This window comes from Heloderma suspectum, chromosome 3, assembly GCF_057233095.1.
Source record: "Heloderma suspectum isolate Gila_16-S chromosome 3, 16-S_ref, whole genome shotgun sequence".
Taxonomy (NCBI): domain Eukaryota; kingdom Metazoa; phylum Chordata; class Lepidosauria; order Squamata; family Helodermatidae; genus Heloderma; species Heloderma suspectum.
Window position 1 is genome coordinate 65,647,501 of NC_139460.1, and position 144,179 is coordinate 65,791,679.

General features: G+C 42.3%; 2 protein-coding genes and 1 long non-coding RNA gene across 8 annotated transcripts; 2 read left to right on the plus strand and 1 right to left on the minus strand.

Moving 5' to 3' along the window:
- Positions 1-36,842: 36,842 nt before the first annotated feature.
- On the plus strand, positions 36,843-61,196 carry POU1F1 (POU class 1 homeobox 1). The gene is made up of 6 exons (XM_084843490.1): positions 36,843-36,984; positions 42,994-43,059; positions 49,383-49,628; positions 50,946-51,110; positions 53,235-53,295; positions 56,833-61,196. The coding sequence occupies exons 1-6, from the start codon at positions 36,843-36,845 to the stop codon at positions 57,044-57,046; spliced, it is 894 nt and encodes a 297-aa protein (XP_084699616.1). The 3' UTR covers positions 57,047-61,196.
- CHMP2B (charged multivesicular body protein 2B) lies at positions 60,538-80,306 on the minus strand. Its single transcript, XM_084843492.1, has 6 exons — positions 80,212-80,306; positions 68,924-69,015; positions 67,571-67,765; positions 64,234-64,336; positions 62,384-62,490; positions 60,538-62,213 (listed from the first exon to the last, which is right to left on the minus strand). Exons 1-6 carry the CDS (start codon positions 80,243-80,245, stop codon positions 62,100-62,102), a joined length of 645 nt encoding a protein of 214 aa, XP_084699618.1. The 5' UTR covers positions 80,246-80,306; the 3' UTR covers positions 60,538-62,099.
- Positions 79,740-107,414, plus strand: LOC146349785 (uncharacterized). Of its 6 annotated transcripts, none has more exons than XR_014789082.1 (8): positions 79,740-88,479; positions 88,760-88,913; positions 92,996-93,058; positions 94,989-95,090; positions 95,895-96,116; positions 96,302-96,380; positions 97,974-98,040; positions 99,925-107,414. It is a non-coding gene; the product is annotated as an uncharacterized LOC146349785 (long non-coding RNA). The 6 variants fall into 6 exon arrangements; XR_014789080.1 differs by having other exon boundaries at positions 96,302-96,328; positions 97,974-98,051; XR_014789079.1 differs by having other exon boundaries at positions 96,302-96,328.
- The last annotated feature ends 36,765 nt before the right edge of the window (positions 107,415-144,179 follow it).

The following is a 144,179-nucleotide window of genomic DNA, read 5'->3' on the forward strand; positions in this document are numbered from 1 at the left end:
TTTGGCAGGGTGGTGAGGGGAATAAGAGGGGGAAAGCTGACTAGATGCTCTAGCCTGTCTCCCTAACACCTCGTGATGTCATGTCATTATATTTTTTACTTTATTTATACATTTATGAGTTGCTTTTCAGCCCACATAGGGCCTCCAAGGTGACCTACAATTAAAACCATAAAACCATTTAAAACTGTAAAACATCACCAACAGTAGAATTAAGAGCAGGAGAAAATCTTGAAGACAGAGTGTAGAGCTAATACATTGTGAGAGCAGTCCTATGGTCCCTGGGGGAGTGTCCCAGGGGCCATGGGGTATTGCAGCATTCCTCCTCCAAGGCCATAGACACTGCTATAACCTCGAGGGAGGGGGGATGCACAGAGGAGGCTGATGTGTATTTCAAAAATGTGCAGTTTAATCTTCTTGTGTATGCCTGTATGAGAGAGTCTTCGAAATAATTAGGAAACATTCCTTCTCCTGCTAGCTGGCAGGTGCTAATTGTTTATTTTCAACTCAACTGCTAGAATTTTTGAAAGGCCCAAAATAAAAAAAAAAATCTAAAGCTCTGTCACTCTTTAGAAAAAATGAAACAGAAATAGCAACTGCCATTTCAGCAAATATATATATATACTGTCACAGAGAAAATGCAGAATGTTAACGGAGCTTATGTTCAGTAGCACATTTATAGGAGAGCCGTGAAATTTCCATACGTCTTTCTGCTTATGGTCTTGTGATGCATGCAATGAAATTGCTGAACATGCCTTTGAAAACTTTCCATGAGTTCTATCAGATCAGAAGCACAACTCTTCCCACACTGAGTTAGGGTGACCAGTCTCCTGCTTTACAGAGAAGAGTCCTCTATTTGAAGAGATGTCAGTCCTCTATTTGAAGGTGCCCTCTTTTTGAAGGGCTATCAGTCCAAGTCTGGTTTAAAGACAAAGAACAATAAGAAAGAAGTCAGGAGAGCAGCAGCCTTGAAGTTCCCCTTCCACAGTGAGCACCCAGACAGCAGACTGAGCAGGCACATGGGTCACCTGGTCACAGTCTTCCCCACTATGGTGAAACGTATTGTATTTCTATTTGAATGATAGCAATTATTTCTAAATTTGCATCTATGGATATAAATTAGTTGTTGTTGTTGTTCAGTCATTAAGTCATGTCCAACTCTTCATGACCCCATTGACCATAGCACGCCAGGCCTTCCTGTCCTGTGCTCTCTCCCAGAGTGTGCTCTCAAGTCCATATTCATTGCATTGGTGATGCTATCTAGCCATCTCATCCTCTTATATCTGCATAATTATAGTGCAATCCAGGATGCACCTTACATGCACATAGTAAAGCTGGCATGCAGGTATGTGGAGAAGTACAGTGGAGGTGAGGAATAGATTTAAGGGATTAGACCTGATAGACAGAGTGCCTGAGGAACTATGGACGGAGGTCCATAACATTGTTCAGGAGGCAGCAACTCAATCCATCCTGAAGAAAAAGAAATGCAAGAAAGCCAAGTGGCTGTCTGAGGAGGCTTTACAAGTAGCTGAGGAAAGAAGGGAAGTGAAAAGCAAGGGAGAAAGGGGAAGATATAGCCAACTGAATGCAGAGTTCCAGAGAACAGCAAGGAGAGACAAGAAGGACTTCTTAAATGAACAATGCAAAGAAATCGAGGAAAACAACAGAATGGGAAAGACTAGAGATCTTTTCAAGAAAATCGGAGATCACAAGGGAACGTTTTGTGCAAAGACGGGCATGATAAAGGACAAAGAAGGCAGGGACCTAACAGAAGCAGATGAGATTAAGAAGAGGTGGAAAGAATACACAGAAGAAATATACAGGAAAGATCTGAATGTCCCTGATAGCCATGATAGTGCGGTCACTGAACTTGAGCTGGACATCCTAGAGAGTGAAGTCAAGTGGGCCTTAGGAAGCATTAGTAACAACAAAGCTAGCGGAGATGACAGTATTCCAGCTGAGCTATTTAAAATCCTAAAAGCTGATGCTGTTAAAGTGCTGCACTCAGTATGCCAACAAATTTGGAACACTCAACAGTGGCCACAAGACTGGTAAAGGTCAGTTTACATTACATTTCCAAAGAAGGGCAATGCCAAAGAGTGTTCAAACTACCGTACAATTGTGCTCATTTCACATGCCAGCAAGGTGATGCTCAAAATCCTACAAGCTAGGCTTCAGCAGTATGCAAACCGAGAACTACCAGAAGTACAAGCTGGGTTTCAAAGAGGCAGAGGAACTAGAGATCAAATCGCCAACATTCGCTGGATCATGGAGAAAGCAAGAGAATTCCAGAAAAACGTCTATTTCTGCTTCATTGACTACGCTAAAGCCTTTGATTGTGTGGATCACAACAAACTGTGGCAAATTCTGAAAGAGATGGGAGTACCAGACCACCTTACCTGTCTCCTGAGAAACCTGTACGAGGGTCAAGAAGCAACAGTAAGAACCAGACATGGAACAACCGATCGGTTCAAAATTGGGAAAGGAGTACAACAAGGCTGCATATTGTCGCCCTGCTTATTTAACTTATATGCAGAGTACATCATGAGAAACGCTGGGTTGGATGAATCACAGGTCAGAATTAAGATTGCCGAGAGAATTATCAACAACCTCAGATATGCAGATGATACCACCCTAATGGCAGAAAGCGAAGAGGATCTCAAGAGCCTCTTGTTGAGGGTGAAAGAGGAGAGTGCAAAAGCTAGTTTGAAACTCAACATTAAAAAAACGAAGATCATGGCATCTGGTCCCATCACTTCCTGGCATATGGAAAGGGAAGAAATGGAAGCAGTGACAGGTTTTATTTTCTTGGGCTCCAAGATCACCGCAGACGGTGACTGTAGCCATGAAATTAAAAGACACTTGCTCCTTGGGAGGAAAGCTATGGCAAACCTAGACAGCATAGTAAGAAGCAGAGACATCACCTTGCCGACAAAGGTCCGTCTAATCAAAGCTATGGTTTTCCCAGTAGTAACGTATGGCTGTGAGAGCTGGACTATGAGGAAGGCTGAGCGCCGAAGAACTGATGCTTTTGAACTGTGGTGCTGGAGAAGACTCTTACGAGTCCCCTGGACTGCAAGGAGGTCAAATCAGTCAGTCCTAAAGGAAATCAACCCTGATTGCTCATTGGAAGGACAGATACTGAAGCTGAAGCTCCAATATTTTGGCCACCTAATGCGAAGAGAAAACTCTCTGGAAAAGATCCTGATGGTGGGAAAGACTGAAGGCAAAAGGAGAAGGGGACGGCAGAGGATGAGATGGCTAGATAGCATCACCGATGCAATGAATATGGACTTGAGCATGCTCCGGGAGAGAGCGCAGGACAGGAAGACCTGGCGTGCTATGGTCCATGGGGTCACGAAGAGTCGGACACGACTGAACAACTGAATAACAACAACAACAACAACATGATGTACAGTTGCTTAACTTGGACAAAATCCTGGAATATATTTCTGTCCTCCAATGCAGGGCAGACGATGGAGAAATTTAGGCAGTTAGTAAGTGAAACACATTTGTAGCAGAATAAGGAACAGGGCTTAGCTCTCTGTCTTCTCAACAATGCATTTGAGTCCCTTCAGTCCATTTTTGAAGGGACTGAAACTCAGTTGTTATTGTTGGTGTTTTAATGAGGTAGAATTCCTAGAACTATGCCTGGAGTTGTAGATGCTGCTCAGCTAGTAGTAACACCTGCTTTTCTCTCTCCTGTTTTAATTAAGAAGTTGAAGATTTAACAAAATGTAATGCCATCTTATGGACATCCTCCTGCGCTGCAAACAACACATCTTCACTGCAATGTGGAAAAAGTTAAAAATGGCTATTTAAATCTGATGAGATGGGCAAGTGGGCAGTCTTGGGATGATTTGAATGGTTTAATCTGGCCCTGTTTTTGACTCAATGGCCCTGCTGTCTAAATGTTGCCTACCTGCCTAAAATCCTATGTGCATAAGCCAAAATTGCATAGTAGATTTCCATATTTTATCTGTGAATCAATCAACCATGTGATTTTTGCCTATGCGCGTAGGGTTTTATGTACTGAGCTACGTTTGGACAGACCACCTTTGTATGGATGGCTGGGGCTGGGAAACCAGCTGTGAAGTGCTGGATTGGTCCTTTCCAGTATTGTTCCAGCTACTACCTAGAAATATTTTATGAGGAAACTAGCGAATGAACCCAGCTTTGCATAAGTTGGACTTAGCTTAGCTCTTAGTTTGATACAGTTAAGCCTTTGAGCAAAGTTGTGCAGCTGTCAGAGTTGGACACACCCAGGCTGTCTGAGTGAAGCCATGTCCATGTCCACCAGCACCCCTTGGCAAAGCCCCTGCTATGGAGGAACCCTATACCCCCTGAGGGGCAGGGTCTGTCTACTCCATTCCCCTGAGGGAGGGCTACCCAAAAGAGGCAGAGAGGGGCAGCTGTATAACTCTGTCCTTCAGACTAATGGCTTCAAACTGTCAGCTGCTGCAAAGTAATGTGTTAGTTAGGGAAGTCTGCCACCTAGTGATTATAGATGGTACAGCAGGCTTCAGACACAGACACATTAAAATTTACTATAGTTCATTAATGCATTTTAAAAAACAAATAACCCCATGGTGCACACCCCTGGGGACCCCTTAGTATGCATGTCACATTTCAGGTGCCTAGGTTTCACAGTCTTGGTGCTATGGCACAGACAGACAGACTTCCTCTCCTATTATTATAGCTAATTTGTTATTATAGATAATAATGGGATGGTGTTAGGCACTCTGCACTTTTATCAACATGGGAGTTGTTGTTGTTCAGTCATTCAATCATGTCCGACTCTTCATGAGCCCATGGACCATAGCACGCTAGGCCTTCCTGACCTGCACTCTCTCCCGGAGTGTGCATATTCATTGCATCAGTGATGCTATCTAGCCATCTCATCCTCTGCCATCCCCTTTGCCTTTTGCCTTCAATCTTTCCCAGCATCAGGGTCTTTTCCAGTGAGTTTTCCGGTCTTGTGGCCACTGTTGAGTGTTCCAAATTTGTTGGCACATTGAGTGCAGCACTTCAACAGCATCATCTTTTAGGATTTTAAATAGCTCAGCTGGAATACTGTCATCTCCGCTAGCTTTGTTGCTACTAATGCTTCCTAAGGCCCACATGACTTCACTCTCGAGGATGTCCGGCTCAAGTTCAGTGACCACACTATCATGGCTATCAGGGACATTCAGATCTTTCCTGTATAGTTTTTCTGTGTATTCTTTCCACCTCTTCTTAATCCCATCTGCTTCTGTTAGGTCCCTGCCTTCTTTGTCCTTTATCATGCCCGTCTTTGCACAAAACGTTCCCTTGATAGCTCCGATTTCCTTGAAGAGATCTCTAGTCTTTCCCATTCTGTTGTTTTCTTCGATTTCTTCACATTGTTCATTTAAGAAGGCCTTCTTGTCTCTCCTTGCTATTCTCTGGAACTCTGCATTCAGTTGGATAGATCTTCCCCTTTCTCCCTTGCTTTTCGCTTCCCTTCTTTCCTCAGCTACTTGTAAAGCCTCCTCAGACAGCCACTTGGCTTTCTTGCATTTCTTTTTCTTTGGGATGGATTGAGTTGCTGCCTCCTGAACAATGTTACAGACCTCCGTCCATAGTTCCTCAGGCACTCTGTCTATCAGGTCTAATCCCTGAAATCTATTCCTCACCTCCACTATATATTCATAAGGGATATGATTTAGGTCATACCTGAATGGTTTAGCGGTTTTCCCTACGTTCTTCGATTTAAGCCGAAATTTTTCAATAAGAAGCTCATGATCTGAGCCACAGTCAGCTCCAGGTCTTGTTTTTACTGACTATATAGAGCTTCTCCATCTTTGGCTGCAAAGGACATAATCAATCTGATTTCGATATTGACCATCTGGTGATGTCCATGTGTAGAGTTGTCTCTTGTGCTGTTGGAAAAGAGTGCTTGCTATGATTCTCTCAGCGTGTTCTCTTGGCAAAACTCTATTAGCTTTTGTCCTGCTTCATTTTGTACACCAAGGCCATGCCTGCCTGTTATCCCGGTGATTTCTTGACTTCCTACTTTAGCATTCCAATCCCCTATGATGAAGAGGATATCTTTTTTTGGTGTTAGTTCTAGAAGGAGTTGTAGGTCTTCACAGAACCGATCAACCTCAGCTTCTTCGGCCTCAGTGATAGGGATGTTAGAGAATTCCGCCACGGATCCTGGGGGGGGCGAATTCCAGTGAATTCGGCCCCCCGTAATCCATGGAGGAAAGGAGCAACCTGCCCCACCACCCTGCGAAAGCCCCCCAGAATGAAGCCTACCTGGCGGTGGCTCTGGCTGTGGCTTCGGCTCCAGCGGTTGCTCCAGTGGCGGTGGCGGCCTCTCCAGCTGCTGCTGGGCCGCTGCGGACACAAATGGCATCCTGAGTAGGGGATGCCATTTGCGTCCCTATGGTAGCCCATGACAGGCTACGTAAATATTTACATAGCCTATCACGGGCTACCATAGGGACGCAAATGGCGTAGGGGATGCCATTTACGTCCCTGCTTTAGCCGTGATAGGCTACCATAGGGACACAAATGGCGTCCCCTACTCAGGATGCCATCTCAATCTGTAGCAGCCCGGCAGCGGCTAGAGGTAGGGATGTACGAATCTCTGCGCAAGGGCATCTGCGGTGGGGGGGAGGCGCTCCGTTCCTTCCCCCGGAATCCTGCCCAGTCGGCTCTGCTCCGCGGCCAAGCCGCGGAGCTGCCAGCCGGCTCCAGCTGCCCGCAGCCGGACATCCGGCCACTGGGCAGCCCTGCAGGGACGCAAATGGCAGCTGTTGTAGCCGCCGTCATTTGTGTCCCTGTATTGACCCGTGATAGGCTATGTAAATATTTACGTAGCCTATCATGGCAGGGGGAAAAACCCCAGCATACGCAAATGGCAGTAGCCGCCGCCATTTGCGTACGCTGGGTTCCCCCCCCCCACCGTGATAGGCTACGTAAATACTTACATAGCCTGTCACAGCCTCCGCAGGGACGCAAATGGCATCCCTGTGTTAGCCGTGATAGGCTACGTAAGTATTTACGTAGCCTATCATAGCTAGGAAGAGGAGGAAGCGAATGGCGGCCAGGACGGCCGCCATTCGCAAAGCAGCATGGACGGGAGCAGGTAAGTGCTCCGTTTCACGCCCCTTTTTGGGGGTGGGGGTGGCTTCATTCCGCGATGGATTTCGGGGGGCCGAATGCACTGGCATTTGGCCTCACCGAGATCCATCGCGGAATTCTCTGACATCCCCAGCTGGAGGCCCCGCTGTGGGTTGGCCTGGCTGGTGGCTCTGCGGCCTGCCTGCAGAGCGGAGCTAGCCGGGCAGGATTCCGGGGGGAAGGAACGGATCGCCTCCCCCCCGTCGAGAATTTCGGGGGGAAGGACGGAGCACCTCCCCCCCCACACAGATGTCCCTGGACGAAACCAGGTAAGTGTTTTGTACATCCCTACTCAGTGGTTGGGGCATAGACTTGAATTACTGTGATGTTGAATGGTTTGCCTTGGATTCGTACTGAGATTAGGGGTGGACGAAAGTCCCTTACCTTTCGCCGAAGCTTGTTCGCGGTGGGGGGGAGGCGCTTCGCTGCTCCCCCCGCGAAGTTCAGGCTGGGGGGAAGGCTTCCCGCCTCGCCCCGGCCGAAATTCAGGCCGGGGAGGAGGCTTCCCGCCTTGCCCGGCCGCGAACTCGAAAGTTTAAAAAAAAAAACAAAACGCCTCCGTGATAGGCTACGTGATGATTAACGTAGCCTATCACGGCTAGATCTGCAAAGTCAGCCGTGATAGGCTACGTTAATCGTCACGTAGCCTATCACGGGTGACTTTAAAAAAAAAAAAGTGCGTACAGATAATGGCGGCCCCCATAGGGAGCTGCCATTCCCATTCCTTATTTGGTCGCCGTAGTCTACATAAATCTTTACGTAGACTACGGCGACCAAATAAGGAACGCGAATGGCGGCTCCCTATGGGGGCCACCATTGTCCGTACGCGCTTTTTTTTTTTTTTTTTTAAGTCACCCGTGATAGGCTATGTGACGAATGACGTAGCCTATCACGGCTGACTTTGCAAATCTAGCCGTGATAGTCTACGTTAATCGTCACGTAGCCTATCAGGGGGCGTTTTTTTTTTTCTTCTTTTCTTGGAATGGCGGCGGCGGCAGCTGGTCGAAAGACCGGCTGCCGCTCCCGCCCTGCACGAACACCCGCCGAACCGCCGGCCGGACCCGCCGCCGGGAGGGACATTCGGCGAAGGTAAGTCCCATCCCGGGGGGGGGTGCAGGGGGCGGGGGGGCGGAGGATTTCTCCCCGAAACTTGTTCGCTCGGCCCCCCGAAGTTTCGGGGAGAAATTCTCCGCCATCCCTAACTGAGATCATTCTATCATTTTTGAGATTGTACCCCAGTACTGCTTTTCCCACCCTTTTGTTGACTATGAGTGCTACTCCATTTCTTCTAAGGGATTCTTGCCCACAGTAGCAGATATAACGGTCACCTGAATTAAATTCGCCCATGCCTGTCCATTTTAGTTCGCTGATTCCCAAGATGTCGATGTTCAATCTTGCCATCTCATGTTTGACCACCTCCAGCTTAGCTTCATTCATTGATCTGACATTCCAGGTTCCTAAACAATATTGTTCTTTACAGCATCGGATTTTCTTTTCACCACCAGACACATCCTCAGCTGAGTGTCCTTTCGGCTTTGGCCTAGCCTCTTACTCTTTCTGGCGCTACTTGGAAATTCCCTCTGCTCTTCCCCAGTAGTATATTGGACACCTTCCAACCTGAGGGGCTCATCTTCCGGCATCATCACTTTTAGCCTTGTGATATGTTCCATGGGGTTTTCTTGGCAAGAATACTGGAGTGGGTTGCCATTTCCTTCTCCAGTGGACCACATTTTGTCAGAACTCTCTGCCATGACCTGTCCGTCTTGGGTGGCCCAAGCACGGCATAGCTTATGGCTTCACTGAGTTACACAAGCCCCTTCGCCACAACAAGGCAGTGATCAATGAAGGGGAACATGGGAGTACTGATTGTGTAAACATCACCTTTTAAAGTCAGGTTGTCTGTTACAACAGGCGCTGGTTAATACGCAAGTGCACTCTTACCTATGTGTAACCCCACACATAGGGATGGGTGAACCCCCTGAAGTCCAGTCGGGGGGGTGGTAGTGCTGTGGGGAAATCCAGGCTGCTTGGGCTTACTGGATTTCTCCAAAGCCCTGCACACGCATGCCAGATTTCACAGGGCACCTTTCCGGGGCAGCTGCCATTAGCAGACCATGGGAAAATCACAGCCATAAATTGCATATTTTATGCCATTTGCAGCTGCAAATTTATGTAGATGTAAGTCCTTTATGTCTGCAAATGGCGTAAAATACACAATTTATTTCTGTGATTTTCCCAAGGTCTGTGAATGGCAGCCGCCATTCACGGACCTTGTCTTTTTAAAACCTGGAAGCCATCCTGCACAGAGTCTGGCAGGCATGGAGATAAGGGGAGCCAGTCCTCTGTGGATTTCTCCAGCAACCCTACCCACACATGGAAGGGATCTTCCAACTTGGTGTGATGCTTGGAAGAAGACACCTTGGTATTAGAGGAATTAAGGAGTTTTTAGAAGCATTGCATGTCATTTATTAAAAACTAAAACAGGGGAAATTGAGCAGTTAATCGAAGAACATTTAAATTAAAAAAAATGGCTGAAAATACTTCAGACAAATACTAGCAATCCTAGCAAGCAGATGGGAAACAGTATTAAAGAAGAATAGCAAGCAAATGTTGCCTAATTTCCTAGAAATGGCGTGTTGCTAAATATGGGGAAAGGAGAATGAAAGGAGAAATGGACAATGGACAAAAGGAGAAAAATGGAGAAAAGGAGAAAGGAGAATGAATACAATATGATCCAGCTAGAGGGTTTTAGGATGGAGTTGAGTTGTTGCAATTAAGGAAGGGTGGAGTTTGGGGTTTCTGGAGGAAACATGTGCTTCTGCTGCCTTGACTTAGTCCTGACTAGATTCTACTTACCTGACACAACCTTGCATACCTAGCTTGACTATTCTACCTAGACTGGCATTTCCTTGCTCAGGCCCTGTCAGATGCCACTGGCTTCTCCTGTGAGCCTCAGGTAACCACAGAAGAGCACAGCAGTGGATGTGGTGGTGGGAGGCCTGGCTAGCAGGTGCAATCCTGCTGTCCCCCTCACACCTTCAATGAGCAGATGGGAGAATGTCCAAAGAGGGCTTCTTTTGAAAACCGTTTGAACAAAAAGGGGTAAAATGGAGTCTTGCTTCCTTCTGAATCACTATTTTAGTGCTTAATTTCTAAAAGGTATGGGATGTTTTATCTCATACTTGTTCCTGAAGTTCCACCTGACAGAGGCTGGCACAGGGTTGTAAATCCACATTGTTAACTTCCTTGCTTGTTGTAATACACTCGCCTGCGCCTTGGGGTGGGGCGGAGGGGGTTTCAGCCTTCTCACTGGAGGATGACGATGACTCTCCTTCTGGGACATTTGTCACAATCTGGTGCCAGAGTTTACCCAGGCCAGGGGAAATGGCTGAATTGTCTCAGAATGATAAACCCAATGATGAAGAAACCAGCCTCCTTCAGATGAAGACTCATCACAGGGCACTCCTTGAGAGCCATGTTGTTGTTTATTCGGTCAGTTGCTTTCGACGTTTCGTGACTTCATGGACCAACCCACGCCAGAGCTTCCTGTCGGCCATCGCCACTCCCAGCTCCCCCAAGGTCGAGTCCGTCACCTCCAGAATATCATCCATCCACCTTGCCCTTGGTCGGCCCGTCTTCCTTTTGCCTTCCACTTTCCCTAGCATCAGCATCTTCTCCAGGGTATCCTGTCTTCTCATGATGTGGCCAAAGTACTTCAGTTTTGCCTTTAATATCCTTCCCTCAAGTGAGCAGTCTGGCTTTATTTCCTGGAGTATGGACTGGTTTGATCTTCTTGCAGTCCAAGGCACTCTCAGCATTTTCCTCCAGCACCACAGTTCAAAAGCATCTATCTTCCGTCGCTCAGCCTTCCTTATGGTCCAGCTCTTGCAGCCATAGGTAACTACCTCACAGCCATAGGTTACTAAGAGCCATATGCTTTCATAATAGGATAGCTTGTGAACTGACCCCATTGGTCTAAAATTCCCAGTTTTAGGAATCCACCAATAGGGGAGCCCACCAAACACTGACTCCATCATGAGACTGAGATACAGGTGGTCACCTATAAATCGCCAGAGAGACAGAGAGAGAAAGAAGAACTTCATCACCAAAAAAGAAGACAAAAGAGGGGCTGATCTGTATAGAACTTGCATATGCTTATTAATAAGTACGGATGCAAATTTAGAAATGATTATTATAATTTAAATAGAAATACAGCACATCTCACATAGTGTGGAAGTCTATGAACAGGTGTGCCTGCCTGGTCCTTGTGTTGCCCAGGTGCTAGTTGTTGTTGTTGTTGTTGTTGTTATTTATTTATTTATTTATTTATTTATTACATTTCTATACTGCCCCATAGCCAAAGCTCTCTGGGCGGTTTACAAAGATTAAACGGTTGATGCATATCCATTCTTACGGCTCTTTATCTTTAAAATGGAATTGAAGAGGACAGCCCTTCAAACAGAGGACACCTTCAAATAGAAAACAGTCCTCCAGCAGCCCTTCATACAGAGGACTGCCCTCTGTACATGAGGACACTTGGGCACCCTACAGTGTGAAGCCAACCAAAGCAAGGAAAAGGCCCCAGTTCAGACCAGAGAGCGCTTGGTCTTTGCAGCTCCTTCTCTAGCAGGACATTCTTCTCTGCTGTCAGTTTTAAGACTAGCCTTCACAATGAGGTGAGGCCATGACCCTCCCTTGTGTCATTATTATTTGTTAATTCACAGGCTGGCATTTTGGACAGAGGTATAGTACCTGAAGGTGAATTTTTCCCTCCAAACACAGGCCTTTTCCCCATCCATCAGTTAGGACTGGAAATGCAGGATTTACCAATATGGATTGGCCTACACACAGGACACTTCCTGAATCATTTACAATATTGATATTGTATCAAAGCAATATCCTTGTTATAAATGTGACCTTGATGGTGGTTGTTGTTTTAAACACACACCCTGAAAATGGTTTTACAAATTAGTGTTTAATAACTTCCAGGCATAACTCATCACTAAGAGTTTCTTTTCATTGTTTGTTGTTTTTAAAATCAGTGTTGCTTGTTTATGATGCCATCTGCAGGCGAAAAGACAGATCTCCACTACTTTTCATCATCAACCCAAGGAGGCAAATTACATTTACAATGAATGATGTCCTTAAGCTGAACTTGATGGTTTATTTGTACAGACTTACATTTCCTACTTTCTCTGCAAAACCAGAAACAGTTTCTTTGCACAGCTTTGAAAGGTGACATGAAATTACACATTTAATACAGATACTGCAATTTGAAATTCTAAAGCTTCCTTAAAAGAAAATTATGTCTTCATAAGTCAAAATAGTGTGTGTGTGTGTGTGTGTGTGTGTGTGTGTAGAAGCAGATGTTCCTCTGGGTGCTTCAGATACCAAGTAAGCAAAATCCTATTGTAGTTGTTTAAGCAGACGCATTCACGCTTTAATTGGCAATTACTATAATTTGGGGGTGATGGGTTATGCACAGGCAATTCTGAGTGCTGGGGTCAGCTGAGAGTCTGTTTTGTGAGAATATATACATTTTTTTAAAAAAAACTGCTTTATGATCATCTGCTCTTCGTAGAAAACAAATGTAATATTGTCATAGCTGTACAAGAGGGTTAAGCTTCGGTGGAACTTGCAATCACATCTCCTATGTAGCTTGAGAAATCTAAGCCCCCACCCCACCGCCACTACCAAATGTATATTGATAGTCAGTAATGTAGAATTCATGACTTATTTAAAGCTCCTAGTCAAGTACAGTTCCAAGGCATTCTAAGGACTTGATTCAGTGAAGCCATAAACTATGCACAGAAGTATGAACTGCCTTGTGTTTTAAATTCATCTGGCTCCTGACATTTGGAGGCTCTTTCTAATATTTTCATTCAAGTGTGGTGGTTTTTCTTGTGATAAGACTTCTCTGGGGATGAGGGGAGGGCTTGCCATTTATCCCATGAAGCCAGCACTGTCCTTGCCATTTCCCCCCCTAGATGGCCTTTACGATGTCCATTCTTGTCAAATGAATGGCAGGGAAAGGAAAATGGAGCAGGGTGCCATTAGGGCCCAACAGAAAGAGCAGGAAGACCCCCAAATGCAGCAGGTCTGTCTTACCACATCTTGAAGTCAGTGAAGTAGTATACATTACCACTAACTTGCTCACGCCTTCCCCCCCCCATAAGACCATTAAGTCCAGTGTCTAAAATTAGCTAACTGCACATGCTTTGCATGCAGAAAATCCCATGTTCACTGGATCAGATATTAGGTGCTGGAAAAGACCTCTGCCAAAGATCTGGAACAGCAGAGGATTCTGGGGTACATGGACAAAGAGTCTTAAGCTGAATCTACACATACAATTATATCATTATCATACCTTTATCATAACTATTGGTACACGACACCAATGGGCACCAATAGTTATGATAACGGTATGATTATGGTATACCTGCTATGTGTAGATTCAGCCTTACCTGGTATTAGGCAACTTCCTACTGTACATTCCAAATAAAATGTCAGTCCAAAATTACAACATATTTTAAAAGTCCACCCTTGGATATATTCAAGATGATATTGTCAGAGCCGGGCAGCCGGCCCTCCCGTGAGGCAGGGTGAATCCCCTCCCTCTGGCAATTGATCTAGAAGGGTGGCGGTTCTCCCCTACCCCCTGCCAGGAGCTGGGTGGTCTTGTGCCAGCCGTGGATATTGTTGTGTGTATTACAGGTGTTTGTTATGACTAGTTTATTATATTGTCTGTGGTGCTCCTAGGGATGTCTGAGAAACAACTGCCTTCTGCTTCCTAAATGGCACCCAAATCCATGCAGGTTGCATTTTGTACTTAGTTGTAACTGCATCTTGTTGTACCACTGTCATAGACTGCTAAAGCCCAATCCATGCCCAATCCATGCCCAACCCATGTTGACATCCTCCAGATTCCCCCATGAGGAGTGGCTCCCTCACTGCAGTCATGTAGGCAAGTAGTGTATAGAGAGGCACTCCATGCCAATACCTGATTACATGGATATCTCTGTTCCTCAAAAAAAAAAAAAGGGGGGGGAGAATTTCAGGCTGTGGCAGTCAGGGTGTCCATGTGTCCTCTTTTACAGAGGACCACCCTCTATTTGAAGGCATCGTCTACTTAAAGGGCTGTCCTGTCCAATTCCAGGTTAAAGAACAGTTAGCACTTAAACAGGCAGGCACACAAGTCACCTGGTCACAGTCTTCCACACTATGGTGAGATGTAGTATATTTCTGTTTAAATTATAATAATTGTTTGTAAATGTGCATCCATATGTATATACTGTATATTAGCTTATATATTTTGTATGTGAATCACTACCCTCTTTTGTCCTCTTTTTTGGTGATGGATTTCCTGTTTTTTTGGCAATTCATAAGTGACTATCCTAGTGGCGGCATGGCTAAAAGTCAGAATGGGCTCATGAAATCTATGGCTTTCTAGGCTGAGGCAATCATGTGAGGGTCTCAGAGAAAGAATAGCCGTGATTTGTTTTCTTTAGTGAACTATTACATTAGTGAACTTCTTTCTGTTGTATTTATGTCTGGGTTCCATTTGCATAAAGACAGATAGCTAAAAAGTAATCTCAAACTCTTTGAAGCATAATAGTTTGATGACACAATTAATTTACAGCTCACTAAAGCTATATTGGCTTAGTCTAATATAACCGCAAAGCAGATATAGAAATGTTTCTTCCTTCAGAAGTGCTCTTCTCCAAAGTATTTGCATTTATTTAGATGTTACGATTTATTGTTACTTAATTTATTACTCATTTAAGTTTATTTCTTAACTCAACTTCATGTGTGGGTTTGAGTGTATGTGTGTGTGTGTGTGTGTGTGTGTGTGTATGTATGTTTATTCATACAAGAAAAAATATCAGGGGGAAAAAGACTGCCCAAAACACACACATTCATATGACCAAGAATATTTAACAATATTTAATTGTTAAATATTTTTATCAACGTTGAACTTTTCTGCTTGTCATCTATCAACTAAAGAATGGAATTAATGTGCATTTCAACTAATTTAAACTTAGGGGAATGCATCTATCTGCACAGGAAATTGCATTGAAATTAGAGCTAAGCATTGCTTCGGCCCAATGCCCAAGTCGAAGCGGGGCACTTAGGTTGCTTTGGGCTGCTTCTGAGGCAAGATGGAAGGGGCACAAAGCTTGTCGGGTTGCTCCGGAGCACTTTGGTATGCTTTGGCGTGATCTGGAAGCCCAGCCACGCTGCTACAGGATCTATTTCCTGCAGGATCTATTTCTGGAAATACAGGGAGTTGTTATTTTAAAAATGGCTCTACCCCCCCCCCCAGAACAACAAGACAGCTGCTGGCACACATCCAGAGGGCCCAGGAGCTGGCGGTGGCAGCAGCTCCCTGGTAGTGGTGGCTCCCCTGGCAGTGGTGGTGGTGGTGGTGGCTTCCTCCCCTCCCCCAGAAAAAGATGGCTGGTAGCATAAGGGCCCACATAAAGAGTTGGGGGCTGGGCAGCACGTGTGTGTGGGGGTGTTGAAGCGGGATTCAGATGTCTGAAACCTGCTTCAGCTCCATAGGTCAAAGCGGGTTGCCCCCCCCCAATCAGCCCAAAGTGAATTGGGCCCACCTCAGAAGCCCCAAAGTGGTCTCCGAGTCAAACTGGGGGGTCCATGCATCTCCCTAACTGAAATGCACAGAAAGCCTGTATTTGTGCCCTTGTGGATAAATTTTTTTATTCAGCAAAAGTCTAATTTTGGTTGAATATTCTGGCAGCCATGTTGAAATATTCCAGGCTTGATTTTCAATGTCAGTCATATATTTTCCCAAGATCACAAGGCCTTTATTAATTTTTATTTTTATTTAGAATGATTTTTAGGCCGCCTTTAATGATTGAACCTTAATTCCTGTAATGTGTACTATATGCATTCAATAGTCATGAGATGATAAACTGCAAGATATATCTAGCTTTTAGCACCATACCGCTTCAATGCTCGCAAAATTTTAATCCATTGACAATGTATATCATTCTTGCAAATGAAACATTCACATGTGAGAACAACTAAGTGTTTACCTAACATTATAGATACAAAGGTCATGATACATTGTGGCTGTGGGAGAAAAAGAAAGCATGTGCAAAGAATTTTTAATCAAAGCAAACAATAGATAATATTGAATGAACTGAATCATAACTGGCACTGGACAAAAATGTCCAGTGGGAAATTCACATGCCCAGTGAATGGGAAACACTGTCAACAGCAATCTAGGGTGCCGGAGTTGAAAGATGAAGCTGAAAATGGAATTTCTCTTGATAATGTTGTGCATGACTATTTGTTTTGTGGTTGCAGAATTATTCAGTTATCCTTTCAGCAAACAGCTGAAAATGTGGGGAGTCTATAGTTGAGAGTGGAACAACCCAAATGCCTTATTTACATATTTGTCCCTCTTCCCCTGTTCCCCTCCACATTCCGCTTTTTTCCAGGCTTTTCTTCCTTATTTGCTTCGTCTCTTGTTTTGTGACACGTTTGTGTTCAACCAGGTAAGGTCACACATCTGTAACTATAATGGTGTAAATGAAGAATAATTTCCATCAAGTCTTGCAATCCAAACAATGGAGTCTCTGCTTATAAATTTAGGATTTTGAGTTCAGGACAATGTCATATATGTATTAGACCATAACTCAACACTTGCAGTTGCTGACAGCTGATTAACAATCAAAACTTACAACCCTGAATTTGTGCTCCTGGTGTACCATCTCCTTCTTTGCAATCTACTGTCTTTACCTTTATTCTTAGCAGGTATGCTACACTCACCTAGCATAGCTATCAGACACAAGTGGATTCTTCAGTTCATTGTTGCTACCATAGCATCCTTGAAGGCAGTAATCAGGTAGGGAGGCAGAAATTGGTTTTCTCTGCTCTCACTGGTGATGGCATCACCCTTTTCTCTTTAATTTCTGCATTGGCCCTTCAAGCCTTCCGCATCCACTTCTCAAGCTCTTTATTCTGTCCTTCTAAGGCTCTCTGCATCACACTCTGTGGCTCTCCCGTACCTGGCCTCTTTTTTGCCTGAGCAAGCTCATCAGCTCTCAGTTCCCTTTAGACCAGGCTTGCATGCTGTCCTTGCTGTCTGGAAACAGCCTTCCCCCTATGTGTGCTAAGCATTCCTCCTTTAAACCTCTTCTCATTTTCTGTACCAACAATCAAGGGCAGGCACTGTCCCTGTTCCAGCCTTCCCACTCATGCCCACTCTCAGTGTCAGGCCAGGACAGTCAGCAGCTGTCCCCAAATCTAGCGCTGGGGGGTTTGTTCTACAATTCAAGGTCCTTGGGAGTCAGTCAGCAGTGGAAGAGGCTTGAAAAACAGAAGGCACAAATATGCGAGGCGACCATACTTAGAATACTGTGTGCAGAAAAGGGAAACTAAAATGATCAAGGGGCTGGAGCAACTCCCCTATGAGGAAAGGTGACAACAGCTGAGATTGTTTAGCTTTAAAAAAAGGTGACTAAGGGGAGATCCTGGAGGAGAAGGCTATCAATGGCTACAAGTCCTGATGGCTATGTGCTACCTCCAATATCAGAGGCAGTGTGCCTATGTGCACCAGTTGCTGGGGAACATGGGCAGGAGGGTGCTGTTTCACTCATGTTCTGCATGTGGGCTTTTGCATGCAAATCCTGTGTTCTGTTACTGATCCCTCCCCAACAGAAGAGGTTCGTTTTATTTATTTTTTTGCTTGCCATAATAGCGCACCAAGATCCTAACACTATCCCTTTATTATGTATTTACTGAGAAAGATTTAGCTAGGGTTGTATGAAACATTTGTTTCAGTTCATTTTCTATCAGGATTTACCCAGTTCATACCTTCCAGACTGAACACAGACTTGGATGCAAACTGCAGTTGAAGTCTATGCATTTCCGAACTTGCCATGTCATTCACAGACCCCTGAAAAATGCATTCAACAGCATGCATACTTTTGAAAAATGTGCACAGGCATGTTTTAATCAATAGAAGAAGAATGCATACATTTCAAAGTTGAACACAAGTGATGGATACATTTGGGGAAATGGGCATGAAAATATTCACAGATTGTCATTCAAAAAGAAAAAGAAGAAAAGCTCACAATCTGATGTGGACTTCGAGCTGGAATTCAGAGAATTTCAGCAAGCCCGAGTTTTTCTGATTTGCACATTCCTCATTTTAGCAGTATTCTCTACCTTAAATGCCCTTCAAGGAAAGGAAAGGTTCCTCCTGTGTAAGCACCGAGTCATTGCTGACTCCTAGAGGGACGCCGCTTTTGCTAGCATTTTCATGGCAGACTGTAGCGGGGTGGTTTGCCATTGCCTTCCCCAGTCGTGACTACGTTTTCCCCAGCAAGCTGGGTACTCATTTTACCGACCTCGGAAGGATGGAAGGCTGAGTCAACCTGAGCCGGCTACCTGGGCGCCAGCTTCTGCTGGGATCGAACTCAGGTCGTGGGGAGAGTTTCAGCTGCAATACTGTCACCTACCACTCTGCGCCACATGAGGCTCTGCCCTTCAAAGTCATATGCAAATTTAAAACAAACAATGTACAACCAAAGAAACAATAAAACAACATACAGAAACCATGATAGACTAGTAAATCTTTAGTAGAATAGCCAGCACACCAGTGAGCTAAAAACAAAGCAACATTTAAAAATGAATCCAGTCAGCCATTGAGAAACATCTTCTCACAGGTGTTTATCAACCCTTGTATTGGTGTCCCCCCCCCCCATGCTGCCAGGGGATGCTCAGAATTGTAGAACAACACATCTGGAGGGCCCCAGGTCGAAGAAGGCTGCCTTATGTGTTCTCTTTACCTTTGTCCTATCCATGTCATTTCGATTCTAAGTCTGCTGGACTGCAACAGTGCCACTATTAGCTGCTCACACAATGCTAGCATGACATAATTCTTACAGAGCAGTATTAACAATCAGTACACTTGCTTAGCAATCAGGAGGGATGCTTGAGAAATTCAGTCTCTGTGAACTGACCTGATTCACACCTCCCAGACTAATGTGTGATTTAGAATGTAATTATCCTTCAGATTTCACACTCCTCCAAATTTTGCAATGCTGTTCTCAGATCAAAAGGTGCACCAGAATACATTAACATGTGTATTTCAGAATAAAATATGTTTAGAACAATGTACATTTAGATAAAATGCAACTACATGTTGTGACAAAACATGTTCAAAAGTTCATATTTACAGACAAATTTGTGTGCAGATTTTTTTATTTTTTTAAAAAATACATTGATGCAGAAATAGGATGAAATTGAGTTATGAACGAAGGTATGTGAAATTGGCATGCATTGGAAACAGACTCATCTGTCTATATTTACTATTAGGGCAGACTGTACAGTGATAAATTTGCAGTACATCATTTATCCACAAGATGGCTTTATATGACATTGAAGTGGGACGTTGTTGTGGGTAACAGCCAGAAAAACCAGATATGTGGATATTTGATTTTTGTAAGTGCCTATATTAAAGGAAGACATTTCTGATTTCCTAATAGGAGGCACTTCCTTAAAGACACCCTAAAAACCACAGGGATGTTGATATTGTCTGCCAGAGGGTGAAGGGTGGTGGTAGAGGAAGAAATTATTCTTTACCAGAGCAAAAGGTTCTCAAATACTACAGATCACCTAGAATAATAGAATCATAGAATAGTAGGGTTGGAAGGGGCCTACAAGGCCATCGAGTCCAACCCCCTGCTCAATGCAGGAACCTGTTCTTAAATAGGCTACTTAGGGCACAATCCTATGCATGTTTAGACAGAAAACAGTCCTATAACCCCCAGCATTCCTTAGCCAGCCATACTGGCTGTGGAAAGCTGGGACTTGTAGGACTGTTTTCTGTCTAAACAAAACATGCATAGGATTGCGCCTTTAATGTTATTTTTAAAAAATATTGCTTTAACAACATTGTTTAAATGTGCTTTTGTTGTTGTTGTTGTTGTTGTTGAGTCGTGTCTGACTCTTCGTGACCCCATGGACCATAGCACGCCCGGCCTTCCTGTCCTGTGCTCTCTCCCGGAGCATGCTCAAGTCCATATTCATTGCATCAGTGACGTAATCTAGCCATCTCATCCTCTGCCGTCCCCTTCTCCTTTTGCCTTCAGTCTTTCCCACCATCAGGGTCTTTTCCAGAGAGTTTTCTCTTCACATTAGATGGCCAAAATATTTGAGCTTCAGCTTCAGTATCTGTCCTTCCAATGAGCACTCAGGGTTGATTTCCTTTAGGATGGACTGATTTGACCTCCTTGCAGTCCAGGGGACTCATAAGAGTCTTCTCCAGCACCACAGTTTGAAAGCATCACGTCTTCGGCGCTCAGCCTTCCTTTTAGTCCAGCTCTCACAGCCATACCTTGCTACTGGGAAAACCATAGCTTTGATTAGACAGACCTTTGTTGGCAAGGTGATGTCTCTGCCTCTTACTATGCTGTCTAGGTTTGCCATAGCTTTCCTCCCAAGGAGCAAGCATCTTTTAATTTCATGGCTACCATCACCGTCTGCACTGATCTTAGAGCCCAAGAAAATAAAATCTGTCACTGCTTCCATTTCTTCCCCTTCTATATGCCAGGAAGTGATGGGGCCAGATGCTATGATCTTCGTTTTTTTTTATGTTGAGTTTCAAACCAGCTTTTGCACTCTCCTCTTTCACCCTCAACAAGAGGCTCTTTAGATCCTCTTCACTTTCTGCCATTAGGGTGGTATCATCTGCATATCTGAGGTTGTTGATAATCCTCCTGGCAATCTTAATTCCGTCCTGTGAATGTGATTCATCCAACCCAGCGTTTCTCATGATGTACTCTGCATATAAGTTAAATAAGCAGGGCGACAGTATGCAGCTTTGTCATACTCCTTTCCCAATTTTGAACCAATTGGTTGTTTCATGTCTGGTTCTTACTGTTGCTTCTTGACCCTCGTACAGGTTTCTCAGGAGACAGGTAAGGTGGTCTGGTACTCCCATCTCTTTCAGAATTTGCCACAGTTTGTTGTGATCCACACAATCAAAGGCTTTAGCGTAGTCAATGAAGCAGAAATAGACGTTTTTCTGGAATTCTCTTGCTTTCTCCATGATCCAGAGAAAGTTGGCGATTTGATCTCTAGTTCTTCTGCCTCTTCGGAACCCAGCTTGTACTTCCGGTAGTTCTCGGTTCGCATACTGCTGGAGCCTAGCTTGTAGGCTTTTGAGCATAACCTTGCTGGCATGTGAAATGAGCGCAATTATGCGGTAGTTTGAACACTCTTTGGTGTTCCTTCTTTGGAATTGGAATGTAAACTGGCCTTTTCCAGTCTTGCGGCCATTGTTGAGTGTTCCAAATTTGTTGGCATATTGAGTGCAGCACTTTAACAGCGACATCTTTTAGGATTTTAAATAGCTCAGCTGGAATACTGTCATCTCCACTAACTTTGTTGTTAGTAATGCTTCCTAAGACCCACTTGACTTCACTCTCTAGGATGTCCGGCTCAAGTTCAGTGACTGCACTATCATGGCTATCAGGGACATTCAGATCTTTCCTGTATAGTTCTTCTGTGTATTCTTTCCACCTCTTCTTAATCTCATCTGCCTCTGTTAGGTCCCTGCCTTCTTTGTCCTTTATCATGCCCATCTTTGCACAAAACGTTTCCTTGATATGTCTGATTTCCTTGAAGAGATCTCTAGTCTTTTCCATTCTATTGTTTTCCTCGATTTCTTTGCATTGTTCATTTAAGAAGGCCTTCTTGTCTCTCCTTGCTATTCTCTGGAACTCTGCATTCAGTTGGGTATATCTTCCCCTTTCTCCCTTGCTTTTCGCTTCCCATCTTTCCTGAGCTACTTGTAAAGCCTCATCAGACAGCCACTTGGCTTTCTTGCATTTCTTTTTCTTTGGGATGGATTGAGTTGCTGCCTCCTGAACAATGTTACGGACCTCCGTCCATAGTTCCTCAGGCACTCTGTCTATCAGGTCTAATCCCTTAAATCTATTCCTCACCTCCACTGTGTATTCATAAGGGATATGATTTAGGTCATACCTGAATGATTTTGTGGTTTTCCCTATGTTCTTCAATTTCAGCCGAAATTTTGCAACAAGAAGCTCATGATCTGAGCTACAGTCAGCTCCAGGTCTTGTTTTTACTGACTGTATGGTGCTTCTCCATCTTTGGCTGCAAAGGACATAATCAATCTGATTTCAATACTGACCATCTGGTGATGTCCATGTGTAGAGTCACCTCTTGTGCTGTTGGAAAAGCGTGTTTGCTATGATCAGCGTGTTCTCTTGGCAAAACTCTATTAACCTTTGTCCTGCTTCATTTTGTACACCAAGGCCATGCTTTCCTGTTATCCCGGTGATTTCTTGACTTCCTACTTTAGCATTCCAATCCCCTATGATGAAGAGGACATCTTTTTTTGGTGTTAGTTCTAGAAGGTGTTGAAGGTCTTCATAGAGCTGATCAACCTCAGCTTCTTCGGCCTCAGTGGCTGGGGCACAGAATTGAATTACTGTGATTTTGAATGGTTTGCCTTGGATTCGTACTGAGATCATTCTATCATTTTTGAGATTGTACCCCAGTACTGCTTTTCCCACCCATTTGTTGACTATGAGTGCTACTCCATTTCTTCTAAGGGATTCTTGCCCACAGTAGTAGATATGATGGTCACCTGAATTAAATTCGCCCATGCTTGTCCATTTTAGTTTGCTGATTCCTAAGATGTCGATAGCCAATTTTGTCTAAATAGATGCCATTTGTATTTTGCTTAAAGTGAAATAATCTTGAGGGAATATAAAAAAGTTTCTAAAGAAGTGCTAGTAAAATTTCTCTCCATATCGTTAATTGTGTCCTAATAATTCAAACCTTTCAGAGTACTGACTTTTGAAGGGGTTTGTATGTGTGTGGTGGGGAGCTTTGCTGGAGCATTTTCTTTTCTTTTTTAAAAAAACTTCTGTAAGGTTTTTTTGTAACAGCTGCGAGTTCTTTGACAAACCAAGCAAAGCCTACAGAAAGGTTAGGCAAACTTGGTTTAAGATCCTGTCACTGAAATAAATGGTACTCATCATAGCTTCACCCAGTAAGTCCCTGGTTTAATCCTAATGCTGTTTCTAGCAGGATTGGAGGTTATGAGTTTTTCTACATGAGGCTGTTAATCTACTCTCATTTTTGTTGCAAAATTGAGATCCAACCACTACATGAAGAGCATTTCCTTCCCTGCTTTTCCACTATATAACCTCTAGGCAGTACTGTGGTATAAGAATAGTACAACTACACAAGTGGAAAAGGTGTTTTCTTTATTTTTTACAAATAATACTGCATTTTCCCTGCTTAAAAAATCCCATTGAAAGTGCTGTTTAAAAACAGAAGCAAAACTGGAGGGTCACGATGTTGTCAAAATAATCTGTAAACAACTGTGAGCAGAGAATGATGAGTGCACAGTAAATGTTTCATGTAGAAAAGCTCTGCTTCATATGTATACAGTCCATCAATCCTTGCTACTTTCATTTTGAGAATTTCATTGGGCAAGAATGGGGAATATTTAAACTGGTTTAGATCCATTGCTTTGCTTTCCCAAAACAATGTTTCAAAGTCCTGTCAAAACCACACTCTGAGTCCAACTAATTTGAACGATACTGCACTCAGCCAAGATGTAGGGCAGGATCCGTGGCTCCAAATGTGAACTAATTTAATCCAGGTTGTGTATGGTAGGTGGGAGGAATTCCTTTTAACAATGGAAAGAATGTCACAGAAAAACAGCAGTGAATGACCAAATGTTGTGATGTTCCAAAGGTTACCATATCATTGTTTAGCAGGACAATGTCTGTCTTTTATCTCATTGGGATGTAGCCAATGTTAATCTAGCTCATGTCCCATTCATTTCAATGGATCTACTCTAAGTAGGACTAATATTGGATAGAATCCAGTGGTGGCTACACCTCAGGTGTCCACTACAGAAGGCATGTCTAGGCCAATGCACTGAGGAAAGTGGACTTGTTGAGAGGGGCAAGAGAGAACTTGTTTGATTTGGGAAACTTATATCCTCCCTTTCTTCAAATTCCCAAGACAGAGGTAAATGTCAGCCAACCAATACAGTGTGGAAAATCATGTGTGCCAACATTCAGTGGACATGGATGATGGAACTTTGACCAATCATAATTTTCCTGCATATATCCAGCACACATCTCTTTGATTTATAGACATGCGTCTTCCCCTCTCCTTTTGTAGTTGTCACTGGAAAACATAAAAAAATGTGTGTACCGTGTAAATTTGAATTGCCCTTGGAAGTCCACCTTGATATGTCTCTCTTGATGGCCAATGTGAATTTCTTCTGGACGGCTCACAAAAATCACATCTATCTCTATGGACATGGCTTCAGATATTGAAATGCAAAGTGGGCATAAATTGTTTGAAACCAGAAACAGGGGCTATGAAAATCACAGAAATGTGTGTACGTGACTGCATCTACCTACCCATAATCTAACTTTGCATATGAGTTCTTTTTCCAGAGTACAATTCATTTTTATGTCTATCTGTGAAGTGCAAAAGAACCAAAATGTCATAAAATCTATTGAGCTCACAATGAATGCTGCCAACCAGTTCTGTAAACCATAGGCAGATCTCATCATACTAGTTTTATTGCACTTTTATTGGTCAACAACCAGAAGAAGAATAATTGAGAGATAAATTAGGTTTCCTTTTGGCTTTTATTTTCTCACTTCATTTTGTAAAGACTCATTATTCAAGATTCTCTGCAGTGTGTGTGTGTGTGTGTGTGTGTGACATATATAGATACATTTCATTATGGCCCAGAATAGTTACTTAGTGCTTTACCTCTTGATGCTTTTTAAATGAATTTATTTTCCTTTTGCAGTACCTTGTCTTTCTTGCTAGAACAAAGCTCTTACTATGGGAAGACTATTCAATTGTCTACAAATCTATTATCCACTAGCTTAAATTTTAATTGAGATTAAGTTTGCCACACTTTTTCTGGCAGACTCCTGTGCCCTTAAACCATGGCATGGCAGGCAGAAATTCAACAGGTGAAGTTTTCTCCATTACTAGCTATTCGCATCACTTCATCTTGATGTTATAATTTCCACCTGCTATGCTTCTGATAAGTTGTAGGAGCAGTGTCAGAAGAAAAAAAAGGGGTAACTCAAATTGAGCTGCACATCCGAGATTATTTGATATTAAGGGGAAGAGAATGGGATGGTGTGTGTTTTTTAATTAAAGCTTGAGGTAAGGAGAAAGTTTGGAGCCTTTTTCAGACAATGGAAACTAAAAGTGCTTGGCTGGGTTGAGATCCCATGATCCGTAGAGAACATAAAGCTCTCTACCAATAGTATCCAACAAAACATTTTTCAAGTTTCCCCCCCACCCCCTTTTTTAAGCAAAGTGAAAGTAGGTGGTGAAATAGTTTAGGTCTCCTAATGATTATCATATGGGAATGATTATTTAAAGCTAAACCCCTAATAAAAAAAAAAATCAGACAGGTGGAGGCACTAAGTAATATCAATCAGTTCTCCTTTTCAAGTATGAAATATTCATTTTATAAATTTATTTATTCTCTATATAAAGTTTGTTAACCACTCAAAAGCTGTAAAATGCATGGAGCTGTACACCTGGACCAAGAAAGCATGTGGTTCTTTCTGTACAAGGAGCATCTTGTTGTCAACCATATTTGAAAAAAAGAAAAAATGGGGATGTTTCGCAGATATGTAAAGGAGACGGTTGAATGCTGGATTAAGGACAAGATTAAGGGCTGGCTTTGCAGATCTCTTCCATCCAGGTACTGTTTTTGTCATATAAAGACAAGAGGGTGTAACAGGCATTACCAACAACATATGGGTTTCCTCTAATACATTTCTTGGTAAGTTATCTTTAGGGTCCTTCCAGCAAATGGAAGGCTCAATGGTCTTACCTAACTTATAAAACATTCACTAGTGGCTTATTAGAATCTCACAGTAGGGACTTAATTCATGAAGCAGAATTGTTTTTCTCTATTTGATGGTCTATCTGAGGGTTGTATAACACAATAATAATGGCTCTTGTTAACCACAGGAGGCTGGTCATATAAAAAGGGTATTATTAAATCTAGTGTATGTTTCTTCAGTGAACTTGCATTACCCAGTTTCCAGAAAACTGTTCATAATGCAGGGAGATGGATGGATGGATGGATGGATAGACAGATACACTCTGCTTCTTCAGAGATGCAGTGGGTTGATTTTTTTAAGTTTGGGATTTGGGGGTGTGGGGTGTGAAGCATGTATCTCAACTAGGGCTGGGTGAGAATTTTGTTTGTTTAGTTTTGATTTAAAAAATTACCAAAAATTCTCAATGTTTTCCATATTTGGGACAAAAAGAACTTGGGATTTAAAAATGTGAATGTGGGAGAAACTGAAATGGATAGATTCATCCATCCAGGTCCAGGGCTTTGAATGCTTTGCTCTTAAAAGTGTAGGTTTGAATCCCTGGGTATTAGTGCTTAGTTAAGGTTGCCACCTCTTTTTTTCTGACAGGCTGCTCATCTGTAACAGGGATTTAGCAGGCAGGTACATCCTCTCTGTGCTGGGAATAACTATACCGATTGAATTTGGCTGGTGCAGATGGGTGTGAATGTCATTTCATTTCATATAAGAATTTCCTCAAAATTTGCAAAATTCATATTCAGCAGAGAAAGACTTTTTTTTTTTAAATTGATTATGGGAGGAAGCACACTGACAGTTTTGCCTGTTCCTAATCCTGATTCATGGGAAATCAGATATTTTCCAGATTCGTTATTGCCACTCCAGATGAGTATTCTGAACTTCTATTAAAAATAAATAAATTTCTACATATCTGAAGTTTAAAAAATAATTAAAATATACAAGTTCATATTCACTGAAGATGATGACCCTGAAATAGGAAGCTTGGTGAAAAATCCAGGAAATAGCAGCAATACTCTGGAATTGGAGGAAGAGATTTTTCTACCCTCTGAATCCTACCACTGTGGATATTTCCCATTAATCTCTATGGATAAAATTATAAATGTTTTATTTTCCTTGCTTATATGGCAGATGGTGTGTGTATATATATCAGTAAGCTGGTAACCAGGTTACACAAGCAGAAGCTACTTCCCCTTGTGTAAATCCTCTTATCCAAGTTCAGCAAATTCCCTTTTATTGAAGATCTCTGCACCACATCCCACATTTTACCTGAGACCCCTGACCCTTAGGAGGCTTTCGGGAGGCACAAAGCTTGCAGTGATAGAGGAAGTGGGGGAACCCTTTACTAAAGTGGCATTGTACTCCAACTGCTCTAGATCCACTCCAAATACACCTGTATAGATATGCATACATTTTAGCTATGCTGAAGGGCTAACATAGAGATTGCCAAAATATTACCATTTTGTCATAAAATGAAAGTTGTTAATTAGCAATCATGTAAGTCTAATACCTGAGTTCCATGGAAGCCATGAAAATGAATGATTCAGTGTGCTTTACAATCATCCATTGAAGCAAATCCTTGAGAAGCACAAAGTTTAGTGAAAACTATAATAATTAGGATCCTATGACACTATACATTCAGTTTCAAAGCTCATAGTGTTGAAAGCTTGCCAATCTTACAACAGTGTCACAGTAGGAAGATATAGATCTCATTAGGAAGAAAGATACATCGAAGGAAATAGGTTTCCATGTTTTGTTCCTTGCTGACTGAGAATAAACTTTATTCAGTAATAGTCACAGTGACAGATTTAGAAGAATTATAACCGATGATCTTGGAACCAGCTTGTTTCCCCTCTCCTCAGCTTGCTTTCCCTCTCTCTTATCAGTTTACTAGCCCATATCTAATAACTTCTGAAAAGGTTCATTATATTATACAAATTGGATATATATTGGACTCATCTGGTTCCTGGAGCTAATCCACCCTTCAATCTGCCATGTTTTCAATTATATTTGTACCAACCTGTGATTTTGTGTCTGTCTGTCTTCACCTCACATTTTCATTCAGAATCACCTAATGTGAATGGTAATACATTTTAACCACTCTGTTTACTCAGTGTGGGTGATGATCTAGGTACACTTACCAAGGAGTAAGCACAATTGAACTCAATGGAACTTACTTGAGATTAAACCATCATAGGATTACACTACTCAGTTTGTTTCTTGTGAAGTAAATTCACCTAATTTCAGTGGGATGAGGACTTACGTCCAAGTAAATATGCTTAGGACTGCAGCCTAAAACATGTTAATATGGTGATACTTGTCCTAAAGTATATTTATGGCAGAGTTCTCACAACCCTTTGTTAATTGCTGTTTTTCCTTAGAATCCTAACCTTCCTTACAGGATAAACAAAATGTTTAATTTTAAAGTGGTTAAGAAGTAACCAGTTTTATATTCAGTGATCTTGTGGATGCCATACTGTCAGTGTGAAATGCAAATATCATACTTACTAATAAAATAAATAGTAAAAATTGAACACATTGTCATCAAAGTGTCGTTCTATTGTGAAAATCCCAGATTTTTGGTTCAAAAATGTTAACTATTGAAACTAGACCTGGGCAACATCTGCAAGAGTCAGATTAGATATTATAAAAAGTTGTTTTACTGGGGTCTTCCCACTTGTGACACTACAGCTTTCAATATTATAGTTACCATTAAAGTCCCATTTATGCTTACCTTTCCTTTACCAAAAGAATCCAGACTGCACAGATAAGCTAGTACTACTCTGGAACCACATGAAAAGAAGTAATTAAAAACATCATTTGTTATTCTCTCCAAAGCAAAGCAATAGAAATAATTTCTTCTGCAAGATCCAGCACTATCTAAATCACATTGTAGGATTAATTACTATTTTAGAAGTGCAAATGGTTATACCAGTAATGACAGATTTAGTAGTGGTAGTTATATCATTAAACAGGTATACAGTTATCCAAAGGTTCAATCAGTGCAAGGAGTCCTTCTTTGGGAGAAGGGTTCTTCTGTCAGAGGATGTTCCTTCCAACAGAGGAAGGAAAGCTTTGGATCCAACCTTTGTGCCCCAGTATAATGAAACTCCATGAGAGGTGGGGTTTTCACAATGAATGATGTGTTGATAAATGTGTCTGAAATATTATTTCATCAGACACATACATGAATAGAGAACCTTGCTCTTGTGGAGCATTATGGGTGCCAGAGTTCCGTGGAACTTTGGATCTGGATGCTAGTGCCGATTCAGTCTCTGTCATTTGAGGTCATTGATCTTCCACTGGTGGGCCATACCCCAACCTTAAGTGGGTCATGCCAGTGATACTGCATCCGTTTTCTTTGTTATTGTGTTCTTGTTGTTTTAAAGATAGATGGAATTAGGACATGTGAATGAGTGCTTCTAACAGCTGTATAGATGAGGTGACTTCAGCAAATACAGTTTTTTCACCCTTGTATAACAAACCAAACCTGCTGAAATTACTTCTTCTGCATACCTGAAGATTTCATGAGACTTACTGTGCTTTGTTTCTGGTGATCCTAATGAGAAAAGAACTGGGTCATATGTCACATGAGGATTAAAGGTGGATTCTGAACCTGATAAATTTGAAGATTATTTGTTTTTGGTACAACTTTTTCCTCCTCTGGAAAAAAAGGGGGGAGATGGCACTTACACAAAGTAAGATGCCTAAATGAAAGACATCATACATGGGTAGAATATGTTACACCAATTGTTACTGAAAAGTTTTCAAATTGCCGTCACTGGTAAAGCTATGGAATTATTATCATAATTTTTGTGGGTATGGTTTTCTTTTCTTTTTATATGTGTGTTTTTTACTCCTACAAAATATTGCTGGATTAAGAACATAACTTTCTTTCTGAAAGGCATTTGAATGACCTTCAAACTAAGCTGGTTTGGGGCTTGAATATGCTGATGAAATCACTTTGCTTGAAAAATGTTTTGTTTTGTAATGAAACTCTAAACGGCCAGCCATGCTGAACAGATGATGTTTTCTTTTTTGTACCTTAATATTCATTAATGCAATCTGTTAATCAAAGTTCAAGTATGAATATAGATGAACAATAGGATTTACAGGATGCTCGTGTGATAATCTCCATTAGGTCTTGATCTTATTCTTTTTCTTTCCCCCCCAAAACCATGATGACCTTTAATTTGTACTGTTGGAAAAAGAAGGCAATATCTTACCACTGACTGTTATAAATATGAAAGCAGTTTGATTATGTTCTCATTCCTGGCCTTTTTACTAAAAAATATTTAAAATTATGGGATATTTTTCCAAATGCTATTCATACTAAATAATATCTCATAATTTGCTATTGTATAAGCCCACTGAAATAAGTCTTAAGTGGAATTAATTGTAATAAAGCACTAAGCTAGGAATCAGGACTGTTGTATGGAAACTTCTTGCTGCCATTTGTACTCTCTTTGGTAGTGGTAAATGGGTTGTGTTAGATCCATTCCTCCGTAGGCTGAGATACAGACCAAGTTTAGACGAGCTGCAGCACCCATGGGCACCAGGTTAAATATGCAACCCCTGCTTGGTGGTTGTTATGCCATGCGAACCCAGTGAGTATGGGTTATGTGGGGGTTAAACAAACCTAAAACAGACCATGGGTTGATTAACCCTCGCATAACCCATGCTCACTGGATTCGCACGATACGACAACCCCTGAGCGGAGATTGCATATTCAAAATGGCAACCACACACGCTCTGCACACACCGCAGGTAGGCTGCTGTGTTGTGCAAACAGTGCAGCTTCTATGGCAAATAAGTTGAAAAGAAAATAGAAAAGAGGGGGACTACCTGAGTGAAATGGAGGAGTATTAAGTATTAAAAAGTAGGCAGTATATTGAAAAAAAACACATGTATCCACAAAAAATGACATTAAGTAGTGGTGTTTGAATGTATGCATGTGAATTGGATTGCTCTTTATTTATATATTTTGCTAAACATCTCTACAAGATCATGGTATATCCATTTTTCAGTATAGCATCTATTTTTAATGGACATCATTTGGAATGAGCTTTGAGGTGGAATTCAGATAAACTCAACGGGCATGAGCTTTGCTGAGTCAAATGTCCCTATATATAAGCACACTACTAGCCTTCCAGGGGAATATGTAAGATCAAGTAAGTTTAGAAGAAGGAGTGATTGTTCATAAAAACTTGAAAATCACAGATCACAGTGCTATCAGATTTAATATATAGTAAAGTGGAAAATTGCCCAGGAAGTCCAACACAGTCACATTTCACTTCAAAAGAGAAAACTTCTCTAAAATGAGGGAACTGGTGAAAAGGAAGTTAAAAGGGGGAGTCAAGAGGATTAAATCCCTTCAGAATGCTTGGAGATTACTCAAAACCACAATAATAGAAGCCCAGCTCAAATGTATACCACAGGTTAGGAAAGGGAGCACCAAGTCCAGAGGTCACCGGCATGGTTAATGAGCAGTGTTAAGGGAGCTATTAGAGAAAAGAGAGCTTCCTTCAGAAAATGGAAGTCTTCCCCAAGTGAGGCAAACAAAAGGCAACACAAGCTTGAGCAAACTTGATGCAAGCAGACAATAAGAGATGCAAAAAAGCATTTTGAAGAGCATATCACTCACAACATCAAGGTCAACAATAAATAATTATTTAAATGTATCAGAAGCAGAAAACCAGCTAGGGAGGCAGTTGGACCATTGGATGACAATGGAGTTAAAGGAGTACTGAAGGAGGACAAGTCCAATTATTTTCATCCGTCTTCACTGCAGAAGATATAGGACAGATACCTGTGCTTGAACTGAAGTTTTCAGGAAGGGAGTCTGAGGAACTGAGGCAAACAGTGGCAACAAAAGATGAAGTTCTCAACCATATTGATAAATTGAAAGCAAATAAATCACCAGGCCCAGATGGTATCCATCCTAGAGTTCTCAAAGAACTCAAATATGAAATTGCTGATATTCTAAGCAAAATATGCAACATGTCTCTAAGATCAGCCTCTATACCGGAGAACTGGAAGATGGCCAATGTAACACCAATTTTCAAAAACGGATCCAGGGGGGTTCCGGGAAATTACAGGCCAATTAGCTTAACGTCTGTTCCAGGTAAATTGGTTGAAGGTATTATTAAATATAAAATTGGTAAGCATATAGAAGGACAAGCCCTGCTGAAAAAGAATCAACACGACTTCCACAAAGGTAAGTCCTGTCTCACTAACCTTTTAGAGTTCTTCAAGAGTGTCAATAAACATGTAGACAGGGGTGATCTGGTAGATATTGTTTACTTGGACTTCCAAAAGGCTTTTGACAAAGTCCCTCACTAAAGACTCCTGAGCAAACATAGCAGTCATGGAATAAGAAGACAGGTGCTTTTATGGATCAGTAACTGGTTAAAGAATAGAAAGCAGAAAGTAGGAATAAATAGTAAATTCTCCTAATGGAGGGAAGTAAATAGTGGGGTCCCACAGGGATCTGTATTAGGAACAATGCTTCTCAACCAGTTCATAAATGATCTGGAATTCAGAGTGAGCAGTGAAGTGGCCAAGTTTATGGATGACACCAAATTATTAGGGTGGTTAAAACAAAAAGGGATTGTGAAGAGCTCCAAAAGGATCTCTCCAAACTGGGAGAATGGGCATCAAAATGGCAAATGCGGTTCAATGTAAGCAATTGTAAAGTGATGCACATTGGGGTAAAAAATCCCAACTTCAGGTATAGCCTGATGGGATCTGAGCTAGCAGTGAGTGACTAACCCAGTGTGCAGCAGCTGTAAAAAAAGGCAAACTCCATGTTAGGCATAATTAGAAAACGGATTGAGAATAAAACTGCCAACATCATACTGCCCCTATACAAATCTATGCTGCAACCATGCTTGGAATACTGTGTACAGTTCTGGTCACCATACCTAAAAAAAGATATTGTAGAGCTGGAAAAGGGCAGAAAAGGGCAACTAAAATGATCAAGGGGCTGGAGCATCTCCCCTTTGAGAGAAGGTTACAACAGCTGGGATTGTTTAGCTTGGAAAAAAGGAGGGTAAGGGGAGACATGATAGAGGTATACAAAATTATGCACAGTGTGGAGAATGTGGAGAGGGAGACATTTTTCTCCCCCTCAGAATGCTAGAACCTGGAGTCATCCTATGAAGCTGATTGGTGGGAGATTCAGGACAGATAAAAGGAAGTACTTCTTCACACATAGCATGGTTAAACTATGGAATTTGCTACCACAGGATGTAGTGATGGCCACCAATTTGGATGGCTTTAAAAGAGGGTTGGACAAATACATGGAAGAAAAGGCTATTGATGGCTACTAGTCCTGATGGCTATGTGCTACCTCCAGAACCAGAGGCAGTGAGCCTATGTACACCAGTTGCTGGGGAACATGGGTGGGAGGGTGCTGTTGTGCTCATGCCCTGCTTGTGGGTTTCTGGTCGGCAGCTGGTTGACCACTGTGTGAACAGAATGCTGGACTAGATGGACCCTTGGTCTGATCCAGCATGTCTCTTCCTATGTTCTTATGAAAAAAATGTTGAGCTGGTTTGGCAGGTTGTTCTATATTTTACAGATGATATTTCTGAAAACGTTTCTCTTTGTATGCATCCATGCAAGGCCTAAACACAAAGAATTAAGGGGAACTAATATTTCATTTGACACACCAGTCCCTCATTTAATTGTGTTTTGAGAACCGTGGGAACACCCTTTTCCTGATCACATGATATGCTGCTTGTGATATACATTCAGAGGTTGTTTTTCAGCAAGCTAGTGTGAGGGCAGGTGTCCCAGGAAAACAAATTATCTTACATTTTTATCCTTTAGCAAGTAGGCCCATTTTTTCTTCAATCAGGCTTTAAGACTATTGTCAACTATAATGCAATTATGCCTGGTTTTAGTCCAAACCCAATGAACCAGAGCTTGGCAACAGGAGCTAATATGTCTTCTATATGTTTTTAAAAGCTATCTACACTGTATTTAGTCCATGGGAAAGTGTCTTCCTATAAAATCTCTTAATCCTTTCTCTTTATCTCTTTTCTTTGCTACATTTGATGTGCCCATCTATATAATATGGACCGTTAGGAGAAACATGGTGTTTATCCCAGTGATGTAAAGTATTAATTCCAGTATTCTTAATACATAAAATAAAGTAGGGGATCGTCACATATGCTTTCTCCCAGAGTAACTGGATAGTATTCAGGTGATTCATGATAACTGCTTTGCTACTGCTTTGTCCACAGCTGCCAATGGGATCTTCTTGGCCCAGTAGACTATTTGTATCCATGCTTCTTTCCAGAGGGCTGTAATCCTTGGCTGTTAGTCTTTCTGAGCTCTGCCCTCCCAAGTTCCTGCACAATAGTAATTTCTCCACCACCCCAGCCATTCTATCTGCAGCCCTGGCTCCATTCATTTCCAACCTGATGCAATTATTTCATATTGACAATATTTACTGGCATATTTATCTATTTGGGAAAAGAATATTACAGCAAATGCCATTCAGCTTTGCTGGGAAATATCTCACAGTGTATGGTGAGCTCTTCTTGCATCTGAAGGAAACTCTTTTATGCAGAACACACAGGCCTCAGTCTAGAGAATACTTAAGTAGTGATGGCCACCAACGTGGATGGCTTTAAAGGGGGATTATACAAATTCCTGGTGGAGAAGGTTATCAATGGTTAACTAGTCCTGATGGTTATGTGCTACCTCCAGTACCAGAGGCAGTATGCCTATGTACACTAGTTGCTGGGGAACATGGGCAGGAGGGTACTGTTGCCCTTGTGTCCTGCTTGTGGGCTTCCCGTAGGCTGCTGGATGGCCACTATATGAACAGAATGCTGGACTAGATGACCCTTGGTCTGATCCAGCATGGCTCTTCTTATCTTAAGTCCCTTAATAACTAACTTTAACCCATTACATCCAATAGGATTGCAGTGTGATCACCTTTTTGTAGGACAGAGAGAACCCTGCCTGGTACAATCTTAACTTTGCAGGGCTATAATGGTCACATGGGATTCCATACATTCAGGAGATGTCCTGTTCTTTTCTATGTCAGTGAACGTGTAGACATGTAGTGGAGAATCTCCATTAGGCACATATGTCATTCTCTAACTCAGCCTGGTGCCCTCCAGATGTTTTTGGACTACATCTCCCAGCACTCCTGACCACCAGGTTGGAGAAGGAGGCTGCTCTAATTCATGGAAGAGAACAGAAAAGGCCCTGAACATGTGTAACTCTGTGTGCATTACCTATGCACCAGTGCTATAGGAGTGCAGTGACTGTATCTATACGAGTTGTCAATCTGTGTTTGGAGTAACTTTACTTCAGCTTCACCTTCACCTACCATTTAATGGATTTGTTTCACAACTGTGACCACCAAAACATGGCAATGAGAATATGTAACAGATTTCTTTCCCTGTGTAAAGCTATACTGTACCCAGTATAGATGCTGTTTATTGTTTGATAAAATCAGAAATTATTCATTGACTTTAAAACATTGCTTTGAATTCCAGATAAGGGGAATCTATGTGATTACTGCCGATCTGGAACCATAGTAAATGTTTCCTCTAGAATTTTTGGATTCTTGGTTGAATTCATCTGATCCAAGAAGAAATGGCGAGCTGAAACAGGCAGACAGACATCACATGAGGCTTCCTGCTTGCGGTTAAGTCTTGTGTCTTCCTGATAGTGCTCTTCCAATTGGTGGCAATGATTATTCTTCTTGTCTGCACCTTGCCTTGTGCTTCTAAAGGCAACATCATATTGATTGATTGATTGTATTTTTAATCCACCTTACCACAGATGTTCTCTGGGTGGATTATAAATGGCTGAAAGAATACAATACAGTGCAGTGCAGTGCAATACAAAATAATGAACAACACAGAATATATAAGAATAGCTACCATACCTTACAAAAGCCTGTAACAAGTCAAGCACACACACCAGTTTGTACCCAATGTGGTCATCTATTAAACTAAAGCAAATGTGGAAAGCCCTTCTTCTTAGTCCCCATACAACTCATCATTTGAACACTCATGCTATAGAGCATCTATTGCCGACTACTGGATACTTAAACCTGCTTTTGGGATGGTAAGTATGTCTTGAATATTTTAATCATCACTTCAAATGAAAGTTTATGGTAAAAGAATAGCCATATAGCTTTGGGGTTTCATGTGTGTATGTTTGTGTGTGTGTGTGTGTGTGTGTGTATGTGTGTGTGTGTGTGTGTGTGTATATATATATATATATATATACACACACACATTCAGAGACTTTAGTTTTTCAGCATTGGTGGAGGGTTGGGGAAGTACCCTGTGGGCTTTTCTTTTTTCTTTCTTTTTGGACAGGTGTTTATACAGATGGATAACACTGAGGAGCTTTCCACAACTATCATGTGAACAGAAATTGCGGTAAAAGAACTCCCCTCCCCCTATAGCCTTATCCAATATTGTTCCTTCACAAAAGCCCGCTTGAAAGAATCTGCAAAATTGGGTCTCTGGTTTCCCCTCATTAATTGGGTGTCTGTTGCATTTGGTTGGAAAGGGAGGAGGTTCCAAAGTGATCTAGCAACACGACTGGGCAAAGCACATTAAAATGGATCAAAGGATCTCCTTGTGGTATAAATACCTGCACACGACCTCCCTGTGAATCATAACCCATGTTATGTATATATGCAAGTGAATGGTTGCCAGTCGAATTTGAACTGCATAGGATAGTCTTGGGAGAAAAGCACAGCAAGGCACTTCTTCATTCCTCTTTTCTTTCTTTTTTCCCCTTTTGGTGGGAATGAGTTGTCAAGTCTTTCCTTCAGCTGACACCTTCATCCCTTTGAATTCTGACTCGTCTCCCACTCTGCCTCTGATAATGCATCATAGTGCTGCAGAATGCTTACCCGTCTCCAATCATGCCACTAACGTGGTGTCTACAGGTACCTTTTTAAAATTATGACACTGTTGCTCTTGTCAGTGTTCTATTTTACTGCCTTGGCATCTTTCATCTGCTATACAAGTGCTTTTTTTTGGGGGGGGGGGTGTTCTTAAAGGGAGCTACTTAGAGTATGATCTAATTAATCAAATGATTCAAGAAAAAGGAAAACTACTGGCACATCAGCTTTGTAACTGTCACTACAATTAGTTTAGGGTGCTTTTTGATTGTCACATTGACTTTCCATTAAAAGCTAAGTATTGGCTAATTTGGGTAATCAACATGAAAGGTATTATCAAATCAATTTAATTCTATACCAACATTTTTGAATAATTGAATCTAATGATTCAATTAAGGTAATTTACATCAGCATGAATCTGGTGTCTTATTTTCTACCTATATAAAATTCCCACTGAGGGAGGGACAACCAGAAGTGTTGCATTTTCTGAAGTGTTGGGTAGCAACTTCAATAACTGGTCGGCATGCAAAGTTTACACATCTCTTAGTGCTCCAGTCCTGAATTAATTTACTCAGAAGTAAGTCCTGTTGATTTCAGTGGCACTTCCAAGTATGACAACCTTAGCTAGTAATTTTTATTTAATTAGAGTTGATCAAGAGTATCAACTTATTCTAACAGGAAATGTTTTTGCACCCTTAAAGAAAATATATTTCATTGGTGTTTCTGTTTTACAAATAGATGAGAATGAATTCAATTCACAGAAAATAGATCAGAATATTAACTTCGTTTATGTTCATTGATTCAAAAATGTCTTGTGGTACACCCTGGAAATGAAAATACTCTTCAAAGAAAAACTAGCTAATGCTATGGGCATGATCCAGTCACCCTTCACATCCTCTGCACCCTGTCCCATGCGAGAGTTCTCCAGTGCTAACCTCTCTTCATGTGGACAGCCATCCTGCAAGTGTATAACCTTGAGTGTAAAGGATCAACTTTAAAATTCAATCTTTAAAATTCAACCAAAAATGATAAATATGATTAACTTTAGAATAGTACATTCTATAGAAATGAAGGCTGATTTTTACCCTAATTTCAAGGATAATTTGTTAGAAAAATGCTTCCTGTATCTGGGTTATGTGACCTTACATCCCAATCCTGTTTATTTACTTATCATTAAGTCCCAAGGTGTTCAGTGGGTCTGAGTTCCAAGTAAGTGTTTATAGGACTGCAACCTTAACTGCTATTTTCTCTCCAGCATGGTTCTTACCAATAGCAGTGGGAATTTGATGTGCAGTTCATGCTGTTTTGGCCCTAAATAATAGCTATAGCAAGAACTGTATGATATTTGGATTGTGTTCCTCTGCTCGCATATGCAGAAGACAGTTCCACTGAAACCTGCCTCCAAGCAAGTATGTTTCAGAGTGTTGAAGTGGAAAAACAGAAAATGTGTACTCAGCAATAAGTTAAACCAATAATTTAATATTTAAATTAATAATTAAACCATTCTCCCATGTCTATTCCATGAGGGAGGTGCCACCAAAAGTCCCTATCCCTAGGATAGCCAGATGTCCTACTTTACAGAGGGCAATCCTCTATTTTGGAGAGCTGGCAAATATAGAAGCAAGATTATCATTAACGCATGCCTGAGAAGAACTATTTTAACATTCTAAATAATGTTAATCTAATATGTTAAAATATTATAATCTAAATATTGTATATATTTTATTCTAAATATATCTTAAAGATAATGTTCTAAATATTCTAATATTCTAAAATAATGTTCTAAAAATGACATAGGGTTGCATCCAGGAACTGCCTTCCATTGATTGAAGGGCTCCACTCACAGAAGGTGCCCCCATCCCATTCTTGGGAATCCCTCTGTGTAGCACTTTCAGGCGGCTGCGTAGTTATTTTGGGGATGAGGGTATGGGAAGTCCGCTTCCGCCAGCCCCGTTGCACAAGCCTCCCGTTGCCTAACACATAAAATACATCCTTGTTGTAATATGTGTTGGGAACTAGAAAACGGTTCTGCTCCACCTCAGCCCTTTTTCTTCTCTCTATAAAAATACTCTTCATCTTTTCTTAGTCCTACAAGAAGGTGGTTGAAAGAGTATGATCTGGTGGTGCCCACACAACTGCTTTGTTGCATGCTCGAAGCCTTGATGTTTCGGTGAAGCTGCCATCTGATCATCCCAAAGGCTTTGGGGAGTTTGTCCTTCTGGAGTGTATGCTAGTATGGGAGAACTTATTCATTTTATTTATATTAAACATTTATAAGCTGCTGATCCAGCAAAAAAGGGGGGACCTCAAAGCACAAATAATGAAGAAAACACAATAAATGTAAATCAACCCCATAGCATAAATAATAACATTTAAGCCACGGGGGGGGGGGGACACAAATAGAAGCAGCAGTAAAACTCAAACAGTTACCTAAAAACTAAACAAATTGGAAGGGGGCGGGAGGGGGGCAAGGCAGGAAATTAACCCATATTGGATGTGCATTGAAACAAGACAAGCTTTCAGGAACCAATAAGGAGGGGTCCAAATGAACCTCCTGGAGAGAATTCAACAGATGAGGGAGGTGCGACCAAAAGTCCCTATCCCTAGGATAGCCAGATGTCCTACTTTACAGAGGGCAATCCTCTATTTTGGAGAGCTGGCAAAGGACAGTCCTCTATCTCAAGGTGTCCTCTGATTGATGGCCTGTCCAGTCCAAATCTTGTTACAAGGGAAAGAACCATAAGGAGGGAGAGCAGCAGGGGCCTTGAAGTTGCCCATCAACACTTGGCACCTGGACAGCAAGGTGACACAGGTCACCTGGTCAGTCTACTCAGCTATGGTGAGATGTATTCTACTTTTTAAAATTTAAATTATAGTTATTATTTTAAAATTTGCACCTATACATATAAATCTGCATTCTATGATGCGAATTGTGATGCAAAATGATGTCCTATTTTTGAGAAAGGAAGAAAAATGTCTCTCTGTCCACTTTCTCCATACCATACAAAATTTTGTACACTGCTATCATGTCTGTCCTCACTTGCCTTTTCTCTAAGCTAAACAGTCCCAGGTATTGGAACCCTTCTGTGTGGGGGAATTGCTCCAGTCTCTTGATCATTTTGGTTGCCCTTTTCTGCACCTTTTCCAACTCTACAATACCCCTTTTTAGGTGTGGTGACCAGAGTTGAACACAGTATTCCAGACGTAGTCACACCATAGATTTGTATAAAGGCAGTATGATATTGGCAGTTTTATTTTTTATTCCTTTCGTAATTAGGCCCAACATGGAATTTGTCTTTTTCACAGCCACCTCACACTGAGTTGGTGTTTTCATTGAGCTGTCCACCACAACTACAAGGTCTCTTTCCTGGTCAGTCACTGCTAACTGAAATCCCATCAGTGTATACGTGAAGCTGGGATTTCTTGCCTCAACGTGCATCACTTTACACTTGCTTACACTGAACCACATTTGCCATTTTGATTCTCATTCTCCCTGTTTGGAGAGATCCTTTTGGAGCTCTTTTTCTTTTAACCACCCTAAATAATTTGGGGGTAATCAGCAAACATGGCTCCTAATTCCAGATAATTTATGAACAAGTTGAAAAGTATTGATCCCAATACAGATCCTTGTGGGACCCACTATTTACATCCATGCAAGAGTTTACTATTTATTTCTACTCTATGCTTTCTTTAATCAGTTTCTAATCCATAAGAAGCACCTCTCCTCTTATCCCATGACTGCTAAATTTGTGTACAGAAAGTTGGGATTTTTTGCCCCTATACGAGAAGGCATCCAACCTAATGAAATTTCATTGACAAAGGCTAATATTATGAGTTGCTTCCACACCCGTCACCCTGTTTCTCCCAAACGAATCACATCAGTGAGGCATGAAAGTCATTGTGCTCAGAAACAGCAGCTCTTTCCTTTCTCTTGCATAGGCTCTTTTCAGTTCTTAAAGGTTTTGTATGACTCTAGAGTTCAAGGTTTTCATTTTAGAGGAGTATCAAGACAGGTATTAAAGCAGTTGACCCTGAAAGTATATCATATCATACTATATCCAACTATTTCAAAGATCATTAAGTTAAAACTTTTGCAGTAACTTGGCAGAAAACCAATTTATGAATTCAAAAGAAATGAAGAAGGAAGCAGAGCATTGTGCCTAGGTTCTAATTTAATGTGAAATAGAATCTTTCCAGGAATATAATTTATTTCTGGTTTAATGCTTTAAAACAAGATCCAAGGATGAAAGAATGAAAATCAAAGAGGCTTAGGACAGAGTAATCTCTTTTCAACCAGTGAAAAACCGCCCCCTCCCCCGTAACCATATGCACCCACATCTTGTGAATGGTTCCAAATGTTAGCAGATTGTGGACCCAAGTCTTGTTTGGTAGTTTGGACTTCAGAAGCTTTGCTGAGAAGGACTGGCCTACGATCTACACATGTCTCTCTTTAAATTTGCATGGATGCTTTTTAATGGACAGCTCCGGTTTATAGTAAAATGGATGCAGTAATGTTAGAGTAAAATAGATGCTGTAATTGTAAAATGGGATACAACATAGCACATAGTATATATGACTAACCCAGAAGTCCTGTGTAGACAGACATCATGTGTACACATGAATGTATGGAAGAGGAGTGTGCTCCTTTGTACACTCAGGGTGTGATCCTATGCATGTTTTGACAGAAAAAAAGTCCTACAACTCCTAGCATTCCCCAGCCAGCCATGACTGGCTTGGAAATTCTGGGGATTTTTTATATTTATTTATTTATTTATTCATTCATTCATTCATTCATTCATTTCATTTCTATGCCGCCCAATAGCCGAAGCTCTCTGGGAGGTTCACAAAAATTAAATTGTAGGACATTTTTTCTGTCTAAACATGCATAAGATTGCACCTTCAATGACCTGGTTTATTTATTTAAACATTTTTATTCTGCATTTCAGGGCAAGAAGCACTCTCAAAGTGGATCACAAATAAAGAATTAAAACAAAAAAAGTATAAAATATAAAATACAATTAAATAAAAACAGAAGCATGAAAATCTTTCACTCTTGACCAGCAATTAACATAGACAGTTCAAACAATATGATATATAATATAATAATATTGATGTTCACCCTTCTTCACAGAACTATTGTATAGTGCACATCTGATTGGAAAAATAATACTGATCTGAAAATGTTATATAGTATGCTTTATAATAAAATGAGTTACTGTCTAGAATAGACTGTGGTTTTTATTATAGGAAAGAATGAGAAAAGAGAATTGTGTTCTCAAAGGTTCCAATGATTTTTTAAAGTTGAACCCAATGTGTTTTGGAATGAAGGGTCCTTCATCAGGGCTGTGTGGTCTTGATGGTGTGAGAAAGAGAGCTTACAATCTCTGGGAGCTGGCTCAGCCAGTTCCTAGAATTTGGGTTTGTAAGATTGCTCCTGATGAATGAGCACTCTGTTCCAAAACATGCTGGGTTCAATAATATTCTTTGCTGCTGGCACCTTTGAGAACACATTCTCTTTTTGCATTCTGTCCTATTTTGGTGCTTCCCTTCTGTTTTTTGTTTGTTTTTTATTGTAGGAGCCATGAGGGAGCCAGTTCACTTGACCATACTGGCATGCAAGAACATGTGGTGAATGGATGCATTCATAGTTCAACGTGTGCTAAAATGCTCCTTTGCTTGCTTCACCATCTGCCCAGTTCAGATGTAGCCTATATTTACTAGGCTTCCACCCATCCTTCTTTCAGCACCTTTGTCTTGGCACAGTAAATCTATGCTGAGTTGAAATCTGGGTGCATAGTCATAAAATCACATGATTTCTTCACCACGTGTATGGATCAAATTAACTCACATTCTTAGCATGTTCTCTGGTGGCTAGAGTGCAGATTCAAGGCAGATCCAAAATGTAAACATAACACAATATATTTTGAGTGAAAGGATGTATCTTGAATCCCTTATACATTTTCTTACCAGTCTTGTCTCTTTTGTTTTTGATCCCAACTCTTAAATGTTCCCACACATGCTTCTCCATGGCAACTTTGGGAAATGATCTATCAGGTCTGCATTATTCCGTCCCTTCTTGTCATTATGGAAACCAGCAGGCTGCATATGGGGTGATGGCAGGTAAGAAATCCTTTGGTAAAACATGTATGCCCTTAGCAAAATGAATCTTTAACTATTTTACTTTGGACAAGGATGAGAAATGAAAGACTATTCCATCAGGTAGTTAATTTCAGCTATGGCTTACTGAGGGCCATTGTCAGAATCTATTACAAAAATTAGCATCAGGCCCTTGAATCTAATGTTCCATAATGGTGGTGCTTGGAATTATTCTTCATTCCTATGGTAGCAGTGGGGTCTCCACCATGGTCCCACAGTGCATCCACAGACACTTCTCTTGGTGATAGCCAGGCTGTCTGCTCCTCCTGATTTTTATTTTATTTTAAAAGATTTTTTAATCTAAAAAAAAATTTAACTGGAAGTCTGGCATGCTGCAAAGTGAAGTATCAGCCTCCAACACCATCTTTATTTCCAAGAAGGCCTCTCTGGGTCCCACCTCTCTCAGCCTTGACAGTTTGCCTTCTGTGAAACAAGTGTTGGAGCAGAAAAATGTGAGTTGAAAAGAGTGGTTTTGTGTTTTGAAGCATTTCATGAATGGGCAAGCTCCCCATGACAGCCATTTTGTGAGATTAACACTCTCCCATAACACTCCCTCAACATTCCAAATGTGCCCGCTGACCCAAAGAGGTTGGTGACCCCTGCTAGCATATTCACATAGTGTGTATAGGTGATGCCTATTTAGAGTTCTAGGCCTATCTCAAGCATTTTCCATGCAATATTAGTGTTTAGTGAAATCATGGATAGAAAGGGAGCAGGACACCACCCAACCTGCCATTCCCTCACTGGCCTCACTCCCTTTGTGTCCACACGTTCAATGCAGGCATCCACAAAATGGCATCTACCTGTAATCATGTGTAGATGCCCCGTTGCGGCCATCCTCCGTGAATGCATAGATGTCAAGGGAGGGGACCCCTTGAGGGATGTGATATTAGGGGTTGGGCCAGTGGTGAGGTCCCACTCACCTCTGTATCCATGATTGCTGTTGGATTGTGCCAGTAACACACAAAAAGTGCTTGGACTTAAAACTGATATTGTATTATGACTGTTAAGGCTCAATCCTATGCATATTTAGATAGAAAAAATGGCCTATAACTCCCAGCATGCCTTTTTTCTGTCTAAACATGCATAGGATTGTACCCTTAATTTGTTAATGCCTCTTTAAGAAAAAAAAAGGGGTGCATAGGAAAGAAGAAAGGGATGGGGGCAGTCATTGTAGTTAGGTACTTTTATGTGGCTCTGATTAGAAATCTGTGCATGCATTTGCAGAGCTGTTCAAGGTGCTTTTGATTAATCATCCTAGTCTGGAGTGAAACATGATATAGGCTACAACCCAGTTTTTTTTTCACACCCTGGAATGCTGTGATCGAGCAAGCTTGCTTGTGCACACTGACCAATCACTGGTGCTGCAAGCTGGAGCAACTAAACAACCCAGGGATGCTCTATCCCTGGGTTGTTTAGCATTATGTGCAAACCAGGAACTCTTACTTGTCAGGGGAGAGACAACTCAGAGTTAAACCCTGGGTTGTCTCTTCCCCTGACAAATCAGAGTTCTGAGTTTGCACACAACACTAAACATTGTTTAGCCACTCCTGCTTGCAGCAGGAGCAATTGGGTGGCATGCGGTAGCACACTCACTCATTCCCGAACAACCCAGGTTTTTGTTTTGTTTTTTAAACCTGGGCTGTCATGACATCCAAACCGGACATAATGGAAATTCCATGTGGGTGCAAAATCTGAGAAGAATCTCAGTGACCGCTGAAGATTTAAAAAGCTTGCTTTTATCCATTATGGTTGCAAAGCTAAGCTATACATAAAAATGCATAGGCAACACGAAGTGAAATCTTAGAAGCCGGAGGACTTCCTGAATAAGATTTCCAGTGGCCAGGGATGGGGCTTCAGTTCTCTGTAGAGCTCTTTACATCTTTCCATGACTAGTAGAAGGAAAATAAATGATATTATATTCATATCCCACCTTTCTTCCAAAGAGCACAAGGAGTGTACCAGATTTCCCCATTTTATCTTCACAACAACGCTATGAGGGAGGTGAGGCTGGGGGAAAGTGACAGGCCTCGGATCACTCAATGGGCGTCATGGCTGAGCACGGATTTGAACTTGGGTCACTGCAGACCTAGTCTAACCCTCTGTCCATTACAACTCACTATTTGATGCAAAGTAGTAAAAATTGTACGGTGCAGATGTTCTTACTTTGCGTGACTTACATTGGTTTCAACATTTAGTTTTTCTTGTTACTGAGTGGAAGGGAACCATGGTGCAGAATGCTTGTTTGTTTATTAGACAGTTGGATAGTAGCCATTACTAACACTCACCCATATCAAACGTGGTGAAGAGTCTTTTTATTCAGATATTTCTGAGATACTAAATGGATTTCTTCCCATTTATAAACATATGCTCATTTGGTACGGTAGAAGTGTTTTGTTTTTTTTAAAGAATTGTAGGAATTTTTGGACCCAATATTTTCACCATAGGCCAGGACTGTAGCGGAATTCTTCACCTATGAATTGATATTCTTGCAACTTTCCAATCTCTCCCCCACAAACTTTCGCTAATAGGCATCAAGCCTGCAGCTCCAGATATGCTAGCAGCAAGTCTCTCCCAAAGCCGTATTTTGCAGACCTGCAGTATGTCCCATGCCAATGTTGTGAATGGAGTTGGCACTTTACAAGGCAAGTCCATTCCTTTTGGTATCATTTTGGTTCTCCCATTTGATTAAATTTAGATAAATAAATTCTGTGATTGATGGTACTTCCTGTTGTGCAGGGCTCATTTGTTTTTTGTGCCCTCTTGTTAGGGAGAAATTTGCTAAGTTCACTTTTTAATTCAACTTACCTAATTTCACACTTTGAACCACTATGCAAACTGAAATGCGCATTTCCCCAAATTTTGCAGTGGAGTTCTCTAGTCAAGCAACATGTACAAAAATGTGTATATTAAGGAAAATAATGTTGAAAATGCATTATGTTAGGTAAATTGTCTGCAAAACTGTGCGTATTAGGCAAAAATGCATACAAAAATTCTTGTGTTTGGAGAACTGCGCACAAAAATGCTTAGGAATTCTCATGTGAATGGGTTAAAAAAAGTTCTGAAGCTTGTGTTGAACAAAACATAAGACTGGAGAAATTCTCAAAGTTCAAAAATGACTAAACATTTGACTGGAAAAATGAGAAACTGAAAGAAAACAAAAGTGACAGATTCCTCCATCCATACCTCTTATACAAAAAATGCATTAAGTATCTGCATGAGGCTGTGTTCAGGGAACAAATATGCTATATATGTGCATCTGAACTCATTTATATTCAGGTCACAGTGACCCATCACTTGTCTTTACAACCGACAGAGACAAAAGCAAGGCTAGCTTAGGCCTACATATGATATCGGTACAGAGAAGCGCCCATCAATACTTAAATTTGGGCCAATTTCTACTTATACAATAAAACCATTGTAAACAAAAGTGAGAGAAGAAGTGCACTTGGGTTCTCCACCTCATTTTCTCAAGGATTTACTGGAAGAAGAAAAACTAAGAAGAAAAAGACATGAAGGTATCGTCATACCAGGACTAGTTGGTATCAGTTGCACTGAATTCCTCAGGGTCAGCCCTACCATTAGGCAGCTGTCCCACCATTTTTAGGTGCTCTCTGAAAGGGCAGCATTTTGTTGTTGCTATTTAATTTATTGTTATTTTTACTGCAAAGCAGGGGAGAAGTGCTTCGGAGATGTTTTGCCTTGGGTGACAAAATAACTTGACCAGCCTTGGATACTATGCACCGCCTGAAGGAGCAAAATGTCTTGGGCCAGCCCTGGCATTCAATATTCAGTTCAATTCAATTTCCCCTTCCTATGGAATTCTCTGCCTTCGGAGTAGGGATGTACGAAAGTCACTTACCTTTTAGACGGGGTGATTCGTGGTGGGGGGGAGGTGCGGAGCATCCTGAAATCCTAACCTGGCCGGCTCCACTCCACGGCAACTCCACGGAGTCGCCGGTCAGGTGCATTCACAGGCACCGTGTGGAGCCTGCGGATGCAAATGGTGGCGGCTATGGCGGCCACCATTTGCGTTCCTGTTTTTTGGCCGTGATAGGCTACGTAAATATTTATGTAGCCTATCACTGCAAAAAAAACCAGGGGTGCAAATGGCGTCCCTGAATTAGCTGTGATAGACTACGTAAGTATTTACGTAGCCTATCACGGCAAAAATAGGGAAGCGAATGGCGGCCGCATCTGTGGCCGCCATTCGCAAAGCAGCTCCAACGGCACCAGGTAAGTGTCCCGTTTTGCTCACCTTTCGCAGGGTGGTGGGGCGGGGGGCTTCGTTCCGCCACAGATTTCAGGGGGCCGAATGCACTGGCCGAGTGCATTCTTCCCAAAGTAGGGAATTCTCTGACATCCCTACTTTGGATGTCAGGCAGGCACCAACGTTGTGTTGCTTTCAGCACCTCCTGAAGACATTGTTATTTCAAGAGGCCTTCCCTGACTGAGCAGCTGCAGTTATTAAGTTCAGAATCTGTTCTTTTAAAATGTTTTAATTGTTTTAATTATTGGGTTTTATTCTTTTATCTTGTTGTTCATCGCTCTGAAATCATTGGTGTGGAGTGGTATATAAATATTGTAAATAAATAAAATAATTTATGTGCCTGATTTCAATATCGTTGAGAGCCAGTTCCAATGATATTCCCAAGCGCTTCCATGTACAAGTAAGTGTTCACACAAGGTGTCTGCTCACCAGAACAATGTAACGTCGAAGAGCAACCTCATGCAAGATTGAACCTTCCCTTTTAGGAACAGGAAATTCTAAACTTGGGATTTTCCTCTTCACGGAAGAGTCACAGTGATTTTTCATGAGTTTGCTTTTTCAGTGGTAAGCTTCCCCATGTGAGTAGACTGCTCCCGTGAACAGCTATTTGGGCTAGTGGGCTGGAATATTGCTGGAGCCATCTTTTAGGTTTGGGGGGGGGGTTGAACCTCAGGCTTGCTGGCCAAATCTAGCCTACCTGGACTCCCAAGCCAGCACTCTGGGCTTCCCCAGATTGCTATGCCCCATTCCTGTCACCCCGCCCCCTTTCCCCCAATTGCTAATGGTTTGATGTTTTTGCTTGTTTTTCCCCCCATTCTAACAGGTTGAAATGTCTCTTTAGCTTTACACTAACACATGCTATTTTTTGTACCCCCCCCACTTTCCTTCACCCCTGCCCACCATTGGAATGTGGCCCCCAAGCTCTTCTCTGAAATTTAATTTGGCCCAAGAGCTGAAAGCAGTTTGACATCCTTGTTTTAGGTGCAGCATACCTTGGGCACCATCGCAGCCAGTTAAAAACATTTAAGTCTTATTGGATTCAATAGGTGAGCTAAGCATGTGTTAAATCTCTGCCACTGAAATCAGTAGGACTTAAAAGTAACATTGGTTGGATCGTGCCTTTGTGAACTGAGTCTAGAAACAGAAGTCGTAAAAACCTCCACAGTCTATACACAATCATATAATTTTCCTGTGTGGCCTTTGATGATTTATCTAATTTAATTTCCCACAGAAATCACAATAAAATGGTGATGAGAATTTTACCATTTGCTCACCCTTAGTTCTTATTCTCTCCCAACATTGTTATATGTTGTTCAGAACAGGTTGTGTGACATATATGTATGGAAGAACCAAACTTTTAATAACATAAAACAAAAGAATCCAATAAGATGAAGTTGATCTTATTACTATTTTCCCTCTGGCTGAAGCATTTCCAGGGTTGCTTATAAAATACATGGTTACTCATACACATGAGTTAGGAAAGTGACCTACATCCCTAAAGCTAGGACCTCTGTAAGCCTGCATTATTTTATGTAGGGTTACATGAGCTAGTTTTTCAGAAGACGTTCAGTCTGTCAAACTTCTCAAGTTTAATCACATGAAAACAAATACCAGTCCAGTAGTTAAAGCTATGAACTTTTCATATTTTTTCAAGATCTAAATTTAGCACAAATGTTTGATGTTGTAGGATCTGCTAAAACGTAAGCTCCATCGAAGTAATCCATGCCAATTCATGACATAACCTGAATAAAACTAAGGCAATGCCAGATTTCATTTTGTTTCCTTAAAAAGAAGTTTTGGTTCAGAAATAAGTAGTATAGTTAGAGATGAGAATTACTGAGTGTAATGATAAAGTCATCACTCCACCCCAGCCTCTGCTAGTACAGAGAATGCTCTGTATATGGCAGCTTATATATATCATTCTACTAATGGTTATGAGGTTTAGAAAAAGATGCTTGACTTGCAATGGCTAGGCATTATAATATTTAGGCTTTCTGTGTGTGTTGTTTCCCGACAGGTGGCCTCACCCCTTGCCTTTATAAATTTTCTGACCATGCTCTGAGTGCCAGTTCATGTGCTTTGGGCCACAGCTTTACTCCCATGCACCCATCTGTCCTTGGAGATGACCCTACCACCACTGACTTCAAACAAGAATTCCGCAAGAAGAACAAGTCAATTGAAGAACCAATAGACATGGATTCTCCGGAAATCAGAGAGCTGGAAAAGTTTGCCAATGAGTTCAAGCTGAGAAGAATTAAGCTGGGTATGGGAATTGTTTAAACAAAGATGTTAGAAAATCTTTCTTTTGATTACGTTAAAGCGCCATGTACACTGACTGTGAAATAATAAATAAATAGAGCCCATTGTTAGTAGTAGTAGGCACTGACCTCCCAAACTGGCCTTTTTAATAATGTGCAAAGAGTGTAGTGAATTTGTACCTAATTAATGAGCTTTTGAGCCTGACCTATGTAAAAGTTGTGTGCAGTGGTGTAGTTAGACCCTGGACTTAGTGGTCTTATGTCCACGTCCCCTCCCATTAGAAGGCCATGTTTATTACTTTGGTTGTAAGACATGAAGCACACAACTAACATTTCTTTTCTCACCCCTGCAACTCCCATTCCATGCTTTTTTCTCACCCCTGCAACTCCCATTCCATGCTTTTTTCTCACCCCTGCAACTCTCATTCCATGCTATTTCTTACCCCCGCAACTCCCATTCCATGCTTTACAACTGCTTCTCCATTCCTGATACATTACAGCAAAGCAAACAAACATGAAAACTGTGTGCCAACCCTTATTAAAAAAAAGAAAGAAATACTCTGAGCATGTACAGTTTCACATTTTAAACTCACTGAAATCATGGCACCATCTTGACTACAGGAATAAAATGGTGTTTACTTCCTCTACAGTGATGTTACAAACATTTATTTGGGAATTTTGTTTTAGAAAAGGATAATATATATTTAACTTAAAAATAATAAAATGGGTGGTCATTGTGTGTGTGTGTGTGTGTGTGTGTGTGTGCGTGTGTCTGGAGGGGTGGGGGCTTGGCTGTGAGGCCCTGGACTTCAGCCCCAAAGTGCAGCCCTGGCTGCACCACTGATAAAAAGGGTCACATATAATAAATCTAAATATGAACATGTGTTTCTGAGTCATAGGAGATCCATTTTTAAAAAGTTATTTCAGGCCTAGAGGCGTGATACTAAGTGTCAATCTCACTTTTTAGCATTTTTCCAGAGTGGTAGCCATGTTAAGTCTATTGCAGTAAAAACACCAAGGTCTTGTAGCATCTTAAAGATTAACAGATTTATGATGGCATCAGCTTCATCAGGTGCAACTGAAGCAATTTTTCTGTGTCTCACTGGTGTGAAATAAAAATCAGATTCATGTTATCAGATGAAAGGAAAGTGCTGGAAGAGCTTTAAAATCATACATTTGTACAGAAACCAGAGGTAGCATCTCTTTGCCTGCCTGCCTCTCTCTCAATCTCTCTCTCTCTCTCTCTCTCTCTCACACACACACACACACACTAAGCCTCCGTATTCTTGGTTTGAACATGTAGATTTGTTTTCTTTTGGCAGGTTATACACAAACTAATGTTGGAGAAGCTCTGGCTGCTGTGCATGGCTCTGAATTCAGCCAAACGACTATTTGCCGGTTTGAAAACTTGCAGCTGAGCTTCAAGAATGCTTGCAAACTAAAATCAATACTAACGAAGTGGCTGGAGGAAGCAGAACAAGTAGGAGGTATAATAGAATTCATGGTTCTTCTTAAAGGAGAATTTCCGGTTACATACATTAAAAAAAACCCAACCCAATGTGAAGCAGTGAATAACATTTGCGAAAAGTACAGGCCTATGCAATCAACTCCTTTACGTATTCGGTGAATGGGGAGCAGGATTGTTCTCACTAGCCATGCCCCCTGTGCCGATGTATCTGCTGGCAACCCCCCACCCCCAAAGGTGGTGTGTGTGTCTGGCATTATTATGAAGCTCTCTGTGTGTACAACTGTGTGCACATAGGCCCTGTTCACACTAATGTAGAACATGTGATCTGGTCAGAGAATGCATCAATTGGGGGGGGGGGATGCATGGGTATTAGGTGTGGTCATGCTTCCACCTTCCACATTCATTGAACACATAGAAGAGGTACACATCGACATCAGAAAATGGAGTTAAACCTCTTCTGGAATATGTCCTCATGCAGTTCAAGCCTAGACTGACAAAATGTCTTAACTCCCGGTCTACACAAATAGCAGTGATGTCGTACGAATATTCCTGAGCTGTACCATTTCAGGCCACAGGTGGGAGAATCGAAAGATGGTTTCAGATATAGGACTGCCCCCACATGAAGTGCTGAAAGAGCAGGCAGGCACACTGCATAATCAAGCCTGGCAACATATTCAAGGCCTGGCGAGAACCAGCATTCCCCCACATAGTCAACTAGATTTGCATTAGTGTAGTTGCTCAAAACAGGGCCACCATGGTCACACCAACTATGGCAACCAGGGTGAACATACATGTCCAAATGCATAAATTAGGCCACAGGTTTGTAACAGGTTCACATGGGGACTAGTGTTGCATTAGAATGGGACTATAGAATATATATATATTCTATAGATAGACAGACAGACAGACAGATAGATATATCTATATAGAATATATCTATATCTATCTATCTATCTATCTATCTATCTATCTATGCTGCGGTGGCTTAGTGGTTAAGACGCTGAACTGCAGACTGGAAGGTCAGCAGGACAGCAGTTCGAGACCTGAGTGCTGCGTGATGGAGTGAGCTCCCGTCTTCATTCCCAGCTTCTGCCAACCTAGCAGTTCGAAACCAAGAAATTGCAAGTAGATAAATAGGTACTGCTTCGGTGGGAAAGGTAACAGCGTTCTGTGCACCTCGGTGTTCAGTCATGCCGGCCACATGACCACGGAAGCGTCTTTGGACAGCGCTGGCTCTTCGGCTTAGAAATGGAGATGAGCACCACACCCTAGAGTCGGACACGACTGGTTGGGGACACCTTTACCTTTTTTTATATAGAAAACAAAACAAGATGGAGAGAAGGGTAAAAGTTGTGTAAGGTTCAACGTGTAGCTTTTTGGGGTTAGGTTTTCAAACATGCAGTTTTTCACCTGTAGCCTGATGCTGTACATTCCAGGCACAATTTTACCACAATACAATAGTAATCTGTCAATGGGCTTATTTTGTGTTATGTATGTAATAGGAACATTATTTTGCATTTTTGTTCTGCCCCAACTGGGCATTGTGTTCTAATGTTGTCCCCTAGTCTTTTGGAACTCTACAGAGATCTGTCAGCAACTGATCAGACCTTATCTCCTAACATGCATTGATTGGTTGTTCCAGTTCAGACCCGTTTTATTCCTCAGTAGGAATAAGTCTCCCTCTGTCCTGGTTCTTTGCTGCTGTCCTGAGCTGCAGCCTAAAAAGCCTGGCCTTACATTGTCTTTTCACCTCATCCACACAATTTATTTTATTTCAACTGCTTCACCTTCCATTTATCTTCCTTCTACAGCTAAGTATTGATCCTCTGCATGTATTAGTTGTGGCTCCAGTAAAGCTGAAGATTTGATTTACATGGAAGTGTGGACTGGATGTGAGTTTAGCTGCCTGGATACACACAGTCCAACGTGTATTGAGGCCAGAACAATTTTCACAAGTTCCTCTGCTTATTGCATTGCTTTCTTGGGGTCCTATTAATTGCAGGCATGTAACACGATTTATTTCTTTAACACATAGATTAAATATGGTGCAAGTATACAATTGCAAGCAAGCAAAAGTTTCTAGATAATATTGTGCATGTCATTGACCATTGAAGTAACTCTCTCAAAATGTTCCATTCTGTAGCTTTATACAATGAAAAGGTTGGAGTGAATGAACGGAAAAGAAAGCGCAGAACAACCATTAGGTAATAAATAATGCAGCTGGATTCTGGCTTGGGCTTTTCAGCCTCGGGAAACACATGTACAGCACCTTGAGTATTTCCACCTGTAGGATTTGGCTGTTCAGAGCAAAATGTGCCCCCCCGCCCCCCCGGGGACTAGTACCCTCAGCTTCACAAATGCATAGCAAAGTAACACTTATCTAGTGTCTACATCAGGGTGGGCCAAATGATAGATCAGGGTCTACTGTAGAACTCTGGATAACCTGCACTAGATTTGCAAGGTTTTCCTACTTCCAGCTGTTTAACCATAACAACTAAAAGCCTCTCTCTGGCTACTGAAATGAGGCAAATGTGGGATGGGCTAAAATGGGAAACCAGCAGTGGATCTTTGTGTGAAGAGGCTGAGTGCTCAGTTCTGGTAATGAAAACAAATTTCTAGGCTAAGCATGTGCTGAGAGGTACCTTTCAATTTTAAGTGTGTGTTGTCCCACTGAGCCATTATGCAAACACTTGCCTCCAGTTGTTAGTGGATCTAGTAAAAAACAACAAAGGTAGATTCCACAAGCCTGAAGTCAGGAACATCAGGACCTTCTAATCAGAAGCAGAATTCTGTAAAGATGCTGCTAGTGCTTTCATATCGAGCATATAGTATAACACTGTCCTCTTGTGGTCAAAACTAATGGTTACACCATTCATTCATTCAAAACATTTGTATTCCGCCCTATATCATTAAGATCTCAGGGTGGCGTAGAGAGAAAATCATTTTAAACAGTATAAAACAATAAATACTTTACACAACTAAAATATATTAAAACATTAAACAAGCTAATACCAATTAAAATCTAAAACAATAGACCAGTTAAAACATTGTGCTACTTTAAGGAATGCATTTAGCTCTCAAAGGCTTTGGTAAAAAGCCATGTTTTTACTTGGTGCTGAAATCAAACCAGTGTCTGCGCCAATTGTGCCTCTAAGGGGAGGGCATTCCACAACTGGGGTGCCACAGCAGAGAAGGCCCTCTCCCACGTCCCACCATAGTATACGTATGTCTCGCAGTGGTGGGATGCAGGAGGGCCCCTCCAACAGGTCTCAGTCCTCTGGCAGGCATATATAGGGAGAGGTGCTCCCTCAAATATCAAGGTCCCAAGCTGCTTAGGGCTTTAAATGTCATCACCAAAACCTTGAATTTCGACTGGAAGCATATTGGCAGCCAGTACGATTCCTTTAAAACTGGTGTTATATGATTTTTATGAGATGTTCCTGCCAGCAGTCTAGCTGCTGCATTTTGCACTAGCTGCAACTTCAAAGTTGTCTTCAAGGACAGCCCCACGTAAAGTACATTGCAGTAGTCTAATCGGGAAGTTATCACTGCATGTACTACTGTGGCTAGGTTATCCCTGTCCAGGAAAGACCATAGTTGGCAGATCAGCCGAAGCTGGCTCCAAGTACTCCAGGCCACGGAGTCCAGTGACAGGGACTCCGTGGGCTCCAGTGACAGGGATGGATCTAGGAGTACTCCCAAGCTACACACCTGCTCCTTCAAGGGAAGTGCAACCCCATCCAGGACAGGTTGCTTACCCAATTCCCGGACTTGGGAACCATCTATCCACAGAGCTTCCATCTTGTCAGGATTTAGCTTCAGTTTATTGGCCCTCATCCATCCCATTATAGCCTCCAGGCACTGGTCCAGCACCTTCACTGCCTCAGCTGACTCCGACAACAAGGAGAAACAGAGCTGAGTATCATCAATGTACTGGTGATACCCCACCCCAAAACTCCTAATGACCTCACCCAACTGCTTCATATAGATGTTGAACAGCATTGGGGATAGAACAGAACCCTGTGGCACCCCACAGCTTAATAGCCAAGGGATAGAACAGGAATCCCCCAGTACCACTCTCTGGAATTGGCCCTGCAGGTAGAAGCAGAACCACTGTAGCACAGTGCCCCCAACTCCCATCTGGCATAGCCAATCCAGTAAGACAGCACAATGAATGGTGTCAAAAGCTGCTGAGAGATCCGGGAAGATCAACAGGGTAGCACTCCCCCTGTCTTTCACCTGGAGTAGCCTGTCAGTCAGAGCAACTTTGGCTATTTCACTGCCATGCCCTGGCGGCCAGGCCTGACACCTATGAGAGGGAATACTTGTTTATGTTCCTATTTGCCTTTGAAAGAAATATACAACACATTTGAATACTCTCACACCAAATAAAAGCAATTTCAACTTTCAGAAGCACTTATAGTATGCCCAGTGGATAAAGCAATAATGTAATCTGATAACTAAGGCTGATCTGAAGGGGATGGTGATCTTTGCAGAAATATGATTTTGTTTATTGCTGTAAAGGTATTTGGCCATTTGGAGCAAGAGAAATGCTGATTCAGGAGACATTGCCCTCACTCTCAATTGGCTTCATCTGCCCTCAAGGACATCATCAAGTTCGCTATGTGATCCCTGATTGGCTGGGATTGCTCATGTGACCATTCCTGGAAAGACAATATAGGGAAAATGTCAACAATTGCACCAAAGCAAAAGCTGAGGGGGAAATAACAGCTGCTAATAGCAATAAAAAGGTGACAATTCGCATAATTTAGAAGCTTTATGATAACTATTTTGTCCTCTGAATTACTTTCACCCTGGGTATCAAAATAGGCAAACATTTAGTTTAGCTCTAGTGGTAACCTACACACAGAACTAGCTAAGCCACCTCTAGTTTACCTTGTTCTGTTAGGACCACCATTCTGGATTGCTTGTTCTTTGAGGACCACCGTATTTTGTGTACATCCTAGCACATTCTGCACTCTGATGCAGCTCTACTGAACACATTACCAAGGGAAGAGGATGACTGCTACATAGTGCTGGATATTGTTAGGGATGCATAGACTCTGTTTCACTGAGACATTTGGGCTATAATCCTGCATGCTTTCCTGGGAACTAATTGGGGATTATTTCTGAGTAGATTGCACTGTTATCTCATTGAAACAGAATGCTATTATTCAGGGCTGAGTCTTTGTTTGAGGGTTATAAAGATACAGAACAGTGAGATGGTTCAGTAAGAGTTGGCAACTTTGCTACTTGTATATGGCAAGTGCAGCAAATCAACACAGTAGTATGTTTATGTGCCATACAACAACGAACTAGAGGCATGATCAGTTAGGAAAATGGGATTCTTATGTTTTTCCTAAGGAAGGTTTTCACCAAATTATGTTGGGCAATTTACCATTTTATTGAAGTTTCCTAATTTTTCAATACCAATTTGGAGGCTCCCCCTCCCCTTCTATTTTGTAATTTCTGCTGCCCGCTGTCCATTCCCACTAAGACTCTTAAGCACAGTTATGAATATGAATGAGAGGTTTTTTTGCTGGTACTCTGTACCTGTCTGTTTCTGCCCACTTGTTTTATGGAGTACGCTCAACCCGTGTGACAGACTAAATGTGATTTCCACGCTTTTTCCAATATTATTCTTGTATGAGAAACATTCCATTTGAAATGGCCCATAGTTTCCATGCATGTGAGATAGCTGTATCAGGGATATGACTGGAATATTACATTTTTCTTCCTAGTATTGCTGCTAAAGAAGCCCTAGAAAACCATTTTGTGGAGCAAAGCAAGCCTTCATCTCAGGAGATCATGAGGATGGCAGAGGGGCTCAATCTGGAGAAGGAAGTGGTGAGAGTTTGGTTCTGCAATCGAAGACAAAGAGAAAAGAGAGTGAAGACCAGTTTACATCAGAACACCTTTAATTCCATTATTAAGGACCACCAAGAGTGCCAGTAGAATTCCTTCTAGAGATAAATGGCTTTCTTGACTGCAACACTTTGAAAACTAGACTTTTTTTCCCAGAAAAAAAGAGAAATAGGCATAACCCAGAGCATGCAGTGCTTGCCAGCTTTACAAGTTTGTCAGGTTTAATCATAAAATAATCTTCAGTATGTTTTACTCTAAATATTATGCACATCCCTAAGAGATATAGTGCCTTCATGTGGCAGCTCCTTGCATAATCAGTGCATTAAAGTAATACTAAATATATGGAAAATGGACAAAGCAGGTAACTTTCTACAGACTCTGGAAGTATATTTCCTGCTCTGAAGACTGCTTGGCCCATTTTAATATTACCATCAGCTGTGCGGGTAGGTGTTGACTTGTTCCTGGTGCAAACTGAGAAGACAGGTAAACATCTGACCAAGTAAACATACCCACCATAGAGAGTCTTATTTTATTGCATCAACTCATTAGTGCCCTTATATACCTTGCACATATTATATTATTGCTAATGAGGGGGCATTACACTATCTAAACATGGATAGGGAACTTTTTTCAGCTTAAGGGTAACATTCCTTCATAGCTAACCTCCTAGGGGCTACATGTCAGGGGTGGGTTGGTGGGGGACCACACATATACACACTCTCTCTCCCCCTCCCCCTCCCACACACCCAGAGAGACAGAGAGAGAGAGAGAGAGGGAGGGAGAGAGGGAGAGAGAGAGAAACCTGTAAAGACCTGAGAGCTACTTTATGGGAATAGTTATTCCAAACAAAAGGTTCAGTTCAACCCATCTGTGTGATATAACTGCTGCAGACATGCTTTAATCCACTGGTTCATAAAAGACACCCATTAAACCACTACTGCTCGGCAAGTCTGTGGTCCCTTTCCCAGAAAAGGCTGGGAAGGGGACAACTGTAATAATAGGCTGTTGCTGAGTGGCTCATAGCATTGGGGAGAGTGTTGACTAGTCTGTAAAAAGGGCACCACTGTGCAGCTGTCAGTAGCATTAAATGACCAGCATGAACAAAACGCAGCGGAGCTGAAACACCAATACTGCATGCAGTACCCTACCTACTCCTCCCCATATTGGCACCTGCAATAATCTCTGCTCAGCAGACAAGGGTGGGTGTTCTCTCACTTGTAATCTGCATTTTGGAAGATCCATAAATCCTGAAGTGTAAGCTCTGAAGCCTATTTTGGTAACCATAGACTACAAACACTCCTTTTACTTTATATCATGTTTCAATCCACAGACTACTCAATCTGGACAGATACAAAGATGGAAGGGATATTTAAAAGCCCAAGGCTATGGGAAATTCTGCTGACTTCTATTTGCTACAGTCTTTTAATCCAAATACTCTATTAGTGCCATGGACATTAACTGAACTAGCTGAACAAGTTACAGCATCAAGCCTTTCCCCCTGCAGGAATGTGATTTCAGAGGAAGGGAAGAAAGACTACAAGAATTAAGAGATTTCTTGCGGGGGTGAGCAGGATGGAAAAAACTGTCAGCTCCTACTGCGGCCAGACTTATCTGTAGGTTGATGAGCACTCTTCTAGTTGACAGGGCCCTTAACTCAAAAGCTGCTTAAAGTAGCTGTGGCCTAATGAGCAGAGCTTTAGCAAACAGTGAGGGCCCCTGCTGGTTAAAATATTGCCAATAATTTTAATATGGGAAAGGCTTATAGAGAAGACCTTGTCTACACGTCTTAAATTCATATTTAAGCTTCTTCACTGTAAGCAGAAATCAAAATGCAAAGGTAGAGAAGCCCAATGAGGATCAAAAGCTTTCTTGTACCAAAAGGAAGTTGGCCCAATGAGACATGTTCCTTATCCTACTTTTGAGTCATACCTTGGAATAAACATGGCAATTATCCCTACAGTGGTTTATACAGCAAAGCCAAAGTGTATTAGTTTATAGAGCTCATTCCAAAAACAGCTGAAAGGATCATGGAAGTAGCATGTACTGTGCATATCTTTAAGGGGCCCTTAATAACAGGCCTGAAAGATGCAACCCCTATCAGCAAAGGCACAAGGCTTGATTCAAACAAGTACTTTGCAAACACCACTGTGATGTTAACTAAAACATTCAAAATGTTGTATTGTCTGGGTGCTGTTCAGTAGATTTAAAAAAAAGTAGGAATTGTTAGAAAAACTGGGTAATATTCGTTATGTTGTGTGATGTTAATTTGTCATGCAGATTTCTTGTGTTCTTCAGTCGTTAAGTCGTGTCCGACTCTTCGTGACCCCATGGACCACAGCACGCCAGGCCTTCCTGTCCTCTGCTCTCTCCCGGAGTGTGCTGAAGTTCATAGATTTCTTGTATCTACCAGTTTAAAACCTTCAACATAGCTTATTTCTAGATTTTTGTTATCCTTAAATTAGTTGAGTGTGGAAGCCTTTGAGAATATACATTTTCAGAAAGAACAACAGTTATACATACCTACCATTTCCACTGTCCTAGTAAGATTGATTTTGTGTTTTTATTTTGGATTGGATCCAAACTTAGTCATACTTAGAGCAGGCCTATTGAAATCAGTGGGACTTTAGTCACTAGCTTAAATTTCAGTGGGACTATTCCAAGTATGATTAAGTCTGGATTCAACCTTCTGTTTTCAAATTTTAAGGATTTTTAGAACTGGATGCTCTAGTTTCTGTTTTAAGGTGCCATGAATGGTCTCCAAAAGACAACCATACTATTTGTCAGTAGCTTCTTTTTTTCCTGGCAGGGCACCTATGCTTTTAACAGCTGCCTGACACACTTTTATGTTTAGGAGACAAAGATTTCCTGGTGTGGAAGTAAAGCTATAGGGAAAAAATGTTAGTTGTTCGATGACTGCTTGTCAAGCAGCTATTAGAGGACAGGAGCACTATTCTAAAAGACATTAACAACGCTGTTCACAAGTGAAGTGAAGATTGTTTTACCGAATGCAATAAATGTGAAATGGGAGGAAAGAAATGGACATCTTAAATCTGACATCATAATTAAAGAATCCAATGGTGGCCCAGCTGCCTAATGTTTCATTCAGGGTGCAGTCCCCCATGCCACTGTTTTCCTTAAATGTAACCCTTCACCACTGCCATAGTCCAAATGAACTAATGTAACATTTGTAATACTTTGGCTTTCCCACTGCATGAATTACTTCACTGATAATTTATACTAATTTTGTTTGTTGCTATTTCATATATGCTTTCTGCAAATACACTGGATCAATTTATGATTTGCACTCTTGAATAACATCAAGGATATGAATGCAGGACAGCAAAGTTGCTTACTAATATTATAAATATATGTATTTCCCTTAATTTTAAAAGGTCTCAGCTAGTTCTCTTATGCTCTTTTACAGCACAATTCTATACATGTCTATTCATAAGTAAGTCCCATTGAGTTCAATGGTGCTTACCCTCAGGTAAGTGTGTATAAGATTGCAGTCTACAGCATTGATTAGTGAATGCTTTTAGTTTGTTCTTCAGTAACATACAAAATTAAATCTATCAAATGAAAATGGTGCCGTAGGGGCTAAAATATTTTATTTGAATTCTTTTTTTCTTTTCTTTTAACAAAATCCGTAATAGGAAAACTTACCCAAAGTAGCCATAGTGCCATATAAAGTCTATTTTATTTAATTACAAACCCCAATTGTGTATGTACTTGAGTATGCTTTGACTTGAGTATGTTTAATCAGAAAAATCATAATTATATTCTAAAATGGAGACCTAGGCTCACAAATATTGCTGCTGGTGCCCTATTCTAATGCAATATATGGTCAGATGATACAGTCACAATAATGTCTTTGTCTCAATAATTTCTTTATCAACAATCATTTTCTTGATCATTGGCATTTATATGATTAGTGTTACCTCCACAATGCAGTTCAAAAGGAGAAGAAACCTTTCTTCACATCCTGCTGTAATATTGCTACACAGTTAATGTGAATTATATTTCCTATAATACATCAAGATATCCATTATTTTACTACATTAGGTGCAATTTTAAACCCAAGTAAATGCATTCATTTCAAATACACAAGCATATAGCATTTCAGTAAGTGAGTAAGAACTGGATATAACATAAAACAAACATACTACATCGGATAATAAAGCATATTTTCAAAGGTAACACTGGTTCAATGAAAAATGCTGCATAGTGGTATGTACAAAAGCTATTTCAGGGAAGAAAAAAAAAAGCTTTTCCAGGTGTTAAAGTAATTTACATACTTTGTAGCAGCAGTTGCAGTTGAGTTCACATAACTTGCAGTGCTATGTAAGTTGAGATAATGGCTTAACATTACATTTTTCACAATTCAAAGCTTAATTAAAAGAAACCAAGCACTATATACACAAAGGCACAGATGTCTCTTCAAGTTAGCTGTTACAGTACAATGGAAGTTATTCAGTACTTTCCTTACAACCAATTGTGCTAACACAAAATACTGTTATTTTGCTTCTAGAAAGGTTTTACTACTAATTGGATAGTAGTATTGTACCAAAATCTTGGGCTATGTCTCATTGTAACACATGGTTGAACCAAGAATAATTTGATAAAAAGGTGCTTAATAAAAGGCTACCTAAACTTTTATATATCCTTCACCTGAAGATGACAACTGCCACCTTCCAACTGAAAGAAAAAGTGAGGTTTCATTTAAGTCGTATCATAAATTAAAAAGTTCCTTACTGAACTTGCAGTGGATACATAAATGAAAACAAGAAATGCTACTTGCAATAACTTAAAGAAGGTTACAAACCCAAAGGAAAATGGAGTGTTTGTCAAGCAAAGTACTTTTGGGAGAAAAAGCTAAACACAACCAATCCAAATTTAGACCATATGTAACAGATAGTCCTGTTTACAGTAGATCTCAATTTGGTCAAGTGTATACAAATTCTGCATCACACACTCTTTGAATTGTTCTCTCTCAGTTGATTGCAACTATAGTTCTTCCTCTAAAATTTATTGTCAACAGTAATGGCTTAGGCAAGGTTTGTAAAGAAATTTGGTTTATATTGAAACCTGTGTTGAAAGTTCGTGTGTAGTAATTGCAGAAGGCAGGCTGCATGTCACTATGAGGTTAATCTACTCCCAGGGCTTTGAGCTGCCGTTCAATCTCTTCATCTGAAATTGTGGCACTTTGAGATGTAGATGCAGATGGCATGCCTCTGGCAGCTGAAGGAGCCTTGGCCATCTATTAAAAAGAAAAATGAGGAAAAGCTTCATTTAGGCAACCAAAGTAATTCACAGCAGTTGGGATGATAGCAGGTAAAGACAAAAGGAGAGCTACTACAAAGGGTGTTTAAAATGTAGGGGCAAGGGGAGATTACTTTTCAAGGATAGGGGGAAATAATTCCTTCATACTTTTCCAGATATTTCAATTCCAATTTCATCAAGGACTTGGTTCACAATATCCTGACTTTCTTGTTCTTCATCGGAATCATTGAAGATATCATCCAGGGTATCATTGACTTTAAAGAAAAATGAAAAACAGAGGTTTATTAGTCCAGTAACTGTAAAGCTATATCCCAATCTTCCATACCACTTTTATGTCCCAGATACATAAAAGTTCTGCGGTTGGCTTGCCTTGCAGACCATTTGCAGAGAGTTTGGGCATTTGTCCCTACCAGTGATAACCAAAGAATTTCAGTCAGGGATCATGGAAGCAAGCAAGCCCCCTACAATCCTTGGCTGCCTGAGAACATTTAGCATGGTCAGTAGAAACCCTAGTCAATAACCCAGAATATCAACCATGGGTTAATTCACGTTCTACCTAATCATATCTAGAACAATCTACAGTTTGGATGTTTCAGAGAACTGTGGTTAGTTCTAAAATGAAAGCAGAAAGCTTCAATCCCCTGTGTGAAGGATGAAGTAAAAGCAAACCATGATTTAGTATTACATCCAAACTGGGCTGTTTTGTTGCTCTTTTAATTTATTTGCATGTTGTACTTAGTTAGGCTTCCTAGGCCTCTATCATCGTACAAGAGATAGGCTTTCATCACCATGCTGTGACTAGCAACCCCTGCTAGATGCAGTGCAACAGTGCACTTACATAGCACAGAAGGGGTGGGGGTGAAAACAGGCAATAGATGGATAGGACTGGGGAGGATTCATCATAGCATTATCAGAGTATTTTGGCCTCCATAGAATCAATGATGATGTTGTTGGTTTTATTGTCGGCTTTTATTGCTATTTAATTGTGTTTATGTTTTTAGTGCCTTTAATATTTTAACTGTTTTTATGTATTTTATTGCTGTGAGCCGCCTCAAACATTATTGCTGTGATTTGCAGTTGAAGTCCTTACAATTCCAAACTTGCAATGTGATTTGCACACCAAAAAGAAGCATTCACCAGGATAAATACATTTGAAAAATGTGCATTAAAATGCGCACTTTTGAAAAATGCCCCAAAATCCGCTTTAATCAATGGGAGAAGAAGGCATATATTTCAAAGATGCGCACAACTGATGCATACATTTGGAAAAATATGCACACATTTCCATGCAAAAAACCAAAAAACAAAGACCGTAAAAAACAAAGATCAGACACAAGATGGAATGAACTTCGAGATGGAATTTGGAGAACCTCAATGAGCTCAAGATTTGCTTGTTCCCCATATGACCCACACGTTTCTTCTGCTGTTATTTCCAGTCACTGATTAGAGATAAGAGGGTATTTAAAGGCAGTTAAACTTTAAATATCCTCTCTGAAATACCGTGTATAGAACTGTTGCAGCATGGCGCCTTACTCCTGAGTAAATATGCAGAGAATGGAGCTGTGGTTTGCAGGCTTGAAAACTGATGCAATGGATAGTCATCATGGATAGAATTGAGCTGTGGCTTGTATGTTTGGTGGGAAAATGTCCAAATTTGTACACACTACATGTGTCCTTGGCCCTGTGCCTTTAGCCCCACCCATTGCTGGAATGTGGCTCTTGAGACCTTTCCCAAACTGGAATTTGGCACCCTTGCCAGAAAAGGTTTGCTACCCCTGGCCTATGCCACTGTGGTACATACTAAAATAACCTTTTTATTATTTTGGGAAACCTGAACATTAGAAGCAGAGTAAATAAGGAAGACTAAGCTAAAAATGTATGTTCCTGCAATTAATAATTTCAACAAAAACAGTTTACACACAAACCTAGTGTGTAAACATGGTGACTTGACATGGTGTGTTTGGAAAAATATACATAATGAAAAAAACATAACTTACTCATTTCTTCAGTCATTTCCATTTTCATGTTTTCTTTCTGGAAGTTTTGCATAGTTTGCAATGTCTTCTGTGGATCCATCTTTTTATTAACAGCTTGCATTGTCTGGCAATATACAAGATAGTCTTGTGAATATGGAGGTGTGACCAAATAGTGAAAACAGTACAATACCATTTACAGATTTTTAAGGTGTTAAGAGAGAAAAAATCCTAACTTATAATTACTACAATTTCCTTGTGTAATATGGGGCTAGGACTAGATAGCATACTGGAATGCACCAGCGATCAATCCTTTTGAAGTCAGTCTAGTCCAGGCCAGTCTTCCTAAACCTGTTGCCCTCCAGGTGTTTTGGACTACAACTCCCATCATGCCTGACTAGAGGCCATGCTGGCTTGGCCTTATAGGAGTTGGAGTCCAACACATCTGGAGGGTGCAAAGTTGAGGAAGACTGGTCTAGCCAATTTAAAGATTTTCCAAATGCCTAATTTGCTAATAGCTATTTCTGATATTGTCCTGGTTTGGACACAACACCGAACTACGGCTTAGCATTACATAAAACAGCCTTGGACTTGTGCACTGTCCCATCCCTTCTCCTCTTCCGGTGCTGGTACAAGATCAAAAGCTTTTGTTTTGATTTTCAGTTAACTGTAGTTTGGTGTTATGTGCAAACTCTAAACTGTAGTTAATCTTAATTATAATGTATTGAAACAAGCTAGGTTCATAAACCAGTTTGAAGTTGGCTTCCTTTAGTAAAATGTAATTAAGATAGAATTGTCTCTTCCTTGAAGCTGAACCAGAGGGAAGGGGGAGCTGACAAGCCCAAGGCTTGTTCAAGTAATGCTAAACCATTTTTAGTGTTAGTCTGAACACAGACATTGCTGGAGGAGTGAAACATGTAGAACTGAAGTGAAACCTCTAACCTTATACCTACACATTAACAGAATACTCCTCTTTACCCACAATTTAGAGGGAAAGCAACAATTGAGAAACATTCTTCCTGGCCCTATAAAACTTTACATCAGGCTTGTAGTTGGACACTTGCCCACTATGAAGCTGCCTTATATAACTTGTCTAGCCCAGTAATGCCTATTACTGGGCTAGACGACTGGCAATGGCTTTCTAGGTTTTCCCAGCCCTGCTACCTGAAATCTCTTAACTGGAGATGTTGGGGATTGAACCTGTAACCTTCTTTATGCAAGGCATGTGTTCTGCCACTAAGCTATGACACCTCTGCCCTATGACAAGTAAGAATTGCCTCCATGGGATCAGGCTGGGATGCAAATTGGGAGATGGTTCTTCTTCCAATTTCATACTGCTACACATGCAGCGGAATGTGGCGGAAGACCTCCAATGCTGTAGAGTGGACTGTACAATTTCAGACTTCTTGTGAGAGAGACAATTTTTACTGCTTTCCTATGTACCAAGCTTCCTACAAGTAAACAAATTAGCACATCAGGTAGAAAACTTCTATTCCAGCTAATTCCCTACTGTGCTTGTTTTCTAACTGCAGTGAATTTTATGTAGGGGAGCATTAAAAAAGTCACCCAGACTAAGTGATGGAGTGGATGCTCACTTCTGACAAGATGGAAGTACTGTGGGTGGATGGTTTCTTGCTCTTGGACTGGGTTTCAACCTGTTCTGGACAAGGTTGCACTCCCTCAGAAGGACAAATATTGCACCTTGGGGGGATTCCTTGATCCAGCTTTGTCACTTGGAGCTTAGGTGTCCTCAGGAGCATGGAGTGTTTTTTATCAACTTAGGTTTATACATGTGGCAACCTTTCCTCGACAGGGATAGTCTAGCTACAGTGATCCATGCTCCGGTAACCTCCTGTTTAGACTGCTGTAATGTATTGTATGTGGGGCTACCCCTGTAAATGGTTTAGAAGATGCAGCTGGCTCAAAATGCTAAGATTCTAACTGGAACATGCTGCTGGAACAGATTTCACCAATTTTGGAGGAGCTTCGTTAGACACTAGCACATTTCCAAGCCTAATTCAATGTGCTGGTTTCAGACTTTAAAGCCTTATATGGCTCGGTACCACTGTACCTTTGGGAACACCTAGTCCCACATCAAACTGCTCAGATGTTAAAACCTTCTCGTGAGGTCTTTCTCAGAAATAAGGCAAGTGATGTTCAGCGAGAGGGTTTTTTTAAAGCTGTGGAGCCCTGGTTATTGAACCCCTCCCCAAAGTACTACAACAGGAGCCTAGTCCTTTAAGTGCCAGGCAAACCTTTTCTATTTTCCCAGGCTTTTAAACTAATTTTATACACTTTTAAGATATTTTTAGTACATAGGAACAGTTGTAGGAGCATCCAGGTCTTGAGCAAAGTAAAAAAGCAGCACACTAATTTTTAGACTACCACATAAACCTATGTATACTGGGGAGTCAGCTCCACTTGGACTTACTTTGAGTAGACTGTTTCTAATTTATTTATAATGTTTTGTAGGCCAGAGCCCACTTTGTCATACAAAAAGTACTTTGAGCATACTGTCCATACTTTAGAGTGGAGAATAAGAAAGAAAAGTTCCATGTTTTAGAAAACAAGCCTGTGGTTCAGGCTTCGCATGTTCTCCAGGACTTTAGAATCTAAAGCTAAAACCCATTAAAAGTTGTTTCTGGTGCAGAGTAAGGAGCTACTATGTTGTTGATTTTTAAGATATGTAAGGGCTTGCACTGAGACAGCTTAAGTCGAAAGATGTTTTCTGTATCGCAGTCCAAGCATGCAAATCCTGACTCAAATATACTGGCTGAAGTTCCACTAGCCCATTTACTTTAGTTTATTTGGATGTTGGGAAACTATCTTCAGACCCTTGCTTAGCCTTGACTCCTCAGTATTATCTCACACAAGTCTCTCTGTGTCTCACCCACACTCTCACCATCGTTAGGTTACTGTGAGGCTAAGTACTATCCCTAAACCTGTCATAGAAGCCATGGAATATAAACATGACAACATGCCACACAGATCTGTGAGCCATATATAAGCAAGCATGGAATTTATAAAACTGCCAACTCAGTTGGGGATATGAGAATAGCAATAGAACCTGGATCATCAGACAAACACTCCTTGGAGACTTATTTGCAAGGTTGTACAAATGCCTTTTAGTTGGTTACATATTGCCCCTTCTTTAATGCATTTGCCAGCTAAATACGATATTTAGCTGCTTTAGCAAGCATACTCTATGAAAGCTACAGTTTCCCTATAAATTGCAAATGTGGTCCTATTTATACTTCATGTAACAAAATATTACATTACTGTTAGACTTATGCAGAGTACTTTTCAATTAAAAACAGTTCCCCATGAGCAGCATTTGAGATATTTAAGCCTAATTGCTTACCTTTGCTGTTGTTGACATTGCTCCTGCCATCTTCATCTGGGAGTTCATCAGTTTTGTCTGAGTAGACATGGATGTAACTTTTGAACTAACTGCATAAGTTCGAGTTTTCTGTTTTCTCAGCTGCACAAGCTGTTTTGCTAGAACCTTGCAAGCTTCTTTGTTTCCTGTCTTAGCCATTTTCTTTATTTCCAATTCCTATTGATTAAAAGAAAGCTCCCTTTAGGTTGTATATACTTTTTTTTTTAATCTTTTAGCAATAATATAATAATTTATTCAGTAAACAGTCACAGAAGCACATCCAATATGATCCATCTTTCCCAAACAAATTAATTTAAGACAAGCAAGAATCCTAACTAGAGAATGAGAAAAAACTGTTTTCAAAATCAAAAGCTACAGAGTACAGGCAATAAATGGTGCTTTGAGGATTGATGAACTGTTCTTTACCACAATTAGAAGGTTCATCTTCTAATCACAGCATGTTTTACAAGGGGCTCACTATGCTTTGGGGATAGGTTTGCAGATGGCCATCTTCCAATGCCACTAGGCTTTACTATGAAAAAAGCCTTAAACTGGTTTTCAGTCATCACAACTTCCTACCCCCTGCACCTATCCTGAAACTGCAGGTTTCTTGCCTGGAGACACTTCTAGGACTGGTGCTGTTTTCATACAAGTTGTCCAAAAAACCATTTGGGGTGGGTGGGTGGAGGGAGAGGCAAGGGAAAAAAAAAAAAAAACAGGAATCCACCCTCCCAATTTGAGGATTCTCCTCCCACATAAACCACTGCACCTATCCTTCTGTAACTTTGCAGGTTTCTTACATAGGGCCACCTCTATGCTTTCTCTCATTTTCAGAAGAAAGCTCCACATGGAACATAGGGGGATAAGCACATCCTTTTTTGATACCTTCAAAATGTAATGGCTGCTCTTTCACAAAGATCCCTGCACCTATTCAGCTGAAACCTGGCAGGTTCGATCCTCTCAGAAGCAGCAACTATCCCTGCCCAGAAATTAAAAAAAAGGTATTGGCAGTTCCCTTAAAAAAAGAAAAAAATATATAAATGTTATACACCCATTATTCTGACATTAGGTTGGTGTAAGCTACCTAATGGGCTACGATGTCTGAAAATATTATCTACTTCTGACAAATGGACTGTTTTTTATTTCCCATGATAGTCAGTGGGAGGCACAAAGCCTCCGATTTCAAAATCTCGACTCAGGTTCAGTACCCGAGTCAAAGTAGAAGGCCTTCATATTAGTCTAAGCAGAAGTGGGCTGTTTTCTAAATTCAGATCCAAGTCTAATCTTGTAGTTGGTGCACACCTCTAATGAACTATAGTTCTCTGATCTACTTACCAGCTGCTTTTCCTGTCTTTCCAAAGCTGCTCGATCTCTTACTATAGCCCGCTGTGTACCTCTTAGCTCCTTATTTTGTTCTTTAATTATATCTGAGACACAAAATATTCATAGTTAGTACTATAGATAAGGAAAGTGAGGAACAGATATACAGTTTATTAGATGAAAGCACATTTCCCTTCCTATAGCAATATTACTGACATCTCAAGAACAGAAATATTTTCAACTACTAGGATAATGAACAAGACTTGGCCCTCTATTAGAGAATACATTTTATTACAAAATTTGTACTAGTATCTTGAATTAAAAACATTACAACCCCAAATTCACTGTGCCATCTATAAAATTTACTTTAGTTTATTTGGATGTTGGGAAACTATCTTCAGACCCTTGCTTAGCCTTGACTCCTCAGTATTATCTCACACAAGTCTCTCTGTGTCTCACCCACACTCTCACCGCCCAAATAATTTTTTTTTAATTGCATGTTTCGGTTTTTTGATACTAAGGGTTCAATCCTATGAACTTTTAGAGAGAGAAAAGCCCTACAACTCAAACCATTCCCCAGCCAGACATGGAATTGTAGGACCTTTTTCTGTCTGCATAGGATTGTAACCTAAAAGAGAAAAATGTTAGCCTTGTAGCATGCTAGGGAATTATAATATACACACAACATTTTATTGAACAGGATCTAGACAGACCGGGCTGGATTATATCTCTGAAAAAAGGAATAATGAACATACATAAATAACAAAATAAAAAGAGTAATTCTATTAAGTACAGCTTTTCCCTTCACAATACTATATATGACAGAAGAAGCCACACCTAGTAGCATTTTCTATTTATTTATTTATTGTATTTATATCCCGCCTTTTTTCCTCTTGCAAGGAACCCAAGATGGCTTACATTATCCTCCTCCTCTCCATTTTATCCTCACAACAATAACCCTGTGAGGCAGGTTGGGCTGAGAGTGTGACTGGCCCAAAGTCACCCAGTGAGCTTCCATGGCCGAGTGGGGCCATGGCCGAGTGGGGCCATCTCCCGGATCCGAGTCCAAGGCCCAGTCTGGCAATCCTAATAAGAATTTAAACAAAATTTGATTATGTAAACTGAGGATCCCCCAGCCCTTCAGAGCAGATGGGAGGGGGCATGCAGGAGACTGCAGGGAGGGGCTTCCTTTGGAAGTCAAGCATGTCTAGTTTTATTTGAATTACATATGCATCAGAAAGAAGCCTTTGGATCCAACCTGTGTTACTATTTATTTTTACTCTCTATTGCTTGAGCATAACTTTTTCCATTGTACTGTACAAATACAATAAATAATTCCCTCCTTAGTATGGATTTACTTCCATTGCCATATTGTCTGTCCTTAGAATTATAGTCTTTTCATAAGTTAATCATCAGAATTTTCAGTATACAAGTGAAATGGTATAGCAAAGCAGACTATGACCTCTTAACTGTGACCTTCTATGTTTGAATACTAGCATTTTCAATTGTTACCATTTTTTCTGTCATTCTATTGTTGCAAAAGGGGCACTCTCCATCACAAACCTTTTAGGAAAAGGTTACCTTTTAAAGTAGTATTTATTCCCCATCTTGATCCCCTGCTCAAGAAATTTCAACAAAGCATGAACAACATACTGTCCCTCTAGCACAAAAGTTTTCAGGGAATTAACACTTAGTTAGGCCTTGTTTTTAAAAACTTGCCTGTTAGCCGTGGGAGACAAAGAATTCCATAAAGGTGTGTGAGCAGGCTGGCAGAGGAGGGATGGATCTCTCAATCCCTCTTCCATCAGTCTGGTAGAAGGCTTTTTTTAAAAAGCACTACCCTGCTTAGAGGATAGTATCCTGCATTTCCTTGCTGGCCGCAGAGGAGGGGCCTTCCCCTACTCTGAGACCAGCATTGAAATGCAACTTAGAAGGCTAGTAAACGCTTTTGCAACCTAGTAAGTTCTGTGGGCTTATTTACAAAGCTGGCTTTGTTTCTCTTTTAACAGGTAAACACTTCAAGTTAGGTTGCTTTCTTCCACACAGAAAGAGTATATGAATATGGACCTAGTGCATATATAAAACTGAAGGTTTCAGTGGCCTATTTTGTATGGGAATACATTTGCTCAGAAATGCTATTGGCAAACAGAGTTGGAACTCTCATTTCGATAACAGAACTGTTTCATATAAACTGAGCAGTTGTGTCTTATCAGATGAGAACACTTGCAATTACTTTTAAAACTCCTTTCAGACCACAGAGATACCACACTTTGCAGACCGGCAGCAGCAGTTATCCTCTCCTACTCAAAGAAAAGCAAGCGACATTCCTGTGAACTAGAGACAGAACTATGGCTTCTACATGGAATACAGTTTTTTAAATTATAGGACTGCCAGTCAAAGATTACATTTATCTATTCCTTCATAAAAAAAGAAGTAGTACAGTTTTTGGACTTTTTATGCCTGAAGCAGTTTCGAAGTAGCACACAATAAAGCCAAAATAATTTATTTGGAGTTGGACACAGACATTTTCCCCAGTTTATATAGAGAAGACTAGTCTTATTCTATTAAAAATCCCATTTCTTTTGAAAATGAAACATTCCCAAAAGTAAGTTTCCATCTTGGTCCCACAATCTAAAGAAATCAACTAACAATAAAGATAGGGTGCTGCTGATGCTTCCTATCATCTAGACTGTCAAAAATGAATAAGGCATGAACTGCAACCATAGATTTATTTTTAAAGCTTACATTAATCCTCCTTGAAAGAGTATTTCCTTGCCACATTTCCAAGTCATACCAGAATTAATTATTTCAGCAATAAGAGGTGCTGACAGGAAATGTTTTAATATGTGTTAAGAGGCATGTATACTGCTCTTGCTCTCTCACGCAAACACATACACAACCCCTCTGATGGATGTGTTACAGGCAATGGAGTAATTACCTTGGAGGGAAATCAAGATTGCCCAAATCACTTCATTCAATAATCACAGCAGTGCAACATTCACAGTCAAAACACCATTCTCAGAGGAATTACTGTATAATTCACAATCCACTGTAACCAGCATAGACATACTTATGTAGTAATTAGCAAAATCCATCAGGCTTGATTTGAATTGGGACCAGTAATTAGGAGAGAAAATGAAGAATGCTGGGGTTGCGGGGAGAGGTTCCTATCTCAAGTTTTATATTAGAAGTCCTGCTCTGTTAAGGTAGCAAACATATAATGAAGTCTGATGTTGAAAACATAACTATCAGATTACTTCAGATAACTGAATGATAGTTTTGTAAATGTATCTTCACCCCACCACCAATCTCATTTTCCAGGGCACCGTTACCTTTCAAAAGCAATGCCTTCTAAGGTGTGTTAAGCAGCATTCTCAAAACAGCAGAAAATCAATTTACCAAATTAATGAATGATATATGAACCAGCACGCTGGCTTCAAAGGTTTGCAAACTACCAAGCAATCCTAGCCCCCACCGAAGGCTAATCAGGGAGACTACGATGGGGTATAGCAGTACTGCTAACGGAATGGACCAAAATGGAGTGTTCCAGGAGTGGGCTTGGATCCAAAGTCCCCTTGGTCCCAACATGCCTCTGTACTGGGCCCCTTAACTATGCTGGCCTAAAGCTGGTATAATTAGTTTTCTTCCCACTGGTTTCAACGGAAGGCGAAATGCTGACAAAAGAAAAGGAACCACCGGTTACAAAACCTGCAAAAACTGTCCATCACCTCCCACCCTGGCTGCAGCAAGCCAGAAGGGCTGGGAATTTGGTGGATCTCCTACCATGTAACATCTTCCCCCACCCCCTCCCCGCCCACCAGGATTGCTACATATCTAAAGAATAATTTATTTGAAGTTTTAATGCATTTTAATGCCCCTCCTCAGCCAAAAAGGCTTCCAGAGAAGCTTACGTATAATCAGGCAGTCCCTGTCCACAGGCTTATGATCTAAAAAGACACGACACACAAGGAAACAGGAATGGGGAAGGAAGAAGGGAAAAGATTAATTCGTTTAGTGTAGCTGGTGGAATGGCCCTGCTCTCCCTCTCATCTTAATCCATACAGGCTGCTGCAATGGGTGCTGGTGATTAAGGGCTCAATCCTATCACGATAGGCGTCCGCCTCCAAACTTGGAGGCGACCGCCTATCCAATGCAGGACAGGAGCAGCATGGAGGGGATCTTCCCCTCTGTGCTTCAGCCGCTCTGCATTCCGCTGTCTATCCGTCGGAAGTCGGAGCAGGGGGTTAGACACCGGATGACGCATAAGAAGTGTCAGAACGGCACTTCCGCCTTCCCTACCCCGTGAAACGCCCCATTTTCACTGCTCCACACTCCTCTTACGAGTATGGAGTGCAGGGCCGATCCGTGCTGCCTACGAGGCAGCGCAGGAGGGGGTGGAGTCCAAGGTCAGTTCCCAGGAACCGACTTATCCTATGGCTGTCTAGCCGCTGACTAGTGGCCATAGCACTGCGCCCTAAGTTATTTTAGAATCTATTTAATGACGGGGAGAAAAAATGATAGAATGTCTTTGAAAGACATACTATTTGTGGACGATAGGTAAAAGGAGATAGATTTAAAGTGTAACTGTGCTTTCCAATTAATCTTAAGACAATTCTAAGAAAAAATTAGAATTTTAACATGGTATCACTATAAATATTGTAAATTTTGAATACAATGAAAAAAGCATTAAAAGCAGAAACTAAAATCAAATAAGTTTCGACAAACATTAAATTAGGAACAGTCCCCATAGTTATTCTCAGTGATGTGGGGGTGAGGATAGGGAGTTTCTAGTATTTATTTTTTCTGCAAAATATTTTCCATTTCATAAGTTCATTAGTAAAAATGAATGTATGCCAATTGCAAATACAGTATCAGGCAAGCTTGGCTGTTTCAAAGTTGTAATTTATGTTTTTCAGGTGATTATCCCTAGCAAATATGTGAGAGAATACATATATGTCTCATTTGAAATGGAACAAATAAATCATGGTGGCAAAATGGAAGGTTCTCCAATAACCGTAGTGGAAGAAAGTTGAACTCTGTTTAAAAAGATGAGTGGCTGTCAGCATATCATGCTCAGTTCTTTGGGTTGCTAAAATCCATTAATGTGCCAACTATTTTCAGTACCTTTGTTTCTTTCTTAAATGTAAACAATCTGTGCTATTGTCTTTAAATTTTTATACGTACTCCATTATTTTTTTTTACATAATATAAGTTTGAAATCACATTAAATGTGCTTTAGCTTTCCCCCCATCAAACATTTCAGATTAAATACTTGTGGTATATAGGGCCAAAAATTAATATGGGGAACTTTTGATTGTATCTTCTCCTCAGAATCAGAGCTGCTTTGGGACTCTATGGGCTCAGATCCATCCCTGACAATACCTGGACTTCAGCAAAGCTTTCAACCAAGTGCCCCATGATATCCTGATGAGCAAAGTAGCTCAAAGTGGGCTAGATGAAACAACGATCAGGTGGATCCACAGTTGGCTACAGAATCAGATTCAAAGAGTGCTTATCAATGGGATCTTCTCAAACTGGGGAGAGGTAACGAGTGGGGTACTGCAGGGCTCAGTCCTGGGCCCAGTGCTCTTCCACATTTTTATTAATGACTTGGAGGAGGAGGTGCAGGGAATGCTGATCAAATTTGCAGATGACACAAAATTGGGCGGGATAGCTAATACTTTGGAAGACAGAATCAAAATTCAAAGGGATCTGGATAGACTGGAGTGCTGGGCAGAAAACAACAGAATGACATTTAATAGGGATAAATGCCAAGTTGTGCACCTAGGAAAAAGAAACCAAATGCACAGATACAAGATGGGGGATACTTGGCTCAACAACACTACAAACGAGAAGGATCTTGGAATTGTTGCAGATCACAAGCTGAATATGAACCAACAATGTGATTTGGCTGCAAAAAAAGGCAAATGCTATTTTGGGTTGCGTTAATAGGAGCATAGCTTCCAAATCCCGGGAAGTACTAGTTCCCCTCTACTCAGCACTGCTTAGGCCTCATCTGGAGTACTGTCTCCAGTCCTGGGCACCGTACTTTAAGAAGGTTGCAGACAAGCGGGAGAGGGTTCAGAGGAGGGCAACAAAGATGATCAGGGGACTGGAAACAAAGCCCTATGAAGACAGACTGAAAGAACTGGGCATGTTTAGCCTTGAGAAGAGAAGACTGAGGGGAGACATGATAGCGCTCTTCAAGTACTTGAAAGGTTGTCACAGAGAGGGAGGCCAGCATCTCTTCTTGATCATTCCAGAATGCAGGGCACGGAATAATGGGCTCAAGTGACAGGAAGCCAGATTCTGGCTGAACATCAGGAAAAACATCCTGACTGTTAGAGCAATACGACAGTGGAACCAATTACTTAGGGAGATGGTCAGCTCTCCCACACTGGAGGCATTCAAGATGAGGCTGGACAGCCATCAGGGATGCTCTGACTTGGATTCCTGTATTGAGAAGGGGGTTGGACTCGATGGTCTTATAGGCCCCTTCCAACCCTGCTATTCTATGTTTCTAAATGCCAGTCTTGTACATTTGCAGAGCTGCAAAGTAGTTTTGCTACTTAGCATAAACACAGCAGCTATTCTTAATGGTTTCTTTAAAACCAGAATTTCTTCTCACAAATTAAAAGTGAAATAACTGTGAATACAATGTTTCATTCGTTATTATAACCATAGTGCATGTTTAAAAATATACTGCTGATACGTCTATGCACACTAACCACATAATGTGAAACTTGAAAATAATTAAAATCTGATTTTCTTACTGTGGACTGCTTTGAGAGCCATTATTGAACCATACACATTGAAAAAAAGGAGTACTGGAATACACAACCATTCATTTAAAACATTATACTACCTTTTTGGAAAAACCAATCAAGAAAGTTTACCCCCACTCAAAAATTAAAAAAAACAAACATCACAAAGACCTTAACAACCACCTTAAAAATTATTTTAAAAGCCATTTAAAAGATGCGACTAGACCCTCTTCCCAAATGCAGAGAGTGGAGACCAGTCGTCGCTCCAGTGGGAGTGCATTACAGAGTCTGGAAGCAACACAGGAGAAAGCCCTTTGCCACATGCCTGACAAGTGGGCCTCTGTAAGTGAGGGTGTCTTCAAAAAGGCCTCTCCTACCAATCAGGTTCATAGCAAGACAGGCAGTCCCTCAAATAGCTAGGGCCTAAGCTGTTTAGACTTTAAAGGGTAAAACCAACACCTTCGATTGAGCTCAGAAAACAACTGACAACCAGTGCAGATCTTTCAGGACTGGGGTGGTATGAACATGATACTCAGCACCAGTTACCAGCCTAACCATTTTGCACCAACTGATGCTTCCGGACACTCTTCAAGGGTACTTATCTTTTACACTCTTATCTTAAGACAATTCTAAGAAAAAATTAGAATTTTAACATGGTATCACTATAAATATTGTAAATTTTGAATACAATGAAAAAAGCATTAAAAGCAGAAACTAAAATCAAATAAGTTTCGACAAACATTAAATTAGGAACAGTCCCCATAGTTATTCTCAGTGATGTGGGGGTGAGGATAGGGAGTTTCTAGTATTTATTTTTTCTGCAAAATATTTTCCATTTCATAAGTTCATTAGTAAAAATGAATGTATGCCAATTGCAAATACAGTATCAGGCAAGCTTGGCTGTTTCAAAGTTGTAATTTATGTTTTTCAGGTGATTATCTCTAGCAAGTATGTGAGAGAATACATATATGTCTCATTTGAAATGGAACAAATAAATCATGGTGGCAAAATGGAAGGTTCTCCAATAACCGTAGTGGAAGAAAGTTGAACTCTGTTTAAAAAGATGAGTGGCTGTCAGCATATCATGCTCAGTTCTTTGGGTTGCTAAAATTCATTAATGTGCCAACTATTTTCAGTACCTGTTTTCAGTTCAGGCCTCTTCAAGGGTAGGCCCAAGTAGACCATATTGCAACAGTCTAACCATGGCGTAATTAAAGTATGGATAATTGGGTAGTGTCCATTCTGTGCAAGCGGGACCCACTGCTAACAATGTTCAAGGGTGTCGAGTTATTTGAGTTATTAGAAACAATATTTACTTGATAAAAATTTTAAAACTCACACAAATAAAGAAGTTAAAATATCTTGTGAAAACTGCCAATATTTAAATAATTAAATATAGAGAGTATTTAGAATTGAGAACGGAGAAAAACCAGGGGAGACAATCTATTCCTTAGGAATAATTCAACATCACCTACCTTCCCCACTCAACATCACCAGCTATAGATTATTCGAACATATGACCACCCAACTATGGAACTCATGTCTTGCTCTGCATTCCAGCTTATCACATCATCAGGACTGTAGCAGGAAGAAGCAGGGCCTTTACATCAACTGCCCCAAATCTACAGAAGCTACTCCCATGAGAACTACAATTCCCCTCTTTATTGGCCTTGAGAGGTGGAAAACAACTCTTCCATTTCTCTTGCAATTCCTCTGCCTGGCTTTATTTGTTCTCCTTGGTGCTGTTTCGTTTTTAAAGTTATTGAGTTTGTTTTATTTGTTATACTTTATTTCACCTTCAGTGCTGGAAAGACAGGAAATAAATATGGGGCAGCCTCACTACCTGATACTCAAATTTATTGGACATGTGAATGAGCGGCAGAAACAATATATACCACATTTATAGTAGTAACACCCATTACCAAGCAATCACAGGGTTGAAAATGCTACCATGTAGTAAGCAGGTTGCTTATATTCATCCTACAGCAGTCCAGCTTGACAACAGCCTGAGAAAGCTAGCTGCGGCACCAAATGCTGCACTCAAATTCTTTTCCAGGTAAGATATGGAAAATACTAAGTTCCTGTTTGGTGCAATGCAATATGGTGAGAAGTAGTAATATGGAGTAGTAATATGGTAAGGCAGCAACACCAGAAGGCCCAGAGAGTGAACTTTATACATTAGGGCCTCCAACAGTCATAGTGTCTGAAAATTCTAAGTGCTAGGAGCCATTGATACCATTGCTCAGAGAGGTCGTGGCAGTACGAACACTTGGTGGACTGAGGACTCTGAAACATCTGTTCCCCTCAGTACCCCCTTTGCCATCACCACCTTTCAGGGGAGCAGAGCCAGAAGCCACACAATACCAAATATTACCTGGTGTTTCAGATACGTTATTGTGAAGTAGGGATGTACAGATTGTGTAAAATCCGCTCTGCCTGTGTTTTTCGAATTGTCGGGTGCCTTTTGTTCTATCCTCTGTTAACAGACGGATTTGATTTTTTTTCATTATGTGCAAAAATACGGAAATAATTCCATAAGAGGGTTCACAACAATTTACATAATTTACCTCAGTACATAACATTTACCATATTGCCCCCCATTCCATTCAACTTTTCCCAGATATATTTACTACTGTCAGCAGAAACTTGCGTATTTTCCAACGAATAAATATGAGTACATTTTTGGAAAGTAAAAAAAAGATCCACAAGTCCACGGACCCCACGCAGCCTGAGGAGGTCAGTCTGCAGTGGATTCCACAGGTCAGATTCTCAGAAATCCAAGCTCATTTTAGTCCATCTCAAATTTCTCTAGCATCACTATTGTGAAGTGATAATAATCACTTAATTATAATCACTATCATCTGCCTGTAGATCTAATTCTATTATTTCAAACTACTTTGAGATCCATTATGGTTGAAAAGCAGCATACACATGTTTAAAAATGAATAAAAACATGTTGCTTTTCTTCCATAACCAATTCCAAAATAAAATAAGTGTCCACATATTGACTTAAGAAATATGAATACAACACATAGCCAGCATTAAAACAAATAGATGTAAGTAATAATATTCCATGATACATACAAAAATTTAACTTTAGCAAAGATCACACAGAACACATCTTGTTGTGATTTAAGTACTCCATTTACACAAGCATGTTGCAATAGTCACAACATTTTCCCTTTGCCTCCAAATAAACCACCTGCTTCAATCCAATTCAAAGCATTCCTCTGAGGTGACTTACTCCAAACTGAGGAAACCAGCCCTCAAGCAAAATACACAATTTCTGCCTTTTTCTCTGTGTTTATCACTGCTTTACTACTGTGTTTACTACATCTACAGTAGGCTAAAGTGTGTGGGCACACCTTTGACATAACGATCCCTAGGAGACAATGAAGGGTCACTTACATCAACTAATATGCAGCAATACTAATAAAGGACATCATTTTCTGAACAGAACACTAAGAGCTTTTGTTTCTCTAGGATCCAGCTTTCCAACTCTGTGCCAACACTGATGTACCCTGGCAGTTCCAAATTGGAAGGAAAGCTTATGTTTGAATGAAACAATACATCTTGTTTCTTTGCTTTTTCAGGACTCTGGAAATTGCTTGGATTTGGACTTTTTAATGAGTATTTTTAACCATTTCTCAGAATTGCTATAAAAAGCACCCATTAAAAACCTTTTCATACCCTTTAAGAAGCGTCTCAAAGCATTCTCTGTACTAATTCCTTTCCCATTTGAACTCCTTTGCACGTTTAAGTAAATCCCATTGTGTCCAGTGGGATTTATTCCTAGTTAGGTGTGCATGGAATCACGGCCCTAGTCAGTCAATAACCTGGTGTATCAGTTCCTTATGGTGGTTTTGCGTGTGTGTTACCCTATTATATTGTGCGCCTAACACTTCCACACATGATTATTGAATGAGTCATGCCAGTTGTGTGTGTGTGTGTGTGTGTGTGTCTTAATAGCACAACTAAGAACCGGAGCTACCTAAACAGATAAGAAACCATGCTTGCATTCAGAGATATGTAAAAGTCTAGCGCCACACTTAAGGAGCCCATGGCAAGAAGCGCCAAGACTCGGGTGATTGGGGGAAACAGATGGGGGCAAAAGGGAGTATTTCTATAGAGAAAGCGAAGTCAGAATCTGCTAGGGGCAGACTAGTTCCACAGGAGCAACTGGGCTGGACCCCTGTCGCCTTAACCTCAGGGGGCCGCCAGTTCAGCTCGAGGAATATGCGAACGGGGTGGGAAACAGTTCAGTACTGGTACTCCCTGACACAGAGGCAAACACTGGTTACTCCTTGAACCACAGCCTCTCACGGAGCCAGGGGGCGACCTGAGGCGCGGGGGCGGGCGGAGGGGTGGGGGCAAGGTGAAGTCAAGGGAGCTGCGCCTACGGCCCTGAGAGGAAGGGGCTGGATGCCGCCAGAGGAGGGGAGGGGAGAAACCCGCCACCCCCAGGCCGGAGAAAGAGACCCCGCCGTGACAGTGTCAGCGGCGGAGACCCCCACAAGACAAAGATCCTCCCGCACTCACCGTCCACCGTTTTCTTCTTGAAAAGCGAGGCCATGGCGGCGGCAGACCAGCGGCGGGTCGAATTGGGCCACCGGGCTCCTTCCTGCTTCTCAGGTGACCAGGAAGCTGCTTCAGCGAAGAGAGAGCAGCCCGCCTCCCGCGCTCGGGCGAGGCTGAGGCACCCGCCGGTTGGGAGGACCCGGGGTGGAGGGGAGGGGAGAAGGAGGAGCTGGGCGAGGCTGGAGGCCGTCCCTCCGCGCCGTCGCCTCCCGTCTCGCCTGCCCAGAAACAGGCTTCGGCTCCGGCTTCAGTCGCGCGCAGGGTTCGCTGCGGCGGCCCTGGCGCGCTGGCTCTGCTCCGCACGTGAATGGGGCTGCTCGCGTGGGTAGTAGCGGATTACACGTGACGGGGCGCGCGCGGAGCGTGTAGGCGGGCGAGCGCTTCCCCCCGGAGCCGCCGCCGCCGCCGCCCTGGCACGACTGATTTCGAGCCTCACGAACCGCGGCCCCGTTGGTGTGTGAGAGAAACGGCCACCCGCTTTCCCCATCCCCCGCTGCCCAGCGTTTTGCGCGGAGGAGGTAGAAAAGAAAAAGGGCAAAAAACGTTTACTAATGCGACGGTCGAAGTCCCAAAGAAATGGAGCTGTTGAAATGTTCACACAAATAACAGCGAGAATCCAGTTCAAACTAGGTGTATGGTGTTTTTTTTTTTTAGAAATTGTGATTTCTTCTTTTTTAAAAAATTCTCAGTGGAGAATTAAGCTTTGAAACATCGATTGCAGCATTTTGGAGATGAGTCAGCGAACCCTAAATTTACAATATTGAAAGGACCAGGCCTGAAGGTTGTTGATCCGGATCTGATGGATTTTGTACTGGCTGATGCAACTTCATAGGGTTTCCTAATCGCAATCCACAAGCCTTGATATGGCTGCCTGCCGTTGAGCAGCCTTCCCCAGCCTGGTGCCGTCTAGATGTTTTGGACTACTGTTCCCATCAGCCCCAGCCAACATGGCCAATGGTTGGGGATGATGAGAGTTGTAGTCTAAAACATCTGGAGGGCACCAGGTTGGGGAAGGATGTCCCTCTAATTCAGTAATGCAGGAGACAGTGCTGGGTGGCACAACACAACTGTCTGGGAGGCACAAGGGATTTTTTTGGCTGCATCAGTGTGCAAGGTTGGATACATGTATTTTCTGTGTGGACAGATGGGGAGGGGTCAGTGCAAGCATGCAAGCTTGCGTGACTGGAATACCACAATCCAAGGATAGCCAACTGTGCTTGCTGGTTGGATGTGGCCCCTCAAGCAGCCCTCCCTACCTAGTCCTAGTGGCCCTGGTAAAAATATTTTCAAATGAGTCAACGATTTTACAAATGTTAGACCACACTTTTGAATTTTGCATGCCATATGTAAATGCATGTTATATGTAAATGAGGGTGTATGAGAAGAGACAGCTGCCTCCCTTAACACATGCATATGAGAGCTTCCCTTTAGACCATGTGCTGCATAATTGTGAAGCTACATGATGTCAGTGTTATGAAACTCAGCACACCAGGCCTCAGACCAACGGAGAATTGAACTGGCCCCATACAGAAGTTGGCCCTCCCTCCCTGATTTTAATGTGGCTACAGAAGAGAGGGCCTTCTCAGTTGTGGCACCCCACTTGTGGAATGAACTCCAAGGAGGTTTGTTTGTTTATTTATTTATTGCATTTATATCCCACCTTTTTTCCTCTTGCAAGGAACTCAAGGCGGCTTACATTCTCCTCCTCCTCTCCATTTTATTCTCACAACAACAACCCTGTGAGGTAGGTTGGGCTGAGAGTCTGTGTGACTGGCCCAAAGTCACCCAGTGAGCTTCCATGGCCAAGTGGGGACTAGAACCCGGATCACCTGGCTCCCAGTCTGTCACTCTCACCACTGCACTACACTGGTTCACCTGGTGCCTATGTTGCTCTCCTTTCAGCACCAGGAAAGATCTTTCTTTTCTCCCAGGCATTTTAGAGACCTAGTTCTAGATTGTTATGGCTGTTTTATCAATTCCTGTCCTGTTCGTTGTTTTGCATTGTATTATATTTTATTCTTTTAAATATTTGTATTGTGTTTTATATATATAACTGTTTCTATAGCATTTTAGTCTTTTAACTGTAATCCACCCAGAGAACATTGGTTATTGGGTGGATTAGAAATGCCATAAATAAATAAAGGAGAGAGCAATCCTATGGCTCTTAGACAGCATCTGAGGGTTGTTTGGAGTCCCTCTTCCAACTGACCTTGGGAGAGGGGAGTCAGAGATCCGCCCTCACAGCTGGCCTGGAAAAAGCCATGCTGGCTTCTCTCCGAGGTTGGAAAAGCAACCTATGAGAGGGGGAAATGAGTTCTGGTGGGCAGGGAGGAGAGGAAACTGGAGAGGTCAGGATACAAGCTATCCTGAGGCTTTCCAGCCTCCTTCCCTCCCCCTCTGAAGCGCTCCAGCTAGACCGGCAATAAAAATCTCCGTTGCTTCTCCCACCCTGCATAGGATGATTGTAATCTTCTGAGTTCAGGGGTTTACGATCATCAAGGGTGCAAGAGATAGGACCACGCCCTAAGTCAGACTCTCTTGATTTCTGCTTAGAGAAGAACCTTATGGGGTAATGTGTTAGAGATGTTTAGAAATGCAGACAGTCCAGGACTGATCCCTTCCAGCCTAACAGTTCTGTGCAACGTGCTTCGTAAAGCTAACAGATGCTGTGCAAATGCCGGAGAGCAGAATAGTGGAATAAAAGTAAAGCTGTGCCAGATTTTTAGTGGTGCTGGTGTTTTATATTGAATGTGCTCTTTTGAATGAGCAAAATTATTCACCAAATGAGTTGCCTGTGGTTTTTTTTTTTTTAATTAGCGTTCATTTGAACCTGTTGGTTGCTTCCTTTTGCGCTTGCCATTTGTTAGGATGGGGGTATATTGCACATGAGGAGAGGGAGCTGCCACCCCATCACTGTTGCCAGGGACACTGAGGCTCTTGCTTACTGCCTTCTGCCTTCCCAGTTGACTTCCATCAATAAAATCATGCGACTATATACGATCAATATATTACACCACAAACCAATTGATACGATATCTTGAGCAAATAAACCCACATGGGTCAATGCAGCCAATAGAACACCATATAATGTGTACAAAATAATGTTCTGCGTTCTGCCAAAGGACATGATGTCTGCATATTACTGAACAACCATGCAATGAAACTATTGATGAACATAAATGAAACAGTCACCAAATATAAACTAAAAAAGCAGGAAATTTAAAAAGTAACAGCACTTTTGGGTTAGCCTTCCATAAAACACACTTTTTAATGTAAAGCTATCATATGACAGTTTAGTAGTAATTGTCATTACAAGATAGAGACCTGTGCTGAAAGAGAATTGTGTTTCATGCTATAATAGCCTTATCAATCTTGCATAGAAATATTTTCTGTTGTAATTTCAACTTGTAATCACATCCCAATGATGTACGCTGACATATGCGGGCATATGCCAAAAATGTAATGACATATGGTCAAATTTTCCTGGAAGCGATACAGTATTGCTTTAAAAAAACACAGAACAAGTTTTCATTATTCTTTATAAAATCTTTTTAGGAATATGCATCTAGCTTCATATTCAAATTATCTTCAGAATAGAAATCAATACTAGTGCATATAATAACATAATTACCTTGGAAATTAGAGATAACTGTTAAGTAGGCTTCAGTGGCGAAGTCTTTTTTGTGTTCTGATATCTTGCTGCATTCTTGAGAAGTTAGCCAGATTGTCTATAGTTGGAGGAAGGCTCTTCATTTCATAATATTATGTCTTCAGAGAACTCTACAAAACAGACACCACAGCTCTGTAGCCACCCTTGTTTCTGACATTTTTATCCAGCAATCCTATCTCCGAATCTGATTCTTAAAGCTTGTAGATCTGTGTAGCTGCAACCAGGCATGATGAAGTGGCATATACTGAGGTAGCTACAATGACAAGACAAGTGCGGAAGGTCCTCCTGCACATCACTGTTAAAACTCAGTATGCTATTTTGCTATCATATCTGAGGCACATCGCATTCCTCCAGCTTAGCTGGCTATGTGCTGACTGAAGTACCTTGTATGCCTCATAGACTACATCTGCATTTTCATTTTGTTGTTACACGCCCTGAATCTTCAGAAAGGGGTGAGCTTCAAATTCAAGTATAAGATGAGTTTCTCATTCCCAGTTCTACCCCCTCTCCATTCAATTCCATACCTTTGCCTGATGTCACTACATTGCATGTGGCAGTAGAGCCTCTCACTAGCGATAACAATGTAGTGCTGATTCTTGCTGATGTGCTGGCATAGGGATCTGAATTTGCTTTTAGTACAGGGCAACATCACAAGCTGTGATGTTACTTAAATTCTGATAATTGAACCCTGTCATTTATTTGCAGTTTTTTCATTCTGTGCTTTTCTGAATATTTACTAAGAGCACAATCCTATGTACTCTTAATAGGGAGTAAGCCCCATGAACACAGTGAGACTTACTTTCACATAAACATGCTCTGGATTGTGCTTTTGGCTGTTTCTTTTTTAATTTATGTATTTTGATATTTTACCTTTTTTTTACAACAACAAAAGAACTACTATCAGGTCAAATGCACTGGAAATAGATAAAACACATCACTATCTAGCCAACTGTCTGCAAACACATGTTATCATAAGTACCTTATGTTTTCTCTTCCCCTTTTCTCTTTGCAGCTGAGAACATTCGATGCTAAAACTTCTGGATGTGATACTTAATATATGTTGGTTTTTAAAACTAGCAAACCTTGCCTCTACTATTAGGTGGCCTTTGATAAGCCTCCCTCATTGTCCCCACACCCATCTGCAATATCAGGATGATGATATTGACCAGTGTTATTGTAAGAATTATGACAAGATAATCAATCTGAATTATCGTGTTTCTTTTCAACATGATGATTATAATAACAAATATTACTGGGGTTTACTTCTGAATAAACATGCATAGGATTTCACTATTAGCCATGGAAACTCATTGGATGACCTTGGACTAATGGCTTTCAGACTAACTTACCTCGCAGGGTGGTTCAGTGGATACAATGTGGGATGCGGAAAACACCATTATATATAATGCTTTTATATTTTATATTGTTTTATGTTGCGCTATTTGGTTTTAATTTTTGTGAACTGCCCAAAGAGCTTTGGCTATTGGGCGGTATAGTAAGTAAGTAAATAAATAAATAAATATTCACCTGGAGTTTCTTGGAAGAAGGGTAGAATAAAAATTGCAGTAAAACCCTTTAGAAGCAAGTCCTGCTGTGTTTAATGGTGATTGCCATCTTGGTAAATATGTATAGGATTGCAGCCTTAGATATATGAATTCTAAGTATTATTATTTTAGAAAACTTGAAAAGAAATATAATTTAATCCTTGCCTTTGGAAAAAAAATCCAGATGTGTGGATTCTTAATTTTGATTGATTTGTGCTTTTTAAAAAAGTGCAGGCTAGTCATATTCAGTATTCAGATTTGCAAGCATATGAACTTTCCAAATTACCTATTGGCAGACAACTACTTCCCTTCTTTTATCTCTTGACATTAATCTCCTTGCGCAGTTGGTTTCCCTGCAGCTGTATATCTTTATTCCAAGGAATTTAAAAGATAAACACATCATTTGAAAGAAGGGGGAATGCAATATTTGAAGGACTATAGTTTTCATTTGCCAGAATTATGTTATCTCGCTATTAGCAAAAACATTTAAGTGAAATATTCTTCCATCATAAGTTTTTATTCACTTTCGTTACTTCACTTTTCATCATCTAGCATTGTATTTGTGACAGAACATGCTGTTCTGTCCCAAGATGCTGTTTGCCCATTAGAGGTAAGTCATCTTCTACACCAGTTGCATTTGCTACTTTAAAAAATACTTGGGGTAGCACTACATGGAACGCACTGCTATAGCCTGTTCCTGACAGTATGGATAGTGGCTGCTGAGCATGTATAGGAAAGGAAGAATCATCAGATGGACCCTGAAGAATGACAATACTAGTAAATTACAGTAACAACATTTGAACTGTGCATCCCCAAAAGGCAAACACAGGTAGTGATTTATGAAGGACCAGTATCAGCAAATAGGCACAATTGAAACATATGTCACCTGCTTTGGAATGTCCCTCAGAGGAATGAACAAAGCTACTAAAGTATGTTCCTGGCAAAAATTGTTAGCTAAGATCCACGAACATAACATGAAGATTGTAGGATTGGTGATTTCACAGGGAACTGATAGATATAAAACGTTAAACTGGGTACAGCATTTTTTGTTGATGTGATCCAGTTATACAAACAAGGCAGAAGCCCTCAAAAAAAATTTTAGGATCAAATGCTTGGATTTCAAGTCAAGCCACACAAATGTTATTCATTGCAAAACAGGCATCAAATTACTGGAATTAGTCACAAGCAAACAGAAGAGTGTTTAGTTGGCTCTAAGTGTCCAAATCTAGAAAGCCCATGTTTACCATTCACCACCCAGGAGGACTTCTGAAATTGCCAGAAGTTCAGCATCTTCTGGAGCACTCTCTTGGAACTACAAAATAATGAGGAGGAAATAGTACATACTATAATTGTAAGCAACACATTGTTGCTGCACGATGTCGCTGTGGTACATGAACTGACAAAGAACAGAGGGACTAACAGAAGAACAATAAGACTAACTCGACATCTTGACAATAGATTAGACAGTTCTTTGATATCCAAAGATCAGAACCAGTGTATCTCTTCAATGTATTTTGTCAGGTGAGTTTAACTGAGATATAATAACAGGGATCCTGTTTGTTGCCTCTCTCACAAACTTCCAAAGTTTTTGAAGATTTATATTTTGCCATTTGATCGAATGATTTTCAAGGTAGTTTACAATGGATAATAATACACACATGCACAAACCTAAACCCACTCAGTTTCGTAGCCCTTGATCCCCTGGCTGATGGATGAGGCCAAAGCATGCTTCCCTGCAACTCTGGAATCCCAATGCAACTGGCTGTTGGAGCAGGGTGTTCTTTCTGGCAGGGGTGAGGAAGCTCCCTGCAGCTGCCCCATTGGCCAATGGATGGGCCAGGCTAGCTTCCCCTTGCCTCCCAGTCTCCCTTGGTCCCCTGGCCAAAGGCAGAGACCAGAATATGGTTCCTTTCACGACTGCACTCCCAGGGAAACCTGGGCAAGGTTGCCAAAAATTAATTGCATGAACATGCATATTTTTTATTATGTAAATAACAGTCATGGGGAAGCCTGAGCAACTTTGGACTGGAGGGCTTGGAAGGGCTGTTAAACTCTCTGACCTGGTTTGCATGTCACAGCAATTTGTAGATTATTGTGAATGAGCCCAAATTCTCCAGCAGCAAATGGAAGCAGCTAAATAACACATGGATAAATAACTTCCATCTGTGATTATGTTATGGGTGAGCCATGAACTGTGGCTTGGGTCTCCCCTGTCAAGCCAGAAAAATAATGATTTGTTGGTGGGTTCTTTGGGTTGAAGTCGGAAATGGGTATCTCTTTCTCTCTTCCTGGCATGAAGAGATTGGTGCTAATATAGGCTTTCCTTGAAATGTAAATAGCTATGAAAGGCCATTTTTGTGAGGACTGTGGCCGGGAGAGAAAGAGTTAGATTTCTGTCCCCAGTCCCAATGGTTCTGAAGCTGCTCATGCTATTTCCATAACAAAACCTGCACTTTAATTGCATTCCTGTAATTAATGTGATTTCTAGGTTGGTCCTTAGGAACATTTAGTCACTGGTACAATGATTAAAGATACAAAATTGTGCAGGAACCGGTATCTTAAAAAATTCAGTATACAATGCAACCCACAAAACATTTCTTCTGGATAGTGCCAGATAATATGAAGGAGACTTTCTGTCTTGGTTGTGGGATGTGCGCCTTGGCTCTAGTGAAGTGTTCCTTGCCATCTTGTTTATTTTCAATGCTGCATGGTACTCCTGGGTAATCTTATACTGTGACTGATAACTTGAAACAAAACATACACATGTCAAGGAAATATACAATTGAATTCTGTCCCAGTGACTGAGAAGATGTGATAGATCTCTTTCTTTCCCATTTAGTTATACATTTTTTTTTATCTTTAACAGGCATGGAGGGCAGAGAAATTGCTTTCTACAGGTCTTCCTCGAATATTTTATATGCTGAGAAAGACAGAAAGACAAGGCACATATAAAATATTTGTTAGTTACAAAAGGAACCTTGGAAAAGGCGGGCATTTTGTCTAGAGCCCTATGAGGTACAAACATTATTGTGAAGTAATTAACTGGGGGGAAATAAAGTATGTCAAGTATGTTGTTTCCTGATTTTCTACAAGGACAGAGTACTGGAGAAGACAAATGTAACTGGAGAGATAAATTGTTTATTTTTATGTACTTTATAAGCACCTTAGTCCATCATGGACACAAAACTTTAATATATGTCTCATTTAATATTTATAGCAAAGAGAAACAGTGAGCTATGAAAAGTGTAGTTGCTGTAACCTTTAAGCTAAGTGCATGTTTCTTTGGTCCTAAAAGGCACATTTTTAAAGGCGCCACTATTAGTCTGATCAAGATTTTCCTGAGTGTCACCATACTATGCTGCTGCAAGCTCCACTGAAATAAATGGTGCCTGCCAGAGTGAGGTAGTTTGAGACTTTCATCCAAAGTCTAGCTTCATCAACCAAGTACGGTAGGTAAATGTGTTTCTTAAGGCTGTTCATAAAACTGTAGCTTATATTGTGAAGCCATTTAACTTGCAAACTCTGTATCTTTAAATGACTTTGCCCAAGGTAGGACAGATATCGGGGGCACCACCTCCAAAAGCAAGTGGTATAGTGTTTTATCATGAGTGTAAAGATTTCCTTAAGGCATAGAGTTTAAAAAAATGAGATAGATTAGATGAGGGTATTTATTATTACAAACTGCACAGTCAACTGGGATTGCTGATAAATGCTCTTACTATCATAATAGCCAATCTTGTGTTAATTCTAGCCTGAAGCTCCTTGACTTTTTATGTGCAGAGATAATGGGGGATAAAAATACAGATTTTTTATTTTTTTTTGGTTGTACAGCAGATTCTTTCCAACCATGTCAAATAAATTATACAGGCCTGCAAACTAAAAGTGGTTTGGGCCTTGGAAGAATTCCCAGCAATATTATGCAAAAGTTATTACCCTTGATAGTTAGAGGATCTTGTATTTTATAGTTGATGCTATTTGAATGAATATTTTCTTTGTAGAGTGTTGGCAAATAATCTACAATTCCAACCTCACACTTCAACAAACTACAAGAGAATTCCTTTCAAACATACTGGCTTTATTTCTTTTTACTGTATTTATATCATCCTTCATTTGTATGTGCTGACATATTTAATATACATTACACATGAGTATATACAGTTATTAATCTTGCATTACACATTTTCTTTAGGTGGTTGATTCTTATTAAATTACATAACTCTGTTGATGCTAAATCTTTTTAGCCTGCTTTGCCTTTCATTATCTGAACTGCCTAAATTGCTCCCAAGCCAAAATTACAGTGCCCCCAATAACACAATTATTTAAGACCTAACTTTTAATTACCAGTAACCTTTTTAAAAGTGTGAACATTCATATTAAATTGTAGTAGAACTCTTGCAGAATTTTGTAAAACTGAATGTAAGGCTAACAGGAAAGTAAAATCAGGACCCAGATCCTAAACATTGGATGTTAAGTTGCAAATAACTGTGCATAGTGTTGCAGCCTTAGTCAAAGACCATTGATTTTGCCTCCCAACTACTTAATCAAATGACTATGAAAATATTAATTCATTTGAGTAAAGATGAAGCCTGTACTAACTGGAAATCTGATCCTTGAACTTTACAGAATAGGAATTACGAAACAAGCTTAATAGTTAAAACATTGCAAGAGTGATATTTTTATTATTTCTGATCCTTAATATAGCATTCGTTCTCCCAAGTAAGCCAATGCTCGTCAGTTTTACGGCCTATTGAGATACAAAAAGGCTGTCTGAAGAGCCAGTCTGACAGTAACATGTTCCATATCTACCCTGAAAACTTGATGTAAAGCCATGGAAGTCACTAAATATCAGCTCCCATGGCATATGCAGCTAGAAAGACAGACATATTTTGTGCTGTATTGGACCCTAAAGTGTTATAAAAAAATAGCTTTTCCTCCTTCCCCTCTTCATTCTCTTTTATCACTGCAAGTCTATGTAGGCAGAATCAAATCGCTTATGGAAAATCTATTGTTCATGGCTTGCAACACTGTTAGTCAGTAGGCCCTTGAGTGTAGTTCATTTTTTGTAGTATCATGAGATGGCTAAAATTTTTTAAAAATAATAAGCTGTCCTTCCTTTGTTCTCTGTTTGGCTTCAGATATTTTAAATGTAAACACTGAATTAAAATCGGAACAACATTGGATTGAATCCACACTAAGTCGCAGTTTCAATCCCATTGAAATAAATGGGACAGGTTCAATTCCTATTGATTTCAATGGGACTAAAGTATGAGTAATGGTGAAAAGTAATCCTAAACCCCCCTGCCCTCAAACAGCCATCTGAGGGGTAACCTAAACATGCCTTTAACCATACGTAGTGGAGCAATGTATGCTACTTGTCATTCACTCTCCTGCAAGTAAGTGCAATTACTTAGAATCAAGTCCTTAATTTGGAATTAAGTCCTTAGTTTGTCCTTTACATACTCATGGCTGATGGTGTGTTTCTAATATGTACAGGGGCTGCTGGTTCTCCTGCTGATCCCTGGCCCATAGAATTACAAATTGACCATGATACCACATATTCATGTCTAGAAGATTTTTAACCAAGATTGGGGCTGGGTTCATTTTCCTCAGATGGCTTGCGGAATGTTCCATAACTGTAGAACATGCAAACTCTCTACTATAAGATGTGCAAAATGTTTTGATGAAGCCTGTATGGCTGCTTAATTACCATTAGTTGGTCGTAATGTTTTCTGTGGAGGTATTAGAACAGTGGAACGAAACATTTCGTTCACATTTGTGCTGAGTAGGACATTTAACTCAACAATTATCTTGTTGATAATTGCCTAATCAGTGCCATTATAATTTGCTAAGTAAGCTAAATTCTGATTTGGATTTGAAACACTTACTGCTAGGTCTGTTAGGGCTGATTCTCAGGTTCATTCCCATTCATTCTCTTACATTAATGAATATATAAGCAGGATAAATATATAAGGGGGATAATTGACAATATGTTCCCATATTATTGCTCTTTGGGCCTTTCCAGATGATAAAAAATAGAATTTTAACCATAGTACTATATTTTTACAGTCCTCGTTTCAATACCACTACTGATATCCTGTCCCTATGTAATGGATGGGAGTAGCCAGTTGTGATCCCCTAAAACAGACCTTTCTGTCCCAGGCTTGAGATCTATTTGTTTTAAAAGGAAATCCCACAGAACCTTGTATTTCCCCTAACTGATCTGTGCTAAACCCAGGAGAAGACGAGTAAACCCAGAATAACTAGCTTGGCCCCCAGAGTTGTAGTTGTACAAGCACTTCTGGTCATGCAAGGGACATGGTCTTCATTTTTCATACAGTCCCCTGTGACTTGATATGTATGGCTTAATTCAGCCATATCTATATATTTTAGAGGGACTATGTCTTTTAAGTGCTCTTTTTACTCCATGAGGACATCATCTTAAGGCATAATATAAAGGAACGTATTTTAATTTATGTATTAAGGAAGCAATCTCCTATATGTAAGCAGTAATCTACTACCGGTGCTGTTGTGGGAACATGGTAAAAGAAAAGTTTCTCAGAAAACAAATTAATTTTTGCAACAGAATTATTTGTAGATTCTGCAGTATTCTAGCTCAAACTCAGAAGCTGAACTATAGAAAACAAAATTACTTGTGCTGTTTGTCAGTCATAACCAAAGCAGTCACAGAGTATGAACTGAGAACAGAAAGCCATTTATTCCAATTTCTTCTTGCTGCTGAATTGATGTATGACCCCAAGCAAGTGAATCCAGCCTTCTGCTTACTTCTACATCTTTCAAATAAATGCACTGCTCTTCATGGGGATATTGTTTAGACTGAAGCAGATAATATTAATACTTTGAAGTGTGTAAGAGTTTTAAATTTAGACATTTGGTATGTATTAATTGCCTAAGAAAACACAGGAAGAAACCCTGCTAGCATCTAAAGCCAAACAGACAGGAAATAAATATAATGAAATAATTTATTAGGCACATCTGCTAACTGCTCATAGCTAGACAACCTGTAGCTTAATTGCTCCTTGTACAGCATTGGATTTATGGATAGTCTTTCTGGCCCAGTATTGAAAGTAGGAAACCCTGCCTCAGGCACCAAGTGTGTTGTACAAGGAACATAGGTAGCATAATTCAGCTGTGTCAAATTAATGTTTCTATCATGGGACAAAATAGCATAATGAGGGAAGACTAAGGGCATTAAGGAGAGCTAGTCCTTCAGTAGGACATCCCCTCAGATTTCCTCTTGCGTGCGTAGAGAAATGATTTCATCCCCCCCGCACCCCCCCCCCCAGTGAAAACAGAGAGTTATAGATTAGCTTGGGTGCAGTGTATGACCTGAAGGGACTCTGCATTGCTAATTACTGTTTTTGCAGGTTTCATCGCATGTATAGTTGGGATGATTTAATAAATATATGAATGATCTAAAATATAATGACACACTAGAAACTGAATATTTAAGAAATGACGTATTTATTTATTTTTGTAACATTTATATCCCGCTTTTTTTTTCTCTTGCAAGGAACCCAAGGCAGCTCACATAGTCCTCCTCCTTTCCATGTTATCCTCACAACAACCCTGTGAGGTAAGTTAGGCTGAGAGTCAGTGACATCATCAGACTACCTAACATGAGAAATTTCCACAGAAGTTTCCACATAAAATGAGATCATGAGAGAAGCTGGCTCTGCTTAATCATCTGTTATGATAACTAAACTTGTTCATAGTAGCTGGAATCCCACACCTGGTTTGTGTTTGGAACTATCACTTATAATTATTCCCAGAAATTCTGTTAAAATGTAGGACAAGTATGGTCCACAGTTTGCAAAGTCTAGCAGCACGTTCTCTTTGGTCACTGATAAGACACTAAAGATAACAATCTTAAAAGAAAATGCTGCTTCCTTTGTCTGGCTCTTTATCAAGAAGACCTAGTCAAAGAAAGTACTTCCACTGATCTCACCAAGTTTAAGCATCTTATTAGTGTCTGCCATTTTGTTCTTTGGTACAAGAGCTTTCTGTGTTTTCTCTATTTATGTTGCAATGTTAAATTGCCATACACATCCTGGCCCTGGTCAAATTAATGCCACAATATGTTATACTCTGGACCATCTTGGCCATGAGGTACATTTTTCTCCCTCTGTCATGATACTAGAACCCAGGGTCATCCCATGAAGCTGATTGGTGTGAGTTTCAGGACAGATAACGATGGAAAATAAAACTGCCAAGATCCTACTCTTCTTATACAAATCTGTGGTGCGACCACACTTAGAATACTGTGTACAGTTTTGGTCATTGCACCTAAAAAAGATATTGTAGAGTTAGAAAAAGTGCAGAAAAGGGCAACTAAAATGATCAAGGGGCTGGAGCAACTCTATGAGGAAGGGTTACAGCAGCTGGGATTGTTTAGCTTAGAAAAAAGGTGGCAGGGGTGGGGACAAGATAGAAGTGTACAAAATTATGCATGGTGTGGAGAGAGTGGATAGGGTGACATTTTTCTCCCTCTCTCATAACACTAGAACCAAATACTAGGACTACTTTTAGACAGATAAAAGGCAGGACTTCTTCACATACCACATAGTTAAACTCTGGAATTCACTTCCACAAGATGTAGTGATGGCCACCAATTTGGATGGCTTTAAATGGGGATTGGGCAAATTCATGAAGAATAAGGCTATCGATGGCTACTAGTCCTGATGGCTATATGCTACCCCAAGTATCGGAGGCAGTATGCCTGTGTTCACCAGTCACTGGGGAACATGGGTGGGAGGGTGCTGTTACACTCATGTCCTGCTTGTGGTTTTGCACAGGCAGCTGGTTGATCACTGTGTGAACAGAATGGTGAACTAGGTGGACCCTTGGTCTGATCCAGCATGGCTCTTATGTTCTTAGGTGTGCAGATTTGGGTTATAATTATTGATGGGTACTGTTGCTGTAAGAAAGCCTTGAACTGGCTGCTTGAATCTCCCCTAACAGTCCTACAGGGGCTCTCTTAATGCAGAGAAATGGAACTTTTAGTTTAAGCTATGTCTGTATACCTCATACAATGGACCAAATTATCACCATATACAAAATTGTTTAAGAAATTTCACATTTTAGGTGAAATAGGGGACCTGAAACAAAATGTACCAGTCTGTTGTGTGAAGCCTGTTGAAGTCTGTTCAACAGTGAAGTTTGCTGTTCCAGATGCCAGCCAGCCATGCCCTTTTCCAGGATACTCCATTCCATTTCTCCTCCACCCTGTTTTTCTGTCCTTCACCATAACAGTCGGCATTCCATACCTCTGAGCATGCTCAGTCCTCCCCCACACACACACTCGTACTTCATGTGTTTTTTCAAGGTGACTTGTATTCCTGCAAATCTTGGGGTCCCCTCGAGCCTTTTCTGTGGGTACTGTTATTTGGGATCCACACATAAGGAGCCACACTCAGAGAATGAGTTTGTTACTTGTCTATATGATGCTAAAATGCTGTTTAAGTGCTTTTCCACACAAAGCTGTTAATCTGCTGTATCTACTTTAGGCTTTGTTGCAGAATTGAGATCCGAGCTCTAGCCTTTCCTGGTTCTCTGGTACATAACCTCTAGGTGGCACTGTGCTATAGTGGAGTATCGCAATTACACAGGTAGGAAAATATATTTTCTTTTGGTTTCATAAATAATAGTCCATTTTTCCCGCTCTAAAAAGATCCTGGGAAAGTGCTCTTTAAAAAAAACAAGTGAAACTGGAAGGTCATGATGTCATCTAAAGAACCCATAAACAACTGTAAAGATTGACGAGCGCACAATAAATGCCTTGTGTAGAAAAACTCAACAAGGTCAGGTCCAGTTTAATACTGTATCATTCCATACACTTCTACAGAGATACCCTTGATATGTCATCATGTGAATTAGGGAGCATCTGGCCCAATGTGTAAAGACAATCGTTTATGTGAAAGAAACTAAACAACCACCTCTGTTTCAAACCATACAAGAAAAATGCTCGGGAGAGAAGTAACTGTAGGCAGTAAACTTGTAGTACTATTGAGAGAAATGGGGCTATAGGCTTTTCTGTTGCTGACAAATGATGATAAAAATGCAGTTTTCTGATTGTTGTAACATTTGCATTCCAAATGTAAGAGCTAGTTTTCGGAAAGAGCTAACAGATTGTCATTGCCTGAAGCACTGATATGCCAGTGATAGCTCCAAAACAGCTTATTTAAATATTTTTCTTAACCCTTATGATGCCTTCAATAGAACATGGTGAAATGTCAGCTGCATGGCCATTATTCTGTGAGCCTATGCACTTTGGACACACATACTGATCATTTGAACCAGTCATAGCACTCAGTTCTCTGTTTTACCTGGTAGCAATACATGTGGAGGAATGTGTGGTGTTTTCAGCATCACTTTACACATGTGTATTTGTTTGTTTCCATGCTGTTGTGCAGGGGTAGGCAAATCTTTTGGGCCATGCGCACATTTGGCAACTAGAGAAACTGTTCCAGGCACAACCACAAAATGGCTGCAATGGGAAGTGTGGCAAAGGATAAGTAACCTGCCCAAAAGACCAAGTACAAGACAGAGGTGGGGTCTGAGCACACTAAACAACTCCTTTGAGCCACAGTTTTCAGCACCAAGAGAAACCTATTTCACAGCAATCCCAGCTGCTGGTAAGAAATTGTGTTCATTAAAAAAAAAGGAGGGGGTAGGGCAGCTTGGTGGGCACCAAGGTGTTCCATGGGAGCCATGTTGCTTACCCCTGCTGTAGTGGCATTTGTGTAAATGCTTTCCCATGTCTGATTTTGTTTTTATTGCCAAGGCTGAATTAACTACAGATCTCTGCCTGTCCCTCTAGGGTACCTTCCATGTGATGGGAGCTCTGGTAGGCATCGCATCCATGTCTTTCCATTGTTGTTTGTCCTATACTTACAATGGTATGTGTTGCCACATGTGAGTTTAGTCCTTTGAGTGTAGACTAAAAAGTTGTCATGATAAAAGCCCCTTTCACATGTTCAACAGAACACGTATGGGAGGGGAGCTGAATCGCACCTACTCATGCTGCAGGCTCGGTGCCCTGATGCATGTTCAGTTGAACATGTGAAAGAGCCCAAATGTGTATAAATAGTATGCACACAGGCTTTGTCCATGCAATTATGAACCCTTGGATAGGTAATCAGCCATGAATGGGCATAGTCCCATTTCCTCCTGTACACTCATTCAATTGAATGTGTGAAAGGGACTAGAATTGTTCACATGTACCCTCCTGTTGCAGGATTGCTACTTGTTTGTCTTCACTGTGCTGTATGAAGTCCATTTTGTGCCTTTCATGACCTTTCTATGACAGTTTGCTGCGCTACTTTTTGCAGGGTTTTCTGTTTTCTCTAAGATTTTCTAAATTGAAAACTGAAAGTGGAGTTTGATTAAGAAACCTCTGCCTGTTTGCCTGTTCCATGTATGCCCATACCCTAAATGCAGTCATGATGTCCCTACCATCTGTCCTGATCAGAGAAAGGAACAAAAGCATTTTACTAATATACAGATGATGAAATGTGATCATCAAGTGATCCACCCTATTGTCCATATTGTGTAGGAATATGGATTCGTACAAAGGGATTATGGGGAGAATGCGTGGCTTTCCCTATGATATGGAACAGTGCCACATCATAGCAAAGAAACTACAGTAGGGAACTTCTTTCAGCATAAGGGCCAAATTCAGTTCTGGAGAATCCCTTGGGGGCCACATTGCAGTGGTGGGCAGGGCTGAGGGCAAAAAGGGTGGGGCCAAAAATATAAAACAAAAACCTAGCATATTCTAGCTTAAAGCTGTTACTTCCATATCTAAGCCTTAGGAGAGGCAAGTCTGCCTTTTAGAATGGGGAAAAACCTGCACAAACATTGGGAACCACCAAAGTATTAGTGGTTAGGGGAACGGGAGTAGGGCAGGGGAAGGGGTGAGGCCACCTGGGGAAGCCTGGATTGGGAATCCAGGAGATCTGAATTTGGCCTGAGGCTTCACACCCATAAACTACAACAAGCTCATGAGAAGGTTGAAGACGGGAATAGTAAGTTCAGAAGAGCTAGAATTACTACTTTCTTGCTCAATGAATTCCTTTGCATAGATAATAGGTTTGTTGTTGGCTGGATCTGTGGAAATGATGTTGTTAAGGTGAGGGAGAGGAAAACACCATTGTGCAAGACAGCTTTCTTAGCCTCCTGAAAGCAATCCCTCAATGGAAACATGTAACCCCATAGTACACACTACAGAATTCAATAACGACGACATAAGTTTATGCTTGTCTGGTGCTTCTTCTGCCAAAGCAAACACAGCCAGAGATAGCTTTCTGATGAATGATTATGAAGAACATAAGGTCAAGAGAATTCTGTGCAAATGATTCCAATACTATGCTTAGAGCAGACCCGTTGAAATCAAAGGGATGTAAATTAGTTGTGACTAAATTAGATTTCATTGGGTCTACTCGATGCATGGCTGGATCCAACCCTGTGTGTCTTTTAATTTTACATTTCAGGGTTGAGTCTGTCATTTGGATGGCTAGTAACTTGCAGCAAGAACTAGATGATACCATTGTGACTGAGGTATGAGACTGGTAGGTTAATGAATGAATTTATTACACACACAAACACACTGCTGTCAAAAATCCAGCATTGCCATGCAACCAAAAAAAATAAAAATAGTATGGGACTTTACAATAATAACTGTATCTAAATTAACACAAAGGACAGTTGGACCTAGAGGATACAGAACTGGAATCCATTACCAATTTTCACTGTGTTTCTCAGAGTGTGAATAATGATTATGCTTGGTTCTCTGGTGAGAAAAAGTAATGGTCTACCATCTGGTGCTAGAAGAATTGCATAGAATTCATGTTTGATACCACAGCAAAAGCTTTAGATTATGAATAGCAATGATGTTTCACTCTTTTGTCACACCTTAACTTTAGCACCTTTTAAACTTGGTTACGCCTCCATTATAGCTCAGTCAACATGATCTGGGTGCCCTTCAAGTATATAATGAAGAGTTATGGTCTTGCCCACCAAAGTCTATGACATAGTACATCAGTCTCTGGGCTCCTTCATGCGGGGCTTTTATGCTGCTATGGAGATTGCTTACTCACAGAAGTTCGCAGGTCCTATACATGATGCAGTCCTCCTCCAGGGCACCTCCCGCTCTTTGTGAGCTCTTGCGTTTTTCATGACAGTAAAGTCCGGCATTTTCCCTCCTCCCACCATGGAGTTGATGTAAATGAGGGTATACTGTTTAAGTTGCTTTATTGCAAATTAAACAACAGTGCCACCTATGGCTTTGTAATGAAACACATAGACCTTGTTGAGAAGTTTAGGGTTTTTTTAAAGCCACGTGGGATTAGATTGGGTTCTTTCCACAAAGATTATGGAAGCAGAAGCCCCAGTAAACTGCAGGATTTTTAGCCTTGTGTGAAGCTCTCTCAGATGCTACAGCACATGTTGGTTAGTTGCTGCTACAGATAAATATAGGGATGTACGAAATACTCACCTGGCTCTGCGCCAGGGCATCTGCGGTGGGGGGGAGGCACTCCATCCCTCCCCCCAGAATCCTTCCTGGCCGGCTCCGCTCCACAGCAGGTCCGTGGAGCTGCCGGCCGTAGCCGGAGTTCTGGCTGCAGCTGGGCTGCTGCGGCTGCAAATGGTGGCCATCGTAGCGGCTGCCATTTGCATCCTTGCAAGCAGCCATGATAGGCTACGTAAGTATTCATGTAGCCTATCACAGCAAAGATCAGGGGAGCAAATGGTGTCTGCTACGCCATTTGCGCCCCTGCTCTTACGTAGCGGACGCCATTTGCGTCCCTTCTCTATGCCATCATAGGCTACATAAGTATTTACGTAGCCTATCACGGCTGCAAGAACGGAAATGGCGGCCGCAGCAGCCTGGCCGCAGCCGGCCAGGAGACCAGTCGGAGGGCTGTTCCGCCACGGATTCCGGGGGGGGGGGCGGATTCTAAAGAATCCGGCCTCACTGGAATCCATGGCTGAATTCTCTGACATCCCTAGATAAATATAGGGCCAGCACAAGGGCCATTATTAAAGTGAAAGAGGTTTGTGCTGTAGTATCAGAGCCAGGATGTTTTTCAGCACAACCCTCTTTCACTTTAACAGTGGCCCTTGTGCTGGTGCTTTAAAGTCCTGGTTGTCTTGTCTATTCTTAATCTGGAAAACTTTTAGAAAAGGTGATTATATCCAAAAAGAAGAAGCTTAAATTGCACTGGAGCTGCAGCAACAGCTTGATGCACAACACTTTTTGATAAACAGAAGGATCTTGAAATCAGGTTCTTTAAACTAATTAAAATGCTTTTGCGTCATAGTGCATGAATGCCATTTTAGAGAAGTTAAACCTCATTTAAAGAAAGGTTTGAGCTACTTTTCTTTTTTGCATTCTGGTATTCTGAAAATAACTATACTTCAGGCACCCTTCATTGTACCTAGATCCAGCTCCAGTGGTGAACCCCACCCTGCTCTTTGCAGCTACCTACATTGAGGCCACCAGAAGGAGATGAAGCAGTAGTCCTTCCACTGGGCATTAGATACAGCTCTTTGACCTGCTAATTACTGGCTGCTGAACTTGGTAACTGAGATTCTAGTACCTAAGTTTGCTTTTTTCCTCCTCCCTCCCAGTCCCTTTCCCCTTTGCTACCCCAGCTGCACTGATTGTCAGTGTGTTTCCAAGTCCAGTTTAACATTCCCATTTTCACCTTTAAAGCCTTACATGGTTTGGGTTCTAACCCCCTGTTTAGTTTCTCTAATTTGTTTTACACATTGAAGTGGTGAATCACAGGTTGATGCTAATTGAGGGTCAACATCCTCCAGGAAGATCATGATCTCTTTCATAGAAAGAAAAGTGACCATATAAGCAATCGCTGGTTGTAAACAATAGACAAAGTAATATGTAAAAAGAACAAATATCTCTGAGGTGTGCAGATCATAGTTGCATAGAGGAACACAATTCTTGTGAATGATCCAAGGCAGACCCTTGAAACACATGAGTTCTTCAAATGTGAGGACACACATTTCTATTTCAAGATAAGAAGTTCTGCCAGTGCAATCCCATACATATCTACTCAGACCCACTGAGTTCATTGGGGTTTACTCCTGAGTAAGTGGGTATAAGATTGCAGCCTCAATCTTGATAATGTCAACATATCTTCAAAAAATTAGGGGGGCTGTTCCTACACCACTAAAGCTCTTCTACAAGAGCTGTGGGAATGATTTATTTTATGAACAAGGTACCCAATGTGCTCCAAGCAGAGCTTTCGTCAGGAGCAAAGTCTATACTTTGTCATATTCTAGCTGAAGAAGTATTCTGTAGCAGATCATTAAGTAGCTCATTCAGAGATGTGCTGTAAAGATCTTCAGTTCAAATATGAGAGAAAAATGGAATGGAGAATAATTACAAAGTATTTAAAAGAACAAAACACCCTATACAGACATGTATGAACTCTCACGCCAGGCTTAAAGCAAAAAGTGTTTTTCATTTTGCTTATTTTGTTATGTATTGCTTTAAATCATGAAGACAACCTATTAGGGTGTAATGGGTTTAAGCAACCACTGTCAGAAAATTAAACCACAGCAGAGAATAAATAACAAAAATAATTTCAAATTAAAGGATGGCCTATTTCATTACTTAAGTCTGTCTTATGGTTCCAACAGCCGATCTAGGATTGTAATCTAATAGTCAATAGCTAAATCTTCATTGTTTTTGATAGATCTGGGTTGTATTTCAGAAATTTAGTCTTGGGTGGCCCTGCACGGCATAGCTTATGGCTTCACTGAGTTACGCAAGCCCCTTCGCCACAACAAGGCAGTGATCCATGAAGGGGTACAGCAACCACACCTGTTTGCAATACATTTTTGGTTTGGTGCTGGGAGGAGGGCAAATCCGTGTCAAATTTAAAATTTGCTTAGCTTCATACATAACTGTTGCAGGCTGAAGGTCTACAGTGCAGGTAGCTGTGGGTTGGAATGCATCACCCTAGCTGTAGAATCTGAGGGACTGCTTACATACTGCTCCTTGAGGTTGATGAGTAGTTGCAGAATCAGGATGACCTGTTCCTGTGCTTGCTGGGGAATAAGCCAGTCCTTTCTCATACACTGGTTCCCGGAGGCTTCTGACTGCTGCTGATTGCACAGGTAGGTCTCTTTTGGGTTTGCTAGAAGACCCTCCTCTTCTTTAGGTCCCTGGCCTTTAAAGAAGCCCAGCTACTCTTCTCACCTTCTTTACCTTTGAGCTTTTGTTACTTATAGTTGCTCCTTCCAGCCACTCTTCCTGAGCCTCTTTACTCCAGCTCTTCCTCTTTTGACCTTCTAGCCTGCAAGCTTTTATCTTGTGCTTCTGCCCCACCTTTTCCTCCCCCCCCTCCAGCCCTGAGCCCATTTAAAGAGCCCCTGTCCTGATTCCCTTTTCTTCTGTTTAACCAGCTCTAACTGTGGTTGGCTACTGCTGCTAGGCAACCAGGAATACCTAGGGGATTGTACAGTGGTCCTGATCCCTCCTCACACTGGACTTCATCTATCTCTCTGTCTATGGCAACTTGGAACACCCATCTTTCTGACATTCTTAGTATCTAGTGACTGCTGTTTCTGGCTGCTTTGATAATTGGGTGTGAGTAGAGGGAAGAAAATCCTACCTTTAGATAGGGTATCTGATAACATACAAATGCTGTGTTTAAAGAGATGTGTGAGGGACAACACATAATTTGTAAGAAAATTACAGCTAAAAGCAAACACGTATAAAGCCTATGTAAATCAGTAGTGCATCCACATAATGAATTCTGTATAGCGTTTTTATCTTCTTATTCTAAGGATCCAGACTTAGACATGCTTAGAGTAGACCCTTTGAAATCAATGGGACTTAAGTTAGTCATCATGACTAGTGTAACTGTCATGGAATTCAAATGGTCTAAGTCTGGATCCAATCTTATATCTATAAAATTGCTAAAAGCAATATAGTAAAGAACAACAAAAAAAAAAGTATAGAGATTTTTATTTCATTAAATCGCAGCATTGCCATGCTAGGGTGGGTAGGGTTTATTAGCCTCTAAGCAGCCCAAGACAGCAAAGAAGAGACTGATAATACTTCTCTTTTAAATCCCCCCTTTCATCCATTTCTCTTCTTGGCTTCCAAAGAAGGCCCTTTTTCTCATGAGCCAACATCTCCAGGAGAGACATCTGGGGAATGTCAGCTATCTATAAGACTAGTGAAATTTCTCAGAAGTGTTCTGCATCTCCTTAAGAAAGCCATTAGTGAAAAACCCAAGCCTGGGAAAATGAACAGCACAAGAGCATATCCCAAAACAACAGAATGTGGCTTTTGAACGGATTCGCTGGACAAGTCTCATATAAAACTAGCTCTAGTCATATAAAACTAGAACTGCAGTGCTACGCATGTACATGGAAGGACACAGTATTCTGCCATATGAACATTCCCGTGAATCATAGCCCCTTCCTACTACCATGAAATGATGGTCATGTTAAATTGACCAACAGATGGCAGTCTCATACTCCTTTTTCTCCTACCAGACACAGACAGACACACATTCTCAATCATTTAGAACCCTCCCCTATACATCTCCTTTTCTCCTGAATCTTCATTTACAACTTCTAAATTTATTATTATTATATTATTATTATTATTATTATTATTATAGATTAAGCTTCTGCACTCTTGATTCTTTGCATTATATATTAAAGGTTTTGAATTATAGGGCTGCAATCCTACCCACCCTTGCCTGGAAGTAAGTCCCAGTCAATGGGGCCTCTTGACATGACATGTATAGGATTGCACTGTAAGAGTTTAGCAACAAGCAACCCTTGTAGCGTTTTCATTCATGACATAAAAGGTGTCTTGGAAATCTGTGCTATATTTATCCATATGTGAATATTATCCACATGGGATATATCTACAAGTTATACACATGTGAATGATATCCTCATGGGACAGAAACCTGGAAATAGTCAGTTTTTACTCAGATGAACATTTCTATCCAAATATAAGCACTTCATTCAAATTACAGATGCTGGAAATACACATACCACTTACACCATTACATATAAAACAGCCTTTGTTTAGGAGTTTCTGGATGGTAGATTTCTGTGCTCACAGTTTGGTGCTTTTCCACAAAACGGGACATATATCCTGACCATGGCATGGTCTGAAGGCATATGATGTGGCAACGTTGCTGAAGCTGAACAGGTTTGGAACCAGTGAGTGCCTGGATGTGAGACAATTTGAGAATCATCCTCTGTCTGATGCTTTGAGTTACATGGAGTTAAGAAAGACAGGATAGAAATGTAATGAAACCATTTTTCAACAGTACCAAGGTACAAGCTTGTATGTGTATATAACTTCTTCCCCGGTGTAGGCAGGGATACGCATGCTACCCTACAACTGCATCCATTGTCCACTGCACAGGCAACTGAGAGGGAAGAATCAAGACAGAGTGATCCAGGCCTTGCATGGTTTGGAGAGATGCCCCAAATAAGTCCAAGCAGACCCTGACTGACTATGTCTTAAGAGCTGATTTAAACCACCCTTTAATTATTTTTTAATTGAAAAAAATAACGTTTTCATACATTTTGTAAGAAAAGAAATGAATGAAACCCAAATATATAACAACAGCAACATAGTTGGAAGGGTGGAATCACTATAGGGTTCATCATACAGAGTTTTTATCCTGCTATTAAGATGGCTCTATCACGGAAGTTTGCAGGCTCTTTAGATGATGCCATTACCCTCCAGGGTGTCTCCTGCCATTTCCCCCAGCCTATCCTGTGTTTTTCCCAAACAAAAAATGTAGTATTTTTTCCAGCCCATGGAACAGGAGCGCCATGACTTCCACATGAAATTCTCCCATAGTGGAAGAAACCGCTCTGTCTGCCTGCTGTGGGCATTTGTTTTCGGTTGCTGGGGACATGGTCAGGATGATGAAGGCACTGAGGATAGGAGCAGGGTTGCAAAGAAGGAGACCCGAGCAGATTTGACAGGCACAAGGGCAAGAATCGCCTGCCGATTGCGTCTCCTGCCTCTGCATTTCTCAGTTGGAGGGAGAAGAGGGTAAAATGCCTCCTTGCAACGAAGGGAGACACATCTGATCCCCCACCCCACCAAGCTCAGAAGCAACATCCTCTGTTGTTTCAGAGCACCCTATTAAGTTCAGTGGGGCTTACTCCCAAGTAAGTGTGCTGAGGGTTGCAGACTTACAGGGTGATCTTATGTCTACTCAGAAGTAAGTCAGAGGTTTCCTGGGGCTGCAAGAAAACAGAACAGCAGTAGTTAAGCTGCAATAACAAGCTGCAATAACAAGACTCCCCCCTGCTTTACACACATGCCAGGGAGGGAGGAAGGCACTCAGTTCAAACCACATGGCTGCTGTATAAAGAAGCCCTTCCTAATCCCGCAAAGAAACTGAAAGCAGGAAGCTCTGGAAATGAAGTGGGTTTTTGTGTGTGGGGGGTGTTCTTAATGTAGAAACACCCTATATCACTACAGTGGAATATAGTTCCACTATATTCACACAACACTAACATGGCACTACGCTGCACATCTACCTGACCAGAATGATATATGTCTCTAATGAATATCTCATGAGATTAATGGATATCAATTATGTATAAAAGAGTCCAAGCCTGAAGTCACTACCAGTTGATTGTTTTCAGTGCATTTACTCTTAAGTCTATTTTGTGAATGATTCAAAATCTGTCTAGACCAAAGTGAACCTGTACCAAAGAAAGGTTTGCTCTACTGTGCTAAATACCAGCTTTCACCACATGAGGGCCCATTCAACATACTTGCTGTGCGCCATGTGGGGTGCAGGCGAGATAAACCATCTTGTGATAACTCTACCATATATCCAAAAGTAATGTGAGAACTTGGAGGAGCCGTTGCTCAGTGGTAGAGCACATGCTTTGCATGCAGAAAGGCCCAGGTTCATTCCACAGCATCTCCAGACAGGGCAGGAAAAACCCTGAAACCCTTACCCTACAGAGTTGCTGTCACTCAGTGTTGATAATACTGGGCTCGATGGACCAATGGTCTGATTCGGTCTAAGGCAGCTTCCTGCGTTCCTAACTTATTTCCAATATTAAGGACTTGTCCTCCATGATCTTAAGAGGCAGTCCACATGCACAAGTGGATTTTGCATGAAAACACCCATGCTGGTTGTGCATAAAAGGATTCCTTGTGGGGAGAAGAAAAAGTTGAAACCAATGGGCACTGTGATGGGTGATCTTTGTTGGACTGGGTCAGTGGACTGGGTCATCCCTTAATGCCTTGGTAGGACCAACATTTTTGATTGCGCCAATCAGCTGTTTGGGATGATGGGGAGACTGAACCTAGGCCTTTGTTTTCCTTCTCCTGTCCCAGCAGGTGATGGGCAATGTTAGAGCTTATCTGCAGAGATTCATGTGCACAGCAGAATGTATGTAGCTGTGAATAAGGATATATGGATTAGAGCCCTGAACTACATTAAGTGAGAATTTGTCTTCTGAATCAAGATCAGATAAGATGTTTTCCCTCTTGATTTACATGTAGTCCTTGAAACTCTATAGGTGTCGTCATTTGTTTGTAGAACCTCATGGTAAATGTATTGCTCTAGATGTCTCCTATCAGAATTAAAATGTATTTGCTACTTTTTATTGCCTGTCCTGGTCATAAATCCACAGTCCTAGTAATTCTGTGCATTGTCTATCACTGTTGCTCACCTTTTTATTACAGGTTGGGGATTATTATTATTATTATTATTCTTTACAGTATTTCTGACAGACCCTTAACTTGTGTAGGCCTGTACCTTTATAATTTATATCTAAGTTATAAAAACCATACTTAATAAGCTTGTTACATGCTGACAGTGTTATTGCAGTCTCTCTGCTGATATATTTTATTGCAGTTTGCTTGTTCCTGGGTATGTATTTTATTTTCAAACAGTATGTGCTAACTCCAGTACTATTAATGGGGTGTGTATGAATTTGGCATGGATTTACAGCTGACGGGTACAAACAAGAACTAAGAATGTGTAGCATTTGGAGCTTCTCTGGTTCAGATGCAGTGGGAAAGCTTAAATGCCCCTACCTTCTCATTACCAAATTTATTTGGCGGTGTTCATCAATGCAACCATCTAATCACGTTTTAACACAAACCATTCTTTTTATGTAGCTTATAAAGGCAGGAAACATCTGTGGAAAAGGGAGTGAGGAAACTATTGAGAAACATAAGAACAAGCCTCAAGTACTAGAATTAGAATGCACAATTGAAGCAATCCATGGTGTAAAATGTAATTGCAGGATGTGACAGTTGTGCTGCAACATCATTAACTTGAGCAAACATCATACTTTGAAGATTGAAGTGATCCCTAGTTTTATTATCAAGCTGGGAAGATGTAGCAACAATCACAGTTATTACCTCCATATAGAGGACACCAGATTGGAAGAAAATTAGATAGATAGATAGATAGATAGATAGATAGATAGATAGATAGATAGATAGATTCTCCTCTTTTGTTTCTCACTTTTGGATGGGGATGGGGGTGGGATATCGCTTTGGTGACCCAGGGAAAAGCACAGACTACTTGATTAGCTTGAATTCGTTTCTAATCTTTAATTATTTATTAATTACATAGATTAATATATTACTTTCCAGTGGGTTATCAAAGTGTGTTCAGTCTGCATCTCATTTCATGAATTATCACAATTTACGCTCTACATTTATTTATTTATTTATATCCTGTCTTTCTACCTAAACTGGTGCTTGAGTTGGTTGACAACAAAATCGAGATTAAAAGGAAAATTTGTTCAAACATAAAAAAAAATCAGTTAAAAACACAACAGTAAAATAAATAAATATTCCCCATAGTAACCTATGGCTGTGAGAGCTGGACCATAAGGAAGGCTGAGCGAAGGAAGATAGATGCTTTTGAACTGTGGTGCTGGAGGAAAATGCTGAGAGTGCCTTGGACTGCAAGAAGATCAAACCAGTCCATACTCCAGGAAGTAAAGCCAGACTGCTCACTTGTGGGAATGATATTAAAGGCAAAACTGAAGTACTTTGGCCACATAATGAGAAGACAGGATACCCTGGATAAGATGCTGATGCTAGGGAAAGTGGAAGGCAAAAGGAAGAGGGGCTGACCAAGGGCAAGATGGATGGATGATATTCTGGAGGTGACGGACTCGACCTTGGGGGAGCTGGGGGGAGCGACGGCCGACAGGAAGCTCTGGCGTGGGCTGGTCCATGAAGTCACGAAGAGTCGGAAGCGACTGACCGAATAAACAACAACAACCAAATAAATAAGCAGTACCAGCCAATTAAAAAACCGCTTCAGCCACAGGCCAGCTTGTATGTCAAAAGCCTGCCTGAATAAAGATGTCTTTGCCTGCCAATGGAAGGACAACAGAGAGGGGACCATCCTAGCCTCACTTGGCAGGGAGTTCCAAAGCCCAGGAGCAGCCACTGAGAAGTCCCCACCAAACATGCCTCTAAGGGCAGTGAAATTGAGAAGGGCCTCCCTAGAAAATCTTAAAACCTGGGCAGGCTTGTATTGGAGAAGGCAGTCTTTCAGGTACCCTGGTCTGAGGCTGCATAGGGCTTTATTGGTCATGTATAAGTCAAACACATTTTTATTGTGTTTTAATGCATTTGTTTTTTTATTGTTTTAATCAAGCTGATTTATGATTGCCATTTTTCTTGGTAGAAAGGCAGGGTACACATAAAATTAACAGATAACCAGCAGCACTTTGAATTGTGCCCAGAAACAGACCAGTAGCCAATGAAGCTGTTGTAGCAAGGGAGTCACATGCTGCATGTAGCCAGCCCTGCCCAACAGTTAACTTGAACCACAGCACTCTGGACTAGTTAAGTTTCCAAATACTTTTCAAAGGCAGCCCCACATAGAGTGTTTTACAGAACAGGGGAGCGGGGGACTAAGTAATATGTGACTTTGGCCAGATCAGACATCTCCAGGAATGGGTGTAGTTGGCACACTGACAGCTGTGCGAACACACTCCTGGCCTCCGGGCATCCAGGTCCAGGGCTGAATCCCATCCAGGAGTACACCTAAACTGCAAACCTGGCTCTTCTAGGGGAGTGTAACCCCATCCAGCACAGGCTGAATTCCTATTCCCCTGATCAGCCTAATGAGGAGCACCTCTGTCTTTTGTGGATTAAACTTCAATTTGTTCATCTTCATCCGTTTTAGTGTCCTTGTGCAGAACCATACACAAAACCTCATTGGACAGATACATGTGTTTTGTGCAATTTCACAACAATGCTGTACTTTGTTTTCACACATATTGATAGATTCAGGGCCCTCTACAACTCTAAAACAAGCATACAGGAACCAGAGAGTCAGTCATTATTTACTAAAGCTTACAGATGTAGCACTTGCAGCATGTGCTATCAACCTATAATTGGCATCTTCTAGGGATGTACGAAAGTCACTTACCTTTCGCGGATTATGTTGATGGTGGGGGGGGGAGGCGCTCCGTCCCTCCCCCCGGAATCCTGGACGGGGGGGGGAGGCGCTCCGGCTGTGCTCCGCAGGGATTCTGCAGTTTGTGTCCCTGCAGTCAGCCGTGATAGGCTACGTAAATGTTTATGTAGCCTATCACGTCTGACTTAAAACAACAACAACGTGCGTACGCAAATGGCGGTGGCCACGGCCGCCGCCATTTGCGTTCCTTATTTTGGCACGCCTTAGTCTACGTCAAGATTTACGTAGAGTAAGACAGCGAAAATAAGGGGAACGCAAATAGCGTAGCGGATGCTACGCTATTTGCGTTCCCCTTATTTTTGCCTTCTTAGGCTACATAAATCTTGACATAGACTAAGACGTGCCAAAATAAGGAATGCAAACGCGCGGGTTTTTTTTTTAAAGTCAGACGTGATAGGCTATGTAAACATTTACGTAGCCTATCACGTTTTTTTTTTAAAACCTAGCCGTGATAGGCTACGTAAATCTTTAAGTAGCCTATCACGTCTTTTTTTTTTTTAACTGGAAATGGCGGCGGCGGCAGCAGCAGCAGCCGGTTGGAAGACTGGCCGCCGAACCGCCGGAGCCGCCGCCACCGCTAGGAAGATCCGCCCCAGGTAAGTTTCGTCCCGGGGGGGGGGGGAGAGTGGCAGACCATGGTGGAATTCTCTGACATCTGTGGTGGAATTCTCTGACATCCCTAGACCATCTTCAGTCACAAAAGAATGATAAACTAATGTAATCCAAGCCACCCTGAAGAATGCTGGAAACCCAGTGGTTGCCAACCAATAATGTGATAGAAGCAAAGGATTAATCAAGTGCTACTACAACAATCCCCAGCTCAAAGAACCTCCTGTTAAACTTAACAGACAGGATGGGCAGAGAAATCAAAGATTGACAATGGTAGTGGAGAGAGGTCAGGCAGTAGTAGAGGAGGAGACAAAAAAGAAAGCCTAAAGAGATGGACAAAAGTCTTTATTTAAGATGTAGTCTTGAGGAGGGGCCCAAACAAAAAGGAAGAGTCAGAAGTTTATCAGCCAACAGAGGACCCTATGAATATTTGAATAGAAATGTAGTATATAAATCATATTTTAACAAAATAAGGAAATGAAAGAAGCCAATGCCCAAGTGAACACAAACAATGAAGCTTACTCATATATAATAATAAATCCCAATAAAATCTCTAGGGTTACATGATGCAAGCAATAACTGAATTGCTTTTGACTATGTAATTCAGGAGTAATTTTGGGTTCCATTAGTTGATAGCAAAATTATGGAGGGAGCAATCCTAAGGCCGCTAGACTGTGGCTAGATGGCCATAGGATATCGTGTTATCTGGGAACCGACCTCAGAGCCCGCAGTCCAATAATCTGTTGGATTATTTGAGGGTTCCTCCCCCCTCCAAACAAGCTATGACACCTGGGTTCGGATGACATGGCAAGCCGTGCCAGCGAGAGAAATTAAGAAAACCCTGCTGGCATGCAAGTGGCATGCACGGCGGGGGAAATAAGCCACCATGGTTTGGTAATGGGAACCACACTGTGATTGTGCAAACTGGTAAATAGGCTGCAATCCTATGCATACTTCTCTCAGAGTAAATCTCTTTGAACACTTATGAGTTGATGTGCATAGGATTACATTGTGCTTTCTGGAATGAATAGCAAAAAGTACGTCTGAAAAGAAATCCCCTTCAGAAAAGATACCCAGTCAGAAATCTGGAGTAGCAGAGGCATGATAAAGCATCTCACCATATGGGTTTTGGGAATATTGCAACATCATCTGCAAGATACAGGAAGGGGGCAGTGTTGCAGTTAATACATGGGAATTGGGGCATAACTAGCCTTAGGATCTCTATAGCCTACAGTGTGGCTTCCTTCTCCTCCCCTTCCTCCACTCCCGCTCACTGAATCTCCACCATTGCTGCTCTCTCACTCCTGCCTGTGCAATGGAACATAAAATGGACTGAACAAACTCTCTTGAAACCCTATGCTTGCATCTTATGGGCAAGAATACTTGTGAATAAATCTGTTTTCTTCATTAAAGAAGAGTGTGGTCTCCTTTTTTCTCTCTTTTTTTTAGCCTTGTGTGTGCATGTGGGACTGCTAAATGCTTATTCTGTTCTGCCTTTTTTTCTCTGCTAACTGCCTTTGTAATAAGAGGCAACAATACCAAATAAATTCCATCAATGGGTGGCCACTGCAAACAACCACATTCTCATGTCTTCGTCGTAGCCCAGCTTTCCCCAACCTGGTGCCCTTCAGATGAATCAGCCAACGGCCATGTTGGCTGGGAATGATGGGAGTTGTAGTCTGACACATCTGGAGGGCACCATGTTGGGGAAGGAGGTCAAAATATTTGCAAACAGCATTTTCCACAATACATTATGCTCAAAGTGTGTCACAAAACAAACAAGTATAATAGGAATAGCCACAATTATAATACATTACAATATGACATTAACTCAATTTCAGTTCATTAACACAGGTGTGGGAAACACATGGACTGAATGTGGCCCCACTGGCCTTTTTTAGACCCCTACTTGCCCTTGCACTGTTGAAATTTAGTTGTGTGGCAGCAGCAGCAGGGGAAAAGGCCTTTTCTGCTGTGGGACCCTGCTTGTGGAATGAGCTCCCTAGGGAGGTTCACCTGGCACCGATGTTGAACTCTTTCCAGCACCAGGTGAAGACCTTTTTATTTTCCCAGGAATTTTAGCTTTTTAACATTCTAGTCTTTTAGATCTGTTGTTTTAGATTTGTTACTGTATTTTAAATATTTTCATTGCTGCTAGGTTTTATTCTGGTTTGTACTTTATAGTGTAGTCTTAAACTTTTATATTGTTTTTATGCTGTAATTGTGGTTTTAGTTTTTGTGAACCACCCAGAGAGCTTCAGCTATTGGGCAACATAGAAATCTAATAAATAAATAAAATGTATAAAAAGCCCCTTTTAAAATTTTGGTGGTGCAGCACTGGCAATTTGCAAGTGCTGCGCCACCCACGTTCAGTGGTAAAGTGCTGTTTTTCCTTTTTAAATGGGCTGTTTTTCCTTGCCACCACACAGGCAAAGTTTGGTGGTGTGGCACTAGGAGAAGTGGGGACAGGGATACAGCTCCACTGGAGTCCAAGAGGGGCCATGTGACCTCCCAACCCCTGAAATTTTCCCACCCCTGATTTAAAATACCAAAATTTATATAAGCCTGATGTCCTCTGTTTGAAGATACCATTTGGTTAGGACTAGGCATCTGTGTTCCCCCAGAGAATGCCAAAGTCATAAGAACATAAAAGTCATGTGGGATCAGACCAAAGGTCCATCTAGTCCAGCATTCTGCTCACACAGTGGGCAACCAGCTGTTGACCAGGAACCCACAAACAGGCTTTGAGTGCAACAGCACCCTCTGACCCATGTTCCCCAGCAACTGGTGTACATAGTATGGCTGTGCACCTTGGGATGGAGAAAAATTCTGCCATGGATCTCGGTGAGGCCGAATGCCAGTGCATTAGGCCCCCCAAAATCCATGGCGGAACGAAGCCCCTGCCCCCCAACCCACGAAAGGCACGTGGAACGGAGCCCCCAACCCACGAAAGGTGCACGAAATGGAGCACTTGCCTGATGCCGTCCGTGCTGACTTGCGAATGGTGGCCGCCCTGCAGCCGACATTCGCTTCCTGATCATAGCCATGATAGGCTACGTAAATACTTATGTAGCCTATCACAGGGACACCTAATGCAGGGACACCTTTTGCGTCCCTGCGGAGGCCGTGATAGGGTACGGAAGTATTTATGTAGCCTATCACGGCAAGCAAAACAACAACAACGCATACGCAAATGGCAGCGGCTACGGCGGCTGCCATTTGCGTTCCCTATTTTTTCGCCGTTTTATCTTACGTAAATATTTATGTAGGCTATTACGGTGAAAACAAGGGGAATGCAAATAGCGTAGTGGGCGCTATTTGCGTTCCCCTTTTTTTCCGCCGTAATAGCCTACGTAAATATTTACATAAGATAAAATGGCAAAAAATAGGGAATGCAAATGGCGGCTGCGATAGCCGCCGCCATTTGCATATGCTGTCGGGGTTTTTTGGCCTGCCATGATAGGTTACGTAAATACTTACGTAGCCTATCACGGCAGCCTGGCTGGATGCAAATGGCGGCTACTACGGTGGCCGCCATTTGCATCTACAGCAGCCCGTCCGTGGCTGGAACTTTGGCTGCGGACAGCCCTGGCCGGCTGCTCCACGGAGCCGCCGCGGAGCGGAGCCGGCCGGGCAGGATTCCGGGTAGGAGGACCAGATTGCCTCCCCCCTCCCGTCGAGGATTCTGGGTGGAGGGACGGAGCACCTCCCTCCCACTGTAAATCACATCCGCGAAAAGGTAAGTGACTTTCATACATCCCTATGTGCGCCGCCTCATCATGAAGCCCAAATAATGAGGCGAAGCGGGCTGTTTCGGAGCAAAATCCTCATGATACGAGGCAAGTCAGAGCAGTACCCTGGGGTGAAGCGCCCCCCCCCCAAAAAACGCCTCTTCCGCCTTGTATATTCGGAGCTTCTACTTAATGCCTACTTAATTTGGCTGTCTCCAAAATGTATCAACTTCTGAAAGCTCACGCAGAGGGGCAGGAGGAGGAGGGTGGGGGAAGGTGGGCAGACATGGGAAGGTGGGGGAGGCGGGAAGGTGAGCACAGGAGGAGGAGGGAGTTAGCTTTGGTGAATAGGAACTTGGCCAGAACCAACACCAGCAGTGTCCAATCAGAGGGTGGTGGAGGAAAGGGTCATATATGCTTCGGCGAAAGGCTGCATTCGGTTATTGTGCTAGCTGTGTCTTTGGGAGAGGGCTGTTGTAGGGGTAGATGATCGTGTGTGTCCGTGTGCATGTTCGTTCCTTGGAGTTGTACCTTCTATTTCTTTGTTTTTGATTGCCATTAGGCTTTCCTCAATATTTAAATTAAAATGAAACAGCTTGGTTGTAGTAGGATCATTCCCTTGCTCCTTGCTCCACCATCCCCTTTGGGATGGTGTCTTTGCAGCACCCCTTCCAGCTTCCTTCTCCTATTTCTTTCTACCTCCGACTTGTTTGTTATTTGTATTAGATATATTCATCTCTCCTTTTCATAGTTTTTGAAACTAACATAGCTTTTACTTGCTCGTTGCTGCTACACTCCCCCCTCCTCCACCATTCCTGTGTTTGTTTGTTTATGTCACTTTTAGAGTTCGAAAAAGGCTGCGTTTGTTGTTTAAGGTTGACCCTCACTTCTGCTTTCTCCATTCTGTTTCCTTGTCATTTTTGTCTGTCAACTCTGTCTGTTTTAGATTTTAAAAAACCCAGTCTTATTTGTATTTGTATTTGTATTACAAATTGTATTTGTAAACAAACATGGACTTCTAGGCATGTCCTCCCTCCCTCCTTTAAGTCATATTCAAGAATTTAGTTTTTTCTTGCTTTCTAAATCCTTAAAGAAAGGCATATTATAGCAGCCTATGTGTGTAGTGTTTGGTGTCCCCCCCCCGCCCCATGCTGAAGTGAACTGTCTGTGTCTTCTCTGTGTTGATCCTCCCAAAACAGAAATTAAATAAGGGTTTGTTTAAAAAAGGAGTGTGTGATTTGGCTGTTATCTAATCACCTGTGCTGTCGCCCTGTATTTCTTGAAGTTATCCTGCCTTCCATAAAAGAACGTGCCATATAAAACAATAAATTGAAGACATCTGTTATTTGCTTAGGTAGCTCTGCTCTTCTTTAGCTCTTGTGTGTCTGTGTCCGCGTGTGTGTCCATGCTAGGTTGTTGTTCCACCTACATTTATATGTCCAAATTTCAAGGCAGTGTTGAAAAAGCACGAGATACATATTTGTATTAATTACCTTCTTATTCCAATAACACTCCACTGTGCGGCAAAGCAATCCAGCGCAATATGAGGCATCTTCGGGGTCCTGGCAGGGGCAGAGGTGGGTGAGGTGCTGCTGCCAGTAGCAGCACCATTAGGTAAGCTGTCTGTCCCTAGTCCAGATAGTGTGTACAGGTGCAGTGAGGTCACTGTTCGAGGAGGCTAGCGTGGGCAGGTGCAATAGTCGCACTCTTGCCCAAGGCGGAGTGGCATCTCCTTCTGTAGTGGAAAAGGGGAGCCTGATGATGGATGCTGGGTCAGAGGTGCCTGATGTCCTCAGCATAGTGGAGGGTGAAGAGGAGAAGTTCCTCCTGGGTGTGTTGGAGGAGGAGCAGCAGGCAAAGGCTCCAGCACCCGACTCCTCTTCCATTGTTCCCCGCACTCGTGTGGTGCCCCCCCACCTCAAGGCAGGCAGTCTGCCTCGTCTCCTCCCCCAGAATGTCAGGGCAGCATTTTGTGGGACCACTTTGAGTTGGAAGCGGATCCCAGCACTGCTGTGAGCAGGGGGAAACAGCCAGGGCACTACAGCACCAGCAGCCTTCTCCTGCACATAAGGAGGCAGCACCCATTGGTCTTGCTCAGGGAAGACCGGCAGCAGGGGCAAGCAGAAGGCTGGTAGTGCCTTCTATCTCTCACCAAGAAGCTTAGGCAGGCCACCATGGGGGAGATGCGGTGGGGGAAGTACGGGTCCACCAGGTGGAAGTTTCCAGCTTTAAAAATCAGCGGCCCTTCTGGGATAGGCACCAACTCTGTTCATTCAAGATACATTCAAAATACTAATTTAATGTGTGCTAGAAATAAACAAAAGCAGGTTAAAAAATAACCTCTTCCAGCCTGCCTGCCAGGTAGTGTGTGCATTCAGCCATAGAGAGGCCGAGCCGGTGATTCTTCTGAATGAGGGTTGTTTCGCACTTCAAAGAAACCTGCAGCAGAGATTAGGGATAGTGACCTCTGCTTCAACACACTTTTTCTTCTTAATTTGGTCTGAGTTTCTGGGAATATCAAATTCAACTTGCACCTAGTACACAAGCCAGTGGGCCAAACTGCCTCGACTTTGGTGGGTGGGATGCCCTCTAGGGGGGCTGGGAGGGGCCCAGGTGTCATGAACATCCGTGGAGTAGGGATGTACGAAAGTCACTTACCTTTCCGCGGATTATGTTGATGGTGGAGGGGGAGGCGTTCCGTCCTTCCCTCCAGAATCCTTGACGGGGGGAGGTGATCAATTCCTCCCCCCCCCCGAATCCTCCACGGCCGGCTGTGCTCCACAGCAGCTCCACGGAGCAGCTGCCCAGGCCCAGGCCAGAGCCGTCCGCAGCCGGATTTCCAGCCACGGAGGGCTCTGGGTAAAAAAACAAAACAAAATACCACATATGCAAATGGCGGCGGCTACGGCCGCCGCCATTTGCGTTCCTTATTTTTGGCCATCTTAGTCTACGTAAATATTTACATAGACTATGAAGGCGAAAATAAAGGGGAACGCAAATAGCGTAGTGGGCGCTATTTGCGTCCCTTTTTGATTCACCATTTTAGCCTACGTAAATATTTACGTAGGCTAAAATGGCGAATCAAAAAGGGATGTAAATAGCGCCCGCTATGCTATTTGCGTTCCCCTTTATTTTCGCCGTCATAGTCTACCTAAATATTTACGTAGACTAAGACAGCCAAAACTAAGGAACGCAAATTGCAGCGGCCGTAGCCACCGCCATTTGCGTACGCGGTGTTTTGTGTTTTTTTACCCAGCCATGATAGGCTACGTAAATCTTTATGTAGCCTATCACGACTTGTGGGAAAAAAAAACAAAAAACGACAAGACTGCAAATGGCGGCAGCAGCCAGTCGGAAGACCCGCCGCCGGAGCCGCCGCCGGAGCTGCCGCTGCCCGGAATATCTGCCCCAGATAAGTCTCGTCACGGGGGGGCGGGGGGGCAGGCCATTCCACCACGGAGTTCGGGGGGCCGAATGTGCTGGCATTCGGCCTCACCAAGATCCGTGGCGGAATTCTCTGACATCCCTACTGTGGAGACAGGGAGAAGTTATGGCTCTTTGCTTTCTGAGTTTTTGTGTAAAACAAATTTCACCAGCGCCTTGCACACAAGCCAGTGGGCCAAAGTGTCTGGACTTTGGTAAGTGGGATGCCCTCGAGGGGGGATGGGAGAGGCCAAGGTGTCACGTGTGTGTGTGGAAACGGAGGAAGTTACAGCTCTTTGCTTTGAGAGTTTCTGTGGAAAGCATCAGATTTTAACTCCACCTAGCACAAAAACCACTGGGCCAAACTGTCTGAAATTTTGCAGGTGGCCTCCTCCCTGGGGGGCTGGGGGCGGGGCGGGTGGAGAGGTCCCCAAATTTCATGCTGGTATCATAAAAACTAAAAACAAATAACCATTTGTGTTTTACCATGCAAGTCAATGGGAAAATGCCAAAAACGGGCGATCCGGATATCCAAATCTTGATTTGGATCTGAGTCAAAGCAGAGACGGTCCAAATCAATCCGAGGCAGATGGGGTCACTTCAGAGGATCCAAAGCAGCATCCAAAGCAGATTGGGGGATCCGTGCACAGCCCTACTACATAGGCTCACTGCCTCTGGTACTGGAGGTAGCACATAGCCATCAAGACTAGTAGCCATTGATAACCTTTTCCTCCAGGAATTTGTCCAGCCCCCTTTTAAAGCCATTGAAATTGGTGGCCATCAGTACGTCCTGTGGTAGCGAATTCCATAGTTAACTATGCACTGTGTGAAGAAGTATTTCCTTTTATCTGTCCTGTACCTCCCACCAATCAGCTTCTTAGGATGACTCTGGGTTCTAGTAGTATGAGAGAGGGAGAAAAATGACTCCCTCTCCACATTCTCCACACCGTGCATAATTTTGTACACCTCTATCATGTCTCTTTTTCCCAAGGTAAACAATCCCAGCTGTTGTAACCTCTCATACAGGAGATGCTCCAGCCTGTTGATCATTTTAGTTGCCCTTTTCTGCATTTTTTCCAGCTCTACAATATCTTTTTTTAGGTGTGGTGAGAAGAACTGTGCACAGTAGTCCAAGTCTGGTCGCACCATAGATTTGTAGAGGGGCAGTATGATGTTGGCAGTTTTATTCTCAATCCCTTTTCTAATTATGCCTAACATGGAGTTTGCCTTTTTTTACAACAGCTGCACAGTCGGCTGACCTCCTCATTGAGCTGTCCACCACAACCCCAAGATCTCTTTCCTGGTCAGTCACCACTAGCTCAGATCTCATCAGTCTATACTTGAAGTTGGGATTTTTTGCCCCAACATGCATCACTTTATAATTGCTTACACTGAACCGCATTTGCCATTTAGATGTTCATTCTCCCAATTCGGAGAGATCCTTTTGGAGCTCTTCACAGTCCCTTTTTGTTTTAGCCACCCTAAATAATTTGGTGTCATCTGCAACTTGGCCACTTCACTGCTCACTCCGCATTCCAGATCATTTATGAACAGGTTGAAAAGCATTGGTGCCAATACAGATCTCTGTGGGTCCCCAGTATTTATTTCCTTCCATTGGGAGAATTTACCACTTAATCCTACTCACTGTTTTCTGTGCCTTAACTGGAAACTGATCCATAAGTAGGGATGTCAGACAATTCTGCCACAGGCTGAAATGGGATCGAATTCCCTTCAGTCCGTGCCATGGAATCCTCTGCGGAATGGCACCACCAGGTCCTGTGGAGCCAGCAGTCATGAGGCTTTTTTTGTCGTCCGCAAAGACTCACAAAATTTTTGTAAATAAAAATGCAGTGCAATATATTCCAATAATAAATACGTGAGGTTTTTTTTAAAATGAATTGTGCTCACCTCCTTGTTTATGGGTGTTCTTTTTAAATTGAAATCCTCCGTCTCCGTTTACTTTCAGCTAGGGATGTACGAAAGTCACTTACCTTTTCGTGGATGTGATTCGCGGTGGGGGGGGAGATGCTCCATCCTTCCCCTCAGAATCCTCGACAGGGGGGGAGGCAATCTGGTCCTCCCCCCCGGAATCTTGCCTGGCCGGCTCGGCTCCGCGGCGGCTCCGCAGCAGCTCCATGAAGCAGCCGGCCAGGGCCGTCCGCAGCCGGAGTTCTGGCCGCAGACAGGCTGCTGCGGACACAAATGGCAGACGCCGTAGCAGCCGCCATTTGCGTCCAGCCAGGCTGCCGTGATAGGCTATGTAAGTATTTACATAGCCTATCACGGCAGGCCAAAAAAACCCAACAGCGTACGCAAATGGCGGCGGCTACGGCAGCTGCCATTTGCGTTCCCTATTTTTCGCCGTTTTATCTTACGTAAATATTTACATAGGCTATTACGGCGGAAAAAAGGGGAACGCAAATAGCGCCCACTACGCTATTTGCGTTCCCTCTTTTTTTTTTGCCATAATAGTCTACATAAATATTTACGTAAGATAAAACGGTGAAAAATAGAGAATGCAAATGACGGCTGCCGTAGCCACCGCCATTTGTGTACACGTTCTTTGTTTTTTTGCTTGCCATGATAGGCTACGTAAATACTTCCATAGCCTATCACGGCCTCCGCAGGGACACAAAAAGTGTCCCTGCATTAGCCGTGATAGGCTACATAAGTATTTACGTAGCCTATCATGGCTATGATCAGGAAGCAAATGGCGGCCGCAGGGTGGCTGCCATTCACAAGTCAGCGCGGATGGCAGCAGGTAACTGCTCCATTTTGCGCGCCTTTCATGGGTTGGGAGCTCCGTTCCACACACCTTTTGTGGGTTGGGGGGCGGAGGCTTCGTTCTGCCACAGATTTTGGGGGGCCGAATGCACTGGCATTCAGCTTCACCGAGATCCGTGGCAGAATTCTCCACCATCCCTACTTTCAGCCAAAACACTTCCTCTTCCTAGGGGCTTCCCAAAAGAAGGCTGTCTTAGGTGTGCCTGAGCAATAAACTATTTGTTTAAAGCAACACTGTTTTAAAGAAAGAAAAAACCTTTTAAAATGACCATGCCACCCCAGGACCAGCATGGTCATTTTAAAAGGATTTTTCTTTCTTTAAAACAGCGTTGCTTTAAACAAATAGTTTACCACTCAGGCACACCTAAGACAGCCTTCTTTTGGGAAGCCCTTAGGAAGAGGAAGTGTTTTGGCTGAAAGTAAACAGAGACGGAGGATTTCAATTTAAAGAAAAATACATAAATATTTATGAAAAATAGCGATTCTTATGGAAGTTATGCAGACTCACGGAGACAGCTGGCCACCAGAATTACAGTTGTCGGTACAGATTTATCTTTGTAAATTTTGGAGCAGAAAAAAACCAGGAGAATTCCAGGGGCTTGTGAATGGTAGAACAGAGCACTGGCCGCAAACTGCGGAAGTCAAGCGGCATGGAAGGTACACAATTCGTACATCCCTATTCATAAGAGCACCTGTCCTCTTGTTCCATGACTGCTATGTATGCTCAGGAGTCTTTGGTGAGGGACTTTGTCAAAAGCCTTTTGGAAGTCCAAGTAAACAATGTGTACCAGATCACCCCTGTCTACATGTTTATTGACACTCTTGAAGAACTCTAAAAGGTTAGTGAGAAAGGACTTTGCAGAGGCCGTGTTGATCCTTTTTCAGCAGAGCTTGTCCTTCTATATGCTTACTAATTTTATCTTTAATAATAATGCCTTCAACCAATTTGCCCAGAATAGACATTAAGTTAACTGGCCTGTAATTTCCCGGATCCTCCCTGGATCCCTTTTTGAAAATTGGTGTTACATTGGCCATCATCCAGTCCTCTGGTATAGAGGCTGATCTTAGAGACAGGTTGCATAGTTTGGTTAGAAGATCAGAAATTTCATATTTGAGTTCTTTGAGAACTCTAGGACGGATACCATCTGGGCCCGGTGATTTATTTGCTTTCAATTTATCAATACGGTTGAGAACTTCATCTTTTGTTGCCACTGTTTGCCTCAGTTCCTCAGACTCCCTTCCTGAAAACATCAGTTCAGGCACAGGTGTCTGTCATATATCCTCTGCAGTGAAGACAGATGAAAAGAATTCATTCAATTTCTCTGCAATCTCATCATCCTTCTTCAGTACTCCTTTAACTCCATTGCCATCCAGTGGTCCAACTGCTTCCCTAGCTGGTTTTCTGCTTCTGATATATTTAAAGACTTCTGTGTTGTTGACCTTAATGTTGTAAGCGATATGCTCTTCAAAATGCTTTTTTGCATCTCCTATTGTCTGCTTGCATCGCCTTTATGCAAGCTTGTGCTGTCTTTAGTTTTCCTCACTTCGGCAAGACTTCCATTTCCTGAAGGAAGCTCTCTGTTCTCTAATGGCTCCCTTAACACTACTCATTAACTGTGCCGTCGACCACTTGGACTTGTATGGTCTTCCCACAGCCTGGAATGACTGAATGTAGGATGACTTCTGTCACTGACATTGGATTCATGTGGGTCCATGGGCATCCAGAATCACCACAGTTCATCACAGAGTATCACTGCTCATCCTCCCTCCCTTCCTGCTAGTCCCTACATGTCATGCCCACATGCAAAGTGATAAATCTATTTCAGCAAGGATTTCTGTGAGTGGTGTCCAACAAGCCTTCTTGTATTTGTTCCCTTCTTAAGCTTGCTGGCATTAGCACATGTCATTTTTTTTAGTCATTTGAAAGGAATTTCCTTGTTGCACATTTAAGTGACTACATGTGTACCATTTGTCTAGGAAATGAGGTGTAATTTGCATTTGTTTTCTAAAAGGCGCACACCAAAACAGGCTTAGTTCCAAAATGGTTTTCATAAACTGCAACTGTGCAACAAATGATCCATGTTGCTGTTGTTTTCCAAGTATACATTCCTGGCCCAGAAAATCAACGTGAAACATTATTTTGAGTTTTTCCAACATCCCTGTACTTAATATTAATATATGCACAGCACATATTGCACAGATTAGTGATAGTCTTAAGTGCTGAGTGAGTGAACAAGGGTGTTAAGTTAAAATTACACAACAGAATATTGGCAAGAACAGGTGCTTTCTTGAATGAATAACAAGTCAGCCTGAAAAGAAATCCCCTTTCTTGAAGCCATATGTTAATTCTAGGGTGGACCTTTTAGAGTTCTGTGTCTCTGAAAGGAAACTGTTTGAGTGTAGTACAATTTATTTGCATTTGAGTTATGTCAAACCATTTCTACTCTCCTGTCTCACTGTTCAAAGAGGCTGCCCAATTTACAAGTGGTAACACAGAGGGGCATTTCACCAAATATAGTTTAAGCTGAGGATGGACAAGGATGTGGTAGAGTTGCATCCTGAATTAAAAATCCTCCATTGAACAGGGGGCTGGACTAGGTGGCATCCAAGGCCCCCTGGCAACCGTAGGATGCTGTGATCATTCACAGTGAGAGAGGCTGCCTCTGCTTACATTTTGCCTTTTTGTTGTTGTTGTTCAGTCGTTCAGTCATGTCCGACTCTTCGTGACCCCATGGACCATAGCATGCCAGGCCTTCCTGTCCTGCGCTCTCTCCCGGAGTGTGCTCAAGTTCATATTCATTGAATCGGTGATGCTATCTAGCCATCTCATCCTCTGCCGTCCCCTTCTCCTTTTGCCTTCAGTCTTTCCCAGCATCAGGGTCTTTTCCAGAGAGTTTTCTCTTCGCATTAGGTGGCCAAAATATTGGAGCTTCAGCTTCAGTATCTGTCCTTCCAATGAGCACTCAGGGTTGATTTCCTTTAGGATGGACTGATTTGACCTCCTTGCAGTCCAGGGGACTCGTAAGAGTCTTCTCCAGCACCACAGTTCGAAAGCATCAATTCTTCGGCGCTCAGCCTTCCTTATAGTCCAGCTCTCACAGCCATACATTACTACTGGGAAAACCATAGCTTTGATTAGACGGACCTTTGTCGGCAAGGTGATGTCTCTGCTTCTTACTATGCTGTCTAGGTTTGCCATAGCTTTCCTCCCAAGGAGCAAGCGTCTTTTAATTTCATGGCTACAGTCACCGTCTGCGGTGATCTTGGAGCCCAAGAAAGTAAAATCTGTCACAGTTTCCATTTCTTCCCCTTCTATATGCCAGGAAGTGATGGGGCCAGATGCCATGATCTTCATTTTTTTAATGTTGAGTTCCAAACCAGCTTTGCACTCTCCACTTTCACCCTCAACAAGAGGCTCTTTAGATCCTCTTCGCTTTCTGCCATTAGGGTGGTATCATCTGCATATCAGAGGTTGTTGATAATTCTCCCAGCAATCTTAATTCCGACCTGTGATTCATCCAACCCAGTGTTTCTCATGATGTACTCTGAATATAAGTTAAATAAGCAGGGTGACAATATGCAGCCTTGTCGTACTCCTTTCCCAATTTTGAGCCACTTGGTTGTTCCATGTCTGGTTCTTACTGTTGCTTCTTGACCCTCGAACAGGTTTCTCAGGTAGGGATGGCGGAGAATTTCTCCCCGAAACTTCGGGGGGCCGAGCGCCAACGTGTTCAGCCCCCCGAACAAGTTTCGGGGAGAAATTCTCCGCACCCCCCGCCCCCGCACCCCCCCCGGGACGGGACTTACCTTTGCCGAATGTCCCTCCCGGCGGCGGGTCCAGCCGGCGGTTCGGTGGGTGTTCGTGCGGGGCGGGAGCGGCAGCCGGTCTTTCGACCGGCTGCCGCCGCCGCCATTGCAATAAAAGGAAAAAAAAAAAACACCCCCGTGATAGGCTACGTGACGATTAACGTAGCCTATCACGGCTAGATCTGCGAAGTCAGCCGTGATAGGCTACGTAAATCGTCACGTAGCCTATCACGGGTGACTTTAAAAAAAAAAAAAAGCGCGTACGGATAATGGCGGCCCCCATAGGGAGCCGCCATTCCCGTTCCTTATTTGGTCGCTGTAGTCTACGTAAAGATTTACGTAGACTACAGCGACCAAATAAGGAACGCGAATGGCGGCTCCCTATGTGGGCCGCCATTTGCGTACACGCTTTTTTTTTTTTTAAGTCACCCGTGATAGGCTACGTGATGATTAACGTAGCCTATCACTGCTGACTTTGCAGATCTAGCTGTGATAGGCTACGTTAATCGTCACGTAGCCTATCACGGGGGCGTTTTTTTAAAAAAAAAACTTTTGAGTTCGCGGCCAGGCGAAGCGAGGCGCCTCCTCCCCGGCCTGAATTTCGGCCGGGCGAGGCGGGAAGCCTCCCCCCCGGCCTGAATTTCGGCTGGGCGAGGCGGGAAGCCTCCCCCCCTGGCCTGAACTTCACGGGGGGAGCAGCGAAGCGCCTCCCCCCCACCGCGAACAAGCTTCGAGGACAGGTAAGTGACTTTCGTCCACCCCTATTCTCAGGAGACAGGTAAGGTGGTCTGGTACTCCCATCACTTTAAGAATTTGCCACAGTTTGTTGTGATCCACACAGTCAAAGGCTTTAGCTTAGTCAATGAAGCAGAAATAGACGTTTTTCTGGAATTCTCTTGCTTTCTCCATGATCCAGCAAAAGTTGGCGATTTGATCTCTAGTTCCTCTGCCTCTCCGAAACCCAGCTTGTACTTCCGGTAGTTCTCGGTTAGCATACTGCTGAAGCCTAGCTTGTAGGATTTTGAGCATCACCTTGCTGGCATGTGAAATGAGCACAATTGTGCGGTAGTTTGAACACTCTTTGGCGTTGCCCTTCTTTGGAATTGGAATGTAAACTGACCTTTTCCAGTCTTGCGGCCATTGTTGAGTGTTCCAAATTTGTTGGCATATTGAATGCAGCACTTTAACAGCATCATAACTATTAAAAGTGCAGAAGTCTCGACCTCCTTTGCGTCTAGTTACCTTAAGCAGATAAGGATACATCAACATTTGCTAAAGACTGTAGGGAAGATGATCTGGAAGAGTGGCTAAAGAAACTCACATTCTAATTATGCTGAGGTGTAAAAGTAAGCCATAGATCACTTTGCAGCCTTTGTGACATTTTGGATATGTTCCAGTCTCTGTGAGATTTTCGATTTTGGAATTGGTGAGTTTTAGGGGTGAATTTAAAGTTTAAAACTAACATTAATTGATTAATTAATAACCTGCTTATCTAAATACAGCTTCCAAAGTGTCTTATACCAAATGAGTTAGAATTACATTTCAAAAAAATCAAGTGTGATGAGATAAAACGGAGCAGATAAAATGGCCTGGTCGCTTTTCTTTTCTGGTAGCCTAGAGTTCATCAAGAACTACATTGAATATAAAGTTTTGTACCACAGTTAGGCCTGAAAATGAATGGATTGACCACATCTGTTTATCCAAGATAAGGCCTTCTTGTGTGTCCCACCCACATACAAAGGGTAGCAGGTGGAAACACATAAGAAGGCTTCCTCAGTCGCGGCCCCCAACTGTGAAGCTCACTGTGGAAGATCTGTAATGACCAGTCATGATGATTTATCAAATAAAACACATTTATTTAGGCAGGCCTTTGGCCTGCAGCATAGTTACTGTTATTTTACTTTTGCTGGTTCACTCTTGTTATCATGGGGTTGTGTGTGTTTCTGTTGTTGTTGTTGTTGTTGTTGATGTTATTGTATTTTTGTCTTTTTTAAAAAAAGTACTGTGTTGATTTAAAATGGGTGTTGTAAGTTGCCTTGAGTGGTTCATTTTTTGAACTAGAAAAGCAGGATATAAATATTTGTAATGTCATGGTGGCTATAAATTACCTCCAGTATCAGAAGTATGCCTATGTACACCAGGTGCTGGGGAACGCAAATGGGTGGGTGTTATTGCACTCATGTCCTATGTACAGGTTTCACACTGGCAGCTCATTGGCCATTATGTGAGCAGAATGCTGGGCTAGATAGGCCCTTGGTCTGATTCAGCAGGGCTCTTCCTAATAAATAAATACAAATACATAACACATTTGCACCTACTTTCTGGAAAGAGATGAAATAGTTAATGATTGGCACATGCATCTCGCTTTCTCCTGCCAATCCATTTGCCTTTTGACTGGGTGTCTCAAGCTGTCCACCATCTGGGTGCTACTCAGCCATTCTGGCTGTCCAGAATTCCAACTGAATGGAGGCCCACCTACAACCAAATGGCCACACATTTGCAACTTCACTATGATTCATTATTGTATAGGAAAATTTACTTGTTATCAATGTGATCAGGCTTATGAATCTCTTCTTAAAATCCAATTTGTTGTTAAACAAAAGTTCATTAAGATCTCTGGATTGCTTGGATTCCCCATCTGAAAAGTTCTGAAAATGGGGTGTCATATACACACACACAGTCATTTCAGTAACACTTAAAAATACTGGATACCGCATGGCCAGGAGTATGACGTGACTTTGTGACTCATGCCTTTGCTTGCTTGTTTCTGTTATATAGGGGGGTGGGGTGGGGGTATCAGTGATGCACATTTAAAGTAGGAGGTTGCGCTTTTCATCACTAGCCCAACCTGTTTAGTGGAAAAGATGAATAAATTTGCCAGCATCAATATCCAGCAACATTTCAGACCTGCCAAAGTGGAGGTGGTGCATCCAAAACAGCAGATGAAGGTAGTTCTGGTTACGGTGGCATCTGGACCATCCTTGGAAAAAGGAGAGAAAAGTATAGTCCATATTTTGCTGTGAGTAGGAACTATGACTTCTGAGCTTATATTGCAGATAGATAGACAGACAGACAGACAGACAGACAGAATGTATAGATCTTTTTTTTTTTAAAGAAAAAAAGTGCAGACTGGTGAACAACAATAACAATTAAAAAAATACCAAAGTTAGTATTTAAAATATCAGTAATTGTACTAGCAAAACTGTGGCTGGCCTTTCAATCAGGGAAAGCTTGTTCAACTGAGCAGTTCTGGTGAACTGGCTTTGGCAGATCAATATAATCTACCCTCAATTCCCCAGTTTCAAAATAGGAGCTACACTGTATTTCTTGGCTCAGAATTATGGATCTTGGGAGCTTGTGATGTTTGCCTAAGATACAAGTCAAATATTAAGATCTCCTGAATTCTTCTACAGCTTGAATTTTAATCTGAACTGGAAAAGAATCCATACCTCCTGCCTAGCCTCCTTCAACCCACCACCATGATCCTCCAAACCCCTTCCCTCCCACCCCATTTACCTAATTTGACCCCTGAATATTGCATGAGCAGCAATGCTGATATGGACTGCATGCTTTTCCAGAACACCCGTGACACTTTGTTGGTACTCCATACCTAGATCTTCCTACCCATAATCTTCAGTTCTTAACTGGCCCTTTGTAGCATGTTCTGAAGACCCTGGTACTTGATACTTCAAAGGCTGTAGAGTGTGATATCTTGATTGTAGCTTTGGTGTAGGTAATGCAATTCGAAACACCAGGAAGGAATGATATTAAAGGTACATTTAGGACTGGATCCAAGAACACACCCAAATAATAGCCATCATTCTGGGGAATGAAACAGCCCTGTTGATGTGGCAGAATTTGAAAAAAACTGTCAATGCACCCCAGTTCAGCATATCCCACTAGGATTAGACAAAGCTTTCTTGAGTAGTTTGACCCACAGCTAGCATAGCTAACTTCTGGTGGGACAGCAGTTGGAGGGTTGCAAAATGCCAAGAGCACCTCAAATGTGCCAGAAGAGTTTGCTCTCTTCTTCCTATTGTCCAGCATGTATTCTGCATCATTGACTTACCTAATTAGTCACAAAGGATTGTTTCCTCCCCCTCACCCGGCTTGATGTGTGCAAAACCTTTTTTTAATTTACACCAGATCTTTTCTCACATAGTGCACATGTTGTAAAATGTGAACATAAATTGTATTCATACGATCTGGTTGCTCATAGGGAGCATCACAGCTCTATAAAAATTATATAATTGAGTATGAACTATAAGGCCCATGCAAAGAAAATGCGTTTATATTTCATGAATGTAGCCTTACAATTTTCTCAGTGTTGTCATGAACTACATATTCAATGAAAAATAAAATGTCATCCAATTCACTCCCCATCTCCTGTTGTGAATGACCTTTTACTGAAGTATGGACCCACTGCGTCTACGCTATTTGCATTCGCCTTATTTTCACTGTCTTAGTCTAGGTAAATGTTTATGTAGACTAAGACGTGTCAAAATAAGGAATGCAAATGGCAGCGCCCATGGGCGCCACCATTTGCGTACGCACATTTTTTTTTCTTTTAAATCAGCCATGATAGGCTACGTAAACATTTACGTAGCCTATCACGGCTGACTGCAGGGACGCAAACGGCGGCAGCTACGGCCACCGCCATTTGCGGACGCAGCCGGCCAGGATTCGGGAGGGAGGGACGGAGCGCCTCCCCCCCCGGCCAGAATTTCGGGGGGGAGGGATGGAGCGCCTCCCCCCCCAGCCAGAATTTCGGGGGGGAGGGACGGAGCGCCTCCCCCCCGGCCAGAATTTCAGGGGAAGGGATGGAGCGCCTGCCCCCCACCTTGAATCAATTTTGTTAAAAGGTAAGTGACTTTCATACATCCCTAGGCTGCGGACGGTCCTGGCCAGCTGCTCCGTGGAGCTGCCGCAGAGCGGAGCCGGCCGGGCAGGATTCTGGGGGGGAGGACTGGATCGCCTCCCCCCCATTGAGGATTCCAGGGGGAGGGATGGAGCGCCTCCCCCCCCCATGAATCAATCCGCGAAAAGGTAAGTGAGTTTCGTACATCCCTACTTTATCTTCAATAGCTTAGTAAGGACGGACATACATGTTTGTCAGGCAAACTGCTTTTCAGAATTCAAAACCAACTTGCTTGTTCAGCTATGTGCATGACATTCCTCCTGTGTGTACATGGCTATATAATATTGTGTCCATTGTCTCTAAATGATCTCTAATAATTCACTGCAGTTCTGAGTTGGAATTCTGGTCCAGAAAGGTGGCCCAGCCAAAAGCAAAACATGTCTATGGCTGCAACCCAACCTGGTGAGGCTTGGAGTTAAACATTTCCTGCAATGACGGCACCCTTGATGCAGTTTCTCTTAACAACATTTTAGTAGCATTGTCATTTTGTTGTGCCACATGGCAACAGCCAGCTCATTTTCGATAGAAGCTAGCAAAACTATTGCCTACTGGAGCATTAGATCCAAAATTGTGTTGTCATTATTCATTGTCTTCATCTGTAGCTTTGAAATTATCCACATAAATTCTGAGGTTATCAAATGTGATTGTGAATATGACATTTTCAAACGTATGCTCGGATACTAGCTCTTTAAGCTATGTAATAACTCAAGGGTGTCATCTCCATATTTAGGCACCCTGAGCATCATTTGTAGAAGTAACATCATCAAGGAACTAGAAAGCCTTTGGCAACTAAATGCAATTAAAGCATTTTAAAGAGCCAACCCACTTAACAACAAACAACTTGTTAGCTCCAGAGATCTCAGATGTCTCATAGCTGCCTTGTGTGTATGAGAGTAGAAAAGAAACATTCCTTCTGCATGGAAGATGTTCTGTAGCTAAAACCAGAAGTGATGATCAGATCTCTGGTAAAAACACAATGATCCCTGAATTAGATCAGGACTGCAGTGCTGCACCTATTCTAGAGTAACATCAAAAGGGGGAAAAAAGATGTAGCTGCTCGACACACATTTAAAGTAATGCCTGTTTTGGCCCTAAGACAGTTTGTATCTAGATAGGGATCTATTGGTAAATTGCTGAACAATTTGCAGTCAATTAGGAAGAGTTTCTGACTTTTAACTATTTAACAACAACAACAAGGTGCCCACCCATCTACTGCATGCACGCACACACACACACACACACACACACACACACACAGCTATTAGAATCTCTGCTCTGTAGTGTCATCCCCCCCCCCCCCGGTCTTCTTCTGATGAAGAACTTGCCTTACCTAAGCTCATGAGCTACCCTTCCCTTGAAGATGTTCCAAGGCAGCTTCACAGGAGGATGGTGGTTGTGCAGCTGAAGAAGAGGCAGGTGGGGACCTTGGTGGGGACTCCCTGTGGGGACCTCCCTCCTCTGATTCCTCCAACCCAGGATGAGTCAGATTCAGAGCCGAATATGGCCAGACCCCCTAGGCCTTGAGAACAACAAATGAAGCATAGGCAGCAAACCCAGCCTGTCCGGAAAGACCATCCAGTTACAAGCAAGGAATTCAGCTCTGTAAAAAAAAAACCCTCCCTTTTATAGTCAGATTCACCAGAAAGCTCACTAATGAGGGCAGCTGCAGCTGGGAGTTGGGTGTGTTCTAGCTGCAGCTACTATAAAAGCTAGCCCAGGGGCTGAGCTTCCCTGCTGAATGCAATTCCCGGATGTCCTTCCAGTGCTTGTGTGTCTTCAGTGACCCTGACCTTCTGCCATGGAAAGTGGGCCCTCTTGGACCTTTCGGACTAGACCTGACCTGTCTCGTGCCTCACCCTTGTGTGGATACCATGCTCAAAACGTTTCCTGGTGTGACTTTTGGACTGCTTGACAAATGGTTTTTTGGACAAACTTCTTAATCAGCATGCTGTGAGCAGAAGCAGCATTGGAGAGGCCATTATCAGCAGTTACTGCTTCTGCTGGCGAGTCTGCCAGACCAATTAAAAGGATATGTAGTAACTCAAGATGTAGATTTTTGTACATGTACATGCAGGGCATTCCAGTGTATGGTTCTTGGGGTGTGCTCTTACCCCTGAGCCTTCATTGTGCATCTGTCTCTGTCCCCAAAACCACTATTTTGCACGTGGCTTTGGCTGGTGGACCTTGGGGTTCTAGTAAAACATCAAAGTAGACTCCCACAAGTCTAAAGTCTGTCCAATGCATACTTCATGTAATACAGGAGTTCTCAATGTGGTGCCAGTGGGCACCAACGTGTACCCAGACACTTTTCTTGTCACCTGCCAAGTTGCCCTAGCCCTCCTGCTTTAAAAAATAAAATAAAAATTAACACATCTTCTTAACAAGAGCTGGAACTGCTGTGAAATAGGTTTCTGTTGGTGCTTAAAACTGTGGGTTCAAAGGAATTGTTTAGTGGGTTGGATCTCAGACCCCATCTCTGCCTTGTACTCAGTCTTTTGAGCAGGTTACTTGTCCTTTGCCACACCTCCCATGGCAGCCATTTCATGGTGGTGCCCAGGACAGTTTCTCACATTGCCAAATGTGCCCATGGCCCAAAAACATTGCCTACCCTGGATGTAATATATTGTCAGGAGCGCCTTGGCGGCCTCTCTCAGTAGATTCCAATAGCCAACTCAAGACACAGACAAAAGGATTTATTTTCAAAGCTTTAATCCTTTTACAACTTAATGACTCTTTCAGATGCTAATCACCAGTGACTAAAGCAAGGAACAGCAGAGTGGTCTAAGCTTCAAGTAGGCAGTTGTTCCACATTTGAAAGAGAGTCACTTGAAGACCCAGAACGTATGGGCTAGGGAGAGATCCTTCCTCTTTCCCTTGAGTCCATGGGAGGCAGCTGTTGCTTGCGTGCCAAACGGGCGCTACGCCTCCTTTCCACGCCTTCCATCACTCGTCGCTCTTTGCATCTGCATCGAGCATCTAAGAAGGCCCCCTCCTGCACTCCCTCACTACCAGGGTCACTATCTATCTCAGGAATGCCGGCAGGAGGAATCTCTGCCAGGTGCTGAGCCTGTGAGGGATGAGCTGGCTCCTCTCCCACGGATTGTTGTTCCTCCTCAGAAACAGAACTGCTCTGGAGCTCTCTGGGCTCAGTTTCCACCCTGACATCTATATTATTAGCTATAAATAGATTTCCCCTCTGCAATGTTATTCTTTTATTCCTAACAAAGTAAGGACAGCTTTTACTTCCTGTACAAAGAAATGTTCCCAAAGATTGCTATAAATGAACATTGGAAATAAATTTCTTCCTCTGAATAGCTTTTATTTCACTGAACAAGAAGCAGTTCTTGATATCAATACAAGTTGCAAAATAAATTAATAGCCATGTAAGCAGATTCAGCTGTTAGTGAGCACCACAAATCTTATATATGTCCCCCAGAAGTCTGTACCAGCAGTGCTTCACACTCTTTCCCTGCTTTCTCCTTCCCCCATACTTCTACGAAATTAAACTTCAGCATCTTTTAGGCTTTTATCATAGAGGACCCCTAGAATAGAATATTATTATACTTGATAACATCCTGTAAACCACTTTGAAAGCTGGTCTTGTTTCATAACATGATGCGTCAGCACACAGGCACCATGGTGATGGTAAGTGCCTATAGCCGACCTTTATGGTAGATTTATTTGTGGGTAAGAATGCATTCATGTCAGCTGAATTAGTTTTAGGTTGCAGTGGTTATGTCAACATACAGATCCCTTCATCAGAATTCCATCCAGTGTTACTCATTTTTAAATTATAAATCCAGTGCATACGACCTTGTAACATGTTGCTGAATAGCTATGCATATATGCTGGGGATTCTGCATATATTTATAACGTCTGGGAACCCATGGGACTCTCTGCTACCCTTCCTCTCAGAACTTCTTATGGGGCTGTCATCTGGCCCTGAGGAAAGGAGTTCCCTATAGCTCGGGTTGCTTCTGGATCCACCTTTGTCACTATAGACCAGGTGACCTCAGTGGCTCAGAATGCCCATTACCAGCTTCAACGGGTGATCTAACTAGGCCCATTCTTGGATAGGCATAGCGTAGCTGCTGTGATCCATGCACTGGTAGCCTCATGATTAGACTACTGTAATGCACTCACCATGGGGCTACCTTTCCACATGGTTCGGAAGCTCCAGCTAGTGCAGAATTCAGCAGCTAGGATGCTCAGTGGAACATCTACGTATGCACATGTAACACCTGTGTTAACAGAACAGCACTATTCTGTTATTTGCTATTTGCTGCCGAGCCATGTGCAAGGTCTTGTTATTGACATACAAAACCCTAAACTCAGGACCAGAATACCTAGGTGACCATCTTCCCGTGTGTGTGTGTGTGTGTGTGTGTGTGTGTGTGGTCAATCCCTGAGATCTTCTGAGGAGGCCTTGTTTGTTCCTCAGCCAATGGAATGTTGCCAGCTAGCAGCATGTAAGCGGTCCTTCTCATTGGTGGCACCCACTCTTTGGAATACTCTCCCACATGTAGTCTGAGAGGCAGAAACATTGCTAGTTTTAAATGGCTCTTGAAAACACACATGTTCCCACGGCCTTTCCCTGACCTGCAATGAAATCTGCTACTCCTGTTTTGTTGTTTATGGTGTTGTAATGTTTTCAATGTTTTCATGTTTTTAATTATGTATAATTCATATCTTCTTTTTATAATGTTATTTTGTATTTTATTATGAACCACTTAGGGAATTTAATATAAGTGGTGAGTATATTTTAATTAATAAATATATAGCTGAAAGGGATCCACTTTCTCCACACGGTGCATAATTTTGTACACCTCTATCATGTCTCCCCTTACTTGCCTTTTTTCCAAGCTAAACATTGCTAGCTGTTGTGACCTTCCCTCACAGGGGAGTTCTTCCAGCCCCTTAATCACTTCAGTTGCCCTTTCCTGTGCTGAAGCCTGGCCTCAGAGGCAGAATGAAGAACAAAATCCATTTTCTCCCATTTGGATTGCTGCAATGCGTTATACGTGGGCCTGCCTTTGAAAACGGTCTGGAAACTTCAGCTGGTTGAAAACAGGGCAGTGAGACTGGTAATGGAGACTGGCCAATGAGATCAAATTACACCAGTACTTTTCCAGCTGCACTGGCTGACAGTCCCTTTCCGGGCCCAGTTCAAAGTGCTGGTATTAACATTCAAAGCCCTAAACAGCTTGGGCCCAGGTTATCTGAAAGATTGCCTCCTCCCATATGTGCCTGCCCAGACTAAGATCATCTTCAGCGGTCCTTCTCTGTGAGCCCCTGCCAAACGAAGTGAGGTGGGTGGCTACCAGGAAGCGGGTCTTTTCTGCTGTGGCACCCTGGCTGTGGAATGACCTCCCTAGAGAGGTTCGACTGGCGCCTACATTGTACTCCTTTCAGCACCAAGTGAAGACCTTTTTTATTTTCCCCCTTGTTGAGGGTGAAAGTGGAGAGTGCAAAAGCTGGTTTGAAACTCAACATTAACAAAACTAAGATCATGGCATCTGGCCCCATCACTTCCTGGCATATGGAAAGGGAAGAAATGGAAGCAGTGACAGATTTTATTTTCCTGGGCTCCAAGATCACCGCAGATGGTGACTGTAGCCATGAAATTAAAAGACGCTTGCTCCTTGGGAGGAAAGCTATGGCCAACCTAGACAGCATAGTAAGAAGCAGAGACATCACCTTGCCGACAAAGGTCCGTCTAATCAAAGCTATGGTTTTCCCAGTAGTAATGTATGGCTGTGAGAGCTGGACTCTAAGGAAGGCTGAGCGCCGAAGAATTGATGCTTTCGAACTGTGGTGCTGGAGAAGACTCTTACGAGACCCCTGGACTGCAAGGAGGTGAAATCGTCCATCCTAAAGGAAATCAACCCTGACTGCTCATTGGAAGGACAGATACTGAAGCTGAAGCTCAAATATTTTGGCCACCTAATGCGAAAACTCCCTGGAAAAGACCTTGATGCTGGGAAAGACTGAAGGCAAAAGGAGAAGGGGACGGCAGAGGATGAGATGGCTAGATAGCATCACCAATGCAATGCATATGAACTTGAGCACACTCCGGGAGAGAGCGGAGGACAGGAAGGCCTGGCGTGCTATGGTCCATGGGGTCACCAAGAAGAGTCGGACACGACTTAACGACTGAACAACAATTTTTTTTAGCATTTTTGCTTTCTAGTCTTTTAGCTCTGGTGTTTTAAATGTGTATTTTAAATCTCTGCATTGCTGCTACGTTTTATTCTAGTTGTACTGTTACATTGTGGTTTTAAGCTTTAATATTTTATATTGTTTTATGCTGCACCTTGTGGTTTTAATTTTGGTGAACTGCCCAGAGAGCTTTGGCTATTAAGTGGTATAGAAATGAAATACAGACACGCATACATACACATACTTGTCCCAAAATGTTCCCCAGTGCCTAATAAATCTGAACCCCTCCTCCCTACACCACCATCTCATCTATGTGTTGAGACCACTCAGCTTCACCTGTCTAGCTGGCCTTGCATGTGGAACAGGCAGCATTTCAGAGAAAGCCACCTTGGTGAGCCTGGATTTCAACCTCCTATCTAGGAACTTAAATTTGGCTTCCAGGACCTCATGACTACATTTCTCCACATCATTAGTACCAATATGGGCCACGACCACTGACTCCACCCCAGCACCATCTACTAGGCTATCTAGACAGCTTGTGATATCTTTGCACCGGGCAGGCAATTTACTTGCCTAATGATCAAATCTCCCACTGCCATAAGCCTCCCACCCCTGAGAGGCACATCCTTAGTGAAAGAGGATATTTGCTCATCTTCTAAAGAATGGATCCCTTCTAAGGGATCATTTCCCTCTTCCTCAGAATGATGCCCTTCCTCCCCAAGACCCCCATTCTCTGTGACAACAGAGGAGCTGTCACCCAGGGATTGGGACACCATTATTAGGTCCCCCGAAGGTCTTGTCTGCCAACCTCTCTGCCTCTCTTAGCTTTTCCGGGTCAGCAACCTTGGTTTCAAGGGAATGAATGTCTTCCCTGAGAGCTAGGAGCTCATACCCACAAATTTTGTCCAGCTGGCAGATAGTTATACATGTAGGGATGGCAGAGAATTCTGCCACAGACCCCAATGAGACCGGATTGTGTGGAATTCTCTGGATTCCATGGCAGAACGTCACTACTTACCTCCCCCTCCCTCTGGACATGCATGGAGCTGGATCCTCCTCATGGCAACTGTAAATGGCTGCATTTAGGTTAATCTAACAGCTTTACGGCTGCAAATGGCATCCACTATGCCATTTGCGTCTGGAGTTAATTAGCCCTCACTCAGCCAGCGATATGGCACGGCAATGGTGGCTGGCTGTATCGCCAGCGATGCGGAGCCGGTGGCCTGCTCCATGGGATCATCATGGAGCAGAGCCAGCTCCTGAGGATTCTGGGGGGAGGGACAGATTGCCTCCCCCTGTGGGCGGATTCCCACCCAGACCAGCAGGTAGGGAATCCACCCATCCCTATATACATGTGGCACTCAGTGCAATACACTAGATAGCCCCCACACCTGTGCTGGCTTTCTGCCTTCATAACTGATTATTATTATTATTATTATTATTATTATTATTATTATTGCTACTGTTGGCTTTGTTTACCTGGAAAATTAAGTTGTTTACTAGGAGATGGTGGGGAATTTATAGCTATTTGTTTATATTTATAGTTAGTTATTTACATGAGAAGGGAGGGAAGAGACGACTGCACTGGCCTCCTCGTCCTGTTGCTAAACTCGCATGGGTGCTTAACTTGTTTGTGTAGCTGTTAACAATGAAGAGCCTGTCAGAAAAAAAAGAGAGAGGTGGCAACCCTAATTCAGCACCATAGACATGGCTGAAAACCTGGACTTTTAAGACCTAAACACTCAAAACCCTGATTTTGCTCTCTGTCCGTTTTGCTTTTTCTCATGTTCACATTTTTAAAATTGCAAGTTCTTTGTGTTAATGAAGACGTTCTTAACAAAAAAGGGCTTTTTCTGCTGTGGCACCCTGGGTGTGGAATGAGCTCCCTAGTGAAGTTCACCTGGCACCTTGGCTGGAGGGCTTTTTCTGCTGTGGCACCCCAGCTGTGGAATGAGCTCCCTACTAGTGAGGTTCACCTGGCACCTACATTGTATTCTTTCTGGCGCCAGGTGAAGACCTTTTTATTTTCCCAGGCATTTTAGGCTTTCTAGACTTTTAGCTTTGCTGTTCTAAATCTGTATTTTAAATTGTTGCACTGCTGCTAGGTTTTATTCTGGTTTTGTTCTGGTTGTATTGTTATACTGTGGTTTTAATGTTTTAATGTTTTATATATTTTATATTGTTTTATTGTGTGCTCCTTGGTTTTAATTTTTGTGAACCACCCAGTGAACCACCCACTTCGGCTACTGGGCGGTATAGAAATGAAATAAATGAAATAATAAAATAAAAAATAAAAAATGAACTGAATAAAAATCTCACCCATCCCAATCTATGGCACTGAGTTGAAACATGTAAATGCACAGAGCAGTTCCACCTATGCTGACCTCTAGGCTGCCCAATCTGCAACCACCCCCAGCTTCGCTTGTTTTGAGTTTTTTTCTCTAGTTTTTGCTATGTAAGGAAGCAGACACAATGAAAGCCTGAAATGCCCACTTGTGCCATAAAGTGCTTCCTTCACTCATAGTGCTCGCCCACTACAAGCTCTTATCTGGAGAGCTGGATCTAATAGCCCTTCCCATGCCTAATGCATCTTGTGTTAACTCCGTATGTAGGTCATTATATGGCAGGCTAATGCATTCATACATAAACTCCTCTTTGCTCAATTTCCATCAATGTTCCTTGAGGATTTGGGACTTAGTTTTCTTCTACTTTTGCTCTTTGTTTCTGGAAGTGAGGGAAAAGTCAAAGCACAGTGGCAGATGTCATTTTAGGTTCCCTATGGACAGATGGAGGCATAATAGTAGTCTGTGGAGATAATGGTTTGTTAAACATACCAACTTGAACTAATTGGGGCAGCTTTTGCATTAAAAAAACAAACACCACCCATGTTTTCATAGCAGTCAAAGCAAAGATCAGACTGTGGTAGATTTTTTATTAACTGGTTTATTTTACTGCACCTTTCGCACTGCCTCAATGAAACTTTAATAAACATATTTTTATCTGGGCCAGAATTTGATATTCAGCATGAGGCTGATTCTGGATACCTGACTCTGTCTTCTCCCTAATGTTCCATCATGACCCGTGAAATCAATTAAGAATGTTCTTGTGCCCAATACCTCTTAGTTATGTCCCCAGGGTCATAACAGGGCCGGCACTACCATTTGGCAGAGTGAGGCAGGTACCTCATGTAGTGGCTACGTGGAAAGCAGGGAGAATGGTAGTGGCATCCCCTGTTCCTCCTGAACCTCAACCCTTCCTCCTGAGCCCATCCCAATATGGATAGGATCAGGCTACACAAGTAATTCCTCATGGATAAATGCAGCAAAAAATGGGGAACAAAGTACACATAAGTCCATATGATATACTGTAGCCCAGTGGTTTTGAAATGCTTTCCACCCAAGAGTTGAGTTCAATTTCAAAGAAGCTCTCAGGAGCCACATTCCAGTGGTGGTAGGACCAAAGGCAAGGTGGGCCTGGCCAAAATGCTAGCATGTTTTAGCTTAAAGATCTTACTGCCAATAACTTAGCCTTGGGAGTGGCAATTCAGCCTTTTAGAATGGGGGAAACAAAATATGCAACAGTTGGGAAACCACCCAGCAATAGGTGTTCAAGGAAAGAGGGCATGACCATTAAGGGAAGAGGTGGATTGGGATGCCAGTTGGGCTGGATTTAGCCTGCCAGGGCTGAGGTTCAACACCCCTGGTGTGGTCTCTACCAACTACCAAATAACATTTTTCTCTGTCCCTGCCACAGTTCTTTAGGTTTTGGGGAAAAGAGATCGTAAATGGAATAGTAGTGTGCATAGTCTTCAGAAAGGCATTCTTTATGGCTTCTTGCAATAATAGAGGGCCTTTTTCTTCCAAGCCTGAGCCTGTACATTTTCTGGAAGCACTCTAAACTTAAGCTTTCTTGTTTGGGGCTGGCCTTTGATGACTGCCATTAGTGCAGATAATTTGGGGCAATTCTCATCTATTATACAATATACTGGATTTTTCTGTATGCTGGATTAATTATTTATAGTATTATCCTTGGGGTGTAATGTGTTATATCACTCCTTCTAAAAGGGAACTCAGATGGTGATTACCAACAGGATTGTAGTCAAAATGGGCCCACTGAGAAATAAGAGAGAGATATCAACGTGCTTGGAGAATGCTAACATTTGCAGGTAAAAATCTTTAGGAAAAAATCCTACAGGAGCAACATCTCCCTCCAAAACAAACACCGCAGTAGGGACTGTGCATGCTCTGTGGTTACAGAATGCTGAGTCTGTTGGGAATGGGGTGTCCTGGAAGAGGGGCTGGCTGGCTGGAATACTGAACAGGAGCACTCACACTGCAATATTTTGTTGCATGCCCCACTTGTATTTTTCTATTTTTAAAGATTAACTATTCTGAACTTTAAATAAATATGAATTTATAATCCAGCCCATTCCAAACTTCTGCGATAGGAAGAAATAGAATTTAAATCAGAATTACAGAAACATAAAATATATCATTAACTTTCAATCAAAATCCAGTTGAACAGTCAGATAGTTCCATATTATTTGCATTGCCATTGCCTAATTCAGATATATTGTTCTCTCTTCATTAAAAGTTCTTTCAGAGTCCATTGTGAGAGGAATAGTCATACATATTATAACTTGTGATTTTGCTTTGTTAATAAAAGTAAAGTCTTGTTTATTAAATTTAATTATTTTGCTGGTAATTACAGCTTTATCCCTTTGTATTACCAGTTTACTACGTATGTTTTTACTATTGATTTCTGCATTTGTTTTCAGTATATACAACAACTTTTCAACTCTTATCACTTATTTTTCTGACATATGTCAAGCTGAGAAATATTGATTTACCCAAGGCTACCTACAGAATTCCATGCATGAGCAGAATTTTGTCTTGGGCCTCGTACTTTTGAACCCCAGCTCTAGTGTGCCATTCTGCCTGTGAAAGATAGTATGTGATGGATATAATTTGGAATTAGTATCTGCAATACATATACATGGTGAACATAATTTGGAATTAGTATCTGTGATACGAAGAATTCTGTAACGAGTTCTGCATACTCAAGGGGACTTGTGTTTCTCAAACAGAAGTCCAGCTTCTGAAAGATGCTCAGGCTTTAGTAATTGATAAGGGGTTTCATACCACTGAGTGTTATCCAGCATCACACAAGGGACTTCCATGCACACAATGGGACTTTCCCCACCAGTCCTCCCTCCCAGTCTTGTCCAGAGGGTCCCCTACCCCACAGGAGTAGATTTCAATGATGCACAGAGGAGGACACAGTGGCGAGTGGGAATTGGGTCCTCCTCCCTCTTCCACTGATAGAAGCCATTCTATCAGGGGCTAATTGGATACAACTCATTGTGATTCGGGATGAACAGTACCCCCTGGTTCTATTCATTTATTGTACTGTGGGTGACTGTTTTGTAGATGAAGCCTTTCATCAGTAGAACAACAACTTTTAGGATTCCACCTGTCTTGCAGGGTTGTTTGCGTGACCTGACAGAAATGTTCAGAGCAAATACTAAATGGCAAAAAGTTCATAACGAGACAACCAAAGGTGTTTTACTATATCTTGGTCACAGCAGACATAATATATTTGTATTCATAGTCAGGCTTTCTATAAAAACTACATGCCAGAACAAATAACCTTTGGTTATCCGCAGTTTTTGAGAGTGAAGTCCACCTAAGAAATGTGACATTGTATGATGATGTCATCACATTATACAAATAGGTAGTGAAAAAATTATTTTCAAGTTAAAGTGGAACTTAGACCCAGATCAAACAGCATCAAATAAGGACCGTTACAATGGCCTGGAATTTGCATCAATTCTTTTAAAATGTATTTGTTAGTAATTAGCTCAGTTTTAGAGTGAACCAAATAGACCCCAACTTGGTCAGAGAACAGTAAGCTTGGTGCCTTTCACCCTCTGACCTCTATGAGGCAGGAAAAACACAGACAAGGGGGTAGGACCAAACAACTCTGTTACATAGGCAAGGCTAGATTGACCATTTTCAGATTCTAATGAAACCTATAAATGTGAATATGCCCCTAAGCAGGAAAAGGGGATTAACTAAGCAAGGGTTGGATATTTTTCTCCCCCTCTCAAAGTACTTGAACCTGGGGTCATCCCATGAAGCTGATTGGTGGGAGATTCAGAACCGATAAAAGGAAGTGCTTCTTCACACAGAATATAGTTAAACTATGGAATTTGCTACCACAGGATGTTGTGATGGCCACCAGTTTGGATGGCTTTAAAAGGGAGTTGGACAAATTCCTGGAGGAAAAAGCTATCAATGGCTACTAATCCTGATGGCTATGTGCTACCTCCAGTAGCAGAGACAGTGAGCCTATGTACACCAGTTGCTGGGAAACATGGGTTGGAGGGTGCTGTTGTGCTCATGCCCTGCTTGTGGGTTCCTGGTCGACAGCTGCTTGGCCACTGTATAAACAGAATGCTGGACTAGATGGACCCTTGGTCTGATCCAGCAGGGCTCTTCTTATGTTCAGCATTGATAATGGGACAGTATCGTCCACTGCCCCTGAAGGCTGCAGGCTAACTTAGGGAGTGCAGAGTTGACCACATGGCCCACAGCTGTTTCCTCCAACACCTTGCTGCAGCCTCCCAGCATCTCCCTCCTGAGGCAACTGCTTGACTCTGGCTAATGGTAGGGCTGCCCCTGCCCCAGCTAGACAAAGATCCACTTTGGGATGGGGCAGTTTAAGCTGGGTAATTGGAAGGAGGAAGTGGTTGATTTTAACTCTTTCAGTGCCATGGCCCTGATGTAGTTTTGTGGGGGGGGAGGGGTTGCTTTTTTTTTTTTAATGGAAACATCAAGAGTATCAGGAGCGCTCTAGCTGCCTCTTGCAGTCCCTTCCAATAGCCAACTCAGGACACAGATGATGAGGATTCTTTCCAAGGCTTTATTCCTTTATTACTTTATGACTCTTTCAGATACTAATCACTAGCGACAAAGCAAGGAACAGCACTGGGGAAAGATAGCAGAGTAGCCTAAGCTCCAGGTAAGGCAGTTGGTCCCCATTTGAAGGGGAACCACGGGAAGACCCTGAACTTATGGGCTAGGGAGAGATCCTCCCTCTTTCCCTTGGGTCCTCGGGATGCGACCGTTGTTTGAGCGCCAAATGAGCGGAACGCCTCCTTTCGGCGCCCTCCATCTGGCGCCGCTCCCTGCGTCTGCGCCGAGCATCCAGCAAGCCCCCCTCCAGCGCTCTCTCACTGCCAGGGTCACTATCTCTCCCAGGAATGCTGGCAGGAGGAATCTCTGCCAGCTGCTGTGCTTGTGAGAGATGAGCGAGCTCCTCTCCCATGGATTGCTGTTCCTCCTCAGAATCAGAACTGCTCTGGGGCTCTATAGGCTCATTTTCCACCCTGACATCATCCCTGTTCCTATGAGGCCCCCCATCGTGCTCCTTCCCTGGGGCCCCAGGTTTGTGGGGCTACAGCTGGTGGAAGCGCCTCAGCAGCAACGGAGCATGCACATTTTCCATGGGTTCCCAGGATCGCTCATCTGGCCAGTACCCCTTCCAGTCCACTAGATATTGCAGGTTGACGTGAGAAAGGTGGGAGTCCAGAATCTCCACGACCTCAAACTCCTCCTCCCCCTCCACCAGCACTGGCGGCGGGGGGGGGGGAGCCAGCTGAACGATGAGGGTCACCAGAAAACGGGGGACAGCAAGGACCGATGAAAAACAGGATGGATCTTCATGGAGGGGGGGAGAGCCAGGTGAAAAGCAACAGGGTTAATCTCCTCCCCGGCCTGAATTCCCGCCGGGGCGAGGCGGGAAGCCTCCCCCCCTGGCCTGAACTTCGCGGGTGGACCAGCAAAGCGCCTCCCCCCCACCACGAACGTCCTTCGACGACAGGTAAGGGACTTTCGTCCACCCCTAGTCTGCTGGCAGGTTGGGCAGGAGGCGACATAGGTCTTGACGTCCCGACACACACGAAGCCACCAAAAATCCCGCGTCACTCCGTGCAGGGTCTTGGCGACGCCAAAATGCCCAGAGGTGGGGGAGTTGTGGCACTGATGGAGGACCTTCTCGCTGAGGGGTCTAGAAGGCATATAGACCCGGCCAGAATGGAAAAGCAGGCCACCTCGTAAAGAGAAGGGGGTACAGTGGGGAGGCAGAGACTATCCCCAATTCCTCCACTTTTGTGCGGACAAAAGCATCCTGAGCCTGTTCAGAGTGAATAAGCTCCTCCCAAGAGTGAGGCACTGCAGCTGCTGCCAGGCTCGGGGGGGGGAGAATCAGAGGGGGGGATTTCCCTCACCCCCTGGCTGGAGGTCCGGCTTATGAGAAAGAGCATCTGCTTATAGGTTGTCGGAGGCCTTCACATGGCAAATCTTAAGGTAGAACTGGGGGGAAAAAAAGCGACCACCTAATCTGCCTCTGTTTTAAGGCACGGGCTGTCTGAAGATGTTCCAGGTTGCAATGGTTGGTTCTAACTTTGACTAGGTGCTGTGCCCCTTCCAGAAGATGATGCCAGGTCTCCAAAGCGGACTTGATGGCCAACAGTTCCTTCTCCCAGATGGTATAATTCCTCTCAAGCACGTTGAGCTTCCTGGAGTGGTAGGCGCAGTCTTGCAACCCGCCGCCCACAAAGTAAAGACTTAGATAGCGTTGCCCTTATTTTCGCCGTAGTCTACGTAAACATTTACGTAGACTACAGCGACCAAATAAGGTACGCGAATGGCGGCTCCCTATGGGGGCCGCCATTATCCGTACGCGCTTTTTTTTTTTTTAAGTCACCCGTGATAGGCTAAGTGACGATTTACGTAGCCTATCATGGCTGAGTTTGCAAATCTAGCCATGATAGGCTACGTTAATCGTCACGTAGCCTATCACGGGGGCGTTTTTTTTTCTTTTATTGCAATGGTGGCGGCGGCAGCCGGTTGAAAGATCGGCTGCCGCCCCTGTCCCTGTCGAAGACCCGCCGAACCGCCGGCCGGACCCGCTGCCGGGAGGGACATTCGGCAAACGTAAGTCCCATCCCGGGGGGGGTGTGGGGGGTGGGGGGGTGCGGAGAATTTCTCTCCGAAACTTGTTCGGGGGGCCAAACACATTGGCGCTCGGCCCCCCAAAGTTTTGGGGAGAAATTCTCCGCCATCCCTAGCCATTTGCATCCCTGCTAGCCAGCAGCCGGATGTCCGGCTGCTGGCGGAGCCGGCCGGCAGCTCTGCAGAATCCCCACGGAGTGAAGCCGGCCGGCCAGGATTCTGGGGGGAGGGATGGAGCGCCGCCCCCCCCCAGCAGAACCCGGCGGAGCCAGGTAAGCAAGGTTTCGTACACTCCTACCTGAAAGTAGGTTAATGATGAAGCCCACACAAACCTGTTGTGTCAGGAAATCCTTAGGTCGTAGGCACATATACAGCTCTGGTTGGGCCAGGAAAATCTGAAAAAGTCCTTTCTCACCAGAAAACTTCTCTGGCAGAGCCACCGAGCACTTGCGACGAGGGGGAATCAGAGGTGGTGGGGGTTGAACCGCAGCTTGCAGACTCTGTATGGCAGTCGTCAGTTGAGCCACTTGATCACAAAGAGCCTGGTTCTCTTACGTGAGAGCTTGCACTGCCGAGTCCATGGCAGCCTCCAGAGGCAGTAGGAGCAGAAAGAGAAAGAGAGAAAAAAAGAGGAATGGGGACCAAGCTGTCAGGAGCGCCCTAGCTGCCTCTTGTAGTCCCCTCCAATAGCCAACTCAGGATACAGATGACGAGGATTCTTTCCAAGGATTTATTCCTTTATTCCTTTATGACT

Excerpts from the sequence above, each read along its gene's own strand:
- POU1F1 (XM_084843490.1), top strand. The coding sequence starts at position 36,843 with ATGAGTTGTCAAGTCTTTCCTTCAGCTGACACCTTCATCCCTTTGAAT. Across the intron at positions 49,629-50,945 it reads GCTGAGAAGAATTAAGCTGG|GTTATACACAAACTAATGTT; the intron begins GTATGGGAATTG and ends TTCTTTTGGCAG. Across the intron at positions 53,296-56,832 it reads AAGCGCAGAACAACCATTAG|TATTGCTGCTAAAGAAGCCC; the intron begins GTAATAAATAAT and ends TTTTCTTCCTAG.
- CHMP2B (XM_084843492.1), bottom strand. The coding sequence starts at position 80,245 with ATGGCCTCGCTTTTCAAGAAGAAAACGGTGGACG. Across the intron at positions 64,337-67,570 it reads CAATGTCAACAACAGCAAAG|ACAATGCAAGCTGTTAATAA; the intron begins GTAAGCAATTAG and ends GTATATTGCCAG. Across the intron at positions 62,491-64,233 it reads GGAAATGACTGAAGAAATGA|TCAATGATACCCTGGATGAT; the intron begins GTAAGTTATGTT and ends TTTTCTTTAAAG.